At 41.7% G+C, this 144179-nt stretch overlaps 2 protein-coding genes across 6 annotated transcripts; both read right to left on the bottom strand.

The window, feature by feature from the left end:
- Positions 1-75360: 75360 nt before the first annotated feature.
- MRPS6 (mitochondrial ribosomal protein S6) lies at positions 75361-141428 on the bottom strand. The gene is made up of 4 exons (XM_067737185.1): positions 140946-141428; positions 140096-140887; positions 91721-91860; positions 75361-75924 (listed from the first exon to the last, which is right to left on the bottom strand). The coding sequence occupies exons 1-4, from the start codon at positions 141426-141428 to the stop codon at positions 75735-75737; spliced, it is 1605 nt and encodes a 534-aa protein (XP_067593286.1). The 3' UTR covers positions 75361-75734.
- Positions 107299-141959, bottom strand: SLC5A3 (solute carrier family 5 member 3). 5 transcript variants are annotated; one of them, XM_067739408.1, is made up of 4 exons: positions 141387-141959; positions 140946-141145; positions 120004-120086; positions 107299-118917 (listed from the first exon to the last, which is right to left on the bottom strand). In XM_067739408.1, exon 4 carries the CDS (start codon positions 118576-118578, stop codon positions 116422-116424), a length of 2157 nt encoding a protein of 718 aa, XP_067595509.1. In that variant the 5' UTR covers positions 118579-118917; positions 120004-120086; positions 140946-141145; positions 141387-141959; the 3' UTR covers positions 107299-116421. The 5 variants fall into 5 exon arrangements, with proteins under 5 accessions (XP_067595509.1, XP_067595508.1, XP_067595511.1 ...); XM_067739407.1 differs by lacking the exon at positions 120004-120086; XM_067739410.1 differs by lacking the exons at positions 120004-120086; positions 140946-141145.
- Between the last annotated feature and the right edge of the window lie 2220 nt (positions 141960-144179).

Here is a 144179-nt window from a genome sequence, read left to right as displayed (position 1 = left end):
GGACTTATGGAAAATTAGGACTTGATATAGGCTGGGAGTTGCAAAATCTAACATTCATGTGGAAGAAAAAGTCTGGGCCCGACTCTAGTGCCCACAGAGTCAGAACTGATCTAAAACACTGGGCTGGGATTTGCAAACACTGCTCCAGACTTGAAATAAGAAAAGGATTGGAAACATTCTACACCAGTCTGAGAAGTGACAAGGAAGCTGATCATCTGCTTGGACTTTGGGGAAGAAAAATACTAGAAATCAGAAATCCAGGCCAGTGCTGTTACAGAAAGTAAATTCATACTATCTAGCACAATGGCTTCAAGCCACATCAGTGTAAAAAGTAGTTCAGCACTCAAGAAATTCATAAGGCCCTGGCAGAGCAAAAAATAAAACTTCTGTAGAGGTGGTCCTCAAATCCAGGGAACTGGGACCTTACCATAAAAATATGAATCACACTGAAGATAAATAGAAGTAAAAAACTGCATGAGGAAATGAATCGCCATGATGGAGAGTCACAAATGCAATCAATGGGGAAAATTACATATCAAGAACCAAAGATAATAAGACAGTACCAAAGAGATATTTAACACATTTAAAAATGTAAAGGAAGGAACATAAACTGTAGGAACAGAATGAAAATAGAACAGGGATATTGCCAAAGGACCAAATAGAAGTTTAAGAATGGAAACATAAACTTTCCATAGAAAAATGCAGTTGAGGTAACTATAGTCGCCATAGATGAGGAGAGTATTAGTGAACTGGGAGATTAGAGGAAATTACCCAACACACCTCCAAAAATAAAGGGATGGAAAATATGAGAGAGAAGTTTAGAATCATGAACATTTGAATGGGAAAACCCAACATATATCTAAAGTGAGTCCCAATTAAAAAAAAAAAAAGAAAAATTGGGTGATATTCAAAGAAGTAATGGCTGAGAATTCTTCAATAACAAAGTAAGATATGAACCCACAGTTAAAGAAGTATACCAAAACCTCAAAAGGATAATTAAAATGGATGCATACCCAGATACATCATAGTGAATACCAGAGACAAAGAGAATACAGAATACCAAAGACAAAGAGAAAAATAAATCTTCAAAGGTTTACAGCGCAAGTGAGAAGAAGATTTAACAAGGCTAAAGGAGAACTAAAATTATATAATAAATTTTAAAAATAGAGAACATCTTCAACAACCCCAAAATTTCCAAAAAACAAAAACAGAACAGAAAACATTCTTTAATGACAATGTAGAAATTAATCTCAAAAAGCAAAAAGCAAAAAGCCCTAACTAGTTGGAAAACTTTAAACACTCTTTCAAACAAATGTTGAGTCAAAGAAAATATGCAAACTGATATCAAAGAATAATATAAGGTGGTAATAAGGAAGACACACCATAAACTGTATTTATGGCAAATAGTTAAAGCAGTGCTTGATGAAAAAGCATAGTCTCATATACTTTTACTAGTAAACAGGAAAAAAAAAGTATGTGACTGAAGCAACATAATAAACAAGTTAGAAAAAATCAAATAAACTGAAGGATACACCAGCTGAAGGAATAAACTAATGAAGTTAGACTACAATGATCATAAAACAAGACAATAGAGCTATTTAACAAATTCAAAAGCTGTTTCTTTGAAAAACAAAATAACAATAAAATGTATAAACTTATGGCTAATAAAATCAAGAGGAAAGAAGGGCAAATATATAAAATGAGATTAAATGAATCCAAACAGCTGGAGAAACCATGGAAAGTAAGCAAATCATATTCACAGTAGTTTGTTCAATGTTATAAAAATAAATTTTCAAATACATTTGAAAGCATGGATGAAAAGGACACGGTTCTAGAACTGATCTCTTCAATACAGTAGCTACTAGCTACATGTGGAAATTGAGCATTTAAAGTGTGGCTAGTCCAGAAAGAGAAAAACAAATACCTTATGCTAACACATATATATGGAATCTAAAAAAAAAAAAAACGTCATGAAGAACCTAGGGGCAAGATGGGAATAAAGACACAGATCTACTGGAGAATGGACCTGAGGACACGGGGAGGGGGAAGGGTAAGCTGGGACAAAGTGAGAGAGTGGTAGTGTATATATGGATATATATACACTACCTAATGTAAAATAGATAGCTAGTGGGAAGCAGTCGCATAGCACAGGGAGATCAGCTCAGTGCTTTGTGACCAGCTAGAAGGGTGGGATAGGGAGGATGGGAGGAAGGAAGACGCAAGAAGGAAGAGATATGGGGATATATGTATATGTATAACTGATTCACTTTGTTATAAAGCAGAAACTAACACACCATTGTAAAGCAATTATACTCCAATAAAAACGTTAAAAAATAAAATAAAATAAAATAAAAATAAAGCATGGCTAGTCTAAGCCGAGATGTGTTGTAAGTGTAAAATGCACACTAGACTTTGAAGATATAGAGCAAAAAAAGAGTATTTTACTAATATTTTTAACTGCTCACTTGTTGATAATATTGATAATGGTAATATTTTAGTTATATATGGTCAAATAAAATATTTCAAATAATTTCACCTTTTTTTAACTTTTTAAATATGGCTACTAGAAAATTTTAGATTATATATGTGGCTTGTGTTATATTTGTATTGGACAGTACTGTAAAAGAAAATATAATTTGTTAAAACTGATTCCAGAAGAGATAGAAATTTAATAAACTGATTCCTGCAGAGGAGCAAAGAAATTTGTGCAAAAACTCCCTGCCACCTCTGTCAATAAAAGCTCCAGACCAAGATGACTCCCCATCAAAGAGCAGTAATTCCAATGTTATTTAAACTGTACCTAAGCATTTTTAAGAAATCAATTTTCAAATGTTCTTCATGAAATAGCCATAATACCAAAACCTGAGAAGGATTTTACACAGAAACTCACAAATTAATTTCACTTATGAATTTTGAAGCAACAAGCAAAGGATGATGACAACAACAAAAAAAAACTAAATAAAATATTGACAAACAGGGTACTTGACCTTCCAGGTAGAATACAATGGACCAGAAAGAGCAATGCTCTCTCAACAACAACAACTAGATAAATTTGAAATATTTGTATTTTAAAGACAGTGGAAAACCATGAGAACAACAAGGACTATATAGACCAAAATTCCAGAGGAGGAGGGCTCATCCTGGATGAGCTGGTAATCACCAGCTGGATGTGGGCTAATGTCAGCTTGGCTCAAACAGAAGGACTCTGTATGCAAAGAGAAACCAGCAGAGCTTTTGGTTAAAGGATTGGAAATTGAAAGAACCCAAAACACAAGGCTAATTTTCCTCATGAGCCATTTGCTAAGTTCCAGTGTGGTCCAGAAGCTTGGTAGCTTGGGTAGAAAGGCAGAGTGGAATATTCTGCAGTCTTTCAGGTGCTTCAGAAACAAAGACCCATCAGAAGCAGAGGCCTGCAAAACACATGACCAGTCTTCCCCTCAAGATATTTGCCAAATTTTAACTTGCTTGGTGTGGTTGCTTAGCTCTGTCAAAAAAGAAGGACTTTCAGGGCAAACCAGAGGTGGAACGTATTTGACTAAACTAGAATGCAGCCCCAGCACAACTCGGTTCCTGAGTTGACTGAAGCAATCTGCTCTTCAACTTATCTGCCAAATAGAAGGGAAAGGCAACCTTCACTGGTAAGAAGATATCATCTGGAGCCTCCATGAGTCTTAAAAAATATGATAAATGTGTTAAAGAAAATAATTAGAATCTATGAAGATAATCAAGTGGACATTCTACAACTGAAAATACAATATCTGAAATTAAGAACTTATTGGTTTTGAGGGAATGCTTGAGATGATGGAGTAAGAAGACCCTGAGCTCACCTCCTCCCACAGACACACCAAAATTACAACTATTTACAGAGCAACTATTAATGACAACAACCTGAAGCCTAGCAGAAAGATCTTCTACAACTAAAGATCTAAAGAAGGAACCACAATAAGATGGGTGGGAGAGGCAGAGAAGCAGTATAATCAGGACCCATACTCCCAAGTGGGTGACCAAAAAACAGGAAGATATTTACAATTACAGTGGTTCTCCCCAAGGAGCAAGTGTCCACAATACTTATATCAGACAAAATAAACTTTAGAATAAAGACTGTAACAAAAGACAAAGAAGGACATTACATAAAGATCAAGGGATCAATCCAACAAAAATTTATAACAATTGTAAATATATATGCACCCAACATAGGAGCATCAAATACCCAAAACAAATATTGACAGATATAAAGGGATAAATTAACAGTAACACAATAATAATAGGGAACTTTAACAACCCATTTACATCAATGGACAGATCATTCAAACAGAAAATTAATAAGAAAACACTGGCTTAAGCAATACATTAGACCAAATGGACTCTCTCTCTCTCTCTCTCTCTCTCTCTCTCTCTCTCTCTCTCTCTCTCTCTCTATATATATATATATATATATATATATATATATATATATATAACATTCCACCTAAAAGCAGCAGAATACCCATTCTTTTCAACTGTACAAGGAATGCTCTCCCGAATAGATCACAGGCTAGGCCACAAAACAAGTCTCAGTAAATTTAAGAAGACTGAAATCATATCAAGCATCTTTTCCAGCTACAATGCTATTAGGCTAGAAAATTAACTACAGGCAAAAAAACTAATCATGTGGAGGCTAAACAATATGCTACTAAACAACCAATGGGTAGAGAAGAAATCAAAGATGGAATTCTAGAAAATACCTGGAAACAAATAAAAACAAAAACACAATGATTTAAAATTTATGGGATGCAGCAAAAGCAGTTCTGAGGGAAGTTTACAGTGATATAAGCCTAGCTCAGGAAACAAGAAAAATCTCAAATAAGCAACCTAACCTTACACCTAAAGGAATTAGAAAAAGAAGAACACACAAAACCCAAAGTTAATAGAAGGAAAGAAATCATAAAGAACAGAAAGAAATAAATGAAATAGAGACCACCCACCAAAAAAAGAAAAGATCAGTGAAGATTAAGAGCTGTTCTTTGAAAAGATCAACAAAATTGATAAACCTTTAAGTCGGACTCATCAAGAAGAAAAGAGAGAGGGCCCAAATCAACAAAATCAGAAATGAAAAAGGAGAAGTTATAATCAACACCACAGAAATACAAAATATCATGAGACTACTATGAACAATGGTATGCCAATAAAAGGGACAACCTAGAAGAAATGGACAAATTCTTAGAAAGGCACAATTTCCCAAGACTGAACCAGGAAGAAATAGAAAATATAAACAGAACGATTATCAGTAATGAAATTGAATTAGTAATTTAAAAACTCAACCAACAAAAGTCCAGGACTAGAAAGCTTCATAGGTGAATTCTACCAAACACTTAAAAAAGAGTCAACACCTATCCTTCTCAAACTATTTCAAAAATCTGCAGAGAAAGGAAAGCATCCAAACTCATCCTATGAGGTACCAAAGCCAGACAAAGATATCACAAAAAAAGAAAATTACAGGTCAATATCAATGGTGAACATAGATGCAAAAATCCTCAACAAAATATTAACAAACTGAAATCAACAATGCATTAAAAGGATCATACACCATGATCAAGTGGGATTTATCCCGGAGATAAAAAAGTGGTTCAGTAGCCACAAATCAATCAATATGATACACCACATTAAAAAATTGATTATCTCAATAGATACAGAGAAAGTTTTCGACAAAATTCAACATCCACTTATGATAAAATCTCTCAAAAAAAGTGGGTATAGAGGGAACATACTTCAACATAATAAAGGCCATATATGATAAGCCCACAGCTGACATGATATTCAATGGTGAAAAGCTGAAAGCATTTCTCTAAGATCAGGAGCAATGCGAGGATACCCAATCTTGCCACTTTTATTCAACATAGTATTGGAAGTCCTAACCACAGCAATCAGATAAGAAAAAGAAATAAAAGGAACCCAAACTGGAAAGAAAGAAGTAAAACTCTCACTGTTTGCAGATGACATGATACTATACATAGAAAATCCTAAAGATGTTACCAAAAAAACTACTAGAACTCATCAATGAATTTGGTAAAGTTGCAGGATACAAAATTAATATACAGAAATCTGTTCTATTTCTATACACTAACAATGAACTATCCAAAAGAGAAATTAGGAAAACAACCCCACTTACAATTGCATCAAAAAGAATAAAATACCTAGGAATAAATCTAACTAAGAAGGTCATAGACCTATACTTGGAAAACTATAAGACACTGATGAAGGAAACTGAAGAAGACACAAACATATAGAAGATATACCATGTGTATGGATTGGAAGAATTAATATTGTTAAAATGACCATATAACCCAAGGCAATCTACAGATTCAATGCAATCCTTATCAATACCTATGGCATTTTTCACAGAACTAGAACAAATAATTTATAATTTTGAATGGAAACACAAAAGAACTCAAATAGCCAAAACAATCTTAAGAAAGAACAGAGCTGGAGGTATCACACTCCCTGACTTTAGACTACAGTACTACAGTAATCAAAATAGTATGACACTGGCACAAATATAGACACATAGATCATGGAACAGAATAGAGAGCCCAGAAGTAAACCCACACTTATATGAGCAATTAATCTCTAACAAAAGAGGCAAGAATATACAATGGAGAAAAGACAGTCTCTTTAATAAGTGTGCTGGGAAAACTGAACAGCTACATATAAAAGAATGAAATTAGAACATTCTCTAACACCACACACAAAAATAAATTCCAAATGGACTTTAAATGTAAGACCGGATACCATAAAACTCATAGGGGAAAACATAGGCAGAACACCCTTTGACATAAATCGTAACAATATTTTTGGGGTTTGTCTCCTAAGGCAAAAGAAACAAAACAAAAATAAACAAATGGGACCTAATTAAACTTAAGAACTTTTACACAGCCAAGGAAACCATCGACAAAAAGAAAAGGCTGCCTACTGGATGGGCAAAGATATTTGCAAAGATTTATCCAATAAGGAGTTAATAGCCAAAATATACAAAGAACTCATATAACTCAACATCAAAAAACAAACAACCCAGTTAAAAAATGGGCAGAGGGTCAAAGTAGACATTTTTCCAAAGAAGCCATACAAATGGGCAACAAGCACGTGAAAATATGCTCAAGGTCAGTAATCATCAGGGAAATGCAAATCAAAATCAAAACAGCAATGAGATATTACCTCACAACTGTCAGAATGGCTATTATCAAAAAGACAACAAAGGGCTTCCCTGGTGGCGCAGTGGTTGAGAGTCTGCCTGCCAATGCAGGGGACACAGGTTCGTGCCCCAGTCCGGGAAGATCCCACACGGCTGGGCCTGTGAGCCATGGCTGCTGAGCCTGCACGTCCGGAGCCTGTGCTCCGCAACGGGAGAGGCCACAACAGTGAGAGGCCCACATACTGCAAAAAAAAAAAAAAAAAGACAACAAATTCAAGTGTTGGCAAGGATGTGGAGAGACGAGAACCCTCATGAACTGTTGGTAGAAATCTAAATTGGTGCAGGCACTATGGAAAACAGTATGGAGATTCCTCAAAAACTTAAAAATAGAACTACCATATGACCCAGCAATTTCACTCCTGGATATTTATCCAAAGAAAACAAAAGCACTAATTCAGAAAGATATATGCACCCCCATGTTCGCTGCAGCATTATTTATAATAGCCAAGATGTGGAAGTAACCTAAGAGTCCATTAAGAGATGAATGTTTAAAAAAGATATATATCTTCTTCTGAGTCTATAGGTAGATAACTATCTATCTATCTATCTATCTATCTATCTATCTATCTATCTATATCTTCTTTACCTATATTTTCTTCTTAGTCACAAAAAGAATGAAATCTTGCCATTTGTGACAATATGGATGGACTTGGAAGGTATTATGCTAAGTGAAATAAGTTAGACAGATTAAGACATATACTGTATAATTTCACTTACATGTGGAAACTAAAAAACAAGACAAATGAACAAAAATAACAAAAAAGAATCAGAGTCATAGATACAGAGAACAAACAGGTGGTTGCCAGATGAGAGGAGAGGAGAGAAATACATGAGGACGATTAAGAGGTACAAACTTTCAATTACAAATTAAACAAGTCATGGGTATGAAATGCAGAGTGTGGGGAATATAGTCTACAACTATGTAAACTCTTTGTACGGTGATAGATTGTAACTAGACTTATCATGCGATCATTTTGAAATGTATAGAAATTTTGAATCACTATGTGTGTAACAAGAACTAACATAGTGTTGCAGGGCAATTATAGTTCAAAAACAAAGAAGCAAACAAATTCAAAGAAAAAGAGGTCAGATTTGTGGTCACCAGAAGCAGTGGGTGGGGGAATTGGATGGAGGTAGTCAAAAGGTACAAACTTCTAGCTATAAGATAAATAAGTGCTAGGGATATGATGTACAACATGATAGGTAAATTGAACATTGCTGTATGTTACATATGGAAGCTGTTAAGAGAGTAAATCCTCAGAGTTCTCATCACAAGGGAAAATGTTTTTTTCTATTTCTTTAATTTTGCATCTATATGAGATGATGGATGTTCACTAAACTTACTGTTATAATCATTTCATGATGTATGTAAGTCAAATTATTATGCACGCCTTAAACTTACACAGTGCTGTGTATCACTTATATCTCAATAGCTCAATAAAAGAAAAAAGAACTTATCACTTTTAAAAGAAAACTCTATACAGCAGGGGACTGGATTAGTAAACTCAAAAATAGATCAATAGAAATACTCAATACAAAGCACAGAGAGAAAAATTAATGGAAAGAACAGAATAGAGCATAAGTGATATATTGGACACAGCCAAAAGATTTAAAATATTTATAATTGGAGTCAAGAAAGAGAAGACAAACAGATAAGAGTGGAAGCAATATTTCAAGAGATAATGGGCAAGAATTTTCCAATACTTATGAAAGATATCAACCCTTTAATCCAGCGTCTCAGTGAACCTCAAGGAAAATAAATAAAAAGAAAAATGTATCAAGGCACAACTTATTGAAACAGTTGAAGATCAAAGACAAAGAGAAAATCTTAAAGGCATCTTTCTAAAAATGTACACAATCTTCAATGAAACAATAGTAAAACTGATTATGGATTTTCTTGTCAAGGAAGAAAAATGTGTGAAAGCCAGAAGACAATAGAGTGATATATTAAAATTCTGAAAGAAAACAAAACCACACTATCAAACTAGAATTCTATATCCAGCAAAAGGTCCTTCAACTATGAAGGCAAAATAAAAAATTTTCAGACAAAACAAACAAACAAACAAAACCTGAAATAATTCATCCCCAGTGGAGAAGCACTACATGAAATACTAAAGCGCATTTTTTCAAGTAAAGGGAAATATACCCAGATGAAAGCACAGAACTTCAGGAAGGAAAAAAAAGCACTGAAAAGAATAAATATGTGGGAAGAGAGAAAAGAATATTATCTGTTTGAAGCCAAAATAATAATGTCTTGTGAACTTGATAACACACGTAGAAGTAAAACTATACAACAATATCCTAAAGTGTGGGATGGAGTAGATGGACTTAAACTGTTTTAAGGTTATTGCATTATTATTTAAAAGGGAAAAGTACCAATTGAAGGTTGAAGGCAATAAGTGAGAAATGCATAATGAAATCTTTAGGGCAATCACACACAAAAATTGTGTAAGTAAAAAGCTAATAGCTGAGAAAATGGAATAGGAAAATACATGATTCTCAGCTATGATTGTTAATTTATTTCTTCTTTTAATTCGGTTAATTTCCATTTTTAAACAATGTTATTAGGTGCATAAAATTTCAGATTCTTGGGTTTTCTTGTTGAATTGACCCTGTTATCATAATCTCAATAAAACATGTCCTTTTCCCTCTAGTAATATTTCTTGTCTTAAAGTGTAGTCTGATATTAAGGTAGCCAACCAAATTTCTTTTTGCTAGTATTGCATGGTATAACTCATTTCATCTTTTTGCTTTCATCCTAACCTTATCCTTTTTATTTTTTTAAATTTTTTTAAACTTTTATTTATTTTATTTATTTATTTTTGGCTGCATTGGGTCTTTGTTGCTGCACGCAGGCTTTCTCTAGTTGCAGTGAGTGGGGGTTACTCTTTGCTGCAGTGTGAGGGCTTCTCATTGCGGTGGCTTCTCTTGTCATGGAGCATGGGCTCTAGGCGTGTGGGCTTCAGTAGTTGTGGTGCACGGGCTCAGTAGTTGTGGCTCACGGGCTCTAGAGCGCAGGCTCAGTAGTTGTGGCACATGGGCTTAGTTGCTCCGCGGCATGTGGGATCTTCCCAGACCAGGGCTTGAACCTGTGTCCCCTGCATTGGCAGGCAGATTCTTAACCACCGTACCACCAGGGAAGCCCCTTAACCTTATCCTTATATTTCATATATTCTCACTGTAAAAGTATACCCTTGGGTCTCAATTCTTTTGATTTAGTCGGACTACTTTATTCTTTTTTGTGTGTTTCATATTTATACTTCATATACATATATATATATATACTATAAATATATATATACTATATATACTGATACAGTTACATTAAATTCTACCATGCTGCTATTTATTTTCTATTTGTTCCATCTGTTCTATTCCTTTGTTTTCCATTTTCTGGCTTTTTGAGGATTAATCATGCATTCTTCTATTCCACTTTTCTCACCAGTTAGCTTTTTAATTGTATATTTTTTGCATGCAGATTCTAATGTATATATTGCATATACATACATATATAAATTCATCTACTTATACACTTTAGATTTGTACATTTGTGTACACATAAGTTTTGTGCACTTTTACTATCAATAAAAATGCTAACAAATATATTAGCAGACAGAATTTGTCAGCAGGTAAAAATAATAATGTACATCATGAACAAATGGGGCTTGTTCCAAGAATGCAAAGATGATTCAGCATTAGGAAATCCACTTAATTCTAAGGAGAAAATTATGCAGTCACCTCAATACATGTTCAAACAGTATTTGACAATATTTGACAATTTATTCTTGATTTTTGAAAGCCAATAACACAGGAATAGACAGATACATTTAAACCATATATAGAACCTCAAAACCAAATGTGTGCTTAGTTAAGAAATACTAGAGGCTTCTACCCTTAAGCCAGAAATGAGACAAATGTTTGCTCACTATTACATCATTTGATTTTGTACCAGAAAAGGAACAAAATAAAAATTGAGCAAAAGAGGTAAAACTATCACTATTTGCAGGTGATTTGTTTTATAGCTTGAAACCCCAAGAAAAATGTGTGAAAAATACTGCAATCAGTAACAGAATTTAAGAGGATATGTAAAATTAATATACAGAAATCCATAGCTTTTGTTTATACAAACAAAACCCAATTAGGCAATATAATGGAAGAAAATACCTCATTTACAATAAAAAAGATAAAATAATTAAAATAAGCTTAAAAGATACACACAGGACCTACATAATCTTTTAAGCATTCATTAAAAAAAGAGAGAGAGAGAAAGAGAGAGAGAGAGATGAATAAATGAAAAGACATACCATGTTCTTGGATAGGAAAACAGCTTTTTGTCAATTTCCTTAACATAAAATGTTAATTAATAAATATTATCCCAATAAAAATAAGAAAAGAAATTTTTATCTATACAAGGTGATTCTAACTTTCACATGGAAAAACAAATGATAGCCTGGGTAATTCTGATAAAGAAAAGGAGAAGGAATAGCTATACCATATATTAAAATATACTTAAAATCAATAATTAATTCAATAATTAATTCAATTTAATTCAATAATTAAAACTTTGTACTAGTAGAATATGATTTGCCAGACTAACATGGCACAGAATTGAAAATCCTGAAAAATACCCAAATACTTATGGAAATGACATTTAAGATAAAGGTGGCATCTCAAATACATGGGGAAAAGATGGACTATTCAATAAGTGGTGGTGATATCAAACATTTTTTAGATAGACTTTACATCTACAGTAGAATAAATTTCAGTTATATAGAAGATTTAAATATAAACAGAAAAAAAACATAAAAATACTAAAACAGAAATGGGAGATGAGGAAGGTCTTGCTATGACTCAAAATCTAGAAGCCACAAAATAAATGGTTGACAATTTTGACTACATGGAAATCAAAACCTTCTGCATGGCAGGAACCAAACTAAGTTTTAAAAACACCCAAAGCAAAGTCAATAAGTAAATGACAAAATGAGAGCTATATGTAACTCATATCACAAAGGGCTAATTTCCCCAATACTATATAAAGAGCTCCTGCAAATTGATGAGATGATGAGACAAAAGACCAAAAACCAATAGAATGATGAGCATGGGTAAGGACAGTTTGCAGGAAATATACTTGTTTTTTTAAACATATGAAAACATGCTCGATGTCAATCATACCAACAAATATACAAAATAAAAACACATTGATTTTTAAAAATTTATTAGAAAGGGCAAAAATCCAAAAGTTTGAAAACAAACTCTCTTGGTGGGCTGGGAGACACAGGCATTCTCCCTCCTACATTGCTACTGGAAGCAGAAATTGGCATACCCCCTGCAGAGAGTAATTTGACAACATCTGTCCATGTTAGAGATGCATTTACCCTTTGACTCTGCAATTTCACTTTTAGGAATTTACCTTCTGCATAAACATAATCATGTGCTGCATGAAGAACTACGAAGTTATCCATGGCAACACTGTTTGAAAGCAAAACACTGCAACAACTTTTAAAGTCCATCTATAGGAGATTGTTTTGGCACACTTTGGATAGTAACCATCAGTAAAGAGGAACGATGGGGCTTCCCTGGTGGTGCAGTGGTTGAGAGTCTGCCTGCCGATGCAGGGGACACGGGTTCGTGCCCCTGTCCAGGAAGATCCCACATGCCGCGGAGCAGCTAGGCCCGTGAGCCATGGCCACTGAGCCTGTGTGTGCGGAGCCTGTGCTCCACAACGGGAGAGGCCAAAACAGTGAGAGGCCTGCATACCACAAAAAAAAAAAAAAAAAAAAAAAAGAGGAATGATGACACGATTTACGTACCATGATGGAAAGATGTCTAAGACATACTGTTAACCGAAAACAACAAGGTACAGAATGCTGGATTGTGAACTACCAAGCAAGTGGGAAAAGAGTTGAGAGTTGGGGAAGACTATGTATTCAATTTGCTTGTGTATGCAAAAGGAATAGAGGGGAAGGGGAGGTGGGGAGGGGGAGAGGAGGGGAGGGGAGGGGGAGGGGGAGAGGAGGGGAGGGGAGGGGGAGGGGGAGAGGAGGGGAGGGGAGGGGGAGGGGGAGAGGAGGGGAGGGGGAGGGGGAGAGGAGGGGAGGGGAGGGGGGAGAGGAGGGGGAGGGGAGGGGAGGGGAGGGCTAGGGGAGGGGAGGGGGAGGGAGAGGGGGAGGGGAGGGCGAGGGGGGAGGGAGGGGGAGGGGAGGGGGAGGGGAGGGGAGGGGGAGGGGGAGGGGAGGGGAGGGGAGGGGGAGGGGAGGGGAGGGGAGGGGGAGGGGAGGGGGGATCTCTAGAAAGGTACACAACAAATTAATAACAGTGGCTACCTTTGTTGGGGGGGTGAGAGAGATAAGAGCTGAGCAGATGGGAAAGTATGCTTTCCACTGTGTAATGTTTTATAACTGTTGATTTTCTGAACCATATGTTATATTACTTATTCAAAACGTTAAATAAATAAAACGTTTAGCTATGAGGAGATAGAGGACAATAGCCCCCCTCTCTTCCTCTTGCCACCCCAGAGCAGCTGGGCTGCCGCTGAGCTGAGGAATGAGCATATGCATGTTTGTCTTGGTTTCACAAAGCCAGCCCCGGAGGACGGAGGACGCAGCTGAGTCTCTGAAGGTTATACGTAGGACTTGCTCAGGCCTGTCCAGGGAGGTCAAGGGTGATGCTAGAGTTAGAAGCACTGGGCAGGGGCACTCTGCAGTGATGAATCTTGTGACTTCAGAATGGAGCCCCTGACCCCCAGGCGAGGAGGCCAGCGCCTGTGAGGGGCCACCACCACTGCTGGGAGGGGGCACTGGGCCAGTTGGCTGGTTCTGCAAAGAGTGGCAAGGCATTGTGGGATTTTCTGAACTGGCCTCATCAAATTTCTCTATCCCTGATCACCCTCCTCTCCTGGTAAGAGGCCTTGGACAAAATCTCAAAAGCAAGGAGGGTCAGAGACCTGGAATGCAGACAGGCCTGTCAGCAGAATGCAGCTGCCCCCAGGCCCCTGGCCCAGGACCCAGGACTGGCCTACTTAAAGACGGGAGGCTGCAGCCTGGACACCTGATTCCGTTTTGTAATTTCCCTGGGGGGATTCCATCCAGTTACCAGCATGGTCATTTAGGTCGAGGCCTTTTCTCACCCTGTAGCTGGAGGACCATCCAAGCAGCCTCGACTGTGGGCTGGCGACACTGGCCCGCGTGTGAGGGGCTGCCAGGGGCTGCCAGGGACTGCAGGCCATCCCGACGTGGGAGAGGAGGAGACCTCTCTGTTTCTCAACTTCAGGCATTCCCTCTGTTCACAAACCATCATTGGGCACCTACTGTGATCCCAGCACAATCCCTGGGTGCCCCTGGGGTTCCCAAAGCTCCCAGTTTCCTCCTGTTTTCAGGGTCCCTCCACACAATTTAGCAAGTATGAGAAACTGTCCTGTATTGATCACTAATTGTTTTTTTGGGGGGGGGGTTGGTTTGCGGTATGCGGGCCTCTCACTGTTGTGGCCTCTCCCATTGCGGAGCACAGGCTCCGGATGCGCAGGCTCAGTGGCCATGGCTCATGGGCCCAGCCACTCCACGGCATGTGGGATCTTCCCGTCCCAGGGCACGAACCCATGTCCCCTGCATCGGCAGGCGGACTCTCAACCACTGCACCACCAGGGAAGCCCACTAGTTGGTATTTTTTGCAGCTAAACTATATTGCCGACAGGACTGTGGCCTCCTTAAGGCATGCCTCTGCATTCTACTTCCTTGTGTTCTCCAGACCCCCAGAGCACGCTCAAACACAACAAAGCTTTTGATAAATGCTTGCTGGTGGCTTCTCAGTGTCCAAATTAGAAGTTGCGGGACTTCCCTGGTGGTCCAGTGGGTGAGACTCCGCGCTCCCAATGCAGGGGGCCTGGGTTCAAGCCCTGATCGGGGAACTAGATCCTGCATGCATGCTGCAACTTAGAAGTCCTCATGCTGCAACTAAAGATCCTGCATGCCACAACGAAGGTCCCGCGTGCCACAACAAAGACCCAGTGCAGCCAAAATAAATAAATAGTAAATTAATTAATTAATTTTTAAAAACTTTAAAAAAAGAAATCAAGTTGCATTGCAATCAGTTAAGACCCAAGGTGGCCCCTCAGAAGTGCTGTCCAATGACTGACCAGAACCCTCATGGTGAAAGGCAGGGCCACCTTCAAAGCCCAAGGAGCCTTTCCTAACCCCACCTCCACCCGGCCAGCCCCTGACCTCAGTCCCATCATTCACTCCCCTCTGGGGACCGTGCCTGTTCCTCCAACAGGGAGGACCACAGTCCCATCTCAGGCCCTTTGCACTCTCTGGCACCCCCCAACCTGGAATGTTCTTCCCCCAGAAATCCATAGAAATCACCCCCTCACCTCCCTGTCAGGTCTCTGCTTATATACCACCTTCTCAGTGAGGCCTTTCCCCCTCACCCTATTCAAAATCACCCCCCTATCCCTCTTACCTGCTGTAGTTTTCTCCATATCACTTATCAGCATCAAAAATACTCTTTTGTTTTCTTATTTATTTTCTTACCTGTCTCCCCCATGACAATGGAAGCTTCCCAAGAGCAGGTTAGTTGTGTTTTCTTCAGTGCTGTATCCCCGGACACAGAGTAGATGTTCAGTAAGTATTTACCGACTATATTAATACATGTATTGATTGATTTAACCATGACTCTTGATCAAAGTTAATTCAACTAGATAAACATACGTATTGTTTATGCATGTGGATAAAAAACACTTGCATAGATTTCTTGACGGTTTTATAGACATCATTTCATTTTCTTTTAGTCTCAGGGATTATTATCCAGATTTTGCAGAGGTAAAAACTAAGACTCAGGGAAGTTAGGAGATTTTCCAGGACCGTCAGCTGGTCACTAGCAGAACTGGGGCGGCTGGTTTCCCATCTCCTGAAGCTCAGCTCGGCTCACCTACCTCAGGCTTTTGGACCCAGGATGGCCCCTTCCTACCTCTCTGTTCTGTGGGTTCTTCCTAAAGCTTCATACTCTCCCTTAAGAAGAAAACCCAGCATTTTCTCCTTTCTTTCTCTTTTCCCCCTCCCAGATCGCTGGGGCCCGTTATCCCCCTCCCCCCTTCCAATCCCAGAAGAAGTCTTTGTGATTGTCTTCTGGCAGAGGCGCTCTTGGGCAAGGTTGCATTCTAATTTTTGGACTCTGTTCACTAGGTTCTTTTACATTGCGAGGAGCCGAAACAGGCCTGGATCCCCTGAAATCATGGGGATTTATTGCAATAATTCACGTGGAGTTAAGGAAGGGATCTTGTAACACAGTCCAGCTGCATGGAAACGCAGAGGCCTGTCCAGCAGCCTCACTCCGGGGGGCTGGAACACAGGCTCCCGGCGCCTCCCCCTTCTCTGTCTGGCTAACTTCTCTCCTTCCAGCTCCGACCTGCATCCCTTCCCCCGCAATGGCAGACTGAGCAAGACGTCCCTCCTTTGTGGCCCTGCAATTTTCTGTGCGTCTCTGGATCAGGGCACTGATCCTGTTGTACTGGGTTCCGTTGCAGCTGGGTCTCCCTCCGCACCTTCATTAAATACACACCTTTGCAGACTCCTAACCCTTCGCTCTCTAGGACCCACCGGCCACTTCTAAAAGGGCACCGTAGTTCACGGGTGGAGAGATCTAGAAAGGAGCCCCGCTCATTCATTCTCCGCACACTTATTGGGTTGCAAAGCCTGGCGGAGGTGGGGGACAAGTGCGGTCAGGACTCACTGCTTGGGTGGGCGAGGAGGGTGCTGGGGGCGGTGGTTTATAACACTTACAGGCGCGCGCGCGCACACACACACACACACACACACACACACACTGGAGGGGAAAATGCCATCAGAGCCCCCCTCCCCCCTAACCCCGCAATGATTCCGGCATCGCCAGACTTTCTTTGATTTGCTGAAAGCATCTCTCGCAGGGAGGTGGGGAGAACAAGAGAAAAAACAGCTCCTGGACGGTGACTCGTGTGACAGCGCCCCGAAACGCGGCGGCTTTGTGGGGAGGGTGGGCCCCCACAGCAGCGGGCCGGGCCCGGGCACCTGGGGACCCGGAGCTGCAGGATGCTGAGCGCGCGCCGCCGCCAGGGGCCGCCGCAGCCGCCCGCCCGGCGTGTGGAATTTTCCACCGCCCAGCCGAGCTTGCACAATTGCGTCTCATTGGCCGAGCGGGGGTGTCTGTCCCCGCAAGGGGACGGAGATTAGATTAGCCTGGGAGCCCTCCTCAGTGGGCTTGGCAGGGTTCTGATTAATCAGGTCGGCGGGGCCAGGGAGGGGAGCCGAGGGAGGGTGGGAGGCGGGAGGAGTCCGCGTCTGTTTTCAAACCCAGCTAAGCTCCGGCCTTTGGATGTCACCTTTCTACGCAGAAAATGCTCCAGTGAGCCGGGAACAGTCGAGGGTAGATATGAGAATTTGCCTCTTCATAGTAACATTCCCCTAGAAACTACTGGAAAATGCCCAGATGCCCAAGTCCAGACGCCTCCCCCATCCCTCGCCCCCGCCCCTCTCTTTAGTCTCAGTCTGGCCCTGGCATTTAACCCTTTGAGCAGCAATGCCGTCAAGAGATTCTCTTTGGACAGTGACTTTCACAGACTCCCCCATCCAATAAAAACTTGAGAACCAAATCAGTTTCCACGAACGCCCGCCCTCCCACCCGGGGGGTCAGTCAAGAAATGAAGACAGCGAAAGACGGAAATAGTGAGTGACTCCTTTCTGTCTGCTGGAGAATCAGCATGAACTCCCCACACTGACATTAAAATGTGCAGCAAGACTTGAGACACTGTCGCTGTGCTCAGTTAGATTGTTCTCATAATGGGATTTATGTGTGAGATCCTTGTGTTGATTCATGATTAAAATACTCCCCTTGGGCTTCCCTGGTGGCGCAGTGGTTGGGAGTCCGCCTGCCGATGCGGGGGACACGGGTTCGTGCCCCGGTCCAGGAAGATCCCACATGCCACGGAGCAGCTGGGCCCGTGAGCCATGGCCGCTGAGCCTGCATGTCCGGAGCCTGTGCTCCGCAATGGGAGAGGCCACAACAGTGAGAGGCCCACACACTGCAGAAGAAAAAAAAAAAATTAAAAAAAAAAAATACTCCCCTTGTTTTCTCCTGAAGTCTGGCATTAGGAAGCTTCCTTCTGAGAGTTATTGTTAAATCTGCCACAAAGGCCAGCTCTGGCCCTCAATGGATGTTTGGGGAGTGAATGAATGATGTTCCCTGCAGTCCTGGTCCTTAGAATGACAGCAGTATGAGTTTCTGGGTCCTAGTGCGGGTTGTGTTAGTTACTAGTCGTGTGACCTCAGGCAGCTCAATTTCTTTGAGCCTCAGATTCCTTGCTTTTAAAATGGTGCTAATAGGTTCCTCAAAAAGTTAGGTAGAGAAATACCATTTGCCCCAGCTATTATTCCACTTCTAGGTATATACTGAAAAGAATTGAAAACAGGTACTCAAAACAGGTGCTTGTACAGGAATGTTTATTGGAGTATTAGTCACACAATGGCCAAAAAGTGGAAACAACCCAAGTGTTTCCATCGATGGATGAAACAGATAAAATGTGGAGGACTGTCCAAACAATTAAATAGTACCCCGCCATAAAAAGGAGTGAAGTACTGATACACCCTACCACATGGATGAACCTTGAAAACTTTATGCTAAGTGAAAGAAGACAGACATGAAAGGCCGCCTACTGTACGATTCCGTGTATATGACATGTTCAGAATAGGTCAGTCCAGAGACAGAAAGCAGTTAGTGGTTGCCAGGGGCTGGGAGCAAGGGATAGGGAATAACTGCTTAATGAGAGTATGGGATTTTCCGTTGGGGGTGATGAAAATGTTCTGGAACTAGGTAAAGGTGGTGGTTGTATGGACAAAAAAAAAAAATGTTGCCTGCCATTTCAGTAAACAAAGGATGTTGCCTGCTATTCTGGTAAAGGAGTGATGCCAGCCATCAAGCCATCAGCCATTGCAGTCACCCCAGTGGTGCACCCTGAGGGGCATTCAGCTTGGAGAAAAACAGGATACTGGCCCTAGATAGTTAACATGCATATCAAAGGAGTAATTTCAATGAGCCCAGACTCTTGCATCTTCCCATATATAGAAACGCACTAAAATCATTAACTTGAGATGTCTGGTTTTGTTCATTAGCAGTAATCTTTTGATGTTCCACTACATGGGTTTTTTTCAGCACCAACTCCTATGTCTCCTGGCTTCTCCCTTGCCTCTTCAGAACAGTTGCTCAGTGCCATCTGAGAGGCTGTCTTCCGTTCTTCGGAAGGTCCTGGAATAAATCAAAACTCACAACTCTTAGGTTGTGTGGGTTTTTTTTGTTTTTTCAGTCGACAGTTGCACGACATTGTGAATGTACTGAATGCCACTGAAATGTTCACTTTCAAATGTTTAGTTTTATGTTACATGAATTTCACTTCGATACAAAAAATGTAATGGGGCTAATGTAAGAAAACCTGACTGAGGATTAAGTGTGACATCTATGGAGAGATGTTAGAGCAAGTTAAACACCTTATTCTTTGATTCCCTCTACCTTATGCCCTGGGTCACATGGATCCGTGAGAACAGGGGGCTTCATGGTGTTGATCTAAGCCCCAGCGCCGGAGGCTCCACAATGGCCTGTCTTGCAGGCAGGAAAGCCTCAAGGGACCATGAAAACCACCGAAAAAGTGATAAATGCTGGAGGGGGTGTGGAGAAAAGGGAACCTGCACTGTTGGTGGGAATGTAAACTGGTGCAGCCACTATGCAGAACAGTATGGAGGTTCCTTAAAAAACTAAACATAGAGTTTCCATGTGATCCCACTCAGAAAACTATAATTCAATAAGATACATGCACCCCAGTGTTCATAGCAGCACTAGTTACAATAGGCAAGACATGGAAGCAACCTAAATGTCCATTGACAGATGAATGGATAAAGGATGTGGTGCGTATATACAGTGGAATATACAATGGAATATTATGCAGCCATAAAAAAGAATGAAATAATGCCATTTGCAGCAACGTGGTTGGACCTAGAGATTGTCATACTGAGTGAAGTAAGCCAGACAGAGAAAGCCAAATATCATATGATATCACTTATATGTGGAACCTAAAAAATGATACAAATGAACTTATTATTTACAAAACAGAAACAGACTCACAGACAAAACAAACTTACCAAAGGGGAAAGGGAGGGGAGGGATAAATTAGGAGTTGCGATTAATAGATACACACTACTGTATATAAAATAATCAACAAGGTACTACTGCATATATACAGGGAACAATATTCAATATCTTGTAATAACCTATAATGGAAAAGAACCTGAAAAAGAATATATATAACTGAATCACTTTGCTGCACACCTGAAACTAGCACAACTATACTTCAGAAAACAAATACAAAAACAAACAAACAAAAAAAACAACGAGAATGCTGAATGATAGGATAGGAGTCTTTAAAATTTTTCATACAGGTGCCTCAGAGGAACAACCACAGAACCGGGGCTGTCTCACCACTGAGGCTGGGAGCCTAGTGGCCTGGGCTGCCAGCCCTCCCATTGCCCATGCGTGGGACCCCCAGCTAAGGAAGGCTTTTGCCAAGAGTCAGTTTCCTCATCTGAACAGTGGGGCTCATTGATGTACCTTCAGCATAGGGCTGCTGTCAGAAGTCAGCGAATTAACACATGTGCTGGAAATAGAGTATATGCTCAACAAATGTTAGCAAGGAAAAGGTAAGCAATGACCAAGAAACACTGGGCGTGTGGGCTCTGTTGGGGGGCTGGTGGGATGAGGCAGGCAAGGGGTTACTTGGAGCACTTAAAGCAAAAGGGGGCGTTTTGAAGTTGTTTTTGAAGTTGCTTTAAGCAATTTGCAGCACTGCCGGGTGGAAAGGAGTAGGGGAAATTGGGGGACAGGACAATGTCAAGAAGGCAGAGGAGAAGTCGACCATCAAAGGGATTATTCTGAAAATTAAGGAAGGAGGAGTTGTCAGTACTGGGAGCGGCTCAGAAGTGGGGATGACACAGAAACTCAGGCGTCTCCACAGGGCAGGGGACTGGATATTCTGTTTTAATAGTAAGAGAGGGACTGGAATTTTGTCCCTTGCGACAGGAAACTGGGAAAGTGCAGCTCTCCAAGCAGAATCAGCTGTGCCAAACAGGCTCCCTCAGAGGAAAACCACTAATGAACTCAACTCAGTAGAGTCCCGCCATGCAGGCGTCCCTGAACTCATCTTGTTTCCACCAGAGTTGAAAGTTTCATCATGAGAGTGAATCTTTCTGCAAATCAGCCTTCAGCAGCAAAAGGGAGGGTTGCATGGAGCAGAATTTAATGGGAATTAGAACATTTTTTGGTTTTCTATGGTGCCCCTGACTTAGCATCTGTAATATCAGCCATGGTCCTCATGTCCTACTTCCCTCACTGTAACTGGAGGCCTCCTGGCCTGGCCCACCCGTCAGTGATGTGTCAGTGTGAGAATCCAGTGGTGCCCCAAAGAAAGCACTGGCCTGCAATACAGCATGGTCAGCCTGTGTCCCCAAAGCCCAGTTCCCCCCAGTTATAGGGCAGGGCACCCAGTGAACCGGCGCTCCAGAGAAAACAGGTCACCAAGCCCCCAAAGTATGTGACGTTTGGGTTTTGTTGGAAAGCATTGTCTTCAGACTTTCTTCAGCCTTTCATGTGTCAACTGAAAATAAAAATAAACCACACAACCTAAAAGTTGGGAGTTGTGGTTTATTCGGGGTGCTTACTGAGAACTATAGCCCATGAGACAGCCTCTCAGATGGTTCTGAGGAACCGTTCTGAAGAAGTAAGGGAGGAGCCAGGATATACAGGAGTTTTTATATCCTTGGAGAAAACAAGTAGTCGAACATCAAAAGAGTACAGTTAATCACAAACAGACATCCAAGTTAATAATTTTGGTGCTTTTCTATGTATGGGAAGATGCAAGAGTCTGGGCTCATCAAAATTATTCCTTTGATATGCATGTTAACTATCTAGGGCCAGTATCCTGTTCTCCAACCTGAATGCCCCTCACGGTGCACCACTGGGGTGACTGCAGTGGCTAATGGCTTGATGGCTGGCAATAGTCGTTGTTTACTGAAATGGCAGGCAACTTTTTTTTTTTTTGGTCCACACATGGATAAAAAGATAAGAGATAGAGATAACAAGTGTATCAATGCAATACATGTGCACACCTTAAACTTAAACAATGTTGTATGTCAATTATATCTCAATAAAGCCAGAAAAAAGATATAGGTACACAATACAGTTAACTGTTAACAGTATATAGATACTGAGAGCCTATGAAAGACAGAATGTAAAAAAGGGGAGGTGTCTGCTACTAGGAATAACTTGAAATCACAGTTCTACATGTTTCTTTTATGCCCATTGTATATCTCCCCTCGCGCCACCCTGCCACCCCCTGCCACCCCCGCTTCCCTTCCCAATCCTACCCCAGCCCTCTAACATTGACACAGGGAAAGTACTTTGCCTGGGATGGCAGGAAACTCACAGTTAAACGTACTAAGCAATTAAGAGGATTCAGTGATTTGGAGTCATAACTGATTTCAGGTGCATCTTAATTTTTTCAATATAAGTAATACATGTTTATTGTAGAAATTCAAAAAACACAAGTAAGCAAGAAAAAAATTTTTTAAACATTGAAGCACCCTGCCCCTGCCATTCGGGAATTATTACCATTAAAATTTTAAATTCTAATTTACATTGCTTTAATAATACTCACGTGCATGTACGTGTACTTTCACGCTTATGGGGGACCGACAGAGAAGGATGAGCTTGGGCGCCCCCATGAGCTCACCTGGGCGTGGAGAGAGCTATGAGGTTGGTGCTAGAGGCATGGAGGCATGGGGTCAGCCAGCATGTAGAAAACGAGGCCAGCGTGACTGCTGGCATGGCCACCGGTCCCCAGCCTGCCCAGAACCACAGCTCAGCCCTGTGGAACAGCCCCTGTTCATCTGCCTCCTTCTCTGCAGAACGCAGCTGACCCACCCTGCACAGGACCAAAGCAAGTGCGTGCAGCAGAGTGAGGCATGCACCTGTGGCAGACCTCTCTGAGGCACCAGCTGCAAGAGCGAGGGCTGGGACTGTCCTCGTGCACCTCTGTCCATGATGGAAACCCAGAGGCCAGAGAGAGAATTTTAGGGCTCATGGTCCTACTAGGTAGGAAACGCCCCTAAGCCCGCTCAGAGAGAACTGGGGGAGACTGAGGAGGAAGGTGCTACCATTATGCAAATGAGGTCACCAGCCAGGGGAATCTGAGTAATTATGATTAATGTGACTCCATTTTTTCCAAAGACCGGTGAAGCCTGGGAAAATTAGTGTATGTATATACTATATATATATATGTGTGTGTGTGTTTATATAGTATATAAATATAAAGTATATTTTAAATATGAAATTGGATCATACCATGATTTGATTGGTAAACTGTTTTCTTTGTTTAACAAGACCTCGTATTTTTTTCATGTAGATAAAGAGATAACTATAACAATGGTTTTCAAATGCTAGGGACTAGTGAAGGTGCTTCAGGGCCGCACAGAAGGGAGAGTAGATTTTGCAGGTGGAAGAGAAGATATGAGTTCCCACCCTCGGTTCACCCAGAATAGTCTACTTTTCTCAGTTCTGTGTACTAGGATCCTATGAAAGACTGACTATTAGAAGGAGGAGGTGTCCACTACTAGAAATAATTTGAAACCACAGTTCAACCTGATTCTGTCATATGGTACTTCATTGCGTGGATAAATGATAATGTATTAACCAAAGCTCTCTTTTTGGACAGTTAGGTTGCATGTAAGTTAGGAGTTGTGTTCAGATGCAAATATCACATTCCTGAGACACCACAACTTAAACAAACTAGGATTTTTTTTCCTCATGTAACGACAAATCTGGAAGGAGGAAGTGCTGACATTAGGTTAGTGGCTAATGGGTCTCCAAAATCCCATCAAGATAAAAGGGGGGAGGGGGGCAGAGTCATAGGTCAGAAGAGGGCTGGCAACTGAGCTGATTCCCCTCATAAAGGGCCTTCCTGGAGATGCCTCTGAATGATGTCTGCTTACACTTCATTGTCCACCTCTATTTGCAAAGAGTCCAGAAAACATTTTTAGCTAAGCACCTCACTCCTCCCCCCCAAAACCGGGGTTCTGTTACTAAGGAAGAAGATGGGAACAACTAAACCATTGTCTGAAAATCCTTTTTGCTATATCCTTGAAGCTACGTCACAACCTAAATTTTAACAAGATCAAGTCCCAGAAATGAAATTGTTCCCTTAAAGAACAATTCTGTGGTTTGTCCTAAAACTTCCCAGTGAAGGTGTTGGTAACAAAAGTGACAAAGACATTGGTATAATTTCTTTCTACTTTGAATCTTTGCTACTTTAATAAGCAAAATTTCTTCATGATTGTTTTTCCGAATTGTGAAAAATGTTTCTAAACAACGGAAGCATCTTGTTTCCATTCTTATCAATGGGACCTGAATGCTCTGGAGCAGTGCTTCTTACATTTTAATGTGTGTACAAATTACCCGGGATCTTATTAAGATGCAGGTTCTTATGTGACAAGGTTGGGGTCAGCTGAGAATCTGCATCACTAAGAAGCTGTCAGATGATGCAGTGCTGTTGGCCCACAGAACTCACTTGGAGTAGAGTTCCTAGTCGCCCCAGCATTGCAATTGCATCATAAGACAGCATACATCTGTACTGTTGAGTAAGAGCAGCTGTCTTCCCTTAGCAGAGAAGGGTCAGGACCAAACATCTCCAGTGGGGATTTGGTCCCCAAGTCAAATCTACACCCATACACTGCTGCAGAGGGAATAACTCAGTTCTGCTCAATTCAACAGGAGGTTTCTGAGTGAGCTGGGAGGTCCCTAGGAAAAGTGAGGGCTGCCTTAAACAGGTTAAAGTCTGAGCGGGCTGGGGGCAGGGTGGGAGAGGGCAGGGCGGATAAGAAACTCAATCACCTCTGCAGTTCTTGTCCAAACAAACAGAGACCCAGAGACTGGAACAGCCCAGAGCAGAAACCATGAGCGCTGCTGGTGGGCACCTGGGGATAGTGGCACGACAATACGGCAGGATCGGCTGTTAAAATACGAATTTGAGCCTGGTTCCCTTCTTCCCCACCCACACCCATTTCCAGCTGGTAGCCAAGCTTCACGCTTCCTGGCTTAGGGGATACAGGCCAGCTGAAAAGATTCTTCCCTGCTTTTGTAAAAGCTAAACCCCTGGATGAGATGATGCCAAGGGCCTGGAGGATGAGAGGAGGGAGAAAAAGCGGGAGAAGGAATCCAGAGTGGCGGGGCCGTGCAAGCAGGAGCTGCGGGGTCTGGGGAGGCGATGGCACGTCAGAGGTCCTGGGGGGTGCAGTCAGAGGGGTGGCCCCAGGCACCGCTACCCAGATCCCTGTCCCTGTGGATGCAGCTGAACTGCAGGGTCTGAAGGACCCAGTGCCAAAGCGGTGAGGGTGGGGTGGGGTGGGTGAAGGGGGATGGGAAGGGAGCTTCGGGGGGCCTTACCTCTGTCTATACTCCTTATCCTGAAGCCTGCTTTGCTGGATCCTAAGATAGCCACACGAGCTCTCTATGTATGCTTTGAGTTTGCAGAGTACCTAAGTACCCTTTTCATCAAAGAGAAACCAGAATATGGGTGAGAAACATTCCCTAGATTACAGGTTGAGGTCACAAGAGTGCAGTTCCCATGGTTACTGGATAACCTGCATTTCCAGCCAGGTGACCAATGTGGGACCTTTCAACCTGGGAAGAGTGTGTGTGTGTGTGTGTGTGTGTGTGTGTGTGTGTGTGTGTGTGTGTGTGTGTGTGTGTGTGTGTGTGTGTGTGTGTGTCCCCTGCCAGGTGGGCTTAGCCCTCACAATGCCTGTTTCCCTAACAGGACCTGAAAACAGTGAAGCCTCATCCCAGGGACATGAGCACGCTTTAGTGGCCCTTATGCCACACCGACGAATATCACAGCACCACCTGCAGAGACAACAGACCCAGGATCCCAGGAAACACAGTCGAGAGACAGCTTCCATGTCTCAAGCTCAGGAGTTCTTGGCCCTGGCACCTTACAAGCCTCCACCTGAGAAGATTTTTGAAATGCTCACGCCCAGGCCCCATTCCCAGGTGATTCTATTCCGTGGATCTGAGGTGGGGCTAGGCATCTGAATTTTCTTTTAGTGATTTCAATTTGAATCAATATTTTTAAAGGCCACCTAGGTTCATCTAGTGTGCAATCAGACCCCTTTGCAGGCTGCAAATATTCCAGAAGGGAACCAGGTAGAAAGCCACCAATTTTATACAGCCAGGTATATGTTATTCTGTGCTGTTCCCAATGACACCAGGGCTGGCTGGCTGGAAGGACAACTCTGCCGAGATGGAATGTGACCAGGCAGTGCCAGGACCGTCCCGGCCGGCTTGGGAACAGCATCTGACATTGAGGCTCCCCGTGGGAGAGGATCACAGCTACCACGCATGGAACAGGAGCCCTGCTTGCCCCTCAGCAAATAATTAGTGCAGAACAACAGCATTACTTGATATCTATCTCCAAGGTCAATGTGAATGAATAGATCTCTTTGCTTGGTTTCTTCCCTCAAAGCAAATGTTTCAGTCGTCTCCATTTCCCCCTCGATTCAGAGTACATTGTCCAGCACATTTGAATCACTCTGAAAACAAGCTTGTATGTGGGTATCATGGAAATAAAACCACTTCCATGAGACAGCGTTTCTTGTTCAACCCCCCTTACGAGAGCTTACTAAACTGGCAGAGAAAAAAGCAGCGATTTTCAAAGTATGAAAAACTACCCATTATTCATTAGAGGGAAGCTGGTGGAAGTCAAGAGCTTTGGGCTTCAGGCAGAACTAGAGTTTGAGGCTCATTTTCTAAATGGAAACTGCTCTTTTCTTCTTCGCTGCTCACAGCAACTAGTTCCCGGTATGAAGCCCAAACCAGACCTTTTGAAAATGATACTGTTCTAGGACTAAGGGGTTGGGAGAGACAGAGGTTTTCAAAGGATGAGAACTTTCTTCTGTCCTCTTGGCCAAACTGAATCCCATCCACTTATTCAGTCCAGGGATTCCTGCATTCATTGTCCCCAGGTGCGAACTTGCCAGATGTCATGAATTCAAACCAAAGCTCCCTGCTTGCAGGCACCAGGTCCCACCTGCTCTCCCATCTTTGCAGTATCCGTCCCAGCCCTTCCTTCCCAGCCACGCTTCTCTGTCACCAGCCTCTCGGCTCCTGCAGAACCAGAGGTAGGTGTGTGAGGGGAGTTGCACGCCTCATGGGGGTGCACCATTCCCCCATCCATTTCCTGCAGAAGTGTCAACACAAACACGCTTGGGATGGGAGGCTGGAGAAAGGGGGAGGGTCAGAGGATTGTGCGGGGATCTTGTGGCTGCTGAAACCCAGAACAGAATTCTCCTCTGCTACTTAGAAACAGCAGTCAAAGGCCACAGCTGCCGCCTCCTGAACTTTTGACCACTTGGTAAGAGCAGTTGAAGATGTTTAAACACTCCTTCACCAATCTTCCCTTCAATGAAGAGTCAGGATACATCTTCTAAGTTTAACAGCTCAACTGCCAGCATGGACATTGGAAAGGCAAGAGGGGGCGGGGGCAGAACCCGAGTTCTCCTTCACTCTGAGACAAGGGTGGCTTGATAACACAGAAAGCCTTGAGAGAGAAGGGACTGAGTACTCACCAAGTGCCAGTGGTATAAAGGCTATGATACGTTGAACGGCCTTGGAGATTACATCCACTAACAAAGACAATGAGAGTTTGTCCTCGCCTACACAGAAGTTCTACTAGTCAGATATCCATGTCCCACTTGGGACTCAGTTTTTCAGAGAGTGATTTTATTCTCCAGCATCCTTCCCTGTATTTACTGTGTGTGTCCAGGTGGGAGGTTGGGAAGTATGATTCCTCCCCTGTTGCACTGCTTTCTGTAGCCGGAATTTACAATGTGGAATTTGAAGAACAAAAAAGTTGCAGTGGCTCCTTTGTAGGGCCAGTACTCAGAGGCAGATCTTTCTGCATAAAAGAGGACTTGAGATAAATGTCTGGAGATAAATGACTCTAAGTGACCCAAGCTTTGCCACCCATGGCTGCTAGGTGGATGCCTTGGGGATGAAGCACTGAAAAGGCATGAGCAGACCTGGATTCTGATCTGTGTCCCAAAGTACGTGTGAAGTGTGTTGCGTACGTGTGTGTGCATGTACGTGTGAACCTGCATGCACTCATGTTCACCTTCCAGGTGACAGTACCTGACCCACGCACCTCACAGGATTGTTTGGTAGATCAAATAAGAAATGAGTAGATTCAGGTCCTCCAGAAGAATAGAACCAAGATGATATAGAGATGGAGGTGGAGATGGAGAGAGAGACTTATTATAAGGAATTGACTCCTGTGATAATAGATGCTGACAAGTCCCAAGATCTGCAGGCTGAGTTGGCAAGCTGGAGACCCAAGAATGCCCATGGTGTAGCTCTAGTGTAAGTCCAAAGGCCTAAGAACCAGGAGAGCCACTGGTGAAGTTCCAGCCTAAAGGTCGGTGGGGTCAATACCCAGGAAGAGTTGATGTTTCAGTTCAAGTCCAAAGGCAGGACAGAGCTGACGTCCCAGCTCAAGCAGTCGGGCAGGAGGGGTTCTCTCTTATTCAGGGGAGGATCAGCCTCTTTGTTCTATTCAGGCCTTCAACTGATTGGATGAGGTCCATTCCTACTGGCGAGGGCAATCTTCTTACTCAGTCTACCGATTTAAATGTTGATCTCATGCAAAAACACCCTCTCAGAAACACTCAGAATAGTGTCTGGGCACCCTGTGGGCCAGTCACGTTGACGCATAAAATGAACTATCACAATGGAGCAAAAGGCAGCATGAGTTCTGAAAGAAGGCCCGTTTCTGGAGCCCAACAGCCCAAGGCCAAGCTCTAGCTTTGTCACTTGCTGGCTGTGTGCTTTGCAGGTTACTCGAGTCTCTCCGGGGCTGCCGCCAATGCCTCTCTGGGAAGATGGGGGTAACGAAAGGGTCAGCATATGTACGTACATGACGCACGGCAGGCACCAAAGCATTAGTTGTTTTGGATGCAAAAAGGTACTGTTTAAAGGTTCGATTTGTCTCTTACATTTAACGTTTATTATTATTTTAGGCGAAAGAGACTGTTGGACATAGATAGGAGGAAAAAGAGAGGCATTAATATCAAGAAGGAAAAATAACACAGACCTTGTCAGCACATCTTCAGTGTTAAATTAGTAGGCCAGGATCTGGGGGTTTCAGGGAGACATCAGACCTACTGGACTGTGGGGCTCCTCTCCCTGAAGGGAAAATTCTTTATTTCCCCAGGAGGTTTGTGGGCTCATATTTACCATGGAGCCTAATGTTAGGATGGCTGTGGTCTTTGCAGGGTATGTATATGTTTTACATGATATACGTAAGTGTTGGTTGATAGGGAAACCTAATACATTTGGGACCTGATACCATCATCCTCCATAAAAGCAAAATATTTTCCCATCCAGAAACCAAGCTGGAAAACCTCTCTCACAGTTGGTTTGGAGTTTAAAATCACAGTAATGGCTGCAAAGATGGCCTGTTGGTCCAGATAAGACCAGAGCCAACCTGACACCTCATTGCAGGATTGGTCCCTCTTCCAAAGTCCTGTTAAGCATGTGGGTGGTGTTAACAGCATCCTTCTGGCAGCTAAAATGGACCAAGAGAACGGCCTAATGGTTAGAGAAAACCTAGATGGTACAGCAAGAAATGCAGTGGCTGGACCGGCCAGATGAGACTGCTGGGGGCCAGCAGGATGGCTGTCACAGAGTGTGAGATGTTTGGGGTTTGGCAAACCCTAAGAAGCTGGCTGCCAGACTCCACCGCCCCTTGTCCCCCTGGTGTATTTCAAAGGAAATTAAATCCACATGTTTCTGATTTTTGACACTTAAAGCTCATCCAAAGGTGGTTTTGCAAGAGTGGTTTGGACACGAGAAGCCTAGAGAAACTTTAATTATTATTGTTTTTTTCATTTTGAAATGCAGACCTGTATGCTTACATAATAAATGCCATGCCTACAAAATTGAAGCCCAGTTCTGCCTTACCCAAACTTTTTGTCCTGGGCCCACCAGAAACAGATAATTGGAGTCAACTAGAGAAGACAAACGGTGCCTCTAATATCCAATCTAGAAATCCACCTTGAAAATGGCACTCTCAATGACCCCTTTTGATGGGACTGCACTAGAACTGCCAAAGCTAAGAGCTCAAACATACAGGCACAGTGTGGACTGAGTCTATAGATTCAATTACTTCCTCAGACTCTGGCCAAGGGGACGAAAACCTAAATTCAAGATGGCACCCATCATACATCCTGGGAATCCGGGTCCAAGGATGTGGGGCATGAAGCCTCAGGGATAAGGAACCATCGCAAAGGTGTTCTGTGGAATGTTCTGAAATGTCCTGCCATGTACCTGAATGTAACCTAGACAAGCAGCGACCCAAATTCTACACTTAGAAAGAATTAGTGTTTCTGGACGTGACATGTGACCTCTCCAAGCTCAGTCACCTGAAAACTACTGGCCAGAGAGATCCAGGACCAAAGGGTCCTCCCCTTCTTAACCCGGGATTAACATTTTCGGTTTCTCCCATCTCTTTTTCTAGCCACTGCACGAAGCTTTTCCTGAAGATTCATCTCAGAGGCAGCCTTCTCCACTGCTCTGAGCTCTCCTGACCGAAGTCATGGCTTTGTTCTCTCCGGCTGTTCCCACCTCTTCCCCAGCCCTGGGCCGTCCACTGCTTGGTTGGCCGTTCACATGTTGGGCTCTGCCATTGGAACCCCCCAGCCCCTAGCTCGGGGTCTGGTACAGGTAAGTGTGCCTTAAATCTGTGATGGATGAGGTGGTGAATGCTGAGATGAATAACAGCTTAGCCCTCCCCCGGGTCCTCTCTCTGCTGCTGCTGGTGGATTTCTCTGGACATGCGGGGTACATTTCTTGCTCCCTCTTGCCCAAGAGCCTTCACGTGTGCTCCCCTCTCCCCATTTTTTTATCCAAGTAACCTTGTTTCACAGGTCAGCTCAGATGTCCCTTTCTCAGGGAGCCTTTTTCTTTCCAGCCCAGGTTGGGGTGCCACCCCCAGGGACGTGCCTTTTCCCCACCTCAGCACACTCGATAGAAATTCATAGTTAACTAATCAAGTACAAGGTCATCCGCGCTGCCTCCCTTCCCACCAGACTGCTGGCTCCCAGAGGCCAGGAACCAGGTCTGTCTCCCTCACCGTCTCCCCAGCACCTCGCCCTTAGAAATTGGTGCTTGTTCACTGACCAACTCCTCAGCCTAGAGCTGCATCCAGCCTTTGACACCAAGACAGCTCAGGTCTATGAACTGTAAACACTAAGAACAATGAGAGGGTTTTCAGATGCTTTGAAACCAGTACCCACTTGAATTCGTTTGCAAGAGCTGCCGTAACAACATACCACAGATGGATGGCTTAGAACAGCAGAAATGGATTGGCTCAGAGCTCTGGAGGCCAGAAGTCCGAGATCAAGGTGTCCCCAGGTTGGTTCCTTCTGAGGACCACAAGGAAAGTGCTGCCCCAGGCCTCTCCCTTAGCTTCTGGAGGTTTGCCGGCCATCTTTGGCACCCCTTGCTTGTAGAAGATCACCCCAATCTCTGCCTCTGTCGTCACATGGCATTCTCCCAGTGTGCACGTCTGTCTCTGTCCCAATTTCCCCATTTTATAAGGACACCAGTCATATTGGATGTGGGTCCACCCAGATGACCTCACCTTAAGCTGGTCATCTACAAAGACCCTAATTTCCCAATAAGGTCACTTTCACAGGTACAAGGGTTAGGACTTCAACATCTTTTGGGGGAACACAATTCAACTTATAATATCACTCTTCGGGTAGAGAAATAAAAGGCAGCTTAAAACTGACATTGAAGTATGGTAACTATTTATTTATAGTCCAAACTGGGATGTTTTATAAGAATGAAAGGGGGGTACCATTAATAATTTTGCAGGGACAACGGGCATAAACCAGGACTGTCCTAGGCGTGCAGTCTGAGACTTATGGCCTCCGTCTGTGGCGAGGTTCATTGTCCGGCCTTTCCTAGGCCAGGATGCACTGTACCTTCACTTCAAATCCCTCTTTGTTTGTGTTCCCAGCAAGTCCAGTCTGTTTTATACACAGACACAGCAATACTGAGGGATTAGCTGTATTCCAGCTGTAGTTAATTCACTGTTTCCAGTTACCAAATGCAAGCCCAATCTCAGCAATTAATTTGGCCAGATTAAATCAGGCCCTCTTACACCTGTTCCCCTGTTTAATTAGGCTCTAATCTTCCCAGGGGGTTGGAGGCACCGGGGACATTGACCTAAGCCTTAGATTAGGAGGGCAGCGTCAGACATCCCACCGTCACCATAATGGGACACCCCTGAAACAGCTCCAGCCCTCCAGTCCAGAAATTCGCCTTGACACCTGTGATCCCCCCAGCATGGCCGGGGAAGGATCCCCTCCTTTGTTACAGACTTCCTTTCATATCCTCCCAAGGGAAGGAAACGCTCCCGGTGGTGCCTCTCTCTGAGGTAATTGCTGGACAGGAGTCAGCCAGTTAAAGCTGCCCATTTAATTAACAGAGTCTGTTATGATTTATCGGGATAATGAGGTGGGGAAAAAAGACATCGATTTTTCTTTCCCTCCCTGATATTTTGGCCTCTTTTCTTCCTTTTGGAAGATGACCCAGCGTTAATGAGAAACGAGTCACTTATTGTTGGGGTGCAAATAGAGAGATAAATGACATCAGTAATTAAGTCTCAATCCCTCTTTGGTATACAGAGTCATTTGTCAGGCAATATTATTCAATTAATTAATTCTATTAGGGCTACCATACTTCCCCAAATCCAGCCATTCAACCATCAGCAAGGATAATTTGTATGGTACAAAAATAGAATGGTTAATAAATGGATATTGAACCCCCAAAGAAAGTATTTTAGCCACCACAGGAAACCTAGCTAGAAGCATTTGATTTGAGAACATGTAAAGTGCTCACAGCCAGCCATGTACTTCTTTCCATCAAGGATTGGACAAACATTCTGGCTATTTCTGAGTTCGAATGCCCAGAAGGAAAAAGGGGGACATCGGATTGGTCCAGCTCATCTTCTTGCACCATATCAGTAGTCATTGTCAAGGCCTCTGGTCAGCCGCCCATCTGTGGCCAGAGACGGAACAAGATGACATGAAATGTGACTATTAAGGGCCAATTCTAAGGACAATATGACGGGAGGGAACACTTCCAGAACAGGAGCTCCCAAACTGTGTGGTCAGTTGGTCTGCTTTCTGTCTTCTCTCTGCCCATCCATCTCTCACTGCTCACAAGTTAATTTTGTCTCCGTTGATGCTCGTGTTAATAAAAAGCAAGCCCACATTCTCTTTGATTCCCTCACTCTTTCTCCTCTCCTTTTCAACTCTTGCCAACTTGTCTCGGCATTCTTTACCTCCCTCCTAGTGAGAAATTTGACTTCAGAAAAAGATAAATTAACGGTCCAGAACCACGTTTAAGACAAATCTAATGAAAGGAATTAGTCTCATGACATTCTAAAGAGAAAGGCCAGCCACTCCGTTATAATCTTGACAAATCCCCATTTACCTCTTCATCCACCTCCAAATCAACCTTTCCTTCCACCACCAATATTAGCATAAAGAAAATACTATCCCTGTTTCATTTATTGCCCTATTCTGTTTTGATTGGTTTCTAATGCTACAGGTGCATCGTGAGCTGCCCTATTTCATTGTGATGCAGCAATATTTCAGCTGGATCCAGGATTAAATACGCTGGCATGGGAACATATCTATCACTCCCAGGAAGACAGCTCATATTCCAAGCAGCTGACTTCCAAAGTCCAGAGCATAATCTGTAAGTTGGGTAGCTGCCTACACAGTCCTAGCCCCTTTCTGATCTCTTGGCTAATCAAGTAATCTTTTGTTCCCTAAGCCCATTCTCGGGGAAGGAGTGTGAAATCAATATTGAAGACCACCAAAGCTCGATAGCCAGGGTGTGAAGGGAAAGCCCCGGGGCCATGGTTTTCAAACTTGAGCCGGCATCAGAATCACTTGGAAGGCTTATCAGAACAGATTCCTCAAGATCTGGGGTGGGATCCAAGAAGTGGAATTTTTAACCTCCCTCATGTGGAAATGTGCCTTCAGAAAAAGATGGTCTCATCCAGGGGTCAGAAGTACTGTATTAGATCATACAGGTACAGGGAGGTAACTAGATTTTCAGAATCCCGAGTGTCCAGCCAACAACCTGGCTGATGCAAAGGCCACGCTTCCCTGGAATGGATCATGACAGAGGCAAAGAAGCCCTCCCTGACTGGGTCTCCTCCACTTTTACTTGTAGACAGACACCATGCCTAGAGTGAGATCAACAATTTCCTTCTAATAGGCCAGCATCACTTGCAGTTTTATAATTAGATCTAGTAATAGTGCAGAAGTCTACCAGGGTAGTGGGATTTCTGAATGTTTCTGCACTGTTTGGTTTTGTTCTCTGCTTCTCCTCGATGTCACACGTACTCACAGCTGTTCAACAGGCTTGACAAGGCTTGGGGATCTTCTCCTACTGTTCTTCGTGTAAGACTCAGGCACTCATGAACCTGTTAGAGCTGGATGGGGACCTGACAATTCTAATTTTACATGCCATGATTCCAATGGCCATCTGGTCCAGGGTTTCCCAGACTTCTCTTTGAACCCCATTCACAGACATACAGAACCCAACCAATCCCTTAGCAATTCGTCTTCTGTCTTCATTCTAGTGTATCCTAGCATCTTACTATACCCTGTGTTCCCTACAGAAAGCAGAGCTTTTGTAAAGGAAGGTTATTTTGGAGAGTGGTCCCAGCAGACAGGAGTCAAGGGCAGGAGGGAGTGAAGGGGGGAAGGGGGGAGATAAGGTGGCCATGTGGTCTATCATGTCTCTGGCAAGGACCCTCTAAGAAGCTGTGTAGAATGCACATCAGAATTTTCAGCCTGATGGAAGAAAAAGAGAAGCTTTAACCCATAGACTCCTATTCCCTTTCGGAGCGTTGTCACATGAAGTGCTGACACCCTCACAACTTCCAGGTTGCACACACATGTATATCAGCATACCGTCCCAGAGAAGGCCAGGGCTGAAAGGGAGACACAGGGTGCAGCTGAAACAAGGCACCATCGGGTTGCACCTGCACAAAGCTGGTTCCCCAGCAACAGCTGGCATCAAAGGTGGGCCAGAAGGTGAGAGACATGCACAGAAGATGTCCAAGATGGTGTACTATCAAAAAGAAGAAACTAGGAGTAAAAAAACATGTTTATATTTTATCCACATATATTATAAATCTCATATTAGTATAATCTTTAATATTCAGCATATTTAAACATTTAATTAAATGGGAGGATTAACATTGGATTTCAGGAGTGTGTCTAAAACCCAGAAACCTTCCAGTGTGCCTACATGCCCTATTTCTAGAAACTTGTACCATTTCTGCACCCAGTGTCACTAGGAAACACTGACTAAACAGTACGTTTTCTGATCACCACCATCAAGGCCATCAGATACAAGGAGGAAGTGAATAAAAGAGTTACTTTGATTTAGCTGTTTGGCACTCACATTAAAATATAGGTTTGGAGCATCAAAACTTGCTTTCATGACCTCATGTCTGAAATTCTTATATTTTGTGCTTAAAAAATCAACTAGTCGCTATTTATAATCACTTCTGTATGATCGTTTGTTCTTGATTAAGTGAAAACCAAATTTAGACATAATTGTCACCGTCTTTTCTTTCTGTAACACTGTTGCTGAGGTCCAGGGGCCTCTTCAGAGGGACAGATTTTGACGCAAAAAAGACCATCTTTAGATAAAGTGAACATTATCGTCAGGCAATTTACTGAATTATTAACATGAATTTCAGCATCTGTGTTGCTAATGCTTCTAGTCTTTAACAAATGATCCATTCAGGATATGGACCAAAGAACATATGGCGAAGAATAAAGGCCATTGGAAACCGTATCAATACCTCCGTTAGAAGCCTTGTGGTGGGAGCGGGGGATTCAGCTCCCCGTGAAATCGGCCGAGGCCACTCCAGAGCGAGCATGCTCAGTCGAGCCCCCCTCCCTGCCGCGCATGTGTACATGATACCCACCCGCGGGCTCTGAGATCGTTCTGAGATGAAAAATAGAAGTATTTACATACTTTCTAAAAACTTCCTCTCACTGAAATTTTCAAAAATATACAAAGTATTAGAATAATGGGTCCTCAAATACCTCACCCACCTCGATTATGGGCAACCTTAAATACGTTTTCTTTTTTAAAAAATTTTAACAGGCATCATTTTTGCTTCTAAAGACAGGAAACCCGGGAAGATTTTCATGACCCCCTGAGGGTTTGTGACCTGCTGGTTCTTTGGTTCACTGACCTCGTTCAATCCTCTCTTTATACAAGGGAACGCTCTGCGTCTCCCATTCTCTCTGGCTATCTCTCATGCTTGCAGCCAATTAAGTGGACTCTCTCTGTCTATGATTTCAGCAATGGTGACATATAATCCCAGTGTTAAAGCATGGAATTTTCCAATGCAAGAAGCAGCAGAAAACGAAACGAGGAAACGTTGCCATGAGCAAAGGCTTCTCAACACAGTATCTCCAACTGCGCTACAAAGCAACCCAGCTTTTGGATGAAGAGAAAAAAAAAAAAAATCTGACAATGGAGTGATTGTTCTCCCTCCACAAGCAATCCTACTATTTCTAACCCCTCCATGAGCTGTGCTGGCAAAGGCAGACATCGCTTAGGTCTTCCTCAAGTGGCCGGTAACCCCAAAGGCAAAGGGGAAGGGACCCATTGTTTCCAGGAAACCAAAAGCCCACGGCAGGATCGGAGCCACCACGACCTTTCCTCTCCAAACAAAGAGGGGGGATGAGCAAGGCGCTACTCACCTGTCTCATTTGTTCAAAGAACCCAAAGCCAGCAACATGGATCCGTTTCTTGCTTTTTGTCCAACCACTTGCCTACTACTAGAAAAACAACCGAGGTCTGCCAAGAATCTGCAATCTTCTGAATCTCAAAATAATGACTAGCCTATCCAGTGTTTCCATCCAAGGAATTGTTGGTTCCTATACAAGAAAACCCTTTGGGGTGAGAGTCAGGAGTCCAAGAAGGCATGTGGTTATTTTTTGCCACACTCTGGAAAGAAAGGGAAATCTATTTTTGACATCAGCTTTCGGATTTCAAATAACATCAGCCTGTAAAGCATACCTAATTTAAATGTTGCTTCCAAATTTTACTTTAAGGTTTTTTGGTCTCCTCTAAGCTATTGCTTCAAGCACACACACACACTCTCACACTTACATTCTCTTTTCTTGGCATATCTGAGCAAAAGTTTTAGAATAGGATAAGGAATTAACACCCCCATTTCCATCTGACAACTTTCATCTTTAAAAAAATAACAATAAACAGGAGTGGAGAGTTTGATTGCTTCATTCAGACTAAAACGCTTCTAAGTCTGGTCATGGCATTCGAGGCAATGAGTCGTTAAAGAGTATGTTTATGAGCTATGATGGGAAAACGAGCTGCAGAGGGGTAAGAGGGAAGCAAAGGATTCATACAGTAGTTTTGGAATATTCCAGCAGGTGTGTGAGTCATTACATGTCAACCCTGAACTGAAGGCAGAGATCAAACATGAAGTTCACTGAGGGTTTGTGAAAACTAATAAGGATTGTAATATCGCTGACAACATAATCACCCCATTTGTATACAGACACGAAAATGACTTCTCCATGTGAGGGCCCCTTGCTGGAAGGGAAAGCCAAGAATATACGTTTCATTGTTTTATAAAGAAAAAAAATAATATATATATATATATATATATATATTTCCAATACTCATGAAAGCATTTGCAATCCAGAGTTCAGCTAGCCTTTTAACTGAAAAACAGAAGGCTACACCAAAATGATTCCTAACATGAAAGAATGGAGTTGTTTTTGCCATTAACTCATTTCAAAGGCAAAGAAAATTACTTTTCTTCAGAGATGTTGGTTTTCATTGTTTATCCAAAGTAAAATAAAATTACAAAATGAAAGCAGCTTTCCCTGTCCTCCTCATCTCTGCTCTACCAGCCACCCACCTTCTCTGAACCTCTGGAGACTGTGGTGGATGCTCTCTTAGGCTACCACCTTATCTTCCTCTAGCCATTTGTGGACAGGTCTTCTCACCCCTGGCAGCCACCTTGACCTGTCATTGTAGCCCCCTACAGGGCTTTAAGTAGGAACTTAATCAGTGTTGTTGAGTGACTGAATTGAATGGATTTAGTAACTATAAGATTTAAGTCATGTTTGTCAAATTAACCTCTTTCAAAGAAAATAGGAGAGATGGAAGTGAAAGAAAATAAAAGCCACAGTTGAAGGTTTAGTATCAAATTTAGACATGGAAATAGTAATGCAAATATTAAACTAAAAGGAAACAGAGTTAGAACCCCTATTGGGTTCTATCGGGTGAGCAGCCTTGCCAGTGTGCCTGGGAATGCTCGCTCTAGGACTGAAATTCCCACGTCCCAGGAGACCACCCAGTCCCAGGCAAACCTCGAAACAGTTGATCACCCTGCAGGCTATCAATGACTCTCAGAGACCAAAATTCAAATGTTGACTTAGTTGGAACTCAGCAAGATCTCAGAGAGCTCATCACAAATGCACGATACACCCTACCCACACCCCACCGTGAGTCTCCATCTCAACCCACTCCCGTTTATTTCCTTCGTTGCACTTTAAAAATGTGATTGTTTTTCTGTTTATTCATTTATTGTCTGCTCTCCCTACTTAATGTGAGCTCCATGTGGTCAAGGGAGTCCTCTAGCCTGTCTTCCACTGTAGCCCTAGAACATTTCCTGGCAGAGGACATTCAAGAAATGTGTCTTACATGGAAACAACCTAAATGTCCATCGACAGATGAATGGATAAAGAAGATATGGTGTGTATATATATATATATATATATATATATATATATATATATATATATAAATGGAATATTACTCAGCCATAAAAAGAATGAAATAATGTCATTTGCAGCAATATGAATGGACCTAGACATTATCTTACTAAGTCAGTCAGAAAGAGAAAGATAAATATCATATGATCTCACTTATATGTGGAATCTAAAATATGACACAAATGAACTTATCTACAAAACAGAAACAATCTCACAGACATAGAAAATAAACTCGTGGTTGCCAAGGGGGAGGGAGGGTGGGGGAGGGATGGATTGGGAGTTTGGGATTAGCAGATGCAAACTATTATATACAGAATGGATAAACAACAAGGTCCTACTGTATAGCACAGGGAACTATGTTCAATATCCTGTGATAAACCATAATGGAAAAGAATATGAAAAAGAATATATATATATATATATATATATACACATATATATATAACTGAATCACTTTGCTGTACAGTAGAAATTAACACAGCATTGTAAATCAACTGTACTTCAAAAAAATAAATTTATAAAAAAGAAACATGTCTTAGGGGCAGAACTCTCCCAGATCATGGAATCTAACAAAATTGCTGTATTCTACTGATTCTAAGATATACAGTTTTGCAAAATTTAACATCTCTGGAATCCGGTGCATCTGAGTCAATGGTGCCTTTCAAAAGCCATCAGCCACCTGGCGGTCATGACATGGAGGCCATGGCCTTTGTGTATGCATTCACTTGGTCATAGCTGTTTACACTGTCCTCACTTCAGCTGAGGTATGTGCATCTGTTAACTTGTGCACTTAACTGTCATTCAGAATGTCGTCAAAAAAATTTTCACTATGATTCAGCATTGAAATGACAAGCTATTTTGTACTCAGAAAGGCACAGAAGCCAAGCAGTAGGATGTCAATGTGATATTAGTGAAGAGTACTTGTCATAGAGGAATGATCATAAGTCCACATTTTCTTGTAAAGGAACAACCAAGTACCTTAGAATCCGCAGGAAGGAAGATACCCACAAAGTCAGGGAAGCTGTGTTACTTTCTATTATCAAAATATTTGCTTCATTGCCAAATCCTTCAGAAGAGATGAAAATTAATTTCAAAGGAATCTGATATGATTGATTCATATGTCTCTCGGGACTGTTGTTAAAGGCACCTGTCATAGTCTATTGGAAGTGATTTTCCTTTCTTATTGGTGCATAAAATGATGGTAGAGCTTACAATCAAGGGCATCTTAGACTTGACTTAATGAAATGAGGTATTAGCCTCTTCCAATCTTTTATTCAGGTCTATGGATCACCAAGGAGAGTGTTGGTACATGATAGGGTCAGTGAAGTGTAGCAACTCATCCAGTCTGTGCAACTTTTCCAGAACCTTCTGGTGATTGAGTTCTCTACCAGCCCCTGCTACTGGCTGAGCAGAAGGGCTCTCCAGTTCCAATTCCAACTTTAGCTTTCAGGTCTCCATAAATTTCCCATTGGAACCCCCCATGCAAAGTACCATGTGTGCTTGCTCAGTTCTGCCCCTCACCCAAGACTCCCTGTTAAGCCTGAATGATTCCCGTTTGCATTATTGTCTCAACACTGCATCTACCAAGTCTTGCCCTACAGGGCATGAGAAATCTCAAACACCAATTTCCATGTGTACTTTTTAAAAAATTAACTAATTTATTTACTTACTTATTTTTGGCAGTGTTGGGTCTTCGTTGCTGCACGTGGGCTTTCTCTAGTTGCAGCGAGCGGGGGCTACTCTCCGTTGCGGTGTGTGGGCTTCTCATTGCAGCGGCTTCTCTTGTTGCAGAGCACGGGCTCTAGGCACACGGGCTTCAGTAGTTGTGGCTCACGGGCTCTACAGCGCAGGCTCAGTAGTTGTGGCGCATGGGTTTAGTTGCTCCGTGGTATGTGGGATCTTCCTGGACCAGGGCTCGAACCCGTGTCCCCTGAATTGGCAGGCGGATTCTTAACCACTGCGTCACCAGGGAAGTTCCCATGTGTACCTTTTTTGGACAGTTATTTACCATTTTGATGACAACAGCTGCATAATTCTGGAGAAACGATTTGTATATTTAACTATGGTCCCTCTACAGGATGGAAGAAGGAGATGCTCAGAAACAATGCAGGTACCACAACACAAGACAGGAGAGTCAGTGGAGAGGGTCCAGGGCATAGTTATCAAAAGTGAGCATATGTTGGGTTAAACAAAATATGTCCATTTTTCTTAAAGTCTTTAGAGTCTCTCAATGCATCGTTTTATGTTTAATAAGTCATTTCGTAGTTCATTCATTCATTTATTCTTTTATTCTCCAAATAACTGAATGCCTACTGTATGCCAGTCCACTCTACTAGGCTCAGGGCATAGAAGGATAAAAAAAAAAGAGACACTTTTCTACACAGTATATAGCACAGAATGGTTTTTAACCTAGAGCCCACAGACCCTCTCCCAAAGTGGTTCATGAACTTGGATGGGAAAAAAGTTACAACATTGTCTTCACTAACCTCTGACTGCTGGAAAACACTGATTTGTCTCCATCACTATCATTTTAATTTTTCATATAAAATTCTTCATAGAATTTCATTTAAATGGAATCATGCAGTATGTAGAACTTTTGAGATTGGCTTCTTTCCCTCGTCATAACAACTTCAAGATTCATCCAAGTTGTTAGGTGTCAGTAGCTCATTCTTCTTTATTGCTAAATTGAGTAGTATTCCATAGGGATGTACCACAGTTTATTTACCCATTTATCCATTGAAAGACATTTGGATTGTTTCTAGGTATTTATGATTATGAGTAGAGCTGCTATAAACATTCATGTACAGGTTTTTGTGTGAACATACATTTTCCGTTCACTTGGGTAATTCCCTAGAAGTATGATTGTTGGGTCATAAGCTAAGTGTGTGTTTAGCTTTATAAGAAACTGCCAAGTGGTTTCGCAGAGTAGTTGTGCAATTTGCCCTTCCAAACTGGCGACGTATGAGAGTCCCAATTGGTTTGCATCATCCTGAGCACTTGGTATTGCCTGTAGTTTTTAATTTTCACCATTCTATTTTGCCATTCTAGGTATGTAGTTATATCTCTTCAGGATTTAATTTGCATTTCTCTAATGGTCAATGATACTGAGCATCTCTTCATAGGCTTATGTACTGCTGGATATTTGCCAATATTTTGTTGAGAATTTTTGCATCTGTGTTCATGAGAGATATTGTTCCGTATGCTTTCTTTTATTGTACCATATTTCTCTGGTTTTGGCATCAAAGTAATGCTGGCCTCATAAAATGAGTTGGGGAGTGTTCCCTCCTATTCCATTTTCTAGAAGAGACTGTATAGAATGCATTGTATTTCCTCTCTAAATATTTGATAGAATTTGCTAGTGAAATTGTCTGGGTCCAGGGATTTCTTTTACAGAAGGTTTTAAATTACAAATTCAGTCTTCAAAATAATTTTAGGGCTATTCAACTGATCTATATTTCACCTTGAGTGAGTTTTGGTAGTTTGTGTTTTGGGCAGAATTTGTCCATTTAATCTAAATTGTCAAGTTTATGACCAGGGTCTGTAGTGATAACTCCTCTTTCATTCCTAATACTGGTAATTTTTGCACTCTCTTTCTCTGCAGTCTCTGTATAGATTTATCAATAATATTGAACTTCTCAAAGAACCAAGTTTTAATTTCACTGATTTCTCTCTATTGTGTATTAAATTTTATTCAGTTTCATTGCTTTATACTCTTACTTCTATTATTCCCTTCCTTTTGCTTGTTTTGGGTTTATTTTACTCTTCTTTTTCTAACTTCTTAAGGTAGCAGCTTAGGCTGTTGGTTTGATACCTTTCTTTATTCTAATATAAACATTTTAATTGTATAACTTTCACTCTAAGCACTGCTTTTCCTGCATCCTACAAATTTTGATATGTTATATTTGGATATTCATTCAGTTCAAAATATTTTTCTAATTTCCCTGAGACTTCCTCTTTGACTCATGGATTATTTAGAAGTGTGTTGTTTAATTTCCAAGGGTTTGGAATTTTCCCAGTCATTCTGTTATTGATTTCTAGTCTAATTCCGTTATAGTCAGAGAACATACTTTGTATGATTCCAACTTTTTAAATTTTAAAAAAAATTATCTTATGACACAAGATATGGTTTATATTGGTAAAGGTTCCATGTACACCTGAGAAGAATGTATGTACTGCTGTTTTGGGCTGGAGTGTTCTATAAATGTCAATTAGAACCAGTTGTTTATAGTATTGCTCAGTTTTGTATACTATATACTTGCTGGTTTTCTGTCTGCCAGTTCCATTGATTACTGAGAGAGGAATGTTGAAGTCTCCAGTTATTACTGTAGATTTGTCTGTTTCTTGTTTCAGCTCGGTTAGTTTTTGTTTCATACATTTTCAAGCTCGTTTACTTGGTACACATCCATTTAGGATTGCGTGACTTCTTGTGTGAATTTACCCCTTTATCACCATGTATTGTCCCTTTTTATCCCTGGTAATTATCTTTGCTCTGAAATCTGATTTCTCCGATATTACTCTAGCCACTCCAGATTTCTTCGGAATAGTGAAATATATATGTTTCCATCTTTTACTTGTAACCTAGCTAAGTCACTATATTTGAAATGAGTTTCTAATAAACAGTATATAATTGAGTCATTTTTGAAATCTGTTCTGACAACACGTCTTTTAATTAGTGTGTTCAGTTCATTTACATTTTATGTCATTATTGGTATTTAGGTCTACCGTTTTATTATTTGTTTCCTCTGCGTCTCTCTATTTTTAGTTTCTGTATTTCCCTTTTTCTTCCTTTCTTTTAGGTTATTTAAACATTGTTTAGTTTTCTATTTTAATTTATCTGTTGCATTTTTACTATTTTGTGTAATTTTTTTCATTTTCATTTTTATATTTTTTATTTTTTTAAACATCTTAATTGGAGTATAATTGCTTTACACTGTTGTGTTAGTTTCTGCTGTATAACAAAAAAAATCAGCTATATGTATACATATATCCCCATATACCCTCCCTCTTGTGTCTCCCTCCCACCCTCCCTATCCCATTCCTCTAGGTGATCACAAAGCACTGACCTGATTTCATTGTACTATGCGGCTACTTTCCACTAGCTATCTATCTTACACTTGGTAGTGTATATATGTCAATGCCACTCTCTCACCTCGTCCCAGCTTACCCTTCCCCCTCCCCATGTCCTCAACTCCATTCTCTACATCTGTGTCTTTATTCCTGTCCTGCCCCTCGGTTCTTCAGAACCATCTTTTTTTTTTTAGAATCCATACGTATGTGTTAGCATATAGTATTTGTTTTTCTCTTCCTGACTTACTTCACTTGTATGACAGAATCTAGCTCCATCCATCTCACTACAAATAACTCAATTTCCTTTCTTTTGAAGGCTGAGTAATATTCCATTGTATATATGTACCACCTCTTCTTTATCCATTCATCTGTCGATGGACACTTAGGTTGTTTCCATGTCCTGGCTATTGTAAATAGAGCTGCAATGAACATTGTGCTACAGGACTATTTTTGAATTATGGTTTTCTCAGGGTATATGCCCAGTAATGGGATTGCTGGGTCATATGGTAGTTGTATTTTTATTTTTTTAAGGAACCTCCAAACTGTTCTCCATAGTGGCTGTATCAATTTATATTCCCACCAAGAGTTCAAGAGGGTTCCCTTTTCTCCACACCCTCTCCAGCATTTATTGTTTGTAGATTTTTTGATGATGGCCATTCTGACCAGTGTGAGGTGATACCACATAGTTTTGATTTGCATTTCTCTAATGATTAGTGATATTGAGCATTCTTTCATATGTTTGTTGGCAATCTGTGTATCTTCTTTGGAGAAATGTCTATTTAGGTCTTCTGCCCATTTTTGGATTGGGTTTTTTTTTGATATTGAGCTGCATGAGCTGCTTGTATATTTTGGAGATTAATCCTTTGTCAGTTGCTTCATTTGCAAATATTTTCTCCCATTCTGAGGGTTGTCTTTTCGTCTTGTTTATGGCTTCCTTTGCTTTGCAAAATCTTTTAAGTTTCATTAGGTCCCATTTGTTTATATTTGTTTTTATTTCCATTTCTCTAGGAGGTGGGTCTAAAAGGATCTTGCTGTGATTTATGTCATAGAGTGTTCTGCCTATGTTTTCCTCTAAGAGTTATATAGTGTCTGGCCTTACATTTAGGTCTTCAAAACGTTCTGAGTTTATTTTTGTGTGTGGCGTTAGGGAGTTCTAATTTCATTCTTTTACGTGTAGCTGTCCAGTTTTCCCAGCACCACTTATTGAAGAGGCTGTCTTTTCTCCATTGTATATTCTTGTCTCCTTTATCAAAGATAAGGTGACCATATGTGCGTGGGTTTATCTCTGGACTTTCTATCCTGTTCCATTGATCTATATTTCTGTTTCTGTGCCAGTACCAAACTGTCTTGATTATTGTAGCTTTGTAGTACAGTCTGAAGTCAGGGAGCCTGATTCCTCCAGATTCCTTTTTCTTCCTCAAGACTGCTTTGGCTATTTGGGATCTTTTGTGTTTCCATACAAATTTTGAAATGTTTTGTTCTAGCTCTGTGAAAAATGCCATTCGTAGTTTGATAGGGATTGCATTGAATCTGTAGATTGCTTTGGGTAGTATAGTCATTTTCACAATCTTGATTCTTCCAATCCAAGAACGTGGTATATCTCTCCATCTGTTTGTATCATCTTTAATTTCTTTCATCAGTGTCTTATAATTTTCTGCATACAGGTCTTTTGTCTCCTTAGGTAGGTTTATTCCTAGGATTTTTATTTTTTTGTTGCAGTGGTAAATGGAAGTGTTCCCTTAATTTCACTTTCAGATTTTTCATCATTAGTATATAGGAATGCAAGACATTTCTGTGCATTAATTTTGTATCCTGCTACTTTATCAAATTTATTGATTAGCTCTAATCGTTTTCTGGTAGCATCTTTAGGATTCTCTATGTATAGTATCATGTCATCTGCAAACAGTGACAATTTTACTTCTTCTTTTCTGATTTGTATTCCTTTTATTTTTTTGTCTCTGATTGCTGTGGCTAAAACTTCCAAAACTATGTTGAATAATAGTGGTGAGACTGGACAACCTTGTCTTGGTCCTTATCTTAGTGGAAATGGTTTTAGTTTTTCACCATTGAGAACGATGTTGGCTGTGGGTTTGTCATATATGGCCTTTATTGTGTTGAGGTAAGTTCCCTCTATGCCTATTTTCTAGAGAGCTTTTGTCATAAATGGATGTTGAATTTTGTCAAAAGCTTTTTCTGCATCTATTGAGATGATCATATGGTTTTTCTCCTTCAGTTTGTTAATATGGTGTATCACATTGATTGATTTGTATATACTGAAGAATCCTTGCATTCCTGGGATAAATCCCACTTGATCATGGTGTATGACCCTTTTAATGTGCTGTTGGATTCTGTTTGTTAGTATTTTGTTGAGGATTTTTGCCTCTATGGTCATCAGTGATATTGGCTTGTAGTGTTCTTTTTTTTGTGACATCTTTGTCTGGTTTTGTTATCAGGGTGACAGTGGCCTCACAGAATGAGCTTGGGAATGTTCATCCCTCTGCTTTACTTTGGAAGAGTTTGAGAAGGATAGGTGTTAGCTCTTTTCTAAATGTTTGATAGAATTCGCCTGTGAATCCATCTGGTCCTGGGCTTTTGTTTGTTGGAAGATTTTTAATCACAGTCTCAATTTAAGTGCTCGTGATTGGTCTCTTTATATTTTCTATTTCTTCCTGGTTCAGTCTCGGGAAGTTGTGCTTTTCTAAGAATTTGTCCATTTCTTCCAGGTTGTCCATTTTATTGGCATATTGTTGCTTGTAGTAATCTCTCATGATCCTTTGTATTTCTGCAGTGTCAGTTGTTACTTCTCCTTTTTCATTTCTATTTCTGTTGATTTGAGTCTTCTCTCTTGTTTTCTTGATGAGTCTGGCTAATTGTTTATCATTTCTGTTTAGCTTCTCAAAGAACCAGCTTTTAGTTTTATTGATCTTTGCTACTGTTTCCTTCATTTCTTTTTCATTTATTTCTGATCTGATCTTTATGATTTTTTCCTTCTGTTCACTTTGGGGTTTTTTTGTTCTTCTTTCTCTAATTGCTTTAGGTGTAAGGTTACGTTGTTTATTTGAGATGTTTCTTGTTTCTTGAGGTAGGATTGCATTGCTGTAAACTTCCCTCTTAGAAATGCTTTTGCTCTATCTCATAGGTTTTGGGCCATCATGTTTCCATTGTCATTTGTTTCTAGGTATTCTTTTATTTCCTCTTTGATTTCTTCAGTGATATCTTGGTTATTTATTAGCGTATTGTTTAGCCTCCTTGTGTTTGTATTTTTTATGGTTTTTTTCCTGTAATTGATATCTATTCTCATAGTGTTGTGCTCGGAAAAGATACTTGATATTATTTTAATTTTCTTAAATTTACCAAGGCTTGATTTGTGCCCCAATATATGAACTATCCTGCAGAATGTTCCATGAGCACTTGAGAAGAAAGTGTATTCTGTTGTTTTGGATGGAATGTCCTATAAATATCAATTAAGTCCATCTTGTTTAATGTATCATATAAAGTTTGTGTTTCCTTATTTATTTTCATTTTGGTTGATCTGTCCACTGGTGAAAGTAGGGTGTTAAAGTCCCCTACTATGATTGTGTTACTGTCGATTTCCCCTTTTATGGCTGTTAGCATTTGCCTTATGTATTGAGGTGCTCCTACATTGGGTGCATAAATATTTACAATTGTTATATCTTCTTCCTGGATTGACCCCTTGATCATTATGTAGTATCCTTCTTTGTCCCTTGTAATAGTCTTTATTTTAAAGTCTATTTTGTCTGATATGAGAATTGCTACTCCAGCTTTCTTTTGGTTTCCTTTATGCATGGAATATCTTTTTCCATCCCTTCATTTTCAGTCTTTATGGATCTTTCTGGTTTTTGAGTGGAGCTGGGTCTTAGCGTTGAGATGGAGATCTCTGGGAAAGCTCTCGCCAATTGATATTATTTGGGTCCTGGAGGTCTCTGGTGGTCCAATGTTCTGAACTCGGCTCTCCCACCTCAGAGGCTCAGGCCTGACACCCGGCCAGAGCACCAAGACCCTGTCAGCCATACGGCCAGGTACGTGGGGAGTTTCTTGCCTTCTGGGATGTATGAGTTCTGTCAGCATTCAGTAGGTGTTCTGTAGGAGTTGTTCCACATTTAGATGTATTTTTGATGTATTTGTGGGGAGGAAGGTGATCTCCACGTCTTACTCCTCCGCCATCTTGAAGGTCCTCCTGAGTTAGTGTGCTGATGGGTAAACTGGTACTTTGGCTGCTGGCAGCCAATGAGAGCTCAGCGACTGACTTGTTGTAGCACCAGATACTGTAGTACCGCAGACAGAAGAAGGGAACACCAGCAGGAAGAAGGGAACATGAGTTCCTTTTTTTTCTTCTCAATTGCATTTAGTCCAGTTTCACTTGCTCATAGGGTACCGCATACAGAGGTCTTGCCCTCAGCTTCAAACCAAAGATCCTTCAGCGAATAGCTATGCCCGATACCTCAGCTCACAGAAGTGCTGTGGAGACACTGCAATTCAAAATGGCTGGGGCCATGTACCACTCTTTTGTGTAAGTTTTAAGCTGCTGTTCTAGGGATTAAAATATACATACTCAACTTTTCATAGTCTTTGTAGAATCAATATTTACCACTTCAAGCGATATATTACCACTGTGTAGGCACCATTACCCTCCCTCCTTTATGTTGCCATTGTCGTATTTGTTACCTTAACATACACTGAAATCCTACTAGACAATGTTATAATTTTGGTTTTTAACCATCAAACACATTTAAAGAACTCAAGAGAAGAACCGGCTGTCATATTTACCCAGGTATGTGCCACTTCTGTTGTTCTTCCTTCATTTTTGATGTTCCAGCTTCCATCTGGTGTCATTTCTCATCCTGAAGCAATAGAGCTGGTGACAATGAAGTCTCTCTTCCGTGTCTTTCACCTAAGAATGTCTTTATTTCATCTTCATTTCTGAAGGATATTTTTACTGCATATAGAATTGTTGGTTGACAGTTCTTTTAAAATATTCTTTAAAAATGTTCCATTTCCTTCTGGAGAAATCTATGGCTATTTGAATCATGTTATTCTATAAGTGAAGTGTTGTTTTTTTCTGGTTGCTTTACATGTTGTTTTTTCTTCTTTAGTTTTTAACAGTTTGGTAATGATATATCTGGGCATGGATTTCTTTGGGTTTATCTTCTTTGGGGTTTCTTAGACTTCTTGAGTCTTTAGATTTATGCCTTTCTACAAATTTGGCAAGTAGATTTATGCCTTTCTACAAATTTGGCAAGTTTTTAGCCATTGTTTCTTCATACATTTTCTATGCACCATATCCTTTCTTCCTAGGACTCCTAGGATAAGATCGTTAGAATATTTGACACTTTCCCACCAGTTGATGATACTCTGTTCTTTTCTACTTTTAATCTTTTTTCTCTGTATTGTTCAGATTTTATAATTTCTATTGATAAACATTAAAGTTCACTGACTCTTTCTTCTGTCATCTCCATTCTGCTATTGAGCCCTATCCAGTGAGGTTTTTATATTGGTTGTAGTATTTTTCCATCCTAAAGTTTCCTTTTGGTTCTTCTTTATATGTTTTTTTTCTTTTCTGAGACTTTTAATCCCTCATTCATTTTAAGAATGTTTGTTCTTACATGTTGGAGTGTTTTTATAATAGTTGCTTTAAATTCTGTGTCATCTAAGTATTGGCTTCTGTTGACTGTCTTTTCCCATACAAATTGAGATTTTCCCAATTCTTCATATGTGCTGAGTAATTTTTAATTGTTTCCTGGACATTTGGATGATTATGTTACAAGACTCTAGATTTTATCTAGATCCTATGGAGAATGTTGATTTTTTTTTTTTCATCAGAGTCTACCAGGTTGAGTTCCAACCAGTCTTCCATGGGTTATGATTCTAATATAAGTCCTGTTTTACAAGATTTAAGATCTGAAATATTTTACAAGATTTCAGCCTGTGTACAATATTCAGTAGCCAGTCTGAAACCTAGGCAGTGGTCTATTTTGTAGTTCTGTTCTCAAAATGTATGGTGTGCTATTTGAGGTCAGGTCTATTCTTGTGCATCTCAGGGGTGAGCCCAGAAGTTCATCAACAACTTTCTGGGGTTGCTTTCCCTAGCTCCTCCTTCCCTATGGTAGTTTCCAGTTCCCAGGGGCTCAACTTTTTGGTCCCCTGGCCAAAAAGCTGGGGCTTTACTTAGCCTGCTCTTCCATGCATTTTCCACAACTGCATCTGTGTCCAGGGACAGTAGTGGTAGCAGAAAGGGGAAAAAAAGAAAAAAAGCATTGGGAGTTTGCCCTATGCTCTTGGGACCACAGCTCTTCTGATCAGAGGGATGATTATCCTCCCTCAGTTTTAGGATCCTACAAGCTCTCATGCCCCTGACACCACAGGATGGCTTGGAGTCTGGGGCACAAGAGAATGGAGAAAAGGAAAACAAAACAGGGGATTTCTCCACCACTTCTCAGTATTAGGAGACCTCCTTCCTGCTCCCTATGGAAGGACCTGAGTGGGACTCTCTCTATAGGCACCAGTGCCCATTTCTGGGTTTAGAGCTGTACTTACTTTAGGCTGGGGGGTTCTGGAGGGGAAAAAATGGTAACTCACCACAAGTTTGGGGATTCTTCAGATTCTGTCTTCTTCACCAGTTTGCAAACTACCATTTGCTTTTCAGACAGGTTGGAATGTGCTTACTCCATCTTGCCCTGAATCATCTTGCCCTCCCCAATGTGTTTTATTTCATGCACTTAAAACATAATTTTGAGGTAAGATCCATAGGCCACATCAGCTTCCAAAGTGGTGCCTGGCATAGGTAGGATTTTTAGTCAAAAGGGAGAGACAGACATGTCAGCAACGACTTTCGAATCAGCATTATATATGCTCAGGAGGAGCGGCTAGGACCTTTGGGAGCCCTTGGAGAGCATGTAGGCTAGTTTGGGATTAGGAAAGGCTGCCCAGTGAGCAGGGGAGGAAGAGTGTTCTCAGCAAATGGAAAGTCATGCTCATGAGCCAGAAAAGAACCAGAGTGTGGAAAGTGTGGATCATAGCGAGTAGTTTAGAATGGCCAGGACATGAACTCTTCTTGGCTTTTGAGACCATGGCAGAAGAAAATCACATTGCTTCATTAGACAGCATTGGTAGACTATTAAATTCAATGAAATTCTAAGCCCATTGGAAGCTGTCATCCTGATGATATCCATGGTAGAATCCAACTCCAAATCTCCATCTCAGTTCTATACATAGACTCTGCTGTGTAGGCATTTCACATTTCAATAAGGAATCCATTCATTTTGTATGCTTGGCAACAACCTCTGTTGTGGATACATATACCATTGGATGGCTATTTTAAATTGCTCTTTCAGAGATCAAAAATTCAGTAAGGAGACTGAAAGCAAAATACAAAAATTAAGAATGCAAAAGAATAAAATAGCCAAAGGAAAAAATTTAAATTCCATCTTTTCATTATTATAAACTCAAAGAACAACCACAAATAACTGACACAATCAGTATAATACATTTCTCTGTGCTTTTTGAAAAATTCAGATTTGTCAGAGCTGGGGGCAGAAAATGGAAATAAATACGATGAAACAGAGAGAGTATGCCAAGAAATAAAAAAGGAACTAAATTCCCAAGGCAGGTAAATCCAGCATGCAATAACACAGATTCAAATCCCCACAGACAAACACAGGCCTGTTGTGAGAAATTCAGTGGCTTTGCCACAGAGACTATGGGCTGAATCTGACCTCAGGCATAGAGCTCATTTCATTACCATGCAACAGCAGGATATTTTGGGGAAAAGAAGAAAAAATAAAGAAAGGACTGTATATTCACACCACTATAGAGGTTTTTTTTACATAAAATATGACTGCCTACGGATAAAATAGACAATAAAGAGGTAGTTCATTTAATTTATCTTAAGAAAGCATTTGCCATTTCATGCATAACAACCTGCTTGAAAATCAAAATAGGGAAAGAGAACACACTGGGAGACTTTCATTTAAGCAATAAACAAAACTTTACTGAGCATCTACTACAGACCGAGCCTGCACTAAGGTCCAGGGGTGTGTTAAGGACTGAATTGTGTCCCCCAAACTTACATGTTGTAGCCTTAATATTTAATACCTCAGAATGGGACTGTGTTTGGGCCTTTAAAGAGGTAAATAAGGTTAAATGAGGTCATTAGGGTGGGCCCTAATCCAATCTGACTGGTTCCTTAAAAGAAGAGGAAATTTGGACACAAAAAGACACACCAGGAACATGCACACATAGAGGAAAGACCATGTGAGGAGGAAAGACCCTGTGAGGACACAACAAGAAGATAGCCATCTGCAAGCCAAGGAGAGAGGCCCGCCAAACCCCAACCCTGCCAACACCTGACCTTGGACTTCCAGGCTCCAGAACTGTGAGATATAAATTTCTTTTGTTTAAGCCACCCAGTTTGTGGTACTTTGTCATGGTAGCTTGAGCTGACTAATACAGGTGGGAGGTGAACAGAGGACATTGGCTCAGGAGGAAGCTGACACAGGAACAAAGGATAGCAATACTCAGAACTCAGGGTGGGGTGATAAGCAAGCTTATGGGCCCATAACAGAGCACAGAGGGAGAAATGACTTGATTCCAGGAAATAATTAAGAAGCTCTAAGGATAAACTCAACTTCAAAATTGTCAACACTGATACTTTCTCTAGAAACTGGATTCATCCTGGGTTTGGTCAGACTGAAGACGACATCTGAATCTGAAGCTGCCCCCTTGCTGATGTAGTCTTCCCATCAAGGGGTTTTGGATCCTCCTGCCTTCCAGGTATAAACCATCCCCAAGCAATTAGTATAAAAAGTGCTAACAGGGCTTCCCTGGTGGCGCAGTGGGTGAGAGTCTGCCTGCCGATGCAAGGGACACGGGTTCCTGCCCCGGTCCGGGAAGATCCCACATGCCGCAGAATGGCTGGGCCCGTGAGCCACGGCCTGCGCGTCCGGAGCCTGTGCTCCGCAGTGGGAGAGGCCACAACAGTGAGAGGCCCGCGTACCGCAAAAAAAACAAAAAAAAAAGTGTTAACCGTTTCTATCCATCCCTCAGCCTTCCACTTCCTCATGATAGTGCCAGTAAACAACTTGATCTGAATGATCAATGATATGATTGACCCCAGAACATAGAGTACAAATTCAATAAAATGAAAATCATGAATAAAATAGGAGAGCTGGTGAGTACATCTTCAATAATATTGCAAACTGAGAGAATATTGGCTATTGAATATTGGGAGTTTCAGAAAAGGAGAGAAGAATGATATGAAGAAGCAAACTTGAAAAGTAAATAGAAGAAAACACCCCTTAACTGAATAAAGACCAATTTTTGGACCGAATGTAAATACACTCCAAGCACCAAGCAAGATAAATAAGAATAATTTGAAGAAAAATAAACTCACACCGGGACAAAGTCTGGTGAATTCCCAAACTCCAGCTGCTAGAGAACAAAAGCAAATATTTACATAGGGAAGGAAATTTGAATGGCACCAGATCCTCACTGGAAGTAGCTAGAGCCCCCAAGCAGTGGAGCCAGACTTACAGCTTTTGAGAGATAAGGCTCTGGTCCAAGATCCCTCTGCCTGGCTAATATCATGCATACAGGAGGCCAGGGAAAGACACTTTGGCACTTTGCAAGGACTTAAAAAAATTCTACCCATGTTCCATTTTTAAGAAAAGACTAGGAGTACATGGGATTAGGAAAAATCAAATCATAAAAGAAGATACACAGTTGAACTTCCAATTACCAATGAGCATGGCGACAAGATGGGTAGGAAGAATTAAAATCTAAAAACAAAAACCTTGACTACTCCAGGAAAAATAAGGAAAGTAAAAATAAGACACAAGAAGAAACTTTAATAAATCGTTAAAAAAAGAGGTAAGATGAAAAAATGACCAAAGATATTAGACATCTCAATGTGACTAGATTAAATTCCTCCGTTGAATGAAAAATATTCTGAAATAGAGCTTTAAAGCACTATTGGTTATATGCTATTTATGAGAAAGAGCCAAACAAAATTCTAAAAAAAGCCTGAAAAGAAAGAGAGAGGAAAATATACTGGGCAAGAGTAAACAAAAGAATGGAGGCAACATGAAGATCAGATAAAGTGGAATTTAAGACCAACAGCTTTAAATAGGACAAAAAGCAATATTTTATAATGATAATAGGTACAACTCCAAATAGAAAGAGTCATGAACCATTATATATTCCGTATGACATTATTTCTAAATACATAGGGCAAAACTTTTCCAAGATAAAAGAAACGGATGAATCCGCAGTCCTTGTAGGGTAACAGCTCTCTTTGAAATTACCAGATCAAGTTGTCAAACAAGAAGTGAAGACGTGGAGACACTGAATACCCAATAAGCCAAATGCCATCTGCGTAGAACTTCAGACTAAATTTAGAAAACAAATTCTCTTCAAACACTCATAAATGATTTCAGGCTGCTCTAACAGAATACCACAAACTGGGCAGCTTAAACAACAAGCATTCATTTCTCACAGTCCTAGAGGCTGAAGTCCAAGATCAAGGGCCAGACAGTCAGGTTCTTGGTGAGGGCTGTCTCCTCATTGTAGGAGAGGAAGAAAGAGAGAAAGAGAGACAGAGGTCTTTTGTCTCTTCTTATAAGGGCACAAATTCCATTCAAGAAGGCTCTGTTCTTATGGTCTAATCACCTCCCAAAGGCCCCACCTCCTAACACCATCACACCAGGGATTAGGGCTTCAATATATGAACTTTGGGGGAAAACAAACATTCAGTTCATAACAATTAGGCCACAAAGGAAAAGGTAAAAATAGATATAAACATTCTGTTCAATGTGGAAGCCTGAGATGATGAGAAAGAATGCCCTGCTCCAAATGGATGGAAATATAACAGAATTTTGTTACAGTGCTGAGCTCGAAACCAAACAGAGAGAGACCAGAAAAAAAGGGGGTGACATAAAGCAGTGAGCGATAGCAAAAGTATTGAAAACAGTCCAAGGCCTCCCAGAGTCAAACATAGGCCTGGACATCTGGGGTGGGATTGGGGGACCATACTGGAAGAGGAGCCCAGGCTGCCGTGTCAGGAGAGGTGGGGAGCTGAATGAGCCGCCAGCATGAAGCCAGGAGTTACCAAGAGTGACTTGTCTCCAGAAACCAAACGAGAGAACTCTCTACCCATGGATCCAGGAAGCTTGCCTCAGAGCCAGACCAAGCCAGGGATGGGAAAACAGTGACCCATGGGTAATTGGAGTGAATGAATGAATATGCTACAAAGTTTCCTCCTGTCCATGAATTCAGAACTGCTCCCACATTCATTATTGGGGTGCAGGTGCAAAACTACTTCCTGGTGCCTGAGTCTTTTACCTAATTACCAACTGGAACTGTACCCATCAGAACTACAGAAACTGCATGTGTCTGTGTGTCTTGCTTCTTCACCCCAAGAAATATTTGTTGGAAAACATGAAACCACACTGTAACTCGTTCTTTTCATCATTACCTCCATACTGCTCTGCCCGCCCGAGGTCAAGTGCATCCTGCAGGAGATGTCACATTTCTGAAAATGCCACCATTGGTGCCACTTCTGTGGCAGGTGACAGACATTTCAGAAACTCTAAGAAGGGCAGGCTTTGGAGATGAAAGTGCTGGGGGCTGCAGAAAGTATTCTTGGAACCTCAGTTTCCTCGTCTGAAAATGGGAATGATAATATGTATTTTTGAAGGTTATCATGAGAATCAAATATGTAGGATAGTAAGTATAGTAAACAAATGAGTATTATTCTTATTATCATTATTATTGTTAGGTGTTTAGGTATAAATAGGTTCCTTGATCTGAAGTTAAATTGCCCCAATGATTTATTTTTATTTTTGGTTTACATAGCTTGCAAAAATTCTTTTTTATTGCCAAATAATATTCCATTGTATGAATATATCACATGTTATTTATTCATTCATCAGTTGAAGGACATTTGGGCTGTTTCTACTTTTCGGCTATTATGAATAATGCTGCTATAATATCTGTGTACAAGTGTTTGTGTGGATATAAGTTTTTCAGTTCTCTTGGGTAGAATCTTATGACTAGGATTGCTGAGTTATATGGTAATTGTACGTCTAACTTTTTGAGGAACTGCGACTGTTTTCCAAAGCAGCTGCACCAGTTTACATTCCCACCAGCAGTATATGAGGGTTCCAATTTCTCCATGTCAGTAGGATGCTTTTTAAAGTAACCAGAGAGCAAATGAACTACAGAAAAATGGGATATTCAGCATCCCCACCTCTTTCCTGGAGAGCATCACAAGTTGGTAAAGATCTGCTTCCCTTTTATTTGTATAAATTGAAACAGAAATAGTAAAGTTCAAAGTCTTTCTCCTAAATTGTGGGGATTCCAGGCAAGGCAAGCACCCTCCCCTGTGATTCCATTTTCTCTTCTAGAAATGAAGACAGACGCAGAAGCATCTCATGAAGGTACCTATTCAGTCCAAAATAGGTAGAAAACATGGTAGGATTGAAACCTAAGATTTATAACATGTAACAAGGCTTCACGTGATATACAAACAGATCTTTTGCAAGCCTGCTTGAGCAATGAAGGAACCTCCTTGATTCCAAGGAGAGACGTTTTTCTTATCCTCCTTCCAGGCCTAAGAAAGCAAAGACCAGGGTGATGGAGAAGTGACCTGGAGAGCCAAGGTGGCTATAAGCAAAGGGCAGCAGCAAAATGCTTAGTTAAGTAATGTCTTCAACAGGTTTGAACAGAAAAAAGAAAAAAGGAATAGCATGCCCAGACTTCTCTGCAGAAGCCTAAACCTTCATGCTCTACAGCGCACTGCATCCTTGGAGAGCATCATCAGCCACAGAAGAGGAACTTCCCTGGTGGTCCAGTGGTTAAAAATCTGCCTTCCAATGAAGGGGATGCGGGTTCGATCCCTGGTTGGGGAACTCAGATCCCACATGCCACGGGCGACTAAGCCTGTGCACCATGAGTACTGAGCCCGTGCCTCTGGAGCCCAAGCGCCACAACTAGAGAGAAGCCTGTGCACCACAACTAAGACCCAAGGCAGACAAATTAATTAATTTTTTTAAAAAAATTTGTTTTTAAACCATAGAAGAAATGGACTTTGGGTGTGATGCATGGGGTTGGCCATACGTTGAATCTTATCTCCTCCCATGTTGAATCGAAAGGGTTCCTACAGAGAATTCTTTTGAGTGTAAAATGTAATTCTGCTGGTCGGGGCAAAAAACCATCATGGTACAGGATGACTAATTGGATGCTACACTTTTTTCCACTATCAACTACAGGAGGAAAACACACACACACACACACACACACACAATGGAGTATTCTTTGATGTGTTTCTTTCCCCATGCAATTCAAAACATAAGGTGGTAGAGTAATAAAAGTACATATGCCATAATGGAAAAAATAATCCCACTATAAATAAGCTGTGTTATTCCATCCAAGAAAGAAAACAGGGAGCTGGAGAGTGTGTGCCTCTTCCCTTTCAAACCCGAATCGTAATCAAAAGCAAACAGGTTCAAAAACAGAACAGAGATAAACCTGGAATTTGCAGCTGTGAAGAGAGACGCCCATGGGGTGAAACAGGCCACACACAATGAATGCGCAGAAGTGTGGTGTTTTGTTTTATTCGGGAGATGCCTATGAGGGGCTCCGATCCCTGGAGCCAGGGCCCCAGACACTCCACAGTTGAGACCTGCTGTGTGATGTGGCGTCTGAGCCTCAGGCAGGGACCAGATGAGCAGCCCCAGCATGGGGGGCGGGGCACAGAGTCTAGAAACTGCCAGCCCAGAGTGAAACCCAGCCCTGCAGGTCCAAAGCTTTCAGCTGCTGTGTGCTGCCTTCTAAGGCCTGAAAGCGTGGGCCAGCGCCTCCTCAGCTTTCCCCAGCCGTGGACCCTTGTGAGGCGAAGGAGGCTGTTTTCTGAAAAAGGCCTAGAAGGAGATGTCAACACCGTACAAGGAGGTGTCTGAGGTTTACCTGCGTCTGTGCCTTGGGGCAGGGCCGGCAGCGACCTCACTCGGACACTCAGCCCCGCTGTGTCACCCACACAGTTTTTACGATGCTTGGGCCGCTCATGGCGGACTTCCTCCCCTCCCGCCCTCACCCCGGGAGCTGCTGGTATGGCCCGAATTGTTATTCCTCGGGTCGCCAGTTCTCTACTGGTCCCTCGATCCCCCTACACAGCTCTGCAGCATCCCCGCCCCCATTCTGTTTAAAGGGGCCTTTCCTTGTCATCCTCGGCCCCCCTGAGTCCCTCCACCTTCTGACCATGGCTGAGGCCTGGCCCTCCTCCAGGTACCCCACTCCCTTCCAGCATCCCAGGGTCAGTGCTCCTGTTGCCACTGCCAGGGTCTGTCACCATCAGAGAGGAGTTCAACATCCCCACACGTGGCTCCTTTGGCTCCAGGCCACCTTCCGCCTGAACTCCTTGATTCCGGTGAATTTCAGTCCCCACTTCAGCCACCTTCTCCCACACTCACATCAGGACCTTGACCTCCCCTGAATCCCTCTGCCTTTGAAATCTTATTCTCCAGTTTGACGTCTGCATCCACCAGGGTTTTCATTTCAGACCCCTAACCGTTCTACTGCGCAGAATCCCCCACACCCAATCCTGCAGACCGCATTCTCAGCTAGCTGTCAAGGCTGGAAAAAATCCAGTCACCTCTTGCTCACCAAGGGTTGTCTCATCATGGATTACACGGAACTGACGAATCCTTTTCCTTCCAAGAATGACCACAGAAACATCTATACAGATGAGAACCAGTGTCATGCTCTTAAAGCTATTCTCCTAATGTTAGCTCTCCTCCTTCCTATCCAAGTATTGATTTTCAAAAAGTTAAGCCCATGACTCCCATAAAGACATAGAATGAACACGTGTCCAAGATTTATTTAACTCGTGAAAATGAGCCAACCAGTAGGACAGGAAGGATGGTTCAAAGAGCATTTGTGGAACTTACTGACCTTTAAAAACAGAATGATGGCTGGATCATTTGTTAGATACAAAACTGGTTAATGCCCTATGTGAGAATAAAACCATAACCTTCGTGGTTATCTTTTCTAAGGGACAGAAATTGACAAGTTAACATGCAACTTTACTGTGTCTGGGCTTGTCAACTAGTAAATAGTAAAGTCAAACACAGGTACATTCTCCTCAAGAATTAAGTAATCCTTGGGTGAGCCTGTTTAACAATGCCTCTGTGTGACATGGAGAGGACATGCCCTTTTGCCTTATTTCTAGGCAAATAGTTTGGGATAATTTTTCTTAACAATCCCTAAAAGAAATTCTAAACTAGTTATCTCAAAATCTCCACATTTATTCCTTCTCGAACCTAAGAATAGAAACAAAGAAAACCCTAAGTGCATCACTCACACTCCATTGGGCTCTTGATGACAGAAGAATGATTGTCACCTGGTAGAACTTCAGGCAGCATGACTCAGTGGGAGGACTGGTGTTCTGGCAGCCTTCTCATCACATAGATGAGATCGCCACCAGCTCTTCCAAGACCAGTCCTAGCCAAGGACACAGACACGTCGAGTTCCAGGATAGGATGTTCAAAAATGGATTGGGTGAGCTTATACCTTCATTGAGACATCATAGGATTGGAACTTTAAGGAACCTTCTGGAAAGTCTCCCTGGATTTTCTAGGACAGATGGTGTTTCCTATATTTAGTCCTCCCAGGACTGAGAAAGCCCACGGTCAGGTCAGCCCATGCCAGGCTCTCAACAGCCTCCCTAGCAAGGATCTCTTCTTCAAGCTCTCTCTTAATCAATTTAAGGCCATTTCCTCTTCTGTCCTCTGTGAAAATGATTCATAATTGATCAGTGTCTTCATCTAAAACCTCTTTACACACAATTTTTAAGCCCCAATTTCTTTTATGCTAAATAATCCAAACTGTTATCATCTTCTTAATTCTATTATTAGTTGTGTTTGCTGAGCCCTCTTGGGTCTCTCCTAAGACCAGGAAGAGTTTAATAAAGCCCCCAGAGACGATGACTTCACAAACCAGTTCTACTATCCTCCATGCCATATGAGCTTTCTCTGAATCATATTTGCAGAGTAGGAAAGTTGCTGTGATGACCCTTCAGGTTGTTTCTCGTGCTGTTTTGCTTGCTCAGTATTTCTTCGTTGTTCTTGCAAATATTTCTACTGTGTTCTTCAGCACATAGCCATCGTTTTTTAAAAATTAGCAATGATAGTTAACAAAAAAAAGAAAATCAAAAACACCATATGACACTTCTCAGAGACTACTGTTGGTAGGGTGGTACTCAGCACTTCGGTCTTTTATCCTGAGTTTTTTCTTTTTTTAAGAAGAGATCAGACTGGACTGGACTGCTCTCAAGCTACTTTTTTCATCCAATAACGGACGGGGTCCCACGCTGTCCCCCTGCTCAGAGCCATCTCACTCTTTCCCGGCTGTTGGGTCACCATCACTACAACCCGCTTCAACACAAAAGCACCTCCTAGTCTCAGAATCAGTCCTAGCAGCAGTCCAGATTGGCTTAGGAAGCAAAATGAAATGAATCTACCAATGCTGATTTATTTAACCAGCCCAGTACATGGAGGGAAACACCAACAAACACTTGAGAAGACTTGGGCTGAGATATTTATTCAAACCAAAACCTCTCATTTGTTCCATCTTCTGAGTCCACCCAGGTTTACACGAGGGACCTTCTCCGGGGCACTCTGGTCCCCACAGTGGGTTTACCGGGCTGCTCCATAAGGGCCCTCGCATGAGCACCAGTGGATCCTTGCTGCTGAAGGGTTGGCTGTCGTCCTAGACTAGCTTGCTACCCAGTCCTTCCTTGTGGGTGACCCTCAGGCTGGTTGCTTTTCTTCCAATTTGGTTGCCAACCTCATGCTGTTTCTGTGCTCAAAATTAGACCAGACACCGATTTTCTACTATATCCGTGAGCTCTCATTGATATTATATTGACCCATCTATGTATTTTTTCCTATCTTTGTCAATCTGGTTCTCTTTTTTGGGGCAAATCTGTTTTATTTTCATATTAAGCTTATGTATCTAAGATACCATTTCACTTTACTCCCATGGATATGTCATAAATATTTTCTCATGCTGTTATATGTTGATTCTTTTAATGGTGGCCCAGTATGTCCACACACAATTTATTTCAATAGTCGCCTACTGCAGAACATTTAGGTGATTTTTCAACTTTTTGATTTTATCAAAGAACAATGTGGTGACCATGCTCATACCTTAACTCTGTGCGCCAATCATGATTCAAGGCAAATGCCCACAAGTGGAATTGCTGGGCCACAGGCCATGCGTTTTTTGGTGGTTTTCGTTACCTGCTGCCAACTTACTCTTGGTAGTTTGTCATTTTACATCCACAGGTATTTTGCTGTACTCATCCTTATTCATCTTTATCCAGTTTTTGACCAATCCATTCTGCCCCTTGGGACACACGGAAGACAGGGCCACTGACGTTGGCTCTCTTAGGACGGGAGGTTTCAAAGTCTAGGACACTAACTTTAGATCTATCATGTTCTCTTGGAAAAGTCCTCTTCGTTCATCCAACAGCAATGTGCCAGGCACCACCTCAGGCACTATTCATGCATCCATGAACCAGCCAGATAAAATTCATACCCCAACAGAGCTTACATTCCACCTGGGAGGAGACAGACACTATAGATACAAGTAAATAACACACGTATCAGATGGCAAAACACGTGCAGTGGTGAAACATACAGCAGAGGAAGGAGGTGGGCTGCATTTCAAAGCAGGGTGGTCAGGAAAGGCCCCGCTGGGAAGGTGATACTTGGCCAACCCCTCAAAGAGAGGTGGTGCTGTGCCCCCCTCAAGATCATGCACTCTGATCGTTCACACAAGCTGTGTGGCCTTGAGAGAGCAGTTTAACTCCTCTGTACCTGGGTTTCCTCCACTGTAAAATGAGGGGTGTCAGCCCCCGTGGCAGAGGGATGTTCAGAGAACAAGAAGAATTAACTAAGTTAATGTTCATAAAATACTTAGAACTGGGCCTGGCCTATAATAAATGTTACATGCGTGTCTGCTAAATAGGAAGATTCGAGGAAGGGCCAGGCAGGCAGAGGGCACTGCCGGAAGCCAAGGCCTGGGAGCTGGTGTAGCTAAAGCGGAGTGGGGGAGGGGAAGAGAAGGAGGTCGGGTTTTAGACCATTAGAAGGACACTGGCCTTTACTCTGGTGAAACAGGAGCCTCTGGAGGGTTTAAGCCGAGGAGCCATGTGCCCAGGCTGTGGGCTGCAAGTCAGAGCAGGAGGTGCTGAGTAGGACGAGGGCACCTGAGACGAGGTGGAGTGGATTGAACAGTGTCTCCCCAAATTCATGTCCCCCGGAACCTCAGAATGTGGCCTTATTTGGAAATCGTCTTTGCAGATGTAGTTAAGGATCTTTAGGTGTGATCACCCTAGACTAAATGGTGGGCTCTAAGTCAAAATCCGGTATCCTAAGAGGAGGGGAGGGGACACAGACACACACGGGGAAGGAGGCCCCATGAAGACAGAGGCAGGGATGGGAGAGATGCAGCTACAGACAAGGGACGTCGGGAACCACTTGAGGCTGGGAGCATCGAGGAAGGATCCTCCTCTAGAGCCTTTGGAGGGAGTCACATTTTAAGCAATCATATTTTCAATTTATATATTGAAACCAATATATAATTTCTTAACAATATTTCTTAATATTATTTCTTAATAACATTATGACCAAACATTTTATCGCATTCGTTTTCAGGGCAGTTTGTTGTTTAAAATAATGTAATCATCAAAATGATACATATTGCTACACGGTTGTTAATTAGGCTTCCATATATCGGTGTTTATTTCCTTGTGCTAAATGTATACTTGTCAATAAAACAGCAGCAAACCTTGATTTCATACTTCCAGCCTCCAGAACTGTGAGACTAAATTTCCATTGTTTTAAGTCACCCAGATTGTGGTACTTTGTTACAGCAGCCCCAGGAAAAGAATAAAGGAATTGCTTGCTGTGGTCTAGCGGGGAGATGATGTGGTCTGGACCCTGGAGGCGGCTGTGGAGGACATGAGAACTGGTTGGACTCCAGATACGTTTTGAAGGTGAGAAAACAGGATGGGGACTGGATAGGGGATGTGGAGGAAAGTGAGGAGTACAGGATGTTTCCAAGGTATAGAGATGAATATATATTTAAAACCAGAAGCGTGGTGACATCACCCTGGAAGTGTGGGCGTGAGAGCAGCTGGAGGAGAGGTCTGGCCTGAACCTGGAACAGCCTGACGCTGAGTCAGGGAAGTTGAGGAGGAACCAGCAAAGTGCCCTCGGAGGAGACCAGAGTCAGGAGAAGCGGAGTCTGTGACGCCTTAGAAACCAAGCGAGGAAGGCTTTTCAAGGGGGAGGGAGTGAGCAACTGTGCCAGTGCCTCTGATGGGAGAGTGAAATGGGGCTGAGAGGAGCAGTGAGTGAGGCAGGGGGCAAAAGCGAGTTCAAGGGGTTGGGGCGGGGGATGTACTTGAATACAAAAGGCTGGGCTTCTTTCTGCTCCTTTCACCATTATCTTCATTGAGACTGAGAAGAAAGGACGAACGTGGATAACTCTTTTGAGAAGTTTTTTTCAGAGAGAATTAACAGCATGTTTTTGCTGATGGGAATGACCAGAAGACCGAGAAATCTGATGATGCAGGAGGGAGGGGGGAAATTTGCTGGGTGATGCCTCGGCAGGTGCGAGAGGACAGAACTCTGGGCACAGGGAAGGCGTGAGTCCTCTGTAGCATCACGGGCCGTCCACCCAGGACAGGGGTTGGAGGATGTGGTTACAGATGCCGGGAGGACAGTAGGTGTGGTTTGAGCATTTGTGGAACTTTTCTTCTAACTGCCTTAATTTTTTCAGTAAAATAGGGAGTGAGGTCATCAGCTGAGAGTGAAATTGGGCCAAAAGGATACTGGAAGTCTGACAAGGGAAGGAAGGAAATATCTGCCTGGGGGTGCAGTCAACGGACTAGGGGTGTGGCGCTGTGCCAGGTCTCTGAGACCGGTCAGCAGAGATGGGTTTTTCTCCAGCCACATTCAGCTGCACAGGTGCAGGCACAGAATGGGTGAAGCATTTGACTGTAATCAGCAAGAGAGGATCTAGAGACTTGAGCGGTGACCACAGCGATGGAATTTAAGCTGGAGTAGGGAGGAAAGTGATGGCGTGAGGGAGACGAGACACAAAGGAAAGATGGTAGGATCGGTAGGTCCCGGAGGGGTTGACAGAATGGATTGTGGGAGCTGGGGTTCAAGAGGGAGTGACCTAGAAAGGTAAGAAAGGGAAATTGAGATGTTGGGTGATGTAGCTATTGGTAATGACAAGGTCTAAGGTATAACCAGGGAGCAGGTGACAAAGGGAAGATGGATGGTATGACCACTGGAGCAGAGGAGATGATCAGGTAATGGAGAGGCCAGCGTATCAGAGAGGATCACCTAAGTGGATACTGAAATCACCCAGAATCTCATGAAATTGGGTGGAAAAAGTAACAGTGAGCCAGGAGCTGAAGTCATCAAGGAACAAGAGGGTGTAGCCTGGGGTCCTCAGATGACAGAAGTCTAGGGAGTTTAGGACAGGACGGGCAATGGTCTGGATGGGGCAGAGAGCCAAGGAGGATGGCTGCTCTGCCTCTAGGCCAAGTGGGAAAGGGGTGATGGGAGAGAAAACAGTCACAATTGAGAGGGCTCCAGGGGAAGCAGGGGCTCAGGGGCGATCCCAGTTTCAGCTGGGGCAACAAGAAGAAAGAGATGTTTTAGAACAAGCTGAAGAGATAAGAGATCTGACTGATGACTGTGAGTCCCAGGGGCACAGAGAATAGGTTTTGAGAGTGGAGGGAGAGAGGTGAAAGACGGTACGTCCTGAGCTAAATGTGGACTGGGTTGCCGAGAGTGAGGGACGATCTGGAAATCCTAGCCTGCTCGTGGCGACTCTCATAAACCAGAATAAAGGGCATCGTAATATTAGTCCCAAATTCTCACGGCAGTAGCAGAGCCAGGCTGGGGGGAGGGGAGGAAGGGGGAAGGCAAGAATGAATGCGGGTGTTGCCAGAAGCATGTAGAATCTGGGATCTGGGACGCCCTTCTTCATTCCTGCCAGTGGTGGGGTGAAGCCAGGGTGGGGTCTTAGGCCTTCTTTTGAACTGCACTTGTATAGAAAGCATTGCCTTTGGTTTCTTAGGTTAGAAAAATGACGAAAAATCCAGGAAGGAAATTAACGAAGTATATGAAAAGGCAATTAACAAGGGAAAAAACAGAATGACCATCAGCGTGAAAATAAGCTCATGCTTATTAATACTAGGGAAAAATGTAAGTTTAAAAGAGAGACAGCTCTCGACACTTGATTGGTAAAGTTTTTTTGGTTTTTGTGGGTTTTTTTTAAATAACATGATCAATACCATGTATTGGGGGATGTTAGAAAACAGGGTCTCTTCAGGAATAAAGACACAGACCTACTAGAGAATGGACTTGAGGATATGGGGAGGGGGAAGGGTAAGCTGTGACAAAGTGAGAGAGTGGCATGGACATATATACACTACCAAACGTAAAATAGATAGCTGGTGGGAAGCAGTCGCATAGCACAGGGAGATCAGCTCGGTGCTTTGTGATCCCCTGGAGGGGTGGGGTAGGGAGGGTGGGAGGGAGGGAGGAGTTATGGAAACATATGTATATGTATAACTGATTCATTTTGTTGTAAAGCAGAAACTAACACACCATTGTAAAGCAATTATACTCCAATAAAGATGTAAAAAAATAATAATGACTAAAAAAAGAAAGAAAAACAAAAAAAGAAAACAGGGTCTCTCAAATCTGGCTGTTGGGTGTGTCAACTGGTACAATGACTTTGGAGAGAAATTTTTCAATAACTAGTAAGGATGAAAATGGAAATACCCAATGAGTCAGCAATTCAATGTCTAGTGAAACACTCACATGTATGCCCTAGGAGATATCTGCCAGCAGGTTCACTAGAGCTTTGCTTGAAACACTGTAAACTTAGACATGCCCATTAAGAGGCAAGTGGCTGGACTTCCCTGGTAGCGCAGTGGTTAAGAGTCCACCTGCCAATGCAGGGGATGCGAGTGCGATCCCTGGTCGGGGAAGATCCCACATGCCGCAGAGCAAATAAGCCCGTGCACCACAACTACTGAGCCTGCGCTTTAAAGCCCGCAAGCCACAACTACTGAGTCTGCATGCCGCAACTACTGAAGCCCACAAGCCTAGAGCCCATGCTCTGCAACAAGAGAAGCCACCAGAATGAGAAGCCTGCGCACTGCAACAAAGAGAAGCCCCTGCTCGCCACAACTAGAGAAAGCCCGCAAGCAGCAATGAAGACCCAAAGTAGCCAAAAAACAAACAAAAAAAAAGAGGCAAGTGACTAAAGTGTGTTGTAGTCACACATGGTACCTTATAGAACATCAGAGATCAATGAACTAGATCTACATGATAGATCTCAAGATGATAGTGTTGAATGAAAACAAGCACGTTGCTGAAGCCTCCACATCCAGTTAGTTCATTAAAAATCCAGTTACTTCATTAAAAATCCACAAAGCTGGGCTTCCCTGGTGGCACAGTGGTTGAGAGTCCGCCTGCCGATGCAGGGGACGCGGGTTCGTGCCCCAGTCCGGGAGGATCCCACATGCCGCGGGGTGGCTGGGCCCATGGGCTGTGGCTGCTGGGCCTGCATGTCTGGAGCCTGTGCTCCGCAGCGGGAGAGGCCACAACAGTGAGAGGCCCACGTACCGAAAAAAAAAAAAATCCACAAAGCACTATCATGAATTATGACCAAATATGTACATAATAAAACATAAAAGATGGATATAAATGATGCACACTGACTTGAGAATGATGGCTACCTCTTGGGAAGGAAAGGAAGGAATAGATGAGAAGAGAGACAAAAAAAGGACTTCAACTATATCTAACATTTCATTTCTTTAAAATAACTAAAAGAAATACAGCAAAAATACAATATCTGTTCAATCTGAGTGATAAGGACCTCAAGTTTGTTATAGTATCTTCTGTTCTTTTAGGGATGTTTGAGTTCTTTTTAAAGTAGGATGTTTCTAGTGTATCAATCCATGTGAAGGTTTTAAGAAAGCAAGCAGAGTGTGAATAGTGCTGTAAGGTGAGGACCACAGTTGTTAGAGCAATCACGTTTCATCACAATAGAGATTTAACCGAGAACCATTTCAGGATTAGGAGGGATAAGGGAGTATTGAGCAAACAGAGATTCCTTTAACATTTTGCTTAACCACACTAAGTAACTTATTCCATATTATTATATTTAGATCTGGTAAGAGATAAATGGAAGAGGAACAAGCTTTCAAAACATTGGCCATAACTGCCTACTTCATAAAATCAGCATCTTTAATTCCTTGTGATTCTGCTTTGTGAACAACTTTTTGCTGTTGTTTTAAAGGTAATTAAAATGTATTTGATTGGGACTTCCCGGGCGGTCCAGTGGTTAAGACTCTCTGCTTCCAATGCAGGGGGCACGGGTTTGATCCCTGGTCAGGGAACAAAGATCTACATGCCGGGGACTTTCCTGGTGGTGCAGTAGTTAAGAATCTGCCTGCCAATGCAGGGGACACAGGTTTGGGACCCTGGTCCAGGAAGATCCCACATGCTGCGGAGCAACTGAGCCCATGCGCCACAACTACTGAGCCTGCACTCTAGAGATTGCGAACCACAACTACTGAGCCTGCATGCCACAACTACTGAAGCCTGCGTGCCTAGAGCCCATGCCCCGCAACAAGAGAAGCCACAGCAATGAGAAGCCCGCGCACTGCAACGAAGAGTAGCCCCTGCTCGCCACAACTAGAGAAAGCCTGCATGCAGCAATGAAGACCCAATGCAGGCAAAAATAAATAAAGAAATAAATTTATAAAAACAAAAAAAGATGCCGCATAGCCAATAAGTAAATAATTTTTAAAATGCTATCTTTAAAAAAGAAAGTATTTGATTTGAAGAGTGTTATGAAAACCCTTGAGATATCACAGAGTCCTGGGAAGGGGTTGCTCCACTGCTAATCTAATTGTCCCTTAACTAAACCCACTGAATCGCCTGCTTCTAAGGCTGGGAGACAAGTGGACAGTGTCCAGGCTCTTTCTGGCCACATCACCAAACCTTTCTGTCAAGGTTCTTTGTGCTCCCCTCAAAGAGAAGGCCCCTGGCTCATGCAGACATGTGGCTCTCTAGTGGATGGGAGCTGGTGGAGGAGAATGAAAGTGATGATGGTGGGGGAGGCAGGATGGTGAAAGACAAACCAGACAAGCAGAATAAGAACAGTGGTGGGAATAAAAATCTCTGTTGCAAATAAAAGTTGGAGAATTATTGGAAGATGTCAAAGAGGTGCTCAGCAGAAAAACAAAGCACAAAACCCACGTCAAATACAGTCAGTTCTCGTCATGCCTGATACTTCTGTCATATACAGTTGCTGCGAATGCTGATTTAGAGAACAATAAAACCACTGCTCCTAGAGGAAATACAGGGTTAGGCTCCTGCGAGCCTCTGGGCACAACATCTGTGTCAACCCGTCAATACATAATCTTGCTTTATCTGTGTGTTTCTTTCTAATGACCCCTTACTTAATATATATTGTTGATCCATTAACATTGAACAAGGCCTACAGCACCATAACTTGGGCCAAAACAAAGCTAACCTAACACATGTATCTTTTACGTAAGACACATCCCAGCCTTTTTGTGCTTAGGGACAACAGACAGCACTTCAGCATTACACAGTGGGCGGGGCACACGGGTAGGGGCATTTTAAGCAGTAAAATCACCAACAAAAAGCACGCAAATGCAAAACACACAACACTAAATTGACCGAGAAAAAGACACTTGTCTACAGTGTTAAGACTTGCTCATCCTTGGCTGTGAACAGATTCACCGGAGACTCAAAATTTTGCCACTGTATCTGTGAATGACCACAAAGACACCGTATTGATTTGGGGGCTACAGATAAATTTTTGCGAGTAGGCAAATTCACAAAAACAGAATCTTTGAATAATGAGCATTGGCTGTACCAGTTAATCTCTGTCCAAAAAGCAAAATCTAATCTTCCACAAAGAGGTGCTCACATTTGGGGATCCACATGGACGAACAGTGCTACATCCAAGTCACATCATTTAGCTCAATACAAGTTTATGGAAACAACGGAGTCACCCACTTATTTGGAATGGAGAGGTCAAGAGCCCATTTTGCACAATCCTGACTTCTGGCATTATCCGCTGAACAATGTATCCTTGTCTTCACTCACAATGCAATCATCTCGGGGCAAATCTCTGGGAAATGAAGTGAAATCACATTTCCTTCCCCCAGAGGAGACACAGCTTAGCCCCAGGTGTTCTGGAGAAAAGGGTTCAGTTGCAGTACGCATACAATTCTGCCCCTTGGCAGCAACCCAAAGGTCTTGAGCACTTTGGACACTCGGTCTGGCTTCAGGAGTTTGACTTTTGTTAATCTCCCTGTTGGGTTGCGGGTAGCTGGGAGTGTGCAAGGTTATCTAGGTATTGCTGCTGTTACTATAAACTTAGGGGCTGATTTTTGGGGTCATGGCGCAGCTCTCCAAAAACCAGACCTCACCACCACCCAAGAACTTCCTGGTCACCACACCGTTTTCCTCCTGTGGACTCACAGGATGCCTTGTGCCTATGTTTGGGTCTAAGTCCAGATGCCTTAAAACTCTGTTCTCAGAGCAAAAAGAATGCTGGCAATTCAAGCCCAGCAAATGACCATGCTGGCCTCTGGAGCTCCCTTTGCTGTTTTCTTGTGATCAAGTACAGCGCCTATTCTGTTTAGAATTAGAGTAATAGCCTCACAGAACCCCCTGGCAGGCTGTGGAAACAGCTATCCTTACCAGAAGATGAAGAGTGTGCAAAGCCTCTGAGAAATTCTCTTAACCCTTCCCCATCTCCTTATCCTGCCAACCAGCAGGATGACTGAATAACCCTCCACCCAAAACCCCACCAAACTGGGGGGACAGTGGACCTGGTCCAGCGCCTGATAGGCTTGGGAAGGCTCTTTGAGACCAGCTTGTGCACTGGAGGCTGAGAGAAGATAAGAAACGGTCCATGATCACGTGGTCCATTGAGGAGGTCTCTGACCCAAAGTTCTACACTCATCCCACTACTACGCTTTTTTCAAGGTGACTGAGAATCTCACAAATTGCCCTGGAAACTCCCCACTATCAGCACCACACTGGCCTGTTTCCGGGTGCAGAAAACAGGGCAGGGGGTGGCAGGTGGCCTTCCGGGTGGATGCCAGGTGCAGTCATCTCTCACTGAGCCCTCCAGACCACAAGGAGAGGATGCTGCATACTTTCCAAATGCTCCCTCACGCCATTTCAGAGCGCCCCCAGGTCAGGTAGGGGCCACGGGGCAAGCACTACACTGTCTAGTCCACTCTGTCTACTGCTGGGGGACATCTGAAAACCTGGCCTCAGCCCTCTTTGTACTTCTCCATGATGAGTCTGTATAATCATTTCGTTCTCACGAACATGTGGGCAGCATGGGGGGTTGGTCAATTAGGAGGCACCTTTCAGAACAAGTTAATATGCATAGCACTCATTCTTGGTTCTTCAAAATGGTCCCTTCACTTCAAGAAACCCTTAGCAGCCACAAAATGTCTCTTCACCAACAGATGGCAACTTGGACCCTCCCTGAATTTCCAGGCTCTCCTGCACCCCAAGCCCTTTCCCGCCATCACACCATACCTGCTCGTTCCCAGGTGTTTCCAAAACACACCTTAGCCACCTCCCATCTCCCACCACCCATGCTCCACACTAGTTGCTCCCATGCCAGCTTAAACGCCATCTCTGCTGGAAAACTCCCCACCTCCCCCCACTCCAAGTACTAACGAATCCGGTTCTCCGTTTCCACAGCACTTGGTATGAACCTCAGTGATTGTTTTTATTATGGCCTGTCTTCAGATGGCTGAATATTTCCACCTCCCCCATCTGTGAGAGGCTTGGGGTCAGGGACACAGCCCATTCGTCTTTGTATCCTGCCCAGGGCAGCACCTGCCATGTGTGTGTCCTATAAACACACCCCTGGGGAAATGTGGAGAGAAAAAAGCTCTGTGGGAAATTATGGAGCAGTTTGGAAAAACATGACAAAAGGAGGCCTGATCTCCAGGGTATGCTAACTTTTCTTCCAGTGTTCTCAGGACTTCCCTTTGAAGACCTGAGATTAAAAGCACTCCCAAGGAGTCCCAGATCCACTGTCTCCCCTCCTATAGTGATGAAGCCCGGGGTCTTGGTCCAGGTGTGGGACAGGAAGGGCACAGGGTACCACGTCAGTCAGCGTGGCCCGGGCTGCAGGGACTGGCAGGGGCCACCTCTAGAAGGGTGCAGTGTGCCCAAAGTGGACATTCAAATTCCCAATCCCAACTCCTCCCTTGGTAGCTTTGGAGGAGTCACTCATTTTCTCTTAGCACTTGGGTGCCCCATTTGTAAAACGGGTATAACACTGGCCTCAGGGAGTTGTGAGGAGGGGAAAGGTATAATGTCCATGTTGAGCTTTTGCTGAAGGTGTGTGTGGTATCCCTCAGGTGTGTCAGGGTGGATAACTACTCTTCTAGACTCAACCAGAAGCATGGACACGCAGCTCATGCTTTCAGTGCTCCTCTATCTTTTAACTGGTATTTCATCTCAATCAACACAAACCTGGTCTTTCAGCAAAAGGCTCACTTGGGCCTAGTGGTCCTTCCTTGTGGACATTCCACGGGACAGGACTTCATCGTCTCGGGTTCAGATGCTTCCGTGACCTGACAACGTCTCCAGGAAGCAGCTTCCAAGGCACCCCTGGGACTAGCTTCTTGGGTCCACAGCCTCCATCTTTCTCCACCTTCCTGAGCCCACCTTATGCAGGAAAAAAAAAAAAAAAAGGATTTCTGGAAGCTCAACCCTGTTCCAAGTGGACCACAAATAGGGTAACAAATCTGAGGAAGAGGCCCCCAAAGGGAGCACTCTGGAGTTGCTGCTTCACCCCGACACCTGGCCTCTTATGCTTCTGCGTCTCCTTTCACTTCAGCAGACTCCTATCCCTTCGTGTTTACTCTCAGGAGTTTCCATCCAGTCTCCCAGATCTGGCCCCCCAATTCCTCATCCTGCCCGCTCCACCCTCTGGTCTCCAGCTCAGGACCTCGAGGCATCTGCACGTGCTGTGCCATCTGCCGACACCATCACATCATGGGACTGGCTCCGCATCCTGCAGGTCTCGGCTTCCCTGTCCCCTCCCGACCACGTCCTCTGCTCTTGCCCTTTGCAGCGCCCCCCATGTGGCAACACCCACACCGCTCTGCCTTCCCAGCTATCAGCCTGTCTTTGCCCACGCTCTACTCCCAGCACTTCACTGATAACCGTCCACTGAAGGGGCAAACCACCCAAACAGTGCCTCTGCCTGCCGCCAACCTGGGCAAGAGGACCCAGGGCAAAGAAGCAGCCCGGAGGTGACCTGCACATAGGCCCTGCTCAAACCCTGGCAACCCAACAGGCTGCAAGGGGGCAAGGGCCCCTTAGCGGCTGAAGGTCCAGCTATGAATCAGCGCCTCAGGGGGAAGGGACAGTGGCTTCATTTTGGAGCTTCCTTTTGGAGGGGAACTGGCACACAGCACAGCTGTCCTACTTAGCCAGCCTCCTTCCTAAGCCGCTCTAAACTGTGCCACAGGATTCCGAACACTCGATGACCTGGAATGCCCAACGGGGTCCGTCGATTTCCTACGGGCTAGCAAGTGCAGGAGAAGAAAGTGTCAGCACCACACTCAGGACACGAGGACAACTGCTACTATCTGAGTGACACTAGCTCACCCCTGACACCCAGGTGCCTGGTTTAACCAGAGAGAACAATGACAACCTCAGTGCTACCGGATGGAAAAGACTCCATGGCGTCAGGGTCCCCAGCTCAAGATCCCAGCTGTCACTTGGTACTGGTGGGGTCAAGTTCAAATCTCTTGGAGTCTGTTTTCTCATCCAGAAAACAGGGGTAACACCACTCCCTCACAGAGCTGCTGAAAGGGCTAAATGAGGTAACAGATTAAGTGTGTGCAGCAGCACAGCATATGGCACGCAGCACGCACATAATACACCGTAAGGAAAACGCAGGACGCACCTCACATAGCACCTGAGTGACAGTACATGGAGACTCAAGCCATTTGGTGGAGGAGCTTGTGATCCCTCGAGCCCTGGCTGAGAGCCTGCGCTTTCAGGAAATCCCTAATGAACAGGAAGAAGCATATTTTCCCCGATAATCTCCACTTTATCCCTTTTATTTCCAGTGTACAGTTCTTAATGACCCTCTTGACTGAACTATTGCTCTTCAAAGAGACTTCTTAATAGTTTTGCTTCTGAAGGAAGTTGAAGCTGGATGCTGCCCGGGCTCTTAAGAATAAGCAAAGGGCGGAATCTGATCGTCCAGGGCAGAGACAGGCAGCATCCCGGAGGGAGGAGGCCTTGGACTAGTTTGGAGCTGGGCTCCTCCTGGCTCTTGGGGCACCTCTCTTGCACATCTGTCTGTGCTTCAGTCTCACCATTAAAAACAGACAGAGGCCAGATCTCTGGGCTCCCTCCGGCTTCAATATGATCTGACTGTGTAATTAGTACAACCAGAGATTCGACTTAGTAACTGGCACCTCCCCCAACAACTTGTGTGCAGAAGCTTTGCCATTTGGGCTGCTGATGGACGCCCTGTGCAGGGCCCCGCTGTGGGAAGATGGAAAGGCCAGTCAATTTCTTCCAATTCACCAGCTCTGAGGAGACTGAGGAGGAGATGCCAGTGACTGTTCCAGCAAAAAGCCTCATCCTCACCCACCACAGAAGCCAGCCCACTGCCAGGGACCCCAGGTCCTCAGCGTCCCAGGCCTGGGGCACAGACCACATATGGAACTTTTTAAAGGAGAATTCTCAGACTGTGGTGTAAATTCAGGCTCACAGAACAGATTATCTGGCACTGTCCAGAAATGAAATTTCAGTTGGTTTCTAGATCAGTTTTCTGGTAGGTTGAGGGCACAAGGGTTTGGGGCACATTAAGGCACACCCACCGGGTTCTCTTCCGTAACTTGCCTCGTTGCCAGTGTGGTCAGCTGAAGCCAGGATGCTGGATGTTGACTTTATTTTCTTCTCAGCTTTGCTGTCTCTGGCTTGGTATTGATTATTCCTTTATGTGAGTTATACCAAGGTTACCACATAAAATACAGGACACCCACGTCAATCTGAACGTCAAGTAGACAATGCATCATTTTTTGCTGTAAGTGTACTTCCTTGCAACATTTGGAGCATACTTATGTGGAAGCTGACTCGTTATTTATCCGAAATTCAAATTTAATTGGCCATCCTGCATTTTTATTTGCTAAATATGATAACCCTACTTAAATCAATTTTAAGCAAAGACTAGCTGCTTCTTAGTCTCAAAGTACAACAACATTTCAAACCCAACTTTTCCCCTGCTAACAAAAATCTCTCAAAGCAAAACCTGTCTTTTTATTTCCAGGACATGTTTTTAAAAATATGTCTATGAGTATCAAATAAAAACAACAACAAAAAAGATGGATCTTCTTACAAGTCCCCCTAACTTAAGAGCTCAGCATGCCACTAGCCACAGGCATGGCGCCAGCTAGCTCTCTGGGCATCCCCAACTCAACAGCAATTGGCTTCCGACTCATCAGGGTAACGGGCAGAAGGGAGGAGGTGCAGAGTTCACAGGTGGCCACTTCCCCAAAGAGGTCTGCAGGCCCGGGGGACAGTGAGGAAGCAGTGCTACTGGCAGAGGAATGACAGGAAGCAGTGCCACCACCAACTGCCACAGAACACACACGCCCCTCTACCAAGAGCAGCACCCACCACAAGGACAAGTTAATTGGGAGAGGAAAGGAAAAGTGACTGCCCAGGAGTCAAGGGACAGACACATCCCACCTGCCCTCACCGTGGCTTCTCCCAGTCTTGAACCTGCGCTGGTAACCGGGAGCCCCGCCGACATGCTGCCAGCATTCTGGGCAGACCGGAGCTGTGAGGCTTTGGATGGGGCACAGTGCTGGGGGAGGTGACGAGGCAAAAGTTCTTTAAAATCACAGACTTTCACTCTGATCAAAAGTTATTCATATAATACGATGGTCTTAAATTTTTATTTTGCATGGTGGTATACAGTCTGAATGACTAGCGTGTAATCCAAAGTGGTTTTTATAATCTTTGCTCTTCAAAGCAGTGTTAGTGCTGCTGTAGGGCAAAGTCCTCACTGACAAATTACATTCGTGAAACGCAATCGAGCAGGGAGCGCTGATGCCATATATTACAATGTGGCTCTAAGGAGGCCATTCCCCGACTTTTCACAGCAAAGGGGATCAAGAACTAAAAGTACCTTAGAAAAATCAAAGGGCACTGAAAGCACCCTCTTACATAAAGATCAGGCTGGTCAGTTATTAATCCATGGTGCTCAAAAGTGAGAGAATTAAACTGAAGGCTAAAATCTGGTGAATCTTCTCACTTCCTCTTCTTGGTGGAATACAGCTTTTCTTCAAGTGGGACTGGGACGATCCCTTCACACTCTTTCACTTCCTGGGTCAGAGGGTGTTTTACAATATTTGGTCTAATCACATCAATGTCTCGAGACAAATGCTCCATTATGCCTTCAACAGTTGTTGTCGGTGCGTAAAAATCCACCAAGAAATACCTGCAATAAAATAAAAATTTGTGAATGTGCTGCATTGTGAAATACAGTAATCTCACTATTTTGGTCTATGTTTTTGTTTTACTCCTCTCCACATACAGACATCAACTACCTACAAACACACATACACATCTTTGTCAAAAGAGAAACTGCGAGCTGACCAGCTGAACCGAAGTGTAGTGCTGTGCCCGACCTCCCTTTTCCTACGGCCTTTCCCATTACACTCCACTGAATTTTTCAATCCATTAGTTGATGATTTTTGTGAAAACTCTATGAGTCTTCTAATTTTCCAAAGGATTTTACAAGTGACTTAACGCACCTAAGAGATACAGTAAGTATCAGCCATACTTCACAAACTAGAAAAAGGTTAAGAAAGGCCTGGGACTCATCTAAGACTATCCAGCACATTCAAGAACTGACAAGGAACAAAAGAAAAGTACTTGAATCTTGGGTGACAGAAAGAATTTAACATTCATCTACTCAGACCAGACTAATACAGGCAGACATCTCATACAGCTCACTGGTCTTCAGTCTTAATAACTTTATCAGTAGTTGGCTGTATGCCGATGCAAAGGAATAAGTGTCTCTATTCCCTGCCCACCCCACCCATGCTCTGTTGCAAAAGTTGAAGCCTCACTTGTACTGTTTGGTTTGGACCACGGTGCTGTTAAAGGACAGTTTTCAGTGCAGTATTTCAGAATTCTACAATGTTCCAGCTGGTTCAGATGACCTTTGACACCACTTATTTGGTTCCAGCCACACTCTTCTCCCAAGCATATTCCCATCCTAGGTCTTTGCACTCTTTGTGCCTCTACCAGAAATATTCTTCACCCTAGTTCCACACAGTTCATCCCTCACTTCCATCACGTCTTGTCCAAAAGTCACCTTGTCAGACAGCCCTTCTGCCCCACCCACCCAGCCTCATCCCTCTTACCTCCCTTTCTTAATGCTTTGTTTTTTCCCCCAGAGCACTTTATCACCACTAACACAGTGTATATTTGTTTACAGTCTGTCTCACTCCACTGAAACGTAACTGCCCTAGGAAGAAGGACTTTGTTGCTACATCCCCAGCACCTTGAGCATAGGCTAACGTACATCAGGTCCACAGTAAATATTTCACAGTGGTGTGTTGGCATGAAAGGTGGAATTCTCACAGAAAGCAGGAAAGACCAAAGTAAAAATGAACAAATTCAGCAAGGAAGAACGTTATTAGAAAAAGTATGGCATTTTGTGTAGTTCTACACAAGGAGAGGGTTCAAAACTCATATGAAAAATTCCCAACTTCCCATGTGACCATTCACAAGCCTAGTGGGAAAGTTATTCAAGTAAAAATAATTAAAAGTTAAAGCACAGAAAAATATATATCATGCAAAAACACTAACCAAAAGAGAGTTGAAGTGGCTACAGTAATATCAGACAAAGGAGACTTCTGAGCAAAAAAAAATTATCAGGGGAAAAAAGAGACAATACTTAACAACGGGTTCACCAAGAAGACGCAAAATTCCTAAATGTGTACTTAAAGATAACAGAGTTACAACATACAGAAAGTAAAAACTAACAGAACTGAAAAGAGAAAGAGACAAATCCACAATTATAGGTGGAAACTTTTAACATTCCTCTCAGTAATCAACAGACCTAGTATACAGAAAACCAGCAAGGTTAGAGAAGAAGCAAACACCACCCTCAACCAACTGGATCTGACATTTATAGACCCCTCCACCCAACAACAGCAAGATACATATTGGTTCTCAAGGGCATACAAAACATTTACCAAGGACGACCATATTCTGGCCATAAAATGAGCCCAGAATATGGGCTTATTTTCAATACATCTAAAGGGATTCGAGTCATACAGAAAAATCTTGAGAAAATCCCCAAATACTTGGAAACTAAACATACATCTAAATAACCTATGGGTCAAAGAAGAAATCAAAAGGGAAATCACAAAATACTTTGAATTGAATGAAAATGAAAACAACACATCAAATCTGGAGAATGCCACTAAAGCAGTACTTCGCAGTAAACTTACAGCACTAAACATCTATGTAAGACTAGAAGAAGGGCCTCAAATCAATGACCTCAGCTTCCACCTTAAGAAACTAGGAAAAGAAGAGCAAATTAAATGCAAAGTAAGACCAAAAAAGAAAATAATAAAAATCATTTTTTTATGATTTTTATGATTTTTTATGATGAAGCAGGAAAAACAATAGAGAACATCAGTGAAACCAAATACTAGTTCCCTGAGATCAATAAAACTGATACAATTCCAATCGGATTGATCAGTAAAAAGAGAGAAGATACAAATTACCGATATTTAGGAATGAGAAAGGTGAAACGACTACAAAGTTTACAGATATTAAAAGAATGGTAAGGGAATATCATAAAAAAACTTTTGCAATAAATTGACAACCTAACTGAAATTCCTTGAAAAATACAAACTATCAAAACTCACTCAAAAAGGAACAGATGACCTGAATAGCCCTATATCTATCAAAGAAATTAAATTTGTAGTTAAAAACCTTCCCACAAGGATAACTATAGGCACAAATGGTTTCACTGGCAAACTCTACCAAATGTTTAAGAAAAAAGTACCAATTCTGATACAAATTGGTCTGGAAAGTAGGACAACACTTTTGAACTTGTCCTATGAAGTCAGCATTACCCTGGTACCAAGACCACACAAAGACACTAAAAGAAAAGAAAAAACCAGACCAACATCCCTCATAAACATAAATGAAAAGATTTTAAACAAAATTTTAGCAAATTGACTACTAAAATATATAAAAAGGACAATATATCCTGACCAAGTAGGATTTAGTCCAAGAATGCAAGATTGGCTTAACATTTGAAAGTCAATGAAAATCACCATATTAACAAACTAAAAAAGAAAAACCATGTGATCATTCCAATAGATGCAGAAAACAGCATTTAGCAAAATCCCATATCCATTCCTGATAAAAACTCTCAGCAAGCTCAGGAAAGAAGGAATCTTCTACAACCTTATAAAAAGCATCTTTGAAAAACCTACAGCTAACATCATACTAACTGGTCAAAGTCTGAATGCTTTCCCCCTAAGAGTGGGAACAAACAAGAACGTCTACTCTCATTACTTCTATCTACATTTTACTGAAGTGCCCTGCCAGTGCAATAAGCAAGAAAAAAAAGAAGTAAAAAACATCCAGGTTGGGCTTCCCTGGTGGTGCAGTGGTTGAGAGTCCGCCTGCTGATGCAGGGGACACGGGTTTGTGCCCCGGTCCGGGAAGATCCCACATGCCACGGAGCGGCTGGGCCTGTGAGCCATGGCCGCTGAGCCTGCGCGTCCGGAGCCTGTGCTCTGCAGTGGGAGAGGCCACAACACTGAGAGGTCCATGTACCGCGAAAAACAAACAAACAAACAAACAAAAAAAAAACCATCCAGGTTGATAAGGAAAAAGTAAAACTGTCTTTATTTGCAGATGTCACGAACGTGTATACAGAAAAATCTGAAGAAGCTTATGGAAAAGATACCAGACTGTAAGTTTAACAAGGTTGCAAGATACAAGATCAATAAACAAAAATCAACTGTATTTCTATATACTAGCAACAAATAATCAGACCTTGAAATTAAATATTTAGTGATAAATCTGACAGAAGATGTGCAAGACTTGTAAATTAAAACTATAAAACATTGCTGAAAGAAGTTAAAGAAAACATACGTAAATAGAGAGGTATACTTTGTTCGTGGGTAGGAAGATTCAACTTGTTTAGTTGTCTGTTTTCCCAAACTGACATAAAGAGTCAAAAGAATCCCAATCAGGGGCTTCCCTGGTGGCGCAGTGGTTGAGAGTCTGCCTGCCGATGCAGGGGGCGTGGGTTCGTGCCCCGGTCCGGAAGGATCCCACATGCTGCAGAGCGGCTAGGCCCGTGAGCCATGGCGGCTGAGCCTGCGCGTCCGGAGCCTGTGCTCCGCGACGGGAGAGGCCACAACAGTGAGAGGCCCGCGTACCGCAAAAAAAAAAAAAAAAAAAAGAATCCCAGTCAAAATCCTAAGGCTTTTTTGTTAGAAATTGACAACTGATTCTTAAGTTCACATGGAAATTCGAAAGACCAAGAACAGCCAAAACAACTTTGATAAAGAATGAAGTTGAAGGACTAACACTACCTGATTTCAAGACTTACTATAAAGCTATGGTAATCAAGACAGTATGGCATTTATATAAAGATAAACAAATAGATCAATAGAATAGGGAGTTCAGAAATAGATCCAAATGCACAACTGATTTGTGACAAAAGTGCAAAGGCAATTCAGTAAAGAAAGGATAGTCCTTTCAACAAAAGGTGCTGGAACAATTTGATATCCACAGGCAAAAAAATGAGCTCTTTGATCCATGCTTGTACCATATACAAAAATTAACTCAAACTAGAACCCGAATCTAAACATAAAACACAAAGCTAGAAAACTAGAAGAAAACACAGGAGAAAATGCTTGTGACCTTGGGTTAAGCAAAGATTCCTTAGACATGACACCAAAAGCACAATCCATAAAAGAAAAATTCGATATTTTAGACTTCATCAAAATTAAAAACTGCTCTTTGAAAGACACTCTTAAGATAATAAGAAGACAAGCCATGCACTGGGACTTGCAAACTCATATTTGATAAAGGACTTATTTCTAGAATATTAAAAACTCTCAAAGTTTAATTAAAAAAACAATTTTTAAAAATGGACATAAAATTTCAAAAGGCATTTCACTGAAGATATACAATGGCGAAGAAGCATATGAAAAGATGCTTAATACCACTAGTCGTTAGAGAAATGCAAACTAAAACCACAAAGAGTTACCTACTAGAATGGCTAAAAAATGACCATACCAAGTGTGGTGAGCATGTAGAGGAACTGACACTCTCATACACTGCTAGTGGGAATGCAAAATGATACAACCAACTTTGGAAACCAGTGTGGCATTCTCTTAAAAAGTTAAACATACACCTGCCATTATGATCAAGCCATTCCATTCCTAGGTTTACCCAAGAAAATTAAAGCATATGCCCACAGAACAACTTCTACATCGATGTTCATAGCAGCTTTACTTGTAACAACCCGAAACTGGAAATAACACAAATATACATTAACATGTAAACTGATAAGCAAACTGTAGTATATCCATAAAACGGCATACTACTCAGCAATAAAAAGGGATAAACTATTAATACATACCACTGATGAATCTCATAATAATTTCGCTGAGTAAAAGAAACTAGAGTAAAAAAGAGTACATACTGTCTGATTCTATCTAAATAAGATTTTAGAAAATATAAGCTAATCTATAGTGAAAGAAAGGAGATCAGATGGTGGATAAGTGGAAGGAAGGATCACAAGAGGCAGGAGGAAACTTTAGGGTGACCAATTTATCATCTTGATCGTGGTGATTTCATGGGTTGACATATATGTGCAGTTTATTATGTGTCATTTATACCTCTACAAAGCTGCTGATTTTAAAATGGTATGTAGAAGTTGAATGAGCAGGACTTGGTCAATGACTCGATATAGAATGGTGGTGATGAGGAGTAACTACAGCTGATGAAGACGCCGAGGGTTTTTCAAGAAATGAAATAAAGGACTTCCCTGGTGGCGCAATGGTTGGGAGTCCACCTGCCGATGCAGGGGACACGGGTTCGTGCCCCGGTCCGGGAGGATCCCACATGCCGCGGAGCGGCTAGGCCCATGAGCCATGGCCGCTGAGCCTGCGCGTCCAGAGCCTGTGCTCCGCAACGGGAGAGGCCACAACAGTGAGAGGCCCGCGTACCGCAAGAAAAAAACAACGAAGAAATGAAATAAAAATGCCAATTCCTCCACGACCTGGCAAACTTCTTGATCACTGACTTGCACGTGTGCTCAACAATGAGACCACCATTTGGGCTTACTCTGAAAATTACACACCAACCTGGCCAAATCTTCCAAGGTTTAATTCTACTTGTTTATTTCTACTCCACAAAGCAGGCACTATGGTTGCAATCACCCTAAGAACTGCTCATTTGTTCAATGGTTAATTATTGATTACTTACCTTGAGTAAGGCTCTGAATTAGAGCTTAAAAAATAAGTGTATGAAGTACCTAGGGGTAAGATGCGAATAAAGACACAGACCTACTAGAGCATGGACTTGAGGATATGCGGAGGGGGAAGGGTAAGCTGTGACAAAGTGAGAGAGTGGCATGGACATATATACACTACCAAACGTAAAATAGATAGCTAGTGGGAAGCAGCCGCATAGCACAAGGAGATCAGCTCGGTGCTCTGTGACCACCTGGAGGGGTGGGATAGGGAGGGTGGGAGGGAGGGAGATGCAAGAGGGAAGAGATATGGGAACATATGTATATGTATAACTGATTCACTTTGTTACAAAGCAGAAAATAACACACCATTGTAAAGCAACTATACTCCAATAAAGATGTTAAAAAAAAAAAAGTGTAATCGACCTTAAATTACCTTCTCCTTGTCAACTCTCAGCACTTTTCCCACTCCTCCAACCCCCAATAATTATGGCCGCCTGGTGGCCAGGGCTGGGAACACTCTCATTCAACATGGCCTCCAGCATCTCTCTTCCCTTTTTTTATCCATCTGTTCTTTCATCCAGTATACATCAAAATGTCTTGCCTAGCTACCATGGACAAGTTATGACCTCACCCTCTGTCTGTTAACATCCCACAATACTTCGTTCTATAGCGGCAGTTTTTCTTTAAACACATATACGTCCTCTCTGAGCTCCCTCCTCTTTCCTTGCTTTTCGTCTAGTTTCCCTAGAAGTGTCTTCCTCTTTTGCTTTACTCCACTTAAAGCCCTGATAGCCGGAGGCAGTGCACTGTGAAATGCCATCTATTACACAGGGTAACATACGGAGGGAAATGCTTAGCGAGGGCCTGACATGCTCTGGGCACAGTTACCACTGCCAGCCCTGTAAATGCTCCACATCCCCCCACCAGAGAGTACACAGGTGTCTCTTGCTCTAGTGAGTTAAGCCTGCCCGTCTTTACGGTCAAGTATTCAAGTTACTCAGATACCATATCTGGGGTTCAGCAAGCATTGTCTTCTTCCATTTTCCATTCTTCTACACCACAGAGGTATTTTTATGGGCTAGCCTCTGAGTCTAAACATGTTTCTAAGAGAGAGTGTGTTTACGATAGCCAACAAGCAACTCATCTGCCCACAAATCAGTTATCGTGCAGTCTTCCTGAGCAGTATCCTCCATACACTGGCACTCACCAAATAATGCTAAGAAATAACCCAAAGCTTTTTGGATACCATTTTGTGATAAGGGTAAAAAGAATACCCAAGGATGGAAACTAGAGGCCAGATATTATTTCAGAAATGTAAAGGCAAGTGTCTTAGATAGAACTTTCTTTTAAACAGTTCCTGAGGGAGAGGAGGAGGAAGTGGAAGCTCCACTCCATGTGGCAACTCAGGAAGTGCAAGAGGAAGTGGTGTTGGGTGCTGGTGTGGGCCCAGCAGCCTTCTCCCCAGCAACAACTAGCACTGTTCAAAGTGGTTTCCTACACATTATCTCCTTTGAATTTTATAATGATTAAGTCGTTAGTTCAAGGTCACTCAGCTACTAAGCGGCCTCAGCCAGGATTCTAAGAGTATGTCTTTTGACTCCAGGACATAAGAAGCCACAGAGAACTTTGGGATCACTGGGTTACAGAACCCCAGTGAATGGGGAGAGGACCATGAAGACGACGCAGTCCAACCCCTTCCGCTGCTTTCAAGGGAACTGATCTGCACCAGGTCACAAAGGGAGAGGCAGGATCCAGACTCCAGACCCCTCAGCTCCCACTCTGTCAACTACATCTCTTGCTAGCCAGCAACTGGCATTCTGAAGGTTTCTCAAGGATAAAGAAAAGCACTAGAAAAAGGTCTGAGAACCCTAAGCTTGGCTTCAGGAGGCTCTGTTACTACCAAAACCCCTCCAGCCTTTACCTTCTTTTAGCTACTCTGCCTTCCCTCTACCAGTCAGGACACTCATCCAGCAACCAAACCCAAACAAAAGCACTGGCCAAGATGCAAATGGGTTAGTGCCCACAGCCACAGCTGTGACAGTCACTTCATGCTTATCACACTGTTGATCTACGCCTGGGGCGCATGTGGGCAAGACTGCTTCTACTCCCATGCTCCTTATTGCACTGTGGAAATTTCCACAAAAAGGAAACACCACCAAGACAGAGAAGGGGCTAGGAGTGGCTCAGAGATGGGCAGATCTTACTGTATTCAGAGTTGAAAGCTAACCTTACATTCACAGTTGAAAGCTAACCTCTTGGACTTCCCTGGTGGCGCAGTGGTTAAGAATCTACCCGCCAATGCAGGGGACACGGGTTTGAGCCCTGGTGCAGGAAGATCCCACATGCTGCTGAGCAACTAAGCCCACAACTACTGAGCCTGTGTTCTAAAGCCCGTGAGCCACAACTACTGAGCCCGCGAGCCACAACTACTGAGCCCGTGTGCCACAACTACTGAGCCCGTGTGCCACAACTACTGAAGCCCACATGCCTAGAGCCTGTGCTCCACAACAAGAGAAGCCACCGCAATGAGAAGCCCGCGCACCACAACGAAGACTAGCCCCTGCTTGCTGCAACTAGAGAAAAGCCCGGGTGCAGCAACAAAGATCCAATGCAGCTAAAAATAAAACAAATAAAATAAAATAAATTAATTTAATTTAAAAAAATAGCTAACCTCTTACCTCCACATCTCCCTCCAGGGAACCAAGCTGTCCCTCCCCACTGTGAGGGAAACAAGCAGGAGTCCAGGACAACCTCTATCTGCCTTAGCGGCCCAAGCACACAGGTCAATAGTTCTTTAAGGCTTTCCCACACAGAGATGCACTGACCAATTCTTGGTTACTGCCAGGATATATTCTTCTTCTCACTGATTTATCTTGGACAAACTTAACCATCAATGAACATCTACTATGGGCAAACCTCAGGAGACTAAAAAGATGAGGTACACATGGCCTTGACCCCCTGGAACACTGAGTCCAGCTGGGGAGAGAAGTCACAAGGGCCACCGTGTTAGCAGAAACCCAGGCTTCCAAGACCTGCACACATCTCCCAGTCCCGCAGGAGACTGTGGAAATGACGCGGCGGTCATGGACACCTCACTCCTAGCTACTGGGTTTTTCTTTTCTTTTTTGAATTTTTGAATTTCATTTTATTTATTTTTTTATACAGCAGGTTCTAATGTTAGTTACCTATTTTATACATATTAGTGGGGTTTTCTAACCACAGGTGACCTAAGGAATGACAATGAGAAGTGAAGCCCAGAAACAGCCTACTTGGAGTTGTAGGTCTGGGCAGCTTCTGATGCCTACAAGGATCCCCTTCCCATGACAACACAGGTCCATAACAGACCCGTAAAAACAGGAATTAGGTTGACAAAACAACCTCGGAACTCCCTACATCCCACTGAAATCTGCCATGGAGAAGCCATTCTGAAATACAGACGAGCTGCTGTTCAAGGAAGGGGGCCAAAAGAGGGGCTCGGTATCTCCAGAGGAATCTGCTCCACCTTTATCCCACAATGAGATAACAATATTTGCTTCTTCCCCTAACCTAGCTACGCAGAATCAAAACACAAGACCAAACGTCGTAACACGTCTAACATGTAGACTCGCATCTCCATTCTCGGGATAAGCTCCTCACTCAAGGTAGTTTACAATTATGACTATAATTACAACTGCCTAGACATGCCCAAAAGCTGACATTCCAATAAGGAAAAAAAAAAAAAAATCAAGTTCTCCAAATAGCCAGTTTTCCATTCTCCACATTTACTCTAATCGGCGATTAAATCAATATATGAACCAATCATTTTGGAAAAATCCAGTTTAGCAATCTCAAATCTAACTACAGTCTACATTCCCAGCACCTCCAACTACATGTTCAGTAGCACCAGTGAAATGGTTCTGCACACCAGGTAGCCAGGGTAGCACTGCTCTCGCCTTCAACACAAATCCCAGTGGTGTTGACATTTCAAGGTGTATTGTCCCACATGTGGTTCTCATTATAGAATCACTTCATCCGCAAGGTAGACATCAGCTTCTCTCTTTTCTATAGAAAAGCACTTGGATTTTAGGTGGCACCAACGCTGCAGAAGTAGAAGCAAGGAAATGATGGATACCGGCAAGGAGAGAAAGGACAAAAAAAGGTTTAGTACACTAGTGCCTTTCTCATCACAGTCCCATGTTCAAAAGTTGGAGGAACAGGGAACCATCTCGTAGGCAGAACTGCCCACGTGGTCTTGAAGGTAACAGTTAACCCTTTCTATATTTCTTAAGACACGCACTACAAAACTCTCCACTACATGACTGAAACCCCACAGAGATCTGAGAAGACCCAGAGAAAGGGCTTGCCCAGGACAGACTGAGCCCAGTGCCACCAAGCATACTCCATCCCCAGCTCAGCTTCTCGAGGGAGCCAGCAGCCCTCAGCGTCCTTTCTGCCCTCCTCTCTAGGCAACAAGACCAGCAAACCACTCAGTGGCCTCCTGACACAATGCTCTGCAGCCTGCCAGACCTCACCCACCCGAGTGGCTTCTTGCAACGCACCTAAACACTAAAGGTTCTATTTGGTTTTTATTTCACTTCCGTCTTCACCCTACAGTTACAAGTTGTCCATAGAAAGTGCCTGCTTGAATGTGAGTTTTCTTTGTCTGTCTCTCTCAGTCACACACTCACTCACAGCCTCGCCCTCCCCCTCGCAGATGAGTGGAAATTTCCACTGAAGCGCTCAGTGGCTCCCCGTGAGTGGGGTGGGGGAGGGAGAGGAGAGGAATTTGCAGCCAGGAAGCCTCTTCAAGCCTTTTGGAACATAGGAAACAGATCCGTTTGAATGCCAGTTCCTAGACTGTATCCGTTAAACCTTGCTGGATTCAGGCTTCACTGAAGCAGTGAATTATTCTCCTTAAAAGCAAGACAGCCTCTGCATGGAAAAGCCCCATTCCTTTTTTAAAATCCGTTGGGTCTCATACATTTTAAAAACTACCAAACCTGCTGCAGAATTCTTACAAATCTTGGGACACTGCCACTAAAAAGAAACCTCCAAGGCCACAGCAGCCCTGCCCTGAAACCCCATCGTGAAGCACCTACACACAAGAATGGGGTCAGGATGCTGGCCTGGACTTAACGCTGGCAGGAAAGCACAAGAACATAGAAACGTTAGCTAACGGGAAAACTACAGAGGAGAATCAATCTCCTCTAGAGAGGGTGCCAGCACTCTTGGAGTTAGCTGCAGACACATTTGGAGAGCAAGTCAGTAAAATTCCACTGATTCACCATAGAGCCAGTTATTTTTATCATTCTGCTTACCCGTAAACAGAAGGGCGTCTTATATGTAGGCCCGCAGATCTTTGCTATAAGCACCTATTCACATTTTAAACACATGAGAACAGACAAAGGAGGGACAAAACAGGCAAGAAAAACCTCCTTCACTACTTAAGAGTTCTCATACACACACATTCTGAAGTCAGCCCAATCGCACTGCAGTGAAAGCAGAGGTGGTAAAAACAGTCAAAGCAATCTGGGGCATCCTTTTACAAACAGGCACAAGCCCATCGCTGCATTATAGACTACGGTTTCTTCTAAGGTTCCCTCTCCTGCACCGGAAATCCCTCTTAGTCTCAGTCCAGCCCCATCTAGTGGAAAGAGAGCCTTAAACCAGTTTATGCAGCCCTGGAGGAAGATGCTAAGGCAGTTCTGGCAGAGGGTGACTGATACTATGATTCAGTAAAAACCTGCCTCTTCTGAGCAAGGGTCTAAATGAGCACTTACTCCCTTCTGCCTGTGTAACACTGTCCCCTTTTAGACACCAAGGAATACAGAAAGAATTTTCCACAACAACCACCTTGCCTTTCTCAGACAGTTGATGAGGGTACGAAGGTGAGCATGTGAAAGCACAAAGGAAAGATAATCTGGGGGGGCCCCCAGGAGACCAAAGCAAATCCAGAGCTGAGAATAAATTCCAGCCCCTCTAAGACCATCCCCCCCCGACCCCCCACTCTACCCCCAGCTCTTAATCATGCTCCAGTGGTTTCCAGACACTGCCTCGTGAAATGGGTGGTGAGTGAGGCCAGAAGCCTCTGTGGGGAAAAACGGTCCGAAGACCCAAACTTCCCAACCATCCCAACCTGGCCCAAACAGCAAGAGGGCATCCGGTCAACTCTTCCCTGTCACTAGGGGACATAAATGACTCGTCCAATTCTATTGACCCTCAGAGATTATGCGTTTAAGTAAGTTTCTGTGGATCAGCCTGGAAACTTAACCATCAAGTTGTTCCAATGGGAAAGTAGGTTCCCAGTTATAAACAATAAACTTACAGACAAATTCCTAGAATGTAACCTGTTCCCAAAGTCAGGACTGACTACATTAATATTTGGAATATAATGATTATTTTTTTTGGCATAAACTGGTAATAGGCTTGATATAATAATAAACACCAGGTACCACTTTCAAGGTACCACCTCCTCCTTTTGGAAAGCTTCCCAAATAACCCTAAAGTAGCACTATCTCTCCTACCTAAGCACCTCTCAGTCCATTCTTCTTTCGGGCAGGCCTACTTGGCATGTGTGTAGCAGGGGTATGCATTTGGGGGAAGGAGGTGAGATGGGAGGCAATCACTCAACATGATGGAAGTAACTGCAAGAGAGACGCCTGGCTGTCAGCCTCGGTCAGAGGGACAGTTCTGTACTGGGCCCCTGTGTTTACAGCCCCTTGGCTGGTGCCTAGGTTAGCCATATGCAGTCATGTCTTTAATTCAAGTGAAAACTCCTTGAGATCAAGAACCACAACGATCCTAAGAACCACCCTGAGACCTAGGAATGCCACTAGGATATACCATTTCTTCCCACAAAATGTAAAAGCAACAAACACTTAAAACCAACAGGACCACAATGCAATGTGGATTCATGGAGGGCATCTAGGGCTCACTCGTTAGCCAGTTAAAAAACCGGCTCTCAACATATCAACCTCAGGAGTCAAACCAGTGCCCCACCAAAATTACAGATACGTTTCACGGCCTCCAGGGCTGTTTGAAAAGAGCCAAAAACTTCTGAATACTAATAAATGCATAACACACAAGTCCACCCTGTTTCTTCTCAACCACTTCATAAAAGTGAACCTTCCCAGCACCTAACACACCCTGGCACATAGTCTCCTTCGTACATGCTTGTAATGCCTTCTGTGGCTATGTCAGTGCACAAAAAGAACTTGACAAGTGAACAAAATGCCTACTACAAACGTCACTGGGGTTAGTGACTATGGGAGGACTGGCTGCAGCTAAGGGAATATCAGACTAAGCTTAAGCTCCACAATGCAGCCATCTGACACGCCACTCAATTTTAAATCTTCAAACCAGGGAACTCCCAACTACACTAGCCCCTCGTCTCATTTACCAAAAGCCACTGTGAAGAACATTAGTGAGTGTTACAAAAACAAAGTAACATGGTCAAGTAAAATTGACAAACTAGGGCATCTTATGGAAGGGCTTCTCACCATTTATACGCTAAGGTGTGCTGTGAATTTCCAGGATTAGATCATGCAAGGCTTCCCACACCTTTTTTTTTTTTTTTTGGCCGCGCTACGCGGTATGCGCGGCATGTGGGATCTTAGTTCCCCGACCAGGGATCAAACCCGCGCCCCCTGCAGCGGAAGCTCAGAGTCTTAACAGTGGACTGCCAGGGAAGTCACTTTTTTTCACTTTTTTTTTTTTTTTTTTTAAGGCTTCCCACATCTGACTGATCACACACACCCTCCATTTTTGGTGGAGCATATCTGTATCACTAGCATTTCAGAGACCACACTTTGGAAAATACTACCTCAAGAAAATAAATACCAGATACTGATTTATCCTCAGAAAAGCAAACTTAAAACATGAACCTCCCCCACTGGGGCTAGGCACCACCTTTTTATGTTGATGTATAATAGACACAGTATGGTATATTTTAAGGATGCTGCTGCTTCTTCTCTGAGGAGTCTGAAAGTAAAAAAACAAACCAACAGAAAAACCACCCAGAAGTAAAATCCTTAACTATAAATGAACTAAGTGACGGCAACACAGCCCTTGGTGGGGCACCGGCACCTTGTCAGGAATCTGGAATGTAGGTCTGGGGTTGTCAGCAGCTCTGGCTTGATTCCAGGTGAGCTCTTCCCAGATCTGAGTTTATTCTATCCATAAAGGAGAAAGAGTACCACCCTACCCCAGCACCGCACACAGAGGCCTGAAAACTAGATGAATTAATGCGGCAGTTCTCAAAGCGTGGTCCTCACAGTAGCAGCAGCAGCGCTACCCATGCACTGTGAGAAATGCAAATTCCAGGATGCTGGTCACACTAGCCCTCAACAAGGTCAAATCCTCTACTTGGAAAGGGAGCAGAAGAGAGCATTCCTACTGTACATCCCTGAAAGCACATAATGAGGAAACTGACTTCTCTCCCTGTTCAGTGCCTTCCATACATAACAGAACCTGACTAATAACTCTTGGCCAAATTTTATATGCTTCTCTTAAAAAAAAAAAAAAAAGGCAAAAGGATTCATAGCCTTGCTATTAAAACCAAACCCCTTTGTTTGGTTTAAGTTTAAAAAAAATGTTATACACACAGTCTCCATTGCTTACTGTTGTTATGATTGTGGAGAGGAATAAGCCACCCAGCATTTCAGGTTGCCTAGCAACGCCTCAGGCACACTCTTCAGAGGTGCTCTCAAGAAGCTGAACGCTAGCACAAAACAAGGTGAAGCAATCAAAAGAAACGTGCAGTCTGTGCCACATCTCGGCAGAAGGTTTACAAGCAGTAAGAAAGCCCGGCGTCAGGTGTGACTTTACTCGGGCCCATCACGTGTAGCAAACCTGCACAAGGCTGCTCGCCCCACATGACTAAAAGCAGCATCATACAACACCCAGTACTGTCCACAGAGCACATCTTCAGAGGTTATTTCATTTGACCACTGTGACAAAGTGGATGGGAGAACGACCACCTGAGTTCAGTATCCAAGGAAGCCAAGTGACTTGGTCTAGGCCACACAGCTGGGAGCCCCAGAAGGAGAATCAAGTCTTCTAGTCCTGGACTTTCCCTGCTCCGCTAAAAACTGATTCCCGTTTCTCTATCACCTACTTCTAGGAAACCCAACAAAATAAGATTCTTCCTCCAAACCAGAAACCTTGGGCATGAGTTTAGAGAAGCGGCAAACCAACCCAACAAACTGACCTTGAAGAATTTCTACAAGGATAGGTATCACTATAAAATCAAATCCTTGACATGTTTGAGGAACTCGCTATATACTATGTGAGAAAAAGGTCCCATTACAGAAAATTGTGATTAAAATTGGCTGGAATAGGTAAAACCATGTTCCTATTGGGGATTTTAGGCTCTGGTTATACACATTAGTAATAAGTACATTTTGCTTGTTATCTGCAACCTTCATATTTACAAAGGATGCACTGAGTAGGTGGACAACACATTGCTCAATGAGGTGTTTTAAAGGCGAAAGTTAAAGAAATGCCAGGGGAAAACAGTGCTTAAGTTGACGAGAAAAGTTTCCCACAATCAAAAGCTTATAAATGTATTACTGCTGGCATGACCTCTTTGGGAGCTCTGATTAGCTTACTGTGGGTCAGCATAAATGCATCCCATCTGCAACACAACATTGCTGGGGCACGTAACTGCACACCACCTGGCGCAGTGGGGATCTGACTATGAGCGTCTAGTAACTCCTGAGATGAATTACACAGCGCACCTTACGGAGCCCACCAAAGGCACGTGTCCAGTGACTCACGAAGGACTTACCCTCCCCTGGTGTGCTGCTGACTGTGGGCGGAGATCCTATAAGGAAGCGCACGCTCGCCCAGGTTCTCCAAGTTCCTCACCACAGCCCCTCTGTCCATCAGGGTTTCAAGTGTACGCTTCAAAGCAGCAGCGGTCTCTGGCTGGTTTTTGTTTTTAAAAAGAAGAAAAAAACACATCAGAATCAATGTAAGAACTAGAAATGATCAAGTGTGGTCAGTTCCAATCATAACAGCTCTATTGGTAGGGATCTTTGGGTAAAAGCAACAGAAACTACTTTTGGCTAACAAAGTTTAAAAAAAAAAAAGAGAGAGAAAGACACATTTATCATAAGGATATGAGATAGCTCACAGATACGAAGGAAAATCTGAAGCAGCAGGCCTTGGAGAGTTCAGGGACCAGAGCAGCTCCAGGGATCTGGGAGGCAGGAACTAATGAGTGTTGTCTTCAGAGCACCTTGGCCAGGATGAATCAGCGCCAATCACTGTCAGTCCTTGTAGCCCATGATTCAAAATTCAAATTCCAGGGAAAGAGCATCCTCTTGGCAGGACACTTTGACCATCTCACCAAAACCATAGACAGCCAGTGGGAAAAGGGGTTGTCTCCCAAAGAAAAACTGAGAGATTGTAACCAAAAGGGAGAAAGGATGAGTAAGACCCAATCTCTGCCCGCATGGAGCTTACAATCTAAGAAAGACATGAACTCAAAAACCCATGTAAGAAGGCCAGAAGGCAGAACACCGGAAGTGACATAGGGACCAGAGAGCTCATGAAAAGAGAAAGCACATTCAGTTGGAAGAAGGGTTCCATTAAAGAAAGCGGTCTGGAGGGGAGCCCTGGAAAATGACAACGGGAGATGCAAAGAACAAACAAACCAGGCATTGAGTAAAAGAGCAGAGACAAGAAAGTATTGAGGAAACAGCTAGGAGTCCCATCTGATGAAGTACAGGACAAGGAGGACTGAGAAGTTAAGATCGTAGGTTGGGTCCAAGTATATAAACAATCAATACCTGTTACTAAAAACCAAAATTGAAACAATATAAAATCCCATCATCCAGAGATAAAGGACTTCAAATATTTTGGTGAATTTCCTTCCAGATAGCCCTCTATGCACATGTATACACCAAAAACTTTTGGAAGAACAGACAATTTATAGGGGTAAACTTGAGAAGACACAACTAACGGAATGTGGAAAATGAGGGAGAGGCGTGGCAAAAGAGGGGCACCAAACATGGTGGCTGGGAGAATGGGGTTATTATTAACAGCTAAAGGGAAATCTGGACAAGCTGGCTGGGGACACAAAAGATGACTCTGGTTTAGGACATGCTGAGTCTGAGATGCCCACAGTTCTTCCAGGCTGACCTCTCAAGATGTAAACCTTAAGCTCAAAACAACAAGGCAGGCTAGAATTACACATTTAACAGTCATCTGCAGAGAAAGGCTATCTGAAACCCTGGGAGGAGTGAGGGCACTGAGGGAGGGGGTGGGGAGAGAAGAAAAGAGACCAACAACAGAACAGGGTGCGGGGGGAGTGCAAACATTTGGGGGCTGACAAGAGGCCTCAAAGCCAGAGAAGCAAACAGCAAAAGGAAAACCAGACCTCCCTTGTCACAGAAACTAAGGGAAGAGGCAGCCTCCAGAATGACAGGATGGAGATGAAGAAAAAAACCACAGCACAGTGACTGCATGGTCACTTAGCAAGATGGGGCTAAAAGCTAGATTGCAAAGGTAGAGGTGACAGAAAGAGAAAGCTCTAGAGCCTGAGGGGCAAACAAATTTGAGTCAACTTTGAGGAGAGAGAAAACACAAGGAAGTTAGCAGTTAAAGGGGAATGAACCAGTCGAAGGATAAAATGTCGGATGTTTTAAACATCATCATCGATGGCCAATATGATTTGCTGCGTAACTGCTACGTGATCAACACAGATCTAGTGTTTTATTGGTACATATTTAATCTTCACCACACACAAAAAAAGGAGCCAAGAAGGTTGATAGATTTGGAAACTGGGCCTCTGAGAGATGTCATGACTTTGAGATTACATGGCAGTTAACAAGTGAAAGAGCCTGATGCAAAGAAAAGGAACACTGACAAAAGTCAAATCGGGGGAGGAGGCCAGAGGACACCCTGGCAAGGAAAAGAGTACTTCTCCTCAGACATAAGTGAAGAAATGCAAGCAGAGAAATCTCCAATGCAGGAGTGAACTGAAGAAAAGGCTACCTTCCAGTGGCTCATTTTGGATCAAATGAAAAGAAAACTGCAGAACAATTTTAAGTGTACACTCTAGTAACTGAAGAAAATCCCCTACATACCTGTATATTTTCTTTCTGACAAATACTGCTAAAATGCTGTGAATGCACTAAGTATTAGTTTTAAGGTGTAGAAATAAAATTTCTACTTTTATTTCATATTGTAGTCTACTAGGGATTTTTTAAATTCCTACTGAAAATTATGTGTATTTATATATTTAAGCAGCCTTATGATAAACAGAAACTTCCTGAAAACAAAAATAAGGGCCAAAATCTCTGCATTAACGCGAACTAGGTAAAAAGTCTATGGCAATTTCTCCTTACGATTGTAAACAAATATTTTTATATAGTTCTAAATCAAGCAGAGCCTAAATTCTTCTCACATTTCATTAGTTCACAGACGTTTCAGTATTTTGCAGAAACCTCATTACTAACAGCACGGTAATATTTCATTTCATTAAAAATGCTATTTCTTGACTCGATATTGCATCAATTAAATTATGATAAGTAGATGAACAGTCTATCCAAATAAAGAATGGGTAAGGGAGAACACAAACAAACACACACACACACACACACACACCACACTTTGATTACAGTCTTCTGATTAGCTACCCAAATCATAAATTTTAATTCAGTGTTGCCTGATTAAAAAGGAATATATCTCAATGTCTCTTGTTTAAATTCCAACTGAAGAGTTTACAGTATGAAACATGGAGCATCCTCTTCTGAAGTAAGAGCTTGTATAATAAGATTTGCTTCTGTCCAAAAAAGGGGAAAGGCCACCTAACAAGAATGTAACTTGGGAAAATATCAAAACACATTTTAACTTCGGCATGTCAAGGTCAAATTGCAGACTGTTTGAATGGCCACATTCATTTCACTGTAATTCAAATTACCCAAAAGTTAAAAAGATGAAGGAGGGGTTAAAAGACTTCCTGTTTATTAAGGGAGCTGCTCAACTAGTCCCATATACCTACCTCGTCACTCTTAAGTCAAGGGTCAGCAATCCAGGGCCTGTGGGCCAAATCTAGCTCACTACCTCCTTTCGCAAATAAAGTTCTACTGGAACACAGCCAGCTCATGCATTTACATAGTGTCCATGGCTGCTTTCATGCTAAAAGCAGACTTGAAATTACAGCAGAGACTATATGACCCTCAAAGTCTAAACTAGTTACTATCTGGCCAACCTCTGCTCTACAGTGTAATGGACTGAGGGAAGCTGGCAAGGCCTCAATCCACTCACCCTAAAATGTACCACAGATAATACCATGAGCCTGGGCCACTGAGCTACAGACAGTGAGTTCCCCATGGGATGGGTCCGCAGGCAGAAACACAGGGCGCCAACCTAGTAAGGAACATCAGCCTGACTGTTCAAATCACCACAGGATTCAGAGGGGATTCTACAAAATCACCATTCCACCCACCAAGCTCCTAATCTAATCAATCCAGGCTTTCAACTTCCCTTATTGGTGAAACTTCTAAGTCTATTAAAATAAAAATTTTAGGCTTCCAAAAGAAAAAAAAAAAAGCTCTGCTCAACACAGCACAATGTTCAATTTGTAAAAACATATGGTCTACAGGAAGCACACGATCTTGCTGGCGTAATTCTCATTTACAAGGTCTCTGAACCCTTTAATTCCAACTATTCTAAGAGAGGTTGTGCGCATGTGCTCCTTACGGGCTTCTCTCACCCCATCTGAAAGCAGCTCCTTAAGACTTTCCTCCAACCCACCATATGTCAATGAAACACAATTCTGTTACAGCACAGATTGGAGAGCCAAAAACGTTCACTTGGACAAAAAAAGTATGGAAAAGAAACAGTGAATGAAATGTGAACGGGAACTAGGAAACCTGGACTCCAGTCGCAGCTCCTTCACTAATGCTATGCCACTCTTTAAATTATTAAATTTAATAATAAATTATTAAAATGTATCCATTTTAAAGTTGTGCCTCAGTTTCCTCATGTGCTAAATTAGTGGTTCTCAACAAATTTTCTGTCTCTATAAGCCTCTCACAAACAACATTTATGTCACAATTCTCAAAATATCCTGGGGGCACAAAGTTTTTAAAAAGTCTCTCTTTTCTTCTGATATCCTTATCACCCCAGAGTGCCCCACCCATCTCAGGGACTCTTTATGTCATTCTCATTTACTTCTACACAGCAATTTATGAATATCCTTTCATCACGGGAATGTAAGCTTCAGGAGAGCAAGCACTTTTGTCTATCTTGTACACAAAACTGTACTCCCCAAATATACAAGAGTCTGGAGCGGGCGCTAGAAATGGTGGTTGAATAAATTAGTGTTATCAAATGTACCTCCCCAACAGGGTCTCTTGCTTACTTACTCTCATTTTCCCCCCTGAGGGACTGGAAGTTTCCTCGTTTCTCTAATACAATTTGAAGCCACTTTTCATATACAACATACCTCACTATCAGGGTAGTGACCATAATACTGAAGCAACATTACAGTACTAGCGTTTTTCTGTTTATTTCATGTAGTGCCAAAACGCTGTTAATACCAATACTACGGTTTAAAAGAATCCAGAATTCATCTAATAGAAGTGAAACTAAATATTTCATGTATTTCAGAAATATAAAGTACTAACATACATAAACATAAATGTTAAACCTGGATTGTTCTAATTATCTGTGATAAGATATAATACTATCCAAAGAATTTACACTAAACAATACTTAAAGAAAGTTCATCCTAGACAAAATTAAAACCAAATTTTGATATTATTATTATTAATTACTGGACCTACTGGTGTTCAGGCTACAAAAGAAGGCTTTGGGAAAACCCAACAGCTAACTTCAAATATTTTCAGGGCTACTATGTAAAAGATAGGTATGTTTTATTTGGATTGGACACTGAGAAACTGGAATCAAAAGGTAAAAATTACAGAGAAACAGAGCACTGATGTATAAACAAGAACACATTTCTGAAAACTACAGCTATATGAGAGTGAAATAGGCTGCCTTGTGAAGAACTGACCTTCCCATCACTCGAAATGCAAAGATATGGGATGACCGTCATTTCAATCTTTGCACCAGGTGGGAAGTTAGACTTTTCGACTTCTAAAGGCCCTGCTGAGATTAAATTCCAATACTATTCTGACACCACTCATCATTCTGAAGGACATTCTGAAGTGCAGCCGCCTTTTTACAAACACTACAATTGCATGGTGGTGAGGAACACACTACTAGTAAAGTTTGGTGGTGGTGCCTAGATTTATGTGAAGGCACCAGCTGTTTTACCCACTATTGCTTTTGCAGTGACCCCCTGAAAAGGTCTCTGGGAAGTCCAAGGCTCCTCAGATCACATTTTGCAAACTGCAGTTCTAGGGATTCTAATGGACAAAGTTTCTGTAAAAAAGAATAAAGAGCAAGGAGATGAGGAAAACAAAAGGAAGGCCATCTCTACTTGCCCCTCAAATAAAACCCCCATTCAGTAAGGTTATTTATAAGCTAAGAATTCATGGGACTATCATAAACACCATCGGTCAACGACCAGTGTTTAATCTAATTAAACTTATTTTCATCCCAGAAGAGAAGCTTTTCAACAAAATTATCTTGTAAATTAGACTCTCTGGCAAAGACAGTTTTGAACCAGTGGCCTTTGGGTGCACCCAGCTATCACTACAACACCCTCACGGCCCACCAGGAAATGAAAACCACATAGAATCCACAACATTTAATGGCGTGAAGCATCTACCTACACCTCACCCTTCTCATTCTACAAAGAGTAGTGCAACTCCCAGGAGCAAGTAGGATTTAGGGAAGGTGGAGCCAGGTCAGAAAACTGTCAAAACCTGTGAAAATGTAAATGTAAAAGCCTTTCCCAACCAACGCTGCATCTTAATTCCAAGGTTAATCTCCTTAAGAAAATTTCCTTGAAATTTACATTTCCAAATAGAGAGAATGTACCTGGAAATTCTACATTGAGAGTCTCACAGCAATTTGAAAAAGAAAATCTGTGAGCACAGCTTTCAACAGAAGAACCAGCTTCCAGGGAAAGCTCTGCCACTAGCAGACCTCAGTTGGAAGCAGAGAATGGACACCACCTACCTCAAAATGTGTGAGGTGCCAGCCCTGCCTAACATCTACAGAGCCCAACTTTGGGAATGATTCCATGGGAACTGTTTTATCAAATATTTTTATGACTCAGTAGAACCTCTTTGCCCCACAATTTATTGAATCAAGAGCTGCAGTCCTCCCAGTAATTAAGGATAAAAATTACTAAGCACAGAAGCTATTTTAAAAATTAGAATAAAATTCAGTAAGGGCAAGTCTAGAACACTAAAAAAAGTAAAGATACATAAATACATGCTGGAACATGATTATACTTACCTATAATGAACTATTATACATTATTATAACTTGTAGGTAAGTGACTAGAAAAGTAACTCTTAAAGATTTTTTAAAGGTCAACGATAGAAAACACTTGAGATCTTTTAACTGCTCTACTACTTTGCCCATGAATCATTAAACCATTTATTTAAAAAAATATAAAATAACTACGAAAAAAGACTTAACAGACTTTAAAAAGCGGGGGAGAGGACAGGAGAAGAGACGGGAACCAATACACATCAAGTGTACTGGGAAAGTAACAAATACTCTAATGAGGTGAAAACCTGTTTCTTTTTATAAGCCACTGTTGTGTACTCTGCAAACCGAAAATATCTCAAAATTTTAAAATAATGTTAAATACTGCAAATTCACAGTTCAGACATATCAAGTGGTCATTTAACCGTTAAAGCAATAGAGCCCTAGGAGTTGCTGAAGCATGTACTAAGTGAAAAGCACTCATGAATATGATATTCAATATACACACTCATATTCATGAGAAACAAGTATGCGGGGGCATCTAGAACTCTCCATTGCAGAACAATTTTAAAATAATCTTAATGGCATAAATCAGCTGTAAAAGAGAAGGTGTATACATCCACATCTGGAAATGGAGTGAGTACAAACTGGATGACTTCTTATAAATATATCAAACTCTGTGAGTATCAGAACTATAGGTTGAACCTTACGAAACTGCCATTTGGGAGGATCAAGAACAGTCCAAATACTGACCATTTCTTAAGGCTCAACCTAATAGCTATCCACAAACAGTCCTCTCAAAGTGTCTCCCTCAAGACAGGTATTTCCAAGTTGCTCACTGTGAAATCCACCTCCAAAAGGATAGCCACGGGGATATGAAATACAAAGTCCCTGCCCTTTAGAAGTCTGTGATGTAGATATGCAGACACACATAAGTAACTAATAAAGGGAGGGTGAAACACTTCTGACTGGTGGTTTGGAGATGGCAGACCTCAGCCAGACTCTAAAGGCTGAAGAACACCTCTTCAAGAGGTAGAAGGAGCGTTATTAGGGTCCTCTCAGAGCAGGTCTGGATTAAGAAGGTTCTGATGGAATTTATATTTGGGGTAGAATCAATGTGGACACTGTACTCGGTACAGGTAGAAGCCATTGCTTTTTTCCACTCGCGGCAATATTTTTTTTGCCCAGAACGTTAAGATTTAGTTTCTTCAAACACACTTTTGGTAAAAACGTAAACTTTCTGGAGGACAATTTGGCAATATATATTAGTTTAAAATATGTATGCCTTCAATGCTACAGCCACTTCTAGGAAATTGCTCTATGAAAACTGTCATACCCAGGCACAAGGATTTAGCTATGAAAATACCACAAAATTATTAGGATAGTGAATAAATGGAAATGTAGTTCTTCATTAATAGGAGTCTGGTTCAATAAATTATTTTTACTGATTGAACAAGTACTATGCAGCCATTAAAACAAAAGGAATGCTGATCCTTACATACTGACATGAAAATATTATAATAATAAAGAAAAAAACCCAGCATGTAGGGTCAGTCCAGTTTTTTTCCAAAAGAAAAAAAGTACTAAGATACATATATTTTAAAAGTCTGGATGAATATACAGCTAAATGATACCAGTTTTCCTTAGGTAGTAAGATGAGAGGAGTATTCTATTCTCTTCCTTCTGCACTTTATTACCTGATTTCTCTCACAATGAGCAATGAAAAGGTGATTTAAAAACTTTTGGGGTGGGGGTGGGAGCGAATTCAGTTTTGTTCTGTTTTAAGAAGAATTTCTTCCCCTGAGTCTATGCCAATTGCTATCTTACTAGATGCCACAGTTTGTGAATTCTGTGTCAAAGCCCTGAAACTATGCCTCAACATTTAGAACTCACGCCATATCCATACTGATTCCATACCCATATACGTTTTAAAAAATTAATAATCAGGGAGGTATAGATGGGCAGCTTTTCAGCGGTTACTGAAAGCGCCTTGTAAGCTATACTTCCAGCATCATGAGCTCTTACAACTGGCTGCTCTGTCTCTTGGGAATCAGAGGAAAAACTGGAATCTCGAAGTCAGGAGCCCAGAGATCTCTGATCTCTGATTCTAGAATCAGAGCAGACCAAAGAGATGTGATGGGAAAAGGCCAACTGTGGCCTTGAAAACACAACAGCCAATGAAAGCAAGATGATGTGAAAAATAAGAGGAGCCTGCCCATTCTATTGCCATGCAGCCAAGACTCAGATTCTTGAGACCTGGGAAATCTGACACAAAAATGTAATCTTTGGATGATATGATGAAAATAAAAAGAACCCAGGGAAGAATGGAAGAAAAAAATCAGAGGAATAAGGGTCCAACGACTGCCAGATTCAGCATAGATTAATGCCGTGCCAACAGCAAAGTGCAAATGAAGTAGAGTCACAGTTCTTAGCATGGCTGAATTTGCAAATATAAAAATAATAGGATGGGGCTTTCCTGGTGGCGCAGTGGTTGAGAGTCCGCCTGCCGATGCAGGGGACACGGGTTCGTGCCCCAGTCCAAGAAGATCCCACATGCCATGCCGCGGAACGGCTAGGCCCGTGAGCCACGGGCGCTGAGCCTGCGCGTCCGGAGCCTGTGCTCCGCAACGGGAGAGGCCACAGCAGTGAGAGGCCCGCGTACCGCAAAAAATAAATAAATAAAAAAAATAATAATAGGATGATCGGTAAAGTAACTTCAGCTGCAAGGTAGGCAGAATGTCTTTAAATCATAAACTGGACTTATCTTAAATGCAATGGGCATCCAAGGGACCCCTGCAGCTAGTCCACATAGAGACATAAATACCGGCATTGGTATCAAAAGGCTATAAATGAATAAAGTTAAAGAACTAACACAGAGAGAAAGAAGGAAGTCATGATTACATGAGATCCAACTTCACGTGAATTTACTAGTTGTCAATTACTTATGTGCCTAGGTTATCAGTAAACATGAGTAGTTCAACCATAATGCAGTTTTGTTCCTTAATAAACCCACTTCTTTCCAAGGTCTCAACTCAAAGCATGCCATTCAGAGGCCATTTAAGGCCAAAAGTGGGGGCTCATTTGCATATAACCAACCATTCCCTTTGTGATTCGGGTAAGTCAAAGGAAAAGGGCAAAATTACCAAGGCATTCCTCTAGAGCACATTAGAATCATCTGGGGCGCTTTTAAAATGAGATGCCTATGTCTCATCCTCAGATATTTCGATTCTATTGGTCTATTGGGGATTCAAAAATCTTGGGCACTAGGATTTTTCAAAGCTCCCCAGGTGTGGACAAAGGTGAAAACCACATTCTAGTAGGAAGCTGGCTAGCCTCTCACCACTCCAAAGATGAATGATTCTGGCTGAACTGTAGTTTATAAAGGATTTTCAGCAATGATCTCCTTCAACTCTAATTTAAGGAACATAAATGCTCCACTTTTCTCACAGTAATAATGGAACCCTCCCTGAATGTGAAATGACAATCACAACAGGTGACTACTTGTGGTTAATACTGCCTGAACAGCTGGGAAAATGCCAAAATTAAGGTACCCATGTTTGCTACTCTGAGAACATTCCAAAATCCACAATCCTTTTACTGAGAGATTTCCATTTCTTTCCTCCTCATTCCCCTCCAGATGCACTTACAGATGAATAAAAGATGGGAAACAAGAAGATTGGCAGGAGTCCTGGTTACTATGGCAGCAAGTAAATGAAATGCCACAGCTCATGAAACTGATAGTGAGAGCAGGCATCAGGTAGACATCATGGAGCTGTACCTGTCTTGTTGATTGCTCTCCTTCATGCACAATTCAGTTCACTGCCTCCGCCTTATATTTCATCCTGTTCAGAGAGTAGAAGGGGGACAGCACTGGAATGACAGGGAGACCAAGGAGGTAAGAATCAGCAAAGGATATTGACAGTAGAGACAAAAGGGTTATGAGAAAAGCCAATTGAGATTCTGTGAATCTTCTAAGCATCAGCGTATGGGTTTAGCAAAAATATCAGTCTGACTGGGTTAGGAGAAATTTTTTTAAAATATGCCTCGAAATAATCAGAACCTTGGGCTTTGGCAAGACAGTCAGATTTGCATACCTTGCTGAACAACACACCAAAAGTGTCATCACCAACTAAGCCACTGCAGTGGTGTGTATTAACTCAAGTGGTGGGAGGAAGGTACTTACGGGACTACACTGCTCCAAAGAGCAGGGAGGAGAAAGGGCATAAAAGCACAGAGGAACTGAAGGGATCAAAACACCCTTCGAGATTCAGCTACTTCCTAGGAAAAGTGTGCCTTTCCTCCCCTAATCCTATCTTGCAAGTGTAATTATTTAGAAGTACATGTCCTTCCCTAACAAAGCCTCTTCAAGGTTGCTTCCTATTCATCTTTACTAGATGCTGGAGATGCAAAGAACCTGGCACACAGGATGCATTCGATAAATGTTTGATGAATACGTACATCAAAGAATAAATGGAAAGACAGATGAGAGATGGAAGTTACTAACTGTACTTAATTCAACTAGAAAGGAAGAAAGGATTAAACCAAAAAATGAAATAAAATTCAAGGAGAAATAAGATCTTCATTGCAAAAACAACAACAGCATATATATATATAAAATGCATATATATAATGTGTATATATATATATATAAAGGCAGAGATACATAATAAAGTTAAGCATATCCTGTTAGTCAAAAACAGAGATGTATATGGTCAAGGAACTAGGAACAAACAAGTGGAAGGTGGAAATAAAGACATAGTGGGCGGGAATTCCCTGGTGGCACAGTGGTTAAGAATCCACCTGCCAATGCAGAGGACCCGGGTTCGAACCCTGGTCCGGGAAGATCCCACGTGCCGCGGAACAACTAAGCCCGTGCGTCACAACTACTGAGCCTGCGCTCTAGAGCCCATAAGCCACAGCTGCTGAAGCCCACGCACCCAGAGCCCGTGCTCTTTAACAAGAGAAGCCATCGCAATGAGAAGCCCACGCACCGCAACGAAGAGTAGCCCCCGCTCGAAGCAACTACAGAAAAGCCCGTGCGCAGCAACGAAGACCCAATACAGCCAAAAATAAATAAATTTTAAAAAAGGGGCTTCCCTGGTGGCGCAGTGGTTGAGAGTCCGCCTGCCGATGCAGGGGACGCGGGTTCGTGCCACGGTCCGGGAAGATCCCACATGCCGCGGAGCGGCTAGGCCCATGAGCCATGGCCGCTGAGCCTGCGCGTCCGGAGCCTGTGCTCCGCAACGAGAGAGGCCACAACAGTGAGAGGCCCGCGTACCGCAAAAACAAACAAACAAAAACAAAAAGAAAAACCATAGTGAGAGACACGTAAAGGTGCCTCCAAACTTCTGAAGATTCTTGGGACTACTAATAAAACCAATGGACATTCGACTCCTAGAGTGTACCAGAGAATATTACAACAAAACTCAGCCTCCAAAAACCTATGAAATCTGGTAACTTAGTCAGCAAGCCTTATGTAGAGACAATAATATTTTACAGAGAATCTGCCATAGGGCATGACAATAAAATTTCAAATTAGAATTGGAAGGAGAGTAAAACCCAAAGTAACGATAGCCCCCATTTTGTTGTGTTTATTTCTCCCTCCAGTCTAAAATCAGCAGCATCTACCCTGGAGTACTGCATTCAAACTTGGAGGTCACATATAACTCCTAAGATAAGCAGAATTTTTAAACTCCCACTGTGCTTCTGGTTGACAACATGTTCTTTTAGGATAAGGCAGAAACTGGCAACAGGCTCTGAAATTTTAAGCTTCAAATGCTAAGTGAAGAGTGGATACCAGGATTTCCCAGTAAGTTGGAGTATTCAACATAAGCATGTTATGCTCCCTCCTGAAAACCTACTAGAACTACTGTAAAGGAGTGGTTTTTTTGTTTGTTTTTTTAACGTACAACTTTGCAAGAATGAGGGAGAAAGGAGGGGAAAACAGCAATTCAATTTTAGAAAAAAAGCAGATGGAGAAAAGCAGCAATGGGGAAAACCAAGAGTCAACCATATTTACACTGTAGAATTCCCCAAAAGATCTGGGAATTGGTAACACTGAGTACACCTCGGAAAATAGGGGTGAGTGGGGGACTAAAATAAAGTTGGTTGAAAGTTTATGAAAGTTGGTTGGACCTCTAGATGCATGTTTGGAGGTTGATTCTCTGCAGTGGGTAAAACAGAGAAGTACATGGACCGCAGGACACAGGCACAGCTGTAAGAGGAGACATTATACCAAAAAGGAATTAAGAAAAAAAGGCACACTGCATGCTGAAGACCCCTGTGCTCTTCCTCCCGACTGGCTTCCAGAATGATGGCCCAAGGCCTTTTATCATTCAAAGAACTTTCTGTGGGGAATCTGACCTGTTCTAAAGAGACTGCAGTAGTCATTCAACCAACAGCCAGGCCCTGAAGGCCCAACAATGAGGCCGACAAACTCCACCCACACACTCAGAGCATTTTTTAGTCCACCCCGTTAAACATAAGCAAACCACCAAAGATCAGAACACATTTGTGAAAAGCCTTTAACATGTGAGACCAACACAAACAAAATAAAAACTGGAGGAAACAATGCAGAAGGAGAAAACTTAAGCATCTTCAAAGATGAGAAAATACAGCATACATGAAAAAAGAACAAGGCTATAAAAAAGAAAGATTTGGGGAACAAAGGATCTCTTAAAAATTAAAAACCTGACAGAAATTTAAAAGAAATTCTTTTTTAACATAAGGGTTGGAAGATAAAGTTTAGATACACCTCTAGAAAGACCAAAAAGACAAAGGTGAAAATTAAAAGACTGTATGAAACCAAGTGGACCAGTCCAGAAGATCCAAGACAAGAACAAAAGTTCCAAAAGAGGAGAAAAATTACCCCCAAACTGAAGGACACGGGGTTGACAAATTGAAAGAGGCCACTGAGGGCCAGTACAAGTGAAAGAAAAGCTTTCTTCAAGCCACATGATCATGAAATTTTAAAACACAGGGATTAGAAGCTAGAAAAGAATGGCCTTATGTTTACACATTTCTGAAGGAAACTACTTCCCAATCCAGAATTCTATATTCAGCCAAACTTTCAGACAAATGAGTAGAATAAAAACACTTTTAGACATGCAAAAATTTTAATTCTAAGGCACTGTAAAATTGAAAAAAAATAAGTAAATGCGTCAGTATTATCAGATTCTTGCTGTTGGAGAAGGGAGATACAAACATAGAAAGGGGAGGCTAAAAAGAAACCTCTGGTGCTGGTTTACAACTGGAGACATCAGGAGATGTGTACGCGAACTTCCTAGTTCTGTACACTGACCATGTTTACCTCTGTAAGAATGAGCACACCCAGACCTTAGTTTCTAAATACCATACCCTACTAAATGCCTGATCCTGAATGGGTCAGGGAAAGTACAAGATGAGCCTGTAACACTTTGTTGTGCTGGAAAACAAGGAAGTACTCAAAAAACGATGGAACGTGCCACAGGACACAAACTAGCCTGAAGGGAGACCTGCTAGCTAAATCTGGAAACATCTGAGCAAAATGACAGTAATGAATTATAACCCACCAAATAATACATGAGTTCAAACTGATAAATAAATGGGGAAAAGGGGAAACTCTTGATTTCAGTATAGTAAAAAAAAAAAAAAGTTAGAAAAATCACTGTTTCACACCACCACAGTAATAACTTACTCAGGCAAGAATTATCACTGGGGCTTCCCTGGTGGCACAGTGGTTAAGAATCCTCCTGCCAATGCAGGGGACACAGGTTCGAGCCCTGGTCTGGGAAGATCCCACATGCCACAGAGCAACTAAGCCCATGTGCCACAACTACTGAGCCTGTGCTCTAGAGCCCACAAGCCACAACTACTGAAGCCCATGCGCCTAGAGCCCGTGCTCCACAACGAGAAGCCACTGCAATGAGAAGCCTGAGCACCTCAACGAAGAGTAGCCCCTGCTCACCACAACTAGAGAAAGCCCGTGCCCAGCAACGAAGACCCAACACAGCCAAAAATAAATAAATTTATTTTAAAAAAAAAGAATTATCAATGGATGCTAAAACTAGGGATTCAAGTTTGATGAGGAATAAGTTATTTACATAAACTCTAATTATCTCCCCACAATTTACTTACTACCAAAGGGGAAAACATTAACTAGACAGTGGAGAGACCTGGTAGGTACCACCCCAATCAAGTATCAAAAGTTAATGTCAATAATAATGAGACAACACAACACATGCCTCTCAGTGTGAGGCTTTGAGGACATATTATTGCTTACGTTGTAGTCCTGCCAGAAATGCATAGTGTGAATCAAATCATGAGGAAACAACCCTAAATAGGGGTGGCATTCACAAAATGACTGGCCTCTACACTTCAAAAATATCAATACCACAAAAGACAAAAAGAACAGCTGAGGAACTATTTCAGACTAAAGGAGATAGACATAAGAGCTAAATGCAATGAACTGGTTTCCAAACTTAAAAAAAAAAGTTGCTATAAAAGAACATTATTGAAACAGCAACATTTGAATAAAGACTTTAGATTAAAATATCGTACCAGTTACTTTCCAGATTTTGATTATATTGTGATTATCCTTGTCTTAAGAAATATATCCCTAAGTACTTAGAAGGTAAAGGGGAATGATGTCTGTGACTTGTTTTCAAACCGTTCAGGAAAGTGTCTGATGAGAGAATGACAAAGCAACTGTGGCAAAATGTTAACCTCTATGAATCTGGATGAAAATGATTCCTGGGTTCTTCAACCTATTCTTGCAACTTTCCTATAATTTGGAATTATCTCAAAATTAGAAATGAAAAAACCAAGAATATTTTTATTTATTCAATGTTTTATATACAACTCAATTCTCAGTCAGTATTTGCAAGTCCATGTTTTCCAAGGTAAAGAATGGCAATAATTGGTGGGGGAAACCCACCGGAACTCTTCATGAGCCAAGAGAAAAGGAACTGAGATACAACCTTTTGAGGGTAGACATGTGTTCATATTGAAAATACTTAGTCACAGAAGTGTAAATTTTTCATTTTATTCAAAGTTGGTACAGAAGTGCTAACATTTCCATAAAATAATTACTATACTTCAGTTACAGGACAAAATACCACAGAAAGGAATATACTTTGCAAGAAATGTAGTTCATCTTAAGTTTCCAAATACTTTTAAAGGCTAATGCAGCAGCTGGCAAAATAACACATAGTACACAAAGAACAGTGTATTTTACAGAGTCAGTAATGAAAACTGACAGCTCTTTAGCAGATTTGCTTCATTTTTTTCATTTTTAAACAGTTAACACTTTTAAAAACACATTAAACCAAGATCATACATGTCTACAATTTAAAAAATAAGATTGTATACAATAGGTTAGAATAAGTCAAAGTTAGAATTGTCATGTATGGTTAACAATCCTAAATCTACAATTTTAATTGTATTCCTTTCAATATGGAAGTAACCTGGTTTATATCAAATTCTACTTTCTGCTTGCAACTAAAACATTGTACAGTGAGATGGACCTGATCAGTCAAGCCTTAAAAAAAAAAAAAATGCTGTGGACAATGAAGGTACCCTGGAAATCAGTTTACAATTCAAAAAACTCACCAATAACCCAACAACTTCATTTAAAATCACATTTGGTCTACAATGCATAACTGACAAAACAATCCATGTATACAATACACAACCCCAGTGCACAGACTGGTCTCTCACAGAACATTTGAACAAAGCTTAAGAGGCAGGACACTGGGAAAAACATTTTTCAATGTAGACATCTTTTAAAAATGCATTAATACTTACATATCAAAATTACTAGATAAAAGCAGCAGTACTCTGCTGACATTTGGCTTAAAAATAAAGGAATGAATGAAGCAATTTCACAGGATATTAGAAAAGGAATTGGTTTTCTTCTTGAAGAAGACTACTAACTTTTGCACAGCAACTATTTTTGATATCCACCTTATCAAAAAAAAAAAGGAGAAGAAGAAGCACTGAGAAGCATAACATAGTTCATATGTGATTGCCAACATAGGTCCAGGCAACAGAAAATGGGATGTCCAAGCAAAGAATGGGTAAATCCTCGCTTTATTTTGGAACTCTGTTGGCAATCTATAAACTGAAGCATTATTGGTGGGGGAAAGCAGGGCAACAGATTCCATACCATCATCTGACACTAATGTAATATGTCATTATTTAAAAAATAAAGCTTTTGCATTTTAACAACCCCACAGAAAAGTCCATGAGCAAAAGACCTGTTGATCTGTTTGCCACTCAAAAGTTAGAGATCTCACAGTGAAATTAGAAAATTCTATTTATACATATTTACACCGCTAGGACTACTTTCACCTAGACTAATTAAAGCAATTTTCCATGGAATTACAGGTGAAAGATATTCTGCCAAAGGAATCTTCAAAAGCATCCTTTAAGTTCTTAAAAACTATTTTAAATTTAAAAACAAAATTTAAAGGTACAGAACACATTCTACACAGGACTAACAGGTTATTACTGCTTTGCCTTATCACATATTGCTAAGCCAAAGATGTTCCTCAAACCTCTCCTTTCTCCTGCATTTCTGGTATTCCTCTCCAGTAACCCCACCGAAGCCTGAGGTTTTACATTCTTAAAAAATGCTGCAGGTCCACAACCTGGCGACTTTTGGCTAGAGGGCGTAAGTCTCTCCCTCAAAGTGCTCAGGTTAATTCTTCTAAAACATGTTCCATTAGTCTATACCAGCTTTAATCTTCATTCCATATATTATTAAAGATGATTATCCCTAAGAAGATAAACATACAAAATAGAGGAGAGTGGGAACAAAGCTAGTCACTTCTCTCCATCCTGAGAGTCCTTCCATCTTTTGACATACAGGCAAAATCCAAGACACAAATGTATTTATTCATTGTTTACAAACAGGGACTATTCAGGTGTAGAAAGTGAGGAGTAAAATAAGGATAATGTCGAGTTCAAGAAAACACATTATTTTCTTCTTTTGCATGCATATTCACAGATTTCATCTAATCTAGTCTTGAAGCGGGTAATGAGACAGGCAAAAGAATCCTTTAGACTCTTACAACCATTGTGAAAAGCAAAGCACTTCATTTGGCAGATCTGTCTGTTAGTTTGATGCTCGTAACACTCGGATCAAATTCCGCTCTATTAAAATGAAGTGCAGTGAAGCATATGAAAAAATAACTTCATTAAGTTTAGATTAAATTTACGCAAAGATTAAAGATTAGTATTTGCCCTATTAAAATGTGAGATTTCTCCATGTTTTCAAGGTACTATTGACGGGAGGTAAAATTTCCTAAAGATGTATGATTAAAAAAAAAAAAAATCCAATGGCTCTACAGCTTAAAGCAGAAGTTTGTCAAAATGTTCCACCCACCAAAAACCTAGAAGTCTGTCCCTGTTTCTCAAGTTCCAGATTGTAGGAAAGAGCCCACAGACCCCATTTTAGCTAGTAACCCCCCAATACAATTGCAGCATTCTTGACATTGGTATTCTCTCCTCCACCAAAGCAGTACAAACGTACTCAGATTAGAACACTGAATCCCTTATGATTTAGGACCCCTATCTTAGGTACCTCACTGTCTAGGGCTTTCAGTACTGCGGTCCTCATCCTGACAACTCGAGACAAACCCATGGTGGGCTTTTTATGCCTGGCACTTGTGGGACAATGAGAATACTGTTAGTCTTGTGCTTTCTACATGTGGAGTTACAAATATGAGGGAACATGGTTTTGTGCTTTCTATGGACACTTACTTTCAGCTTTTTCCTTATCATGGAATGTGAAACGGTTGTCACATATATGTTCTCAGATATGCCTATCCAACCTACACTGGAAAATGATAAAGTTAAAATATACCCACAGAATAAGTAACCTTAAATTTTTAATTAAGGATATAAAAGAAACAAATTCAGATGAATAAATAACATTTAAGCTGCAACACAAACCAGACTTACCTGGTTCCTTGAACTTAAACAGAGGCTGCATATAAAGTATGTAAATATAAATGTATTTTCTTCACTAGCTATAACGATATTTAAAAAGAGGAACTGTAACAAATAAGAGTTATCTATCAAGAAAGGGAAAGGTGTGAACTAGCAGATTCAGTATTGGCAGCCAGAAGGCACTAATCAAAACGTAAATTTCAGAAGATGATTATATTATGGAATATACCCTACAGAATGGCCTTTGCCAGTTGGGGGTTTCAATAATATAGATAGCAATGAGCTTAATTTCAGTTTCCAACTAGTGTAACAAAAAAGTGAGTTATTAAGGAACATTCCACTTATAGAGGTATAGGCTACACTGATATATTGGAAAATTATCCAGAGTAGTTTGTCCAGAGGCAATAAAAAAAGTAAACACTCCTTTATCCAGCAGCACTAGGGTACAAGGTGAATTTCCAATATAAGTCTCCAACAAAGGTGTGGTTACCTACTGTCAACTTGTGCTGTTGCCGAAATCACTGGAAAATGTATTTCCCTCAATGACAGAGTTCACTTACTGTAAACTGTCTTGAACTGGGGTGGGGGGCTCCATTATCCTGGGCAACAATTATAATACAGTGCTTCTCTGAGGAGAGCAAAGCACTGCTCCTACACTAACAAGAATCTGAGACCACTGTGCTTTGTCTTGACTTATTTATTCTAGCATCCCTCTCTGCAAACACACTATGTATCCAGGTAACCAAACCAAACTTTTAAAAGTCATTACATAAATTAAGGTTATTGGTTTAAGTCAAGTCTCAGATTATGGTTCTCCCCGAAAAAGTAAAGTGCACGAGATGAGTAATGATACAGATACATCAAACCTTTTCTGTTTACTTCTGAGTAAAAGACTATATGCCAATGGTTAAGCCTGTTGGTTATCAGATAAATGGGGTGCTTAACCCAAAACAATAAGCTAAATCCTATCTTTTATAAAGGATTTGAGATGGAAACAAACATAAATTATATCAATTCTCTTAACATTCCTTTAAAGGTGAATCAGTAGTTTAAAGCCTTATTCCCAGCACTGGAGAGAAGTTTAAATAAAAACATTTATATGACAACATGAATAATGGTGTGGGACTCAGTGCTGGCAAAGCCCATCAATTATTTTGAACCTTAGCTAAATTCTGTTCTGGAGTCAAAGTAGTTGAGTATCTATCTACTCTTCCAACAGAGGTGAGAGTTTGACAAAAAGCATACCAAATTAAGAGAAGTTAGCTTAATGGAGGAAAAGGCATTTGCAGCCCTGAGTTAAGTCAACCAAGAAAACCAAATGTAGTGATCAAAAGATTACTTCTTTTGTAATCCAGCTTCATACCTAACTAGTACAAAAGGGTTTCTCTATATGCCAACTGACTAGTTCCAACTTTTTACCTTTAATTACTGCAAGAACAAGGCTTTTCGGCATCAAAACAAACTCCATTCCTCTCTACATTGTGACACCATCATTTCAAAGGGACTGGTGTGAATTTAACTATTCTTGCCTCCTAATTTTTGAAAACTGAGTTTCGAGAATAAAATACTGATGAATTATTAAGGGCTTTTATTATTAGTGAACACAAAGTCTAAGAAAACAATTCTTGAGAACAGTTTAAGCTAATAGAAATTTAGTATATTTAAACACAACTATATTTAGTGAATCACTATTTGGATCCAGACCTTCAAATATGGGGCAAAGCAGCACTTCTGCACACCATGACAATAAGCCTGAAACAAAGTGAATTAAGCTGACAAAAGATCAAAATAGGAATCTGTTAAGTGTTGAAAGAATAGGTGAATAATTAAAGCAATGTGAGGGAAGACAAAGGGGGAAACCAGTCTCTCTGAATGGTAGGTAGGCATACACACAAATAGGAATATATCCCATTTGTAAAGTCTGCTCAGGCTAATGTCAACATTAAAATGACTTAAACAATTTAACACCTGGCTAATGATAAATCTTATGAATACTGAAACCTAAAAGTATTTTTTCTACTAAAGTATCATTATGAAATATCAGTCATTTTAACCTCAAATATGTTAATAAACTCATACTTTACGATATTTAACATCAAACCAGGGTTTAACAAGCTTGATCTTATTCACTGTACCCTAATCTATATGCGGAGGGGTTTAAACTAGCTGATAGCAAAGATACCTCAAGTTCTAGAGTTCAATGAATATGATTCTACATCTAACACATTTTAAGCTAATTTTGTCTTCTGTTAAGTCTGCATCACCCAGGTACTTCTCAGCATCTCACTTAATAGTGTTTCTGACTTCTTAAGAAAATTTTGTCCTGGCAACTCTCCGTACTCACGGAATTTAACAACAATGGTCTTTATACATCTCTCAACCCAAACTCAGGAAATGCTGAGGTGTCACTACTAGACACCCATGTGGTCATTTTCAGCCATCATACCTCAGAAGAAAATGACGTATGGGAGTAAAGTATAAGAAAAGCAAGTAAGCCGAATACTGCCAAGTGGGAACATTGATGGGTCTAACCTTTTAATAGCTAATAATATAGCAGCTCTATAGGGTGGTAAAGAATGAGAATAACCCATAAGCTACATTAAATGATATCTAAAGAGAGGGGAAGATCCACACACCCAATATAGGGAAGACAGCAATGGACTGAGAAATGTAGAGACTTAAAGGTTCTAATCACCCTGGACAAGACTTTCAAGCCCCCACTTAGCCTCAGGTTAGAGAACTGAGTAACAACCTTCCCACTCAGTTCTTAAAATGTGAAGTTTCATGAAGTGATGGGCCCCCACTAATTACTTGACTTTCCATCCCCAAGAGCTAGGGCTTTGTGACCCAGGCCAGCCTCTTTGTGCAAACAGACAATGGATCCTTTGAGCCAAGTGAAAAAGAAGCCTTGGGAGATCAGATCTGCTGGATTTAGGCCAAAGGACACAGCGCCATTGCTACTGCTTGATGCTTCTCTAACCAAAAGATAAGAGTGATAACCTCACCAGGAAAGAAAGGCTGGGGGAAAAGACTGGCTCAGCTGTTTCAAAAGCCGCTTACTGTCTTGGGTGGGAGGACAAAATATTCTGAGATGAACAGGGAAATTAGAGGTACCACAAAGGAACCAATAATCATTCTGCATGTCAGGGTAATAAGCTCTTCTCATCAGATCTGGAGACTAAGATTGCCTGAGAGGACAAAAATCTAAGAACTGGAGATACCATTAACAGCAGATAAGACAATATTTTTCTCCACCTTTGAAGACCAGTGTCCTCGCTTCATTCTGACTCGTAGCTAACTACTGTAGTCAATCACTCTTAGCCAATTCTGAACCTCAGCTTGAGCCAATATGAAAACATATACATGTTAATGTCTAGGTATCAATGTCATCATTTAGGACCCATTTAGTTAGTGTAAAGTACGACTATTTTGCTAGCTTTAAGACAGACCATGTATCATTCCATGAACAATCATTCTAATGAAATACAGACTGAAGAATGGTCCCCTGAAATGAAGTTGCAATCAGGAATTCACATACTTATTCAAGCACATTATCTATTACTGGGAGGCAATAAGAAGGGCAAGCTTCAGGGACTTCAGTCTAAATAAAATGTTTATACTGGCAAGAATAAACAATCCTAATGGATATGCTAATAATCATTCCTTATTTACAAACATTAGTACTCTAAACTTGACCTACTGCTATATACACATGAATAGACACAAGATGATGTATTTTATGTATCATACTAAGACAACAGCAGAGAGAAGGTAGGGGGATGCTAATATCCCAAACTATTAGGAGTCAACATTAAATAAAGGGGGGAAAAATCCACTTAAATACCACCTATTCATTTATGCTTTTAATAGAAGGGGTAAGAAGGCTGCTCAGCCAATATGTCAGTCCTCACTGCTGAGTTACACAGCAAGGTGTTCAGAGTCAAAGAAAAATTTTAATTCCTACAACTTAATGTCAATTTGAAAAATCTAAGATCCTGTTATTTCCCCAAATATCAAAAGGCTGTCTCAAAGGAAGAACAGTTCCTTTGAAAAAAGAAGAGGACAAACCATGAATCCAGATTTGGACACCTGGTTTTCTGTTCTTCCCAACAGACTTTGTAACCTTGGACATGTCACAGCCTCAGCCTCCACACAAGAAAAGGATGGTCCTTATTTTTATTTGGCCCCCAGCTTATAAACCTTAAGAATGAAATTGAGAACAAAATTCCACAAGGCACTCTAATAAGCTCTCAGAAATCATACTATTCGTACATGAATTATTTTTTTCATCTACAGACTCAGTCCTTCAGAAAGCCCCCTGGAGATGGGAAGACATTATGCTACCTGACAATTTCTAAAATCAACTTTGAACTAATCAAATCCATCATAATGAAACTAGTTTATAAATACAAAAAAATTTAAAGTCATTAGGACTGAGTTTTGATTCAAAATCTACAAAAATATCTAAATAAAGTAATAATTTTCCCCTGAAGAATAAAGGTTAATAAAATCATGCAATTTAAAAAATATCAGAGATTACAGAAAAGTCAAAGTAGATACACAATTAGTTTCCTTCATCTGTCATGGAGGAAAAAGGACAGGACACACAAAGAACTACCTAATCTGTAGAGCTCTTCTCAGACGTCTTTTGTACCCTGTCCTCATGAAGGGAATCACTCTGTGAAAAATGGATTCTCTTCCAGGAAGGCTGTAACTGGGTATGAAGCCATGTCAAGATAGAGGGTCCTACAATTAACGCAAGTCCTGTAATCTCCTCTACAAGACACACTACGAAACCCGTAGAAGTTCTTGTTCATGGCACCTCTTGAACATGCTATCCATTCTACAGAAAAACTATACTGACAATCCACCAATGGCAAAGCATGCACTCTTGAGTTTTCTGTTACTGATGGTCAGTTTGCAACAAAATATCATCACACTCTAAGTCACTGTTAACTTTTTAAACAAAAATGTAGAGGCTGTGTACACATGGCAAGTCTTTTGAAAAAAAAGTAAATCGGGGAAAAAAAAGACTTATCAAGGATACAATATGATCTGAGAATTAAATTTTCACTCTAAAAACTCAACTGCAATATCTCACAATCTAATCAAGTAGGGCAACCCAGCACAAAGGCAGAGTTAATTCTTCTTCAAATTTCCGGACATATCTTCCAAATGGATCCACTTGGGAAGGTACCTGGCTAATAAAGAATATTACCAAATGACAAGAACAAAGTTAGAGAATTAATGAAGTATGAAAACATGAAAATTCCAAGTGATCACACGGCAAAAAGTCCAATATTTAGTATTAGACTATCACCTGTTCAGCTTAGTCGATCAAATGCTGCTTAGGGGATGCTAATTTCCAAACTATATAAATGATCTTAATTTGGTCAGTAAATCTGGGGATCATCAGCAATGTTTACTTCATTTTCTCCCCCATAATCATGTACAATACAATCATGACATACAACTTTATAAAGACAGACTTGGTGGTCGTTTGAGTATGGTTCACTTAAACTTCAAAGTAGGAAAAAAAGAAAAAAGCAACTGGAACAAACTTTTTCCCAACATTCCATATACTGGCGGTACAAGAATAGCTACAGGAAAACATTCTTCTTCCTTTCTTTCAGCATTCAGAATCCATAGGCTCATGCTAACAAAACGAACCTGGCAAACGAACTTGCCCTGAAACAAGCACATGTTAGCGATTTTCAGTACATAATTGATTATACAATGTCTACAAATTCAGTTTTTTAAAATGGAAGTAGGGATTACAGAGAGAGAAAAAACTTTAAAATGAGCAAGTCTTCTACTTCAGGGTAAGAAGGCCTACCAAGATTTGGCAGTGCAGACAGTATATCTTATTCGTGATATCTTAGCATATATTCTGCTCTAAGTGCTCTATGAGAATAATTGGTCTCTCCTTACTTTGGTATGGAAAATTTTAAACCACATTTGCACAATTCAGTCTGTTAAACAAGTTTTACTTCATTTAGATTGAAATTTTACTTTCATCCATCTCTGGGAAAATAAAGTCTTGCAAATAGATGATTTTTCTGCTAAGTAAAATTTGGCTAAAACCTACAGCGTAAACAATGCCTGAGAGATGCAACAGTTACATAAGTGTTTTGTTTTTTTTTTTTTTTCAAAGACCAGTATTTTCTTAAGTTAGTGTCTCATCATATCCTTAAAAGTTCATAAGGAGAAATAAACAAACATGAAAATTCCAAGTGAACACACAGCAAAAAGTCCAATATTTAGTATTAGTTTTACTTGTGGAGTTTCTTCCAACATTTGTAAACAAACAGCCTCCTCCTCCATCAGGTCTCTGAGACTCCTCTTGCTGAGGCTCTTACTTTTAAAGCCACAGAACCAATCTATGAACTTCCAGTACCGGCCTCCATCCTCTGTTTCCTTCTTTCTCTCTTTCTCACCCATGAGAGCTGCTTGCCCATTGGAATAAGCATCTACAGGTGTTTCTGCCTCTGAATGACCTAAAGAAGCCACTGGGTTGCCCTCCTCTCTGCAGGTCACCAACAGATTAACATCTTCAGGCTGCAGGCCCTTAATGCTATCTTCAGATTTCCCATTGGGAATGACGTGGTTGATGGCCTCACTATTCTCACTGCATCTCAGGATGCTCTTCTCTTGCATTTTGTACGGTTCTTCTTTTGGGGAGCAGCTCTCCTTTACCACCAGGCTCTTCTTAGACCAAAAGGTGGTGGTACGAATCTGTTCCTTCGTAGGAGGTGGCGTGAGAAGGCTAACAATTACAGTAATGAGTCCTGTGACCCAAAACAACGCTGTGGCCACGTACATGTAATGGATGTCTTTGATGAAGCCTGGCCTGTTATCAGGTTGGTCACATTCTGGGGCACGGTAGGCAAAGGCCAGTGTCAAACGGACTGCTCCAAGAACAAAGCCAGCCATTCCACCATAGAAAGCCCCTTGTTCATTGCAGCGCTTCCAGAAAATTGCCAGAAGGAATAGGGCTGCAACTGGGGGCGTCAGGTAATCTGCTACCTCCTGAATGTAAAGGTACATCTGGCCTCCTTGCATCTCCACGATGATGGGCACCCACGCAATGCTGATCACTACCATAAAAGCCACAAATATCCTCCCCACAATCATTAGCTCCCGGGAGCTTGCACTCTTGCGGATGAGTTTGTACACATCGAGGGTGAATATGGTACTGGCACTGTTAAAGATAGAGTCCAAGTCACTCATCAGAGCTGCAATCATCACTGCCATCATTAAGCCCCGGAGGCCCACAGGAACCAGCTTCATCACCAGGCGTGGGTACGCAATATTAGAGCACCCAGCTCTGCTTCCACACACTTGCATGCAGTGCTCTGGGTTGATGCAAGCTATATCATCAGCAAACAGTATCCTGGAAATCATTCCTGGGACAACTATGATAAACATTGGCAGAAGCTTCAAGAAGCCAGCCATCAGAGTAGAGCCTTTGGCATGAGCAATGTTTTTAGCCGCTAGGACCCTCTGCACGATGACTTGGTCAGCACACCAGTACCACACCGAAGCTGGGGTCTGCCCAAGAATGAATCCAGGCCAAGGAACATCTTCATCTGTTGGATTCCGCAACATTTTCAGTGCATCTTTCTTAGGGTGGACATTACAAGAATTTGTGTTGGAAAGGTTGTATGTCAACAAGATGGAAGTGACATTGGGTGAGGCCAACATGTACCTTCTCTTAACTTCCTCAAACCCGCCAATCTCCATCATGCTAATAATCATAAGTGTGAGTGCCCCAACGATCATGAGCAGAGCCTGTAGAGTGTCTGTGTAGATCACTGCAACAAGGCCTCCGGTGACAGTCAGCAAAGCAGTCATGCCAATGAGGAGGATGACAGACACATAAAGGTTCCAACCCAAAGACTCCTGGATAAAGAGGGCACCCGAATACAGATCCACTGAGAGCTTGGTGAAGATATAGAGAATCAGAGACAACGCTGCAAAATAGACCTGAATCCTATGGCCACCAAATCGCTTGGACAAGTATTCAGGCATGGTGTATACCCCTGACCGGATGTAAATCGGGATGAAAACCCATCCCAGAAGTTGCAAAAGCAGTAAGGCATTGAATTCCCATGCGCCCACTGCAAATCCACTTGCAGCTCCAGATCCTGCCAGCCCAATGAAGTGCTCACTCCCAATATTGCTCACAAACAGAGAGGCACCAATTGCTACCCAGGTCATAGAGCGCCCCGCCAGGAAGTATCCACTTACAGTGCTTCTATTAGATTTCCACATGGCAAAAAAACCAATGCCCATGACCAGGATAAAATACAGGGCCACTATGGCAATGTCTGCTGTCTCCAGCACAGCCCTCATTTTGGTAACTTTGTGAATAAAAGTGTCCAATGACAGAAGTGTCCAACTTTTTATTTACTCATTAGTAACCCCAGCCAAGTCTGTAAACCGTACGTGAACTGGACTACACAGAGCAACACAGCAGGTCAAAGTCTTTGTCCTTTGGTTTGCTGTCTTGATGGTGGCGGTTGTGATAAACTTTGAAGGAGACAGTTTAAATTTTCCTCCGCTTCTTAATTGGGATTGAGAACTTAGCTCGTACTCTTAATCCACTCTCCACAAGACCATCAGCATTTACTCAGGTGCTGGAGGAGAAATTCTGAGTTGCAGCTAAGTCTAGTGAAGCCTACTGTACCAACCCTGCAAGGCAGCAAAGACAAAAGACAAAGATTGAATTAGAGGAGGGGCTCACCAAGCGATGAGGAAACTTTCAGTCTAGCAAAACGGCGCAACAAGACATTATAAAAAGGAAAAAAAAACTTTTAAAATATATGTACTTTAGTTCCACAGGAAAGAGCGATCCATACTATCACATCTGATACTTAAAGTCAGGGAGAATATTTATCATTTTGAAGTAAGAACAAAAATTAATTGACCTCCTAACTAAGTGGCTTAACTTCTCTGGCAACTAAGAAATGCCCACCATGACACTGCCCTTTCTTGTCTTAGTGTGGTAGTCTCAGATTGGAAAGGCACCAAGGTCTTAAAGCACTTTGGGGGCGGGGGGATGACACTAATTATTCATAATAAATAAGGACACCAAAATGAATCTTCAAATACTGTGAATCCTGAGAGTAATGTATTTTATAGCCAGTTAGGGTCCTGGACAGAACAGGTATTTACTAAGTATTATCATCTACCCCCAAACACAATACCAAGTACTGCTTAGTCTGTGCAGACTACTGTTACAAAATTTTCCTAAATTCCTACTACAAATGTACATCTGTGCTAGTCATCATACATTAACCTAGAAATTGTGACATGACTCCTGCCCTAAGGGGAAACAAGATGTTCCACACAAAAAAACTAGGAACATACCTAAACAACCCTAAAATTTTACTCTGCTAGCTAGAAGGAAGACATTGAAAAAAAGATTTTTTTAATGTTACAGAAAGTCATTTCCTTCCCTTCCATTTCATCAGGCATTATTTCCAAGAGAACCTCTGAGATGATAAAGGCACTGACTCAAGGTTTGATTTTGCTGAATAATTTTTCCTTTTAATGCTTTCTTGTTGAAGGGTATACAGAGCAAGGAGAGGAGGAAGAAATAGAAAATTTTTCTGGAAGACTGAAAAATAACGTCATTATTATTATTATTATATCTTCCAAACCTAAACAAAACAGACATCTATAAACCATTAGATAATAAATTGTCTTCAATAAGTCAATCAGATCTTTTCAGTCCTGGATTAAGAAAATCATTGAAAAACAGACATTTAAATTTACCTAAAATTGAGTTTATGAATATGACGGGTTTTCTCCTGGAAAAAGAGACAAATTCTGAATCTTCAAAGTTATTATAATTGGAGCTGAAAGACCAATATGAAAAACATTTTGTTATTCAACCTAATGCCTTCCACATGTTAACTCCTAAAGTGATTTCTCCTTTCGAGATAAGGCAACCTCAGAGTGTAATTTTTTTTATGCTTGACAAAGCAGATGCTTTTTGATGAATCTAGATACTTTCCTTTAAAAATCATTAAGTCCTATAAATGATACTAAAAGCCACCTCTTTTCCAAATAGACCACAGTACTAAACACTTAACAACAAACCTCTTACTGGTAAGGAAAAGAGCTGGAAATAATGCTTAAAGATAAACATGCTACCGAATTAGGTTATTAGGTCTAATTAATAATGCTGCCACGTAGAAATGTCTTAAACCCATCTTTATGCCTTTTTAAGCATAAAGCACTACAACAATTACACCAAAAAAAAACTGACTAAAATCTTTCCTCCTAAAAGCCAGTGTCAATAATGACTGGCATGAGTAAAACTGCCACACACAAAAACATAAAATACACTAAAAGTTGGTATTTGTATCACTTCATACTTGCCAAAACCTGAAGCTGCTTGTATTTCTATGACTACTTTCTCTGACCCCCAAATGTTCAAGTTATTAAAAAAAATACTTGGACATTATTTAGGAAGAATTACCTAAATTTTTAATAAAATCTAATCAGGTGACTAATATTAATTATTTAAAAGGGTACCTGTAACATTTCAGTATAAGGGTTAGGTCCTCAGTTACAAAGAAAACTGTAGTTGGCAATTAGGAGATCCCTGCCTCCAACAGAGCTCCCACTGCCATCCAACATCCAAGCCATACCCTTGCCATTTTGTTCCAACTTACACACAGATAAGCCTAGCTTACTGGTCAGAACGGCCATTTCAAGTGTCTCTCTTCTCAACAGCAATACTTGACTATCTGTCTCCTCAAGAAGGGACAAACACCCAGAGTGTTTTTATTTTTGTTTGGAGGGAAGGTGGAAGCGGGTATGTGTTGTAGTGGCTGCTGCAGCAGCCTATTTGTTCAAAGAACAGAGTGCTCAGAAACAAAACAAGCCCTTCCTTCTCCGATCACCAGGAAGCACTGCTAAAATAAACAACACTGTTTCCCATTGTCAAATAGGATGCAAGTAAGATATCCAAGCCATATTCTGCTCCCTGATGAATGCTTACACTGGTCTAACCCCTAACTTCCCTAGAACAGCTGGCAGGTAAGCTAGAGAGAAAAAACGTTGGGCCCACAGGAGAGGCAGCAGGACGACGCCAAACACTAGCTCAAGGCCGAGTTCTCAACTCTTTCTGCCCCCTCAGATCCTTCAAAAGCCACTGCCAACAGTCCCCATCTCACTGGATACCATATCAGTCTGGACAGATTTAAGATTTTTCCAACTTAAACAAAAAACATCCAGAGACCAGCACCTAGTAAAGACTGGAAAAGGAAACAAAAACAAAAACAGATCAAATTAGTTTACAGAAAGATATAAAATACTATAATACAATGCAGCCAAATTTCACATTCTAGTCATTAAGAGAGACTGTCACAGGCTTTCAGGAGATAAACTGTGCAATTCTTAAAAAATGGTTCCAAATAAAATATACAAGTTTTGCATATTTTTCTCACTCTTTTAAAGAAGTAAACATTTCTACAACAAAAATATAACGAACACTATCCAGAGTTCCTTTATTGTTAGAAAGAACATACATGGAAAAATTTTTTCTCCAGCTAAAATGAAATTTTTTAATTTATGTTTTTATATTTCTAGGACTAAGCTGGTTTACGGTTCAGATAAATCCCGTAAGTGAGAAAGGTGGGACAAGTAATAAAAGTAGGTATAGTAATGATAAGTATGTGGGTTGGCTCCTTGGTAGTGCATTTTTAAGAAAATGATTATTTCTATAATGAGAGTAATAGACGTAGAATGTATAAAGAAACGGTCCCCTAGTTATGATGGCCAGTGTAAGAAATTTAGCTGATTTCAATCAAACACAAGGGCGTTGTGAAACTGAGAGACTCTCCCCAACAGGAGGGGGCTTCTGTCTCAGAAAGCAGTGTTTTGTTGATAGTTCCGCACAAAATTAAAATACAATCTTGGTACATGAAAGTACTATTTCATTTACTTGGATGAATTAAATTACAGTTAAAGAATTAATCCAAATAAAGAAGTGTACACAAATATTTGCTGTGTTTGAACTAGAAAGAGTAAAATAGGTTAAGACCAAATTTAAATCAGCTATTAAACCCCTTCAGGTAATATAATCAAAACATAATTAGTTATGACCAAATCTAACATCTCTCTTCTATTATCTAGGAAAAACATATAGTTTATCTTCCAAACTAGGAAACTATTCTGGGACATTCTGTAAAATCCAGGATGTATGGTCACTCTTAAAAGAAAGTCATCTGCCATAAAAACCAAACAAAGAACAAGAAAAACAAACCTTAAAGCCATCAGGGCTGCAAGTCATAATAAACTCAATGAGGCTAGTGAACTACCAAAGAGTAGAACAAAGTGACCCTCAAAGTGACCAAACCACAACCTTTTTATCTTTGGGGTCGAGTTAAAAACCAAACATTCAAAAGGACAATCTGAATAGGCAGAGCCCACTACTGTCAACAGCAGGCTTGCCAAGTCTTGCTCATTTTGATCCAATGGAAAATATTCCCTTTACTAACTAGTAATTTAAGGGGTACAGAATACACCAACACATCTGAAAACTTACATGTGTAGGTGGCATAGTCAAGCAAGCAGACGAGCTTTGAAGGGCTGGGGGTCCAAGCTCTGTCACTTCCTAACTGCAGGATCTTAGGCAAGTAACAATCTCTATGAGCCTCAACTGTCTCATCTGTAAAATGAAAGCACCATGCAGCTCCTAATGGTTTAATAAGGAATAAGTAACACCTAGAAAGTGTGCTGCCCAGTGACACAGGCAGGTGCTCAGTAAACGTCACTTCACTGTCTACAACTTGCATAGACTGGAAGTGGTGATATCGGCGCCTTTCAAATTAAACTGTCAACGATACCCCAGGTGTTTTAAAAGCCTCATAAAAGTTTATAGATAAAAAGAACTAAATAAAATAATGTATTAAATATGCAGTTCTCTCACAAATATTTTAAACAGGCTCCCAACCACCTCAACTATTAGCTCCTATCTACATCACTTCATTCAAGTTAAATACAAAAAAACTCACTAAATTTATATAAAATTCTACTTATGGACTTTTCAGACACATTTTCACTTCTGTTATCTTGATTCAAAGTCCAGCAAAGCAAACTCCTCTAGTGGAATAGGTTACTGGCGCTTGGTATATACATACCCATAACAGGGCCTTCCTCAACCCTTGCTTAACTTTAAAATTGTAGAGCTTGGCTATGATAGCAGTTTATCAGCGACACCAAAAGGAAAATGAGTGTTTCTAATACAACAGATATGAATTCCAGCCAATTTTAAATTACAAGTGGAGCTGAAGACATGTAATCATATAATAGTCCCTAAAACATTTAAGGAGCTTGCCCTTAAATTTCTTTGGCAAAACATTTCTACTATACCTACAATCTTGCTATTCAAGTTTTTGGAAGTATGTAAGAAATGTATGAAACCGTGATTGAACTCAAATGGCATTCAAACTATATTGAGGGTTCCTAGATGGGACATGGGGGTGTCCCATCACAGGGGTGGGAGGTGAGGCAGAGTGAACAGGGATTTAAGCCCCCCTCCAGCAACCCTCTACCAACCAGAACGGCTCTACTTTTAGCAAATTATTGGGGGTGGGGGGTTAGGAGGGATGGTTTCCCATGTAAGTAAGCCATTTCTTCAAATAAAATCTTATTCACCTAGAAAAGTTCATAAATCACTAGATTTATCATTTCATCCATATACACACATCCCCCAAGATACAGTCATTTTAATTTGCTTCGAAGAATGTAGAAGTGTGGCTCACCAGGGGTCTTTTTGGTTTTGTTTATTTTTCGAAAGAAGTCTCAGCAATGAAGACCTTTTGGGTATGGGGGTAAATTTGAAACTACCACTGGTTTCAATATTTATGTGGATGATACCAGAACATGTGTATGGAGCAAACTCCAATAACCTATATTTTTTGAGAGAAATGAAAATGTAAAGTAACGGAGTAGAAGAGCCTATGATACCATATCATGTAATCCCAATGACTAAGCATTTTGTGTTAACTTTTTATGGGAAGAATTCAAGAGGCTCAGCACTATTTGCTTGCAAACGACTAGTTATCATAAATGAGTTATAAATAATGGAGATAAAAAATAACTACCTGGCACTAAGTCCTAACACCTTGTAGGTACTGTACCTAGAGTGCTGTATGCATTACTTTAATCCTCACAACAATTATGGGATAAGTACAATTATTATGATCATTTTACACACAAAACTGAAACCAATGAAGTAGTATAACACCCCAGGATACAGTTATTTGTGTTTACATCTGGATTTGCACTCCCATCTAGGTTTAAATTGCTTCTTCCCTTAATCACTATGCAATACTATCTTTCATGAAAAGGACATTTATTAATAGAAACAAACAATATTAATAAAAGATCATTCAATATCACCCATGTTTAAAAATTTTGAGTTTGCAGAGAAAACAACTGAGATGTATATATAACAAATGTTAACGAAAGTGACTGCAAAGAGTGTACAGGATAAAATCCAACTGAAGTATTTATGTATGATCATTTGTGATGAATATATGTATGAAGAAAACGAAGAGATTCAAAACAAAAAGTAGTCCCAGGCACAGGCTTCTCATATAAGTAAAAACACACAGAGCAGGAAATTCGGCTAGAAGATCAAGGCTCAACCAGCTTCTCACTCTCCAAGTCCAAGGCTTTTGCCTCCATTCTCTTTTTCAGTGTTAGAATTAAAAAATTAAGTCTCAAAGTCTATTCTACATCTGACCTTGTTACCACAGGCTATATGAATCTCAGCCTTCCTTCATCTGCTAACTCTTACATCCTTAAGACATTAGGTTAAAAGAACTGGCTATATGATCTATAGATATGAGTTCTCATAGCAAAATCTATGGACCACTGTCCTTACTGAATGAAGAGTTTGTAACCACCTACCCTTTTCCTTGGGAGTGTGAATAATTTGGCTCACCCCCTTAAAGCTGTTCCATTCTCAATCTTCCTCACCTCAGAAAATGGCGACTCCATCCTTACTATTGCTCAAGCCAAAAATTATCAGTCATCCCTGAAGGTTTGCTCACTTTCTCTCTCAACCCACTCATAATCAATCCATTAGCAAAATCTGTTAGCTTTCTCTCAAAAACTATATCCAGAATCAGACCACTCAGAATCTCAACCACTAGCACCCTGCCCCAAATCACCATTCCATCTCATCCAGTTAACTGCCCTAGCCTCTTAACCTGTCTCCAAGCTCTGGCCCTTGGCCCACTACAGGGCATTAACACAGCAAGCAGTCACCTCTTCACTCACAATGCACAATGTACCAAACATGCCTCGGGACCTTGACACTAGCTGTTCCCTATGCAGGACACACTCTGCACCCCCAGATTTTCACAAGACTTGCTCTCCTCTCATTGTCTTTGCTTAAAAGTAACTTCCTAACCATCTCAATCTCTCCTTATCCTGCTTTATTTTTTTCCACAGGACTCAACACCTTCTAACATACTATACAACTTCCTCATATTTACTGTCACCTCATTACCAAAATGTAAATTCCATGAGGGTAGAGACCCTAGTCTCTGATGCTCACTGATGTGGGTCTGTGTCTAGAACACTATCTTGCACACTGCAGGTGCTCAAATGTTTAAATAAATGAATCAAATATTAATGACTAAACACCTGATCAAGAGTGTTAAACTGGGCTTCCCTGGTGGCGCAGTGGTTGAGAGTCCACCTGCTGATGCAGGGGACATGGGTTCGTGCCCCAGTCCAGGAGGATCCCACGTGCCGTGGAGAGGCTAGGCCCGTGAGCCACGGCCGCTGAGCCTGCGCGTCCAGAGCCTGTGCTCCGCAACGGGAGAGGCCACAACAGTGAGAGGCCACAACAGTGAGAGGTCCGTGTACCGCAAAAAAAAAAAAAGAGTGCTAAACTTCCAACACTCTATACAATTATCAACAGTGGGATTTTTTTTAAAGCAGAAAGAGAAGGCAGATTAAAAGGCCAAGAAGAAGTAAAGCATTTCCTCCCCTACCAAAGTGATTTGCAATCTGAAACAGCTCTAGTTGAGTGTAGAATGATAACAAGACAAATCAGACTAGGCAAGCATGCTGCCCTTTGTTCAGATAAAAATCTCAAAGGGCCGTGACATAGTAAAAACCTGTACCTGGAGCCACCATCTCATCCTCCCTACCTACCTACTTCCCTTCACTGTACTAACTCCATTTCAGAATGTGTTCCAGATTTTACCTCTTCAATTGTCAATATCCATTTCACAGTGTGCAGTGATATATGCTTCGTGTATTATGGTTGTTTCCATGCAGTCAAAAAGGACAGCCTGGTGTGGGCAAGCAGCACTTCGCTCAGCTCACTCTATACAAATTCAAGCATCCTGCTGATGTCAACACATGAAGAACCTCTCCCATCTCTGCCTCTCCATTACACTTGAAGAATTAAATGAAAAAGTTACTTTAATAACTAGCGCTTACCCCAACATGAGTGCCAGGCGCCATTTTTAAGCTACATGTACCAGACCATTTAATCCTCACAAAATCCCCAAGAGGTAGGCATAATTACCCCCAAATTTACATATGAGAAAATTGAGGACATATTACAGAATTACTAAGGAAGTCCAGAACCATCCTCTGTAAAGATGAAGAATGTATCCTTTTACAACTCTCCCCAGGAAGGTATACATAAAAAAGTGGAAATAAACACAGGTCAGAAAAAAATCTGCTCATCGATACAGAAGGAATGATGCAATCTGAGAATCACCTTTTGTAATCCCTAATGAAGTAATGTCCCTAGGCAATGATTACAATGCATGCTAGAACGCTTAGGTGAAAGAAAGTTTGATGGGAACTTCAGAATGGATGCATGAAGCTGTCAACACCTACACCCATCAAGAATTAATCTTATCTCTAAAGGCAGACATGAATGCTATACCCAGGAACACTTGCAAAAACATCAAGTAAATACAACCTGTGGATGCTTGGATTCAGATTCAAGCAAATCAACTGTAGAGAAGCAACTGAGACAATTCAGGGCATCTGAATATGGATATTACATGTTAAGGAATTGTAGTGAGGTAGCATAAAGGCACTGTGGTTTTTTGTTTTTGTTTTTTAAGCCCTTACCTTTTAGATACATGATAAATATTTATAGGAGAAATTTTATATCTGCATTTGCATTTGCTGCAGTACTCCAGCAATAACTGATTCTGAATCATCAATAAATGCTAAATCCAGTGGAAGACTGCTGGAGAAAAGAATATTGAGTCTCAATCAAGTTTGTCACTCCATAAATCACTTAATAATTACTAAAGGAAAAAAGGTACATTTATAATGGAGCAATCTGGTGGATATCACCTAAACCAAATAATTGTTTGACATCCCCAACAGTGGGACAAACTGACATCCCTATGTAACATTCCTGCCAACAATGTTTAACCTAATCTCTAATCATGAGAAAGCAGCTAGACAAATTCAAATTGAGGGATTCTCCCGACCAAAGGGCCTGGACTCTTCAAAGTGACACTGTCCTTAATGACAAAGGCTTGAGAACTGCTCTAGATCAAAAAGACTAAACAACAACCAAATACATGAGCCTTGACTGAATAACGGACTGAAGAACTAAAGGATAACACTGGAATAACAAGGTAAATTAGAACACAAATTGAACATTCTATAACTGTATTGTACTGATGTCAAATCTGAGTGTAATGGTCATGCTATGGTTAGGAAGAAAGACCTTATTCCTAAGAAAGGCATGTCAACAATGCCTGAAACTCTCAAATGATAAAAAAAGAGCCAATATGGCAAATTAGTGATCTAGGTGAAAAGCATACAGGTGTTAACTGAATGGTTCTTATACTGGTAACTCTTCTAAAGGTTTAAAATTTTAAGATAAATATAAAATACTCCAGCAAAAAAAATAAATAAATAAAGGGAAGGGGTGGTGGAGATAAAGCAAGAGTGGTAAATGGTGATAACTGCTGAAACTGGGTGACGGGTACAATATGGAGATTCGTTAAACGAGTCACCTTTACGTATGCTCGAGTCCACATCTTAATTCTCACTTCTATAAAATGAGAAAAACATGTACCTCAAGCCAAATTCATCAAGATAGATTACTAGATAAAAGTCCTGTGGAAAAAAAGTAAGCATTAAACTGTCATATGCTGTCAATTCTTTCAGGAAAGCTTGAAGACGACCTATAAAATAAAAGCCTGCTGAATTGAATGCCATGTTAATATAACCACTCCAAGACCTCTGCACTCATCCCTGCTCTTCTGCCCCCAGTTAATGGCCATGGCTCGCTCCCTCACTTTAGTCTCAGCCTTGCCTGAGCACTATAACGAAAATATAAGGCCACATTTGTCCCCTTATCCTGCTGTTTCTCTTCACAGCATTTGCTAGTTTGTCTCCCTCATTAGAATGTAAGCCCTATGAAAGCTGGAACTTTGTCCTACAGTTTAACCCTCTGTTCCCCAAACACATGGTAGTGCTGGCACCTACTAGGCACTCAAAACAGGTATCCTTCAGTCTAAAGGGACTTTATAGCTCTAATAACAGTACAGTGTACACTGTTTTCTACAGATGCAGTGATCAAAAGTATAGCTTCTAGTTTGAGACTGCCTTTAGGATCCTGACTTGGCCCCTTACTGAGCTGTGTGGTCCCGGGTACCTTTCTGCTTCAGTTTTTTCATGTGTAAAATGGAGATCACACTATCTAACCCTTAAGATGGCTGAATATTCAAGGGGTGGAGGGAATACACACACACACATATATGTAACACACACACACACACACCCCCTGCTTAAACCAGCCACTAAGAATTAGGTATTACAAACCGTAAGATTTACAGATCTCGGACATCCAACCAGGTCAACTTGGTGGTTTACCGTCATGTTTTCTGTTCTCATCCTACTTGGCTCCAATTTTATGTTCCTAGAAGAACAGAGGCCAAGAAGTTTCTCATTTTTCCATGAGACTGAGGCCAGAAAATGTAAACACAAGAGTCTTCCTGGTAGACCAGATTCTAATTCTCCCAGGAGGCCAAGTCATAAAATAGAAGATCCTGAAATTGGGATGTTTCCTCAGGCAGATACTTTTGGTTAGAAAATTTTAAAACCTTCTCATCTTCTCCAAGGTTTAGGGAATACAGGATTTTCAAGAAGTAAACAATAGGACCACGAACAGGATAACTTTAACAGAATTTGGAAGGACTGGAAGAAATTATGCCCTGAACTGAACCTAAGAAGTGAACATAAAACTGAGGCATGGTTTTGTAGATTACAAACGCAGCTGGATTTTTCTCTTACATTTCAAAGACAGAACTAGTAGACTGGTATAAAAATCCAGAAAAGTAAGATCAGAAGTGCTTTCCTTGGATGTCAGAAGGTAGGAGATGTTGAAATTATAAGTAGCTTCCAATTATTTCATCCTAATCAGATAAAATATTTAATAAAGGAAATGATATTAGAAGGAATTTCTTTTCTTCACTTTAATCTCCTTAAACTGAATTTGCATAAAATCCTGGCCCTCAGTCTATACATAAGAATGGCATTCCTGAGACCAATCATGCTACTAGTCTGGTGGACTAAAGATCATCCCTGATGGAAACTCAGTGTCTAAGGTTTTCAAGGTAGTATACTTCACAAAACTGCTTTCTCATGTAACTGCCAACAAAACAGAAGGCAAGCAGTATACCAGCACAAAAGAATGACAATCAAAACAACCTACTACTGGGTCATATATTTACTTAATAATGGATGAAGCAATTTTTTTAAAAGGACACTTAAGTACACCTTCCCTGCAACATACGCCCGGCAAAGACCTTACCGCAAAATTTCGCTTTTTATTCAGCAGCAGAAACTCACCTTGAATCCGAATCAAAACCAGTACTGAACAATGTCTTATATTCATAATTTGCACACAGGGCACCTGAGCAACTGAAAACAGGACAGGTATCTGGGACTTTGGTCCTCCATCCTTCTAATACAAGCAAAGACTACACATGGGTCCCCACACGAGGACCTTCCCAGCACCTGAAATCCAAGCTCAGCTATGACCTGACCACCACACAGTCAATGTGTTCTCATACTGAAGTATATCCACAGCAATCTGGCTGTTATAGCTGCACTTGGGTTTCTACACCTGACAAAATTAAAGCGTTATAATAGGCAAGGTAGGTGTCAAGGAGACACTGAAGTCTAAACAAAGACAAAACCAAGATTTTTTTTTTTTTTTTTTTTGGCCACGCCACATGGCTTGTGGGATCTTACTTAGTTCCCCGACCAGGTATCGAACCCTCGCCCTCCGCAGTGAAAGCACGGAGTCCTAACCACTGGACTGCCAGGGAATTCAGAACCAGGAATTCTTGATGCTAGGACAGAAGCAGGGAAATGCCACTTTATGAGCACTGGGAGCTCCAGGTCGAGGTTTTAAGTCCCTACTTTCACTTGCAATTCCATTTTTAAGCTCTCATCCACATCAACCTCTACTGAAATGTTCCCAAAGTGGGTAAGGATTCCCTTAACTAGGGCACTGTAATCATAATAAAAATGATGGGGGAGAGGGATGGGAACAAATCAACTGTATCCTGGACTTGAAAGGTAGGGAAGAACAAACTGGACCTGAGTTTATTTGCACTTTTGCTGTTATGTATCTGGAGTGAGAGTGGGGAAGTAATAAAGACAAAAAGGGCAAGTCAGTCAAGGTAATGACTTGGCTTCCATTCCATGGAAACATGAAGCCTGACCAAAAATTATAATATTGTATCATCCTCTTGTTCTATCCTCTGACTAGAAGAGCACCTAATTTTTTTCATAGTAATACTATATTCCAAGGATCATGTGTCATATAAGCTAATGTGAATTTCACAGATATACCCTGAGCAAAAAAATGTCATTTTCTAGATAAAGCAGTCTTTTCCAGGAAGCAGTATTTCAAACCTGTAAGGCTTTAGTACAGTGGGTGTAAACCATGCTTAAAATAAGCAATCACCCAGACATCTAAAGAAAAAGTGGACTATGAATACCAATTTCTGACAGTTCATACTAAGTCAACGCCTCAGTCTTTGTACAGCTCTCTGAAGTCTGTACGTACACTTAGCCTAAATGGGCATACATAATCCACGAGTCCAGAACTAGAAACTGATACTACTTTTAAGACATGAACATGTCTGCCATTTACTAATTATAAGTCCTACTGTAAATCAATGACCAATTAACTAGATGGTTTCTGTCAATGTGTGAGCAGCAATTTTTGTAACCTAAATGCTAAAAGAGTTCTAAAGGCAATTAAGGATGTCTTTAAAGAACATCTCAAGCCCATCATCTAAATCAGAAATTACAAGATGGCAGCCATACCTGACCAACAGATACATTTCCTTAGGTCCATGGTGCTTAAATATTTTTAGTTGCGACATCTTAAAAATCAGACTTCCTGTAAAATCTGGATTTCTGGCTAAGAATAGGATAGAAAAGGACAAGCTGGCAAAACCTGGCCCACACTCCCCATGGCAATAATAGACTGTAGTGGTAAGCACCAGCACCACAAGTATGTGTGCACCCACACACACGTACAGACACACACACACACACACACACACACACACCTACCTTCCCCCCACCCCTAGCAGCTCTACCATTTTACCACGGGCCCACCTAACTCCTTTCAGTCTTGAATTACAACACTCCAAACTATGACAAAATAAGGCTGATTCATACTTACCCAGTTTTTAAAACACCGTAGTCAAAAGAATTCAACATATAACCTTTCCATTTCTTAGGCAACTTTGTTAAACAGCTTTCATTAACTCATGAATATATTTATACTTCACATTGCCATCTCCAAACACAATGAAAATGATTTCAAAGTTAGCAGCATTACTATTCGATCTTCTTGGTCACATTCTTGTTTCTTCATCCACTATTATACACTCACACACACACATATTTCTCAACCCTGCTTCATACAGCACCCAATACCCTACATCACCCAATATTTCATTATGCAGCTTCAGAGTAAAATAATCAGGTAGAAAAAAAGTCACAAATTAAGTCTGAAACAAAGTTGGACTTAAAAAACTGACAGTTAAGTACACATCAATACAATATGTGCATTCTCTTGTAAATGGTCTTATTTTTGACTTGGATCACAGGTACCCCTGGCTTACAAGACAATTATTTAAAAATCAATCAAGCGTGTTAATGAATGTTAACATGTTAATGTTAATGAAACATATACATTCCAGCAACATATGCTATGTTTAAAAAATAAAATAATACTGTTGTATTTTAATTCCTTTGTAAGAAAAATATCTGTACCAATAGGAGTGGAAAAAAATCTCTCAAAATCAACAATTAAAAGGAAAGATGTAGTTTTATAATACATAGCTCCATCAAAAATGAAAAGTAAAATACTAACTGAAGATATCACGTAGCAGCAGAAATCAATTAGGCTATGATCTATCTGCTCCATGTATTGATTTTACTGAAAAAGGGTCATCCCTAAAGATTTAGCAATTGGCAATTAGCAATCAAACATTTACTGAAGATTAAAATACTAAGTTTTCCATCCACCTGCCTCAAATCACCTGGACACTTAGCCTATCTAAAGTAATTCTTTTCTTTAGATTGTTCCCTGTTCTTCACTTTTCCCAACCTTCTCACTTAAAAAACACATTAAACCTAAGTACTAGTTATACAAGGTCAGATGAGAGAGATGAACACAAAGCCCACCTGCAAACAGTTTAGTTGTTGATGAGGAACCCCACTGCACTCAGACTGGGAAAGGCCAGTAGCTACTGAATAAACGCTGCACATCTGTCTGACAGAGAGGCCGTTCCAAGCAGTGGAGTTCATTCATGGGCTCCCTCACACACACATTCTACGTTTCACGGATGCAGAAGCTAGACCTTGCTTAATTAGCATGCAAGCTATTATGCAATAGGGCTCATGTTCACTAATACAAAAATTTCTGAGCAAGTACTATATTCCAGGTTTGATTCAGTCTTGGATTCTGGTAGCTTACACATAACAAAATTTATCTTTTGGAGTCGCTTCATTAAGAAAGTGGGAATAATGGAAAACTACAAAATAAAGTTTGATAACTTGCCTGAGATCACAAAGCTACTTTAATGACATACTGAACACCTACTACCTCTAAGGTCGTGTTACCATTTTATCTTCAAAGACGCTCCAACTGAGGGATCACTCCCGTCTTACAGACAGAAATGAGGATCCAAGAGGGTTAAGACTCCTAGTGTAGGTGCCAGGAACCAAAACCAGGTTCATTGTTTCTAAAGCTCTTTCTGCTGTCCCAGTGTCAGTTCTTTGTTTATTCCAACATAACACAACCAGGATCTTCATTTCGGATCTTAATTTCTTCTATTCATTTAGAAAACAAAAATCGGAGCACTTATTGAAGCAAAAGCCTTTGTATCCAAAACAATCATATACAAAAGTAGTAAGTAAAAAAGGGATTAAGGCTAAAATAGGAAATCAAAAAATCATACATACATAACATTTTATCTACATTTAACACATAAACGTATTTGCCAATCTTAATATGGGGTCAAGCACTTGGAGAATGGGATTGATGATGTGGAGCTCCTTGCTGACCGAAGTTTCTGCTGCTTGATCTAAACTGTACCTATAAATGCATCATCTACAATCTCCATTCCAGTTTCATTAAAGTGGAAAGCTTTAAGAAATCTTGTAAAGCAGTCTACATACAGAATCATCCTGGATTATTGTTATTCTTCCTCCAAAACTTTGGTATTACAGCCATATCTAATTCTATAGCCGTTATTTTAGTGACTCACCTTTATCAAGTTTTTCCAAAGAATCCAACTTGGTTTTCAGGAAAAAAAAAAAAGTTTGCATTCATTTCATCAGTTTACATATTTAAATTATTATAAAAGCAAGATTACCTGCCATGAAAGAGTCTTGGAAACCAACACAACTTCTGATAAGCATACAACTCTCTCAGTGCAAAGTGTACTGACTTGAAAGCAACTTACTAGCACAAGAGGTCAGCATGCTATCTCACATTCAAGAACTGTTTTAGACAGATAGAAGAGGATTCCCCATAAGGCAGCTAAGTGAACATCAACCTTGTGTGCAAAGCAGAGCAGAGGACAGAAATGAAACAGACCTGACCCTCAAGAACATGTAACCTACCAAAGGAGATATGAAACATTCACCAATTAACTGTAATACTAAGTAGAAAGTGGTCCATGTGATAAGACACAGAAACACACCATGCAAGTCCAAAGGAAATATTATACTCATAACAGTGCAGGTCCTCAATATTTGTTTCACGTACCACATGAGTTAAATGAACTTGAAGCATGTTTTCATGGAGATGATGGGGTAATACAGGAGGGCATTCCAAGAAAAGCAGTGTGACACAGGCACCGAAGGAAATAAAAGGGAATGGTATTTATAGGGATCTACAGCAATTCTCTTTACTTAGTACTATACGAAATGGAGAATGAAAGAAATTGAGAGATGAGGTTAAAAAAAAAAAAGACTGGAGTCATATCACAGGTGGCCTTGGATGCCAGACTTCATTAGGAATATCTTTGAAAAAGAGCACATTTCTGAATGTGCTGTAATTTGGCAATGGTGTTGACACAATCAACTGATATGGGACGGTAATGATGTAATCAAAAAGGCATCATCATACAATGCTTTGTGACAATGATTTGTGTTATTTCCTTAAAAATGCATCCCAATTTAATTCTTTCAAAGTATCTCAAGAACTTATATTCTTGCACTCCAAAAAGCATATTTACAGGCATTGATTATCCTCCCCCCAGCAATATGTTAGAGAGACCACCTAAGAAACTGCAAGAATCCAAGCAAGAAACATAAGTAGTTCAGCTAGGGCAGAGAAGAGACTATATGGGATTGAGACTGAAGGAACAAAGAGTTGGATTGGTTCAGCCACATGTGATAGAAAACAGAAGCTACAAACAGAAATAAGTTAGACAAGTTTTGGGGTAGGCAACTCATTAAGTTTGAACCACATTGAGTTTGCAGACCCAAGGGAACATCCAGGAGGCTATAACCAGCACAGAAGAGTACAAAATGCCAGAGTTCTTGACTTGTTACCAAAAAAAAGGCAAACCATATGAAGGTCAAACTACATGAAGGCAAAGGTACAGTATATAAAGAAGAGGGAAAGGAAGGAATCAAAGCAGAAATCTCAGAAAACAGCACTGTAAGAAGCTAAGAGAAATGGTGAACCTAGGAAATCATGTGTCTGTAAATAAGGGATCAGCAATTTTTTTGTAAAGGACCAGATAATAAATATAAACAAATGAATAGGGTTATGTTCCAAAACACCTGCATTTATGGACTCTGATATTTGAACTTCATATAACTTTCATAAAATACTCTTAATTTTTTCCCAACTATTTAAAAATGTAAAATCCTTTCTTAAGCTCACAGACCATACAAATGCAGGTGACAGGTTGGATTTGGCCTGTGAACCATATAGTTTGCCAACTCCTGCTCTAAGTTCAACAAGGATAACAGGACTGGATTAACTGTCTTTTTCCGAACTTCTGAGGGTAGTTTTTCCTTTAGATAAATTGAGAACTTACCAAACATTCATTAAATTTGAATGATTTCTTTAAATCTGACTAATTCCTTAAATTTGATTCCCCTAAGAGATTAACTACATGTGTTGGTAACATTTCTTGTTGGTTTAGAACTGCCTTCCACTAAAAAGATGTATTCCTCATCTTGAACAGACAAATTCTACCTGAACTACAAATACAGTGAAGGTACTAGATGAAAAACATTACTTCAGAATTTCCTCAATGCTTTCACACTCAGTTTTCTTTAAAGTGATTTTATAATCTAAAGGTGAGAAGATTCAACAGCAGTCTGCATCTGAAACATGTAGATTCTAAAAAGCAACAAACAGCTGTACTGAATGTGTGAGTCACGAATAACCAAAGAATTCAGTGCAGAATGTCAAACTTCTGACAGGCAGTCTTCATACATACAAACCATGTCTGGTGAGGAAGGATTCCTTACCCCCAAGCCACTCCTTGTACCTTAGCTGTAAGCTCAGGGGCAGGAACAGGACTCCTTCTTCAATCACTTGCTGCGGCAATAAGCTGTAACCCAAGAAAACTTTAGTACCAAGTGAAAGTACAACATTGCCCACAAGGCTCAAGTCTTTCCTTACTGGATAACTATTTTAAGTTGCCTGATTTCAAGAAGACAAAACACAAAGGGTGATTATTAAAGATACAAGCTAAGCTGTTAAGGGAGGGCTCACAGAAGGAAAAAGAGACTAACTTAGCCATCTGACAACTAGAACAAATATGTTTCCATTTGAACTTCTGTCTGCCACCAACTGACAACAAAAGTATCACTAGCTCCTAGTTATCAAATGTTGCCAAGCAAGTCAAGCTACAATGACCTACGGTTGGCCAGTTCCATACTTGAGTTCATTATTAGACCCTATGCCTACAAAAAGTATCTAAAATGCAAACATTTTGTAGCAATTACTTTCACAAGATCCTAAACTTGGGACACAACTCTAGAGTACACAACTTTTGCCAGGTTTTCTAACCCAAAACGCTTGACTGAGGAGAAATAGAAGAGACTCTTCACTGCATTATCAGAAAACCTACTGCTTTGCAGTTTTAGGAATATCACTACACTCCTATTTCTAAACTTATAAAACCCAAGTCATAAATTAAACTCAGTACATCGTAAAACTCTTTACTTACAAAGAACTAATTCAATGTTATCGTAAAATTTAAAATATAATCTGATTTTCAATGAAATTAAAAATGAAGGATATTAAACATAAAATAACTTGTGAAATCTTTTAATGAAAAAGAATTTGATTTCCAAAGTAGCTATCTATTTTTATTCTTATTTGAAAAATTATGCCAGAGGATATATAAATGCTATTTTATTGTACATACCTATATTCACTTAGAATTAAACTAATTATTATTTAAACCATTAACCTTTAATTCTTCATGTAAAAATTCCTAAGTAGAAATGAGAAAACTTCAGGAAAAAATATTTTCCCAGGGCTTTCACAACTCTAAATATGCCAATTGTGATCATCCTCTGGGCAAACGTGCTAAGACATGATAAAGTGTTCCTAAACTAAGTAACCAAAATATATAAATGTCCTGCATAGATCTTTTTTTAACCTCAAAATTCCTCTTCCTGAGCCTATCCCAAACGTAAAAATTTTCTACGAAGTTCACACAGCTTTTCAACACAGTGTGTGGTTTTAAAATTCAAAAATTGTCTTTTCAATCTATCTTTTACCTAGCTGAAATGAAATACCAATGTGTTAAATCAAATTTCAAAGTGAAATCAAAGGACAAGCCATTTCTCAAACTCTCAGGGGACCTCAGAACTCAGTGTCATATCTCACCTACCAAATGCATGACCCCTCCTCCTCTATCTACCTAAACATTCCCACTGCAAGAGGTCAGGGTAGAGGTGGAGAGAAAACTCACCATCTCACAGGCAATTCGTTACTTTTTCAGTTGTTAGAAAAGGTTTTCCATATGCTGAATTGAGACTGCCTGGAACCCTGCAGCTTGTGATCTTTCTTCTACAGCTATGTCCTTCCATACTACAGCCTTGAAAACCGTGTTTGCCAGAAAGGAATAAAACTCTTACGATGCTGACCGATGACAAGACTTTTCAATACCTTTTTATTCTGGAGACACGTCTACGTAACAATCTACAACTGGTCTAAGCAACCACCTTTTCAAATGGCTTTAGTCATCACCTTTAAAAGTCTGGTTTCACAACATCCATTACTCTACCGCATCAACTTTCAGAATTAACCACATTTATCTACTTTTCACGCTAAATTAAAAACAGGGGGAATACAGAAAGACAACTTTACATACACACGTTTTAATAAAATTCAAGCTAAATGGTACCTGCAAATAAATTTCTTCTTGGGAGGGCTGGTATCTACATTCGTTAGTACACAAACTTGAAAGCGCAACACAAGCAGCGATTCATTATAATGGACTTCCAATTGCAAACTGAGAAAAAGATAGAACTGAAACTTCTAAGTGACTAACACACAATTGTATGTAGTTCAATAAAGATTCATTCTATATACTACACCCTGAAATCTTCCAATGGGGACTCCCACGAGAGTCTGTGCTACAGTGCAGTGGGTCTTTAACACAAGAAATGCTGTGAGAGCCTCAACACAGTACCTGCATCTAAAATTTTAAATCTCTTCTATGCTCAGTTTTCACCATAAAGAGAGGAGGAATGCTCTTCAGGCCTACAGAGTACCACAAAAAAGAAACAGGAAAACCTCTCTGGGAATCCAAGAAAAGACTGCAACTTCCACATCTTTTACAAGAGTTGTCTAACATTAGAATATTTCCTCAATTCCAAGATACATAAATGATCTGAGGAAGGTGGAAAAGGAAAATAAGTCATCAAGGGGTACACTAAGAGGTATACATTTCAGAATCTAAAAATATAAAAGATATGCGTCTTAAAGTTGAGGAGTTACATAGAATAGGCTACCTGCAAGCGGACCTGCAAACCACTGCATATTAGAAGGAAGGCTTCCCCAAAGCCTGTCAGAGATGTACAAGCTCATGGTGGCATTTTTCATTCATTTCCCCCAAAGTATGGATCTTATTTTAGGATCCAATTTCCCCAAATGGAAAGCAAGCAAAACTGTTCAAAACCAGTAAGTCTTTGTGTTTGTTACCCATTGACAACCTACTCAAAAACAGGTTTTATGAACAATACAAAAAGAGAAATTTTTTGTTGTTTAATCTTACTTTATTTAGGTCAAGGATCTCTTCAACACAACTTCATCATTGTTACAATGTCCTTATCTGTAGCCATGGAGGCCTCCGCCTCCAGGGAGGAGTTCACCTTGATTATTTGCAAAGGGCCCCTGCCCAACCTCGCCAGGATTTCAAGGAAGGTTAATTGAATTATTATTTTAAATACACTGTACTATGTGGCTTATCTGAACTGGAGTAAAAAATGTATGATCCACACCAAAGACTGTGAATCCTGGTTGTTACAGGATACAAAAAAAAAAAAGGAACACAGAGGAAATACATTTAACTAACATACTTGAAGCTCTGTTGACAAATGTACAGTACTTGGCAGCTATGCTAAAGACAAAGATGAGTTCTGAATTTTCATTCCAAAGGTTTATGGAATGAACAAATACTATGTCTATACGTTGACTCAAATACATTGACTGTTTAATGATACTTGTTTTCTCCCTAAAACAAGGTGAAACAAAAGAAATTTCAGTATCTCCATTTCCCAGGTTCTGATAGCTCCTAAAACGCATAACTTAAAGGGAGGACTTAAACTGCCACATAATTTTAAATGTTTCCTTTTTAATACTGTGCTTTTCTTTTCTTCATTGTTCCCATTCTCTTTAAGCAGTGTATTTCAGTATAGAGAGAAGAGGGCCAAGAAAGGGGCAATACTCAGGAGGCTAAACAATGCAATCTTACCCTCCCCCAAATTCAGGGAGAACAAGCTTGGGGACACAATGGCATGCCTGACCAGACTCTCCAGACCTGATCGAGAGACACTGGTGTCTTTCCCACTTTACAGTGTGCAAAGAACGGAACGATTTTCTAATGCTCTGTGATTGGCAGCGTTTCAACAGCGCTTGGACCAAGACCCCAGGCTTAACTTCCTAACAGCTCCTTTTCAAAACTGACCCAAAACATGGAATGTGCCCAAGCCTCTGGCGCTGTAGGAAGCTATCTTCCCAAAGTTCGAACATCGAATTATTATCATTTTTATTATTATACCTGGAAGGGAAGGGGGGAGGAAAAAAAGCACACACCACACTCTACGTTACCGAATTCACGGAAGAATGGGGATTTCGGCGACGGCTTGAGGAGTACCTGACCCAGAACAGAGAACGAAGAGCTGCCTCCGGGCCGCGGGTCCCTGTCCTCGGCCACAGCGTTACCTGGAGTGAACGGACTGCAGGATCGCTTAACATCCCTCCAAACCTGAAATCCTCTACCTCAAGAGCAATCAAAAGCAGAGGGAGCCAAATTTCTTCCGGAAGGCGCAAAAAAGGCCACAACTTGGATGAATGAAACTGGGCTAAGGGCACCCGGAGCAGGGCTGTCGCTGAAGTCAGAAAACGAGAAGTCAAAGATTTTTTTTTTGACGTGAGAGCCGGTTCTACGCGACCGTGGTCCAGACAATCGCACAAACACGCTTTGGAGAAGGTTTTATTGAGCGCGGACAGTTCCGGGGCGGCCGGCGGAGGCGAGGCGGAGGCGGGTGGGCGGCGGAGCTGGGCCGGAGCGGGCGGCAGCGGCGGGGCCGACGACGAGGCAGCTTCGCGACGGCGGGCGCGGGACCCGGGCCGGGGTCGGGCGCTGGCGCGTGTCCTCCCGCGGACCTTCCACTGGACTCCCGCGGGCCGCCCCGCCCCCCGTCCCCCGCCCGCCCGCCCGCCAGCCAGACCGCCCGGCGGCCGCGTGCGAGGCACACCCTCCCGCGGCCGCGCGCACGCGGCCTCGCCGGGCCGGCCGGCCCCATGCGCCCCCTCAGCGCGGACGCCCGCCGCCCGCAGCCCGCGGCCCCGGCCCCCTCCGGCCGCGCGGGGAGGGCGGGGAGGGCGGGGGGCGGCGGCCTAGCGGCTGCGAGGGCGCCCGCGCGGGAAGGCGGGTTCTGAGGGGAAGGTCACTTACCCGCTGCATGGCTTTCAGGATCAAAGCCAGCTCGTAGCGGGGCATGCCCGAACACGCAGCTCTCGGCTCCGAACCGAGCCGGCTCCCGGGACGCAGGAGGGCGGGGACCGCACGGACCGGACAAGATGCTGGGCCGGAAGGCTCCCAGGCGGCGAAAGCACACTCCGGCCGAGTGAGCCCGGGCTTTAAGGCTCTGGCAGCTGCGCAGACGGGGCGCCACGCCCCCTCAGCGAGCCACGCCCCCGTAGGCCAAGCCACGCCCCCTCTGTAAGGCGGCTGCGCCGCCCCCCTCCACAGCCGCGGTCCCCGCCGGACCCCCCACCCTGGCCCCGCAGGTGCTGCGCGGGGGGAGGCACCGCGGGTTCGGCCGGGAACCTCCAGCGCCAGCCGCACGCCTCCTCCAACCCTGCCGCCGCCGCTGCCGCCGCGCTTGCTACGTACAGTTCTCGAACCAGCTGGAACTTTCCATGCCTTCCGTCTCATCCTGGGCGGCGGGCGAGCCTGCGCCCCCGTGTGCGCGTGCGCTGCGGTGCGGTCTGGCCCGTGCGCGCGCCCCTACCCCGCGACTTATCGGCGTGAGGGGCCTGCTCCGTGGCTGAGCTGCTCCGTGCGGGATCTCGGCCGGACCAGGGGCTCTCTCCGCCCCCGGCCGCGCACCTCGGTTCCGGAACGTTCCCGCTTCTCTCTGCGTCCCCCACCCGCACTCCGCTGGGGATACAGGGGCTGGGGGGCCGGCTACCCCTCGCGCCCTTGCCCACAGCTCTCCGTTCCAGTGCGGCTGCTGGCGCGGCTTCCCGGGGCCCCTTCTGCGGCGAAGTGGGCGCCAGGCGCAGGCAGTGGGCCGCCGGGTTCGGATCGTGCCCGTCCCTCGCGGGCTGCCTGACCTTGGGCAGGCTCCTACAAAAAGGGGATGCGAAGGGCACCTACTTCCCAGGGCTGTGATGCCTCTGAGTGAGTTGATGCTCTTAAACCGCTGAGAACGATGCCTGCACAGACCGGCATTTGTTATTCTATGAGCACGGCCTGACCCACGTGCTGTTGCTAAGGATAGGCTAAGACTTTGGCGCAAATGTTTACTGGGCGTTCATTTAGAGAACCAGCTGAATGCTTGGAAAGCCACTTAGTAACTGTCCAGGATCGTGCGTGCCCTGGAAGGAGTGGAGCCTCATCCTGTGTACCCCTTACCCCCTCAAGCACGAACGCAGAGGTCACCTCCCTCCATCCGTTGGCAGTACTCTCCCTGGCAGGAGTTGTACTAAATGCATTTGTCTCCAGCTGCACTCTTTAGAGTCGGAGTCCCCTGCAACTGTAGCCTCTGCCCATGCTTGCCCCATTAAAATGGTCCGTAGGCGAAATGTTTGTCAACTTTTAAGTGCTTTAATGATAGGTAAAACTTACTGAGCACTAACTATGGATCAGGCACCACGCTACGATTTTTACATTGCAATGAGGCAAGAACTATTCTTAACCCCACTTTAGGGATTTAGAAATACAGACACGCAAAGGTTATGATAGTAACAGAGACAAAGTTTGCATCCAGACTGTGGAGACTGAGCTCATACTCTTATTCAGTAGACGTGCTCTGTGTGAACCAATAACGAGTCCCTTTGTCACCTTATCCAGACACCTTTCTATTTCTCATCCCCAACCTCCCATCCATCACCAGAGATAAGGATGGTTTGAACACAAACTCTTCTGTGATACCTGGATTTTAACATTTTCCTTTCGTGGACTACACCACACATATTCTTCCAAAGAGAAACCATAGAAGTATTAATACAAATTACCTGGTTAGTGTAATTTCGCCTTTGGATATAAAGAGTAGAATATTGTAAATAAATAAAATAAGGAAGTAAGGAATTTTCTGGACCTTCAGAAGTGAGTTACAGGTTTCCCAGGATGGTCCCTACTTCAACTGTCCCTCCTGTTATCAATCATATGTCCCCGTTTGAATGAGAACATGTGGACCCCAAAGGAATATGCTGAGCCAAAGACAGGGCAATACCAAGAGCTGACTTTAGCTTTTAGCATTCCACCTAGGAAGCGCCACAGTTTCCTCCAGTGCCCAGGGGTGAGTGAGAATCTGGCTGCTGCTTCTCCTCCTCCCTCTAACCTGAGAAGTAGCATAAGGAAATTAGCCTGATTGCCTAATGCTTCCAACACAGTCAGCACCCTCAACTCTCCCAAGCTGGTGGCTGCCTGAGGGCTCATTCCATTTCTTCTGAAAAGGAGAAAATGGAACATTGTACTCCTTTGATTATTTGAAATGCTGATTAAAACAGGCCTTCTGCAGCGAAACTTGTAAATAAGGAAGTATCCCATGTTCAGTAGCTGTTTACTGTTCCATCTTTTGTTGTTGTTAATAAACTTTACACCCCTTCAATTTTTTTTTTTTTTTTTTAAGCACAGCTGCAGAATGCTGGCGGGATCATTTTAAAATAATAATAAAATCATAGAGAATGCTGCTGCGAATTTAGTGTCTTCCTACTGTAACTATAAATGTAAATTCACCAAAAAAGATTTTTGTGCAATGTATAGTCATCATTTAGAATTATAAAATATTTCTTCAGTATCCATGTATAAATTTTAAGATTGCTCTGATGCTTAAGAATAAGCTTAACCAAAAAGGTGAAATGTCTGTATACTGAAAACTACAAAACACTGATGAAACAAATTAAAGCAGACACAAATAAATGGAAAGATATCCATGTTCATGGGTTGGAAGAATTAATATTGTTAAAATGCCAATAGTTCCCAAAGCAATCTACAGATTCAGTGCAATCCCTGTCAAAATCTCAATGACAATTTTTAGAAAACTTCTTTAAAAGAATCCTAAAATTCATGTGGAATTTCAAAAAAAACGCTGAATAGCCAAAGCAATTTTGAGCAAGAAGAACAAAGCTGGAGGCATTATAATTCCTGATTTCAAACTGTATTTCAAAGTTATAGTACTCAAAACGGTACTAGCATAAAAACAGACATACAGACCAATGGAACAGAATAGAGAGCACAGAAATAAACCCACACATATGAGATCAATGGATGATTTTCAACAAGGGTCTAAAAATACACAATGGGAAAAGGATAGTCTCTTAACATATAGTGCCAGAAAAACAGGATATTCACTTGCAAAAGAATAAAATTGGACTTGTCTTACACCACACACACACACACACACACACACACACATCAACTCAAAATAGGTTAAAGATGTATATATAAGACTTGAAACCA

The sequence above is a fragment of the Pseudorca crassidens genome, chromosome 5, assembly GCF_039906515.1.
Source record: "Pseudorca crassidens isolate mPseCra1 chromosome 5, mPseCra1.hap1, whole genome shotgun sequence".
In the NCBI taxonomy this organism is placed as follows: domain Eukaryota; kingdom Metazoa; phylum Chordata; class Mammalia; order Artiodactyla; family Delphinidae; genus Pseudorca; species Pseudorca crassidens.
Note: the sequence above shows the minus strand (reverse complement) of the source record. Positions and strands in the feature narration are given on the sequence as shown.

Excerpts from the sequence above, each read along its gene's own strand:
- MRPS6 (XM_067737185.1), bottom strand. The coding sequence starts at position 141,428 with ATGAGACGGAAGGCATGGAAAGTTCCAGCTGGTTCGAGAACTGTACGT. Across the intron at positions 140,888-140,945 it reads TCCTGAAAGCCATGCAGCGG|GCCGCCGCCCCCCGCCCTCC; the intron begins GTAAGTGACCTT and ends CGCAGCCGCTAG. Across the intron at positions 91,861-140,095 it reads CCCATTCTTCCGTGAATTCG|CCAGAGACCGCTGCTGCTTT; the intron begins GTAACGTAGAGT and ends AACAAAAACCAG.
- SLC5A3 (XM_067739408.1), bottom strand. The coding sequence starts at position 118,578 with ATGAGGGCTGTGCTGGAGACAGCAGACATTGCCATAGTGGCCCTGTAT.